This window comes from Alligator mississippiensis, chromosome 9 (assembly GCF_030867095.1).
Source record: "Alligator mississippiensis isolate rAllMis1 chromosome 9, rAllMis1, whole genome shotgun sequence".
In the NCBI taxonomy this organism is placed as follows: Eukaryota; Metazoa; Chordata; order Crocodylia; family Alligatoridae; genus Alligator; species Alligator mississippiensis.
Genome location: NC_081832.1, coordinates 35,045,274 through 35,188,377, shown reverse-complemented (window position 1 = coordinate 35,188,377; position 143,104 = coordinate 35,045,274). Strand labels below are relative to the sequence as shown.

The 143,104-nt window shown below is 48.7% G+C and overlaps 2 protein-coding genes across 18 annotated transcripts; one reads left to right on the top strand and one right to left on the bottom strand.

Moving 5' to 3' along the window:
- The first annotated feature begins 26,799 nt into the window (after window positions 1–26,799).
- Window positions 26,800–62,763, top strand: PCDH12 (protocadherin 12). 7 transcript variants are annotated; one of them, XM_014608891.3, is made up of 4 exons: window positions 26,800–30,403; window positions 31,227–31,321; window positions 40,372–40,523; window positions 61,184–62,763. In XM_014608891.3, the coding sequence occupies exons 1-4, from the start codon at window positions 27,572–27,574 to the stop codon at window positions 61,546–61,548; spliced, it is 3,444 nt and encodes a 1,147-aa protein (XP_014464377.2). In that variant the 5' UTR covers window positions 26,800–27,571; the 3' UTR covers window positions 61,549–62,763. The 7 variants fall into 7 exon arrangements, with proteins under 7 accessions (XP_014464377.2, XP_014464378.2, XP_019356224.2 ...); XM_014608892.3 differs by having other exon boundaries at window positions 40,372–40,432; window positions 61,184–61,253; XM_019500679.2 differs by lacking the exon at window positions 61,184–62,763 and adding an exon at window positions 47,177–47,457.
- On the bottom strand, window positions 46,144–117,579 carry DELE1 (DAP3 binding cell death enhancer 1). 11 transcript variants are annotated; one of them, XM_059733274.1, is made up of 12 exons: window positions 117,478–117,578; window positions 113,420–113,546; window positions 112,254–112,377; window positions 111,422–111,557; window positions 110,813–110,956; window positions 106,785–106,840; window positions 94,246–94,339; window positions 93,007–93,149; window positions 88,125–88,283; window positions 85,344–85,461; window positions 82,777–82,869; window positions 46,441–46,529 (listed from the first exon to the last, which is right to left on the bottom strand). In XM_059733274.1, the coding sequence occupies exons 1-12, from the start codon at window positions 117,548–117,550 to the stop codon at window positions 46,504–46,506; spliced, it is 1,293 nt and encodes a 430-aa protein (XP_059589257.1). In that variant the 5' UTR covers window positions 117,551–117,578; the 3' UTR covers window positions 46,441–46,503. The 11 variants fall into 11 exon arrangements, with proteins under 11 accessions (XP_059589259.1, XP_019356229.1, XP_059589257.1 ...); XM_059733273.1 differs by lacking the exon at window positions 46,441–46,529 and adding an exon at window positions 61,789–61,876 and having other exon boundaries at window positions 117,478–117,579; XM_019500681.1 differs by lacking the exons at window positions 46,441–46,529; window positions 85,344–85,461 and adding exons at window positions 79,285–80,761; window positions 81,053–81,209 and having other exon boundaries at window positions 117,478–117,565.
- Between the last annotated feature and the right edge of the window lie 25,525 nt (window positions 117,580–143,104).

Below are 143,104 nucleotides of genomic sequence, written 5' to 3'. Positions count from 1 at the left end.
GGGAGCAAGCACACCAGCCAGCACTCACTGGCCCCTGAAGGGGTCAAGGGAGCCTATGGATGATGACAAGTGAAACTCTTCCTGGAGATGTGAGCAGAGGAGTGCCAGGAAGACAGTTCACACTGGTACAGGTTCCCCCTGGTCCAGAGCCTCCTTCCAGCCTCCTTTCTGGTCTCTTTCCAGCTTGGTCAGAGCCAGGAGGTTGGCCAGGAGGTCCTGGAGCTTGGTGGAGCCAAAGATAGGAAGTCCACAACAGGCTAAAACCTGGCACATTGAGGTAGGCATGCACCAGGGTCTTTCTCTGTTGGCAAAAGGGAACAAATGACAAAACCTGCATATTGGAGGTGTCTGTAACACATGCACAAGTTACTGCTCCATGGAGGAGCTGCCAGCTGATGTCCCCAGTGGCAACTGGAGTTTCAGGTAGCAAGGGACATTAAGAGTAATAAGAAGGGCTTCTACAAGTATATTAGTAACAAGAGGAAGGTCAAGGAAAGTGTGGGTACCTTACTGACTGGGGAAGGCAACATAGTAACACATGAGGAGGAAAAAGCTGACATACTCAATTACTCATTGCCTTTTTTACCTCAGACTTCACAGGCAAGATCAGCTCCCAGGCTACTGCACATGGCAGCACAGTTTGGGGAGAAGGTGAGCAGCCCTCAGTGGTGAAAGAACAGGTTAACAACTATTTAGAAAAGCTGGGTGTGTAGAAGTCCAGGGCGTTGAATGAAATGCATCTGAAGGTGTTGAGGGAGTTGGCTGATATGATTGCAGAACCACTGGCCATTAATTTTGAAAACTCATAGTGACTGGGGGAGGTCTTGGATGATTGGAACAGGGCAAATATAGTGCCCATGTTTGAGAAAGGGAAGAAGGAGGATCCAGGGAACTACAGACCAGTCAGCCTCACCTCAGTCTTCAGAAAAGAACAGAGGGAAGAGCACAGAACCCCATCAGCAGGGAAAAGGACAACAATGAAACTGTCCTGGAGTCCCATCCTGCAGTTGCCTGGAAGATGGTCGTCTCTGGCCCCAAAGCACGCAGCACCAGGGTTTCTCCTCCCCTGGAACTGCAAAACAAGTATGCACTTCTCTCAGGGCCAGCAAAGTTGACAGCAGAAGGATCGGCTCTGGAGAAAGGAACAATCCTGGCCAGATCATGAGAGACTACAGGGCTTTGGGGTTGGGCTCAAGGGGTCTGGAGCACAGATAGTTTTCTCTTCAGTCCTCCCAGTTGCCGGTCACAGGTATAGGAGGGATAGATGCATAGAAGTAAACAGAAGACTCCAGTATTAGTACTACTGTGAGGGCTTCGGCTTCTTTGACCATGGTACACACTTCAGGAACTGCAGCCTGTTGGGAAGAGATAGTATCCACTTCATGCCAAAGGGGAAGAAGCTTTTCGCAGCTAGAATGGCAGACCTCCTGGATAGGGCTTTAAACTGACAATCGCTGGGGGACGTTCCATCAACCACTAGTACAAGCCCGAGAAATGGCAACTTTGAAATCAGCACCCCAGGGTACAATAGGAAGCTTTCTCTGACACTGGCTAATGGACAGGTTATTCCACAGCTCACCAGAAAGCCTAGGGCCTCCAACAGCAGGCTTAGTTGCCTGTGCACTAGCACTAGAAGCATGGGAAACAAGCAGGAAGAACTGGCCCTCCTACTAACCAACAAGCAATACGATCTCATAGGGATCACGGAGACCTGGTGGGACTCCACCTATGACTGAACCACAGGCATAGGAGGATACACCCTGTATAGGAGGGATTGTGTTGGGAAGAAGGGCAGAGGAGCTGCTCTCTATGTGAAGGAACATTATACCTCCCTAAAAGCAAAGATTGGAAACACAGAAGGGTGACTTGAGACCCTCTGGGTCAAGATATGGGGAGAGCACAGGGAAGGAGATTTGACCATAAGAGTTTATTACAGACCTCCAAACCAAGAGGAACAGCTCAACCAGGAATTCTCTGGAGAATTGACAGAGGCTGCATGCTCTCAGAGCATGGTTGTCATGGGTGACTTCAACTACCCAGACATCTTGTGGGAGGAGCACTCAGCTAGATTTGATCATTCACAAAGTTTTCTCACTTGCTTTGAGGAGCTCTATCTAACACAAGAAGTCTGTGGGCTGACCAGGGGCAAGGCACTCCTAGACTTGGTTTTTCTTTTGATCCTCAGGTTGCTCACTAGATCATCCCCTTTAGGGGATGATCTAGTGAGCAACCTGAGGATCAAAAGAAAACTAGGCAACAGTGGCCATTAAACAAACATTTTTTCCACCTACCGTAAGTCAGGGAAATCGGCCAGTAGGGTAGAAATCCTTGACTTTAGGAAAGCTGATTTCCACAAACTTAGGAGATTGGTTGCTGAGGCCCTGTGGGACCATGGTCCGATAAGGAAGGGAGTACAAGGTGAGTGGTCATTCCTCAAGGAAGTGATCCTAAAAGCTCAAAGGAAATCCATTACCTTTCAAAAGAAAGGCAGCAAAAGGGCTAGGAGACCCCCTTGGTTCAGCAGGGAAATCATGGACCTCCTGAATTAAAACAAGAAGCCTACAAAGGATGGAGTCAGAAATAACTACCAAAGAGGAGCACTCAGCAACAACCTGCCCCTGTAGGCAGCAGCTCAGGACAGCAAAAGCACAAAGCGAATACCAATTGGCAACCGGGATCAAGGACAAGAAGTCCTTCTTTAGATATGTAGGAAGTCAGAGAACAAATAAGGGAAGCATAGGGCCCCTGATAAATGAAATGGGACGAACACTCAGGACAAAACTGAACTGCTGAATGAATACTTCACATCAGTATTCCACCAGTCCAAGGGTGTTAGCCTGCTTGACAGGATACAAGATGATCATGATGGGGGGGATCCTCTCATGGGGATAGGATCAGATGAACTACACCTGAGAGTGCTAAAAGAACTGGCTGATGTCATCTCATGATCTATGGCAAAATTATTTGAAGACTCATGGCACCTGGGAGAGGTCCCAGAAGATTGGAGGAAGGCCAACATGGTGCCTATCTTTAACAAAGGGAGAAAGGAGGGCCCAGGAAATTACAGGACAGTCAGTTTGACCTCAATCCCTGGTAAAATCCTGGAGAAAATGATCAAAGAATCAGTTAGACAGGCTAGCAGAAGGCAGTATTCTGAAAGATAGCCAACATGGCTTCATTTTGGTCAGGTCATGCCAGACCAACCTCATTTCCTTCTACAATCAGGTAACTCACCACCTGGATAGGGGAAATGAGGTTGATGTCATATACTCAGACTTCACAAAGGCCTTTGACCTGGTCTCCCACGATGCTCTCATGAAAAAATTGGGAAAATGCAGCCTCTTTACAGCCTGGTAGCTAGGTAACTGGCCCTGTGGTAGGACCCAGAGAGTATTGATTGATGGAACTGAGTCATTATTCACTGGGAGGCACTACTTCACAGTCAGGGTGGCTAGGATCTGGAACCAACTTCCAAGGGAAGTGGTGCTTGAAGACCTGGGGGTCTTCAAAAGGAGGTTAGATAACCACCTGGCCAGGGTCATTTGACCCCAGCATTCTTTCCTGCCCATGGCAAGGGGTTGGACTTGATGATGCTCAGGTCCCTTCCAACCCTACCTACTATGAAACTATTATGGTGGAATGCACACCCAACAGCAGGAAGCAGTTACAGAGAAGCTTGAGAGGGAAGTGCTGGAGTTGGAGGGGGGGCCTAGTTACTGACCTGTACTATGTGTCCGTCTGCAAAGAGTATCAGGAGAGGCAGGAAGAGCTCTGGGCTCTGGATGACCACGGCACCCATGGTGCATTTATCTGCTTGCATGTCCAACTCCCTTGGGAGGTAGACTTTGGCTTCTACTTCTATACCCTGAAGAAGAGGAGGGAGAAGTACATCACTCACCTCCTACTCCCTTTGTAGACCCTGGCAAGCTGCGAGAAAGAGCAAGGGCTTTCTACACAGAGCTCTTCTCATCACATGCAACCAACACCAATGCTTGCCAGGTTTTCTGGGAGGAACTGCCACAGGTCACCACGGGTGACCAGGACTGGTTCGAGGGTCATAGAATCATAGAGTCATAGAACATTAGGGTTGGAAGGGACCTCAGCAGGTCACCTAGTCCATTCCCAACTAGATAATTCCAGCCAAGTCTTTGTTGTGCCAGGCTTTAAAAACTGCCAAGTATGGAGATTCCACAACCTATCTAGGTAACCTGTTGGGGAAACCTTGTCCCCGGTTCGTTGGGTGGAGGCTCAGATGAATAGACTAATCAAAGTTAAAAAAAGAACTTGGTTTATTAGAGAATGCATTCCGGACAGACTCATACACAATTGGAGAATTGTGAAGATGTCTGACCCCATACAATAGGTGAGGCGAGTTTATTTAGAAAATATGACATCATAAGCACAGCAACAGCATACACCAATCAGCATTTGCCATGACTTTGATAGTAATGCACATGTTTCTACTTATTTTTAGTATAGCAGTGTTAGTTTAACTGGTTTCTTCTAGCTTGTAACCACAGGGTCACTTCCCGTTCTGGGCTGACTCAGCAAGCCAGTACATGGCTACTTCTACACTAAGTTTCTGCTTTTACTGGACTAGGACAGGATTGTTCCAGTTTGCGCTAGCCTAGCGGTTTTGGGTCATGTCCTTTAACTTCCTCATAGATTAAGCAACGTACGTGATCTGCTCGCTTATACATAATGGCAATTCAACTCCATTTTATTCCCCTTCATTCCCCCCTTTGATCCTTCAAAAGAAGGATCACTCTATTTCTATTTGGCTCTAAACTTAAGGGGTGAGGGATCATGAGGAATCCTTCGCTATGAGTCCTAGGACTCAGGCCGCATACCCAGCAATCTGACTCATTTAGAGCTTTTGATACTTTCTGCAGCAGACTTAAGTAAACATTTGCAGCGCTTAAAGCATTTGAGCTAAACAAGATAGCAGTTATGACAAGTTTTTCAATCATGTTGGCAAGTATTATTTGGCTTGCCTCTGCAGGCAACTCTTCTGGTTTTCGTTGTCTGTTTGTTCACCTTGATGTCAATAGCACTAATCAGTTTAAAAAAACAGAAAGGACAAAATATTTCAACAATGAACACTACCCACACCAGTAGGACAAAACCTACTACCAGCCACATCCAAGAGGGTAACCAAAGTTTTTCCTCATTTTCTGGGCCTAAGTTACCCAGAGGACTGATAACTTCGGCTCTTGGTTTTGGTCAAGGTGGTGATCTTCCAAATGGATGCATTTACTTCTTTCAAGGCCGCAGATAATACCTTGGCTCTTCAACTGGTGGATTCAGCTGAATCAGGGTGTTAGGTTCACCAGCAAGGTCACTATTACTTGCACCTTGATACTTCTCACTTGATTGAGTGAGGTCCTGAGGGTCTTTGTCCTCAGCCTCAGGGAAAGGTTTTAACCTTGGTTGGGATACAGCTGTTGTCTGTTGGAGGTCTTCTTGCTCTGGTGTTACAGTTCTTCTGCAGTGAGATGCATGGATCCAGGCAGGTTTTCCCTCAACCTTTACAGCAGTGTTGGTTGTTAACAAAACTTGACAAGGTCCACTCCACCTGGGCTGCAAGCAGTCTTTCCGTTGGAACTCCTTTACAAGGACCCAGTCCCCAGGGCTTAAGGAGTGGCAAGGAATATCAGTAGGGATTGGTAAAGCAGCACTAACCTGTGAAAATAAAGCTTTGACAGTATTTATGAGCCCTTTACAATAGTTTAGCACATTTTCATGACCTTCAAACAAATCAGTTGTTTTAATTTCTCTAATAGGGCTTAAGCCAATGTTCATAGGCCTTCCAAATAGTATCTCATGTGGGGTGAGCCCATGTTTCCTATTAGGCATGTTTTTAAGGTGCAGAAGCACAATAGGAAAAATATCAGGCCATGGGAGTCCAGTTTGTTTAAAAAGCTTTGATAATTTGGTGTTTATGTTTTGGTTAAGTCGTTCTACCTTTCCTGAACTGGCTGGATGGTACGGTATGTGGAATTTCCAGGTAAATCCTAAGGCTTTACTGAGTGCCTTTTGAATTTGAGAAATAAAATGTGGTCCCTGATCTGAATCTATGGTAAGAGGTACTCCAAAACGTGGAATTAGTTCAGTCATTAACTTTTTTGCAACAGAAATCGCATCTGTTCTTCTGGTAGGGTAGGCTTCTCCCCATCGGCTAAAATGACATATAATGACAAGCACATGTTTAAATCCTTTGTCAGGAGGTAAGTCAATGAAATCCACTTGTAAATTTTGGAATGGACCGTAAAACCATGGCGTAGCACTAGCCTGTACATGAATGGGTTTACTAATTCCATGTTGCAGACATATTGCACACGTCTGAGAGACTTTTTGAGCTTCTGCATGTATAGTGGACGTATACCAATCTCTTAATAGAGTTTCTGCTACCCCCCTTTTGCACGCATGGCTCATCTCATGAGCCGCGCATGCAAGACGAGAAACAAGACCTTTAGGGGCAGCAATACGTCCATCAGGAGAGCGCCATAAGGTATCAGAGTGCAAGATGCAGCCAGCTGCACTCCAGGCACTTTTTTCTGACTCAGAAGCTGCATCTTGTAAGAGAGAAATAGTAGAAGGGGAGAGGTTGAGCAGTGGAAAAAGGGGAACTGAAAGCGGGGAACCATGAATAGCTGCAAGTTGGGCATGCTTATCGGCATAAACATTTCCTAGACTGATTGGGTCAGAGTCACCTGTATGAGCTTTGCAATGCATGACAGAAATTTGCTTAGGTAGGAAAATAGCCTTTAGTAAAGTTTTTACTATAACAGCATGGGAAATAAAGGATCCAGAAGATGTAAGGAACCCACATTGTTTTCAAATTTGTCCAGCAGAATGACAGACTTTAAAGGCATACTGAGAGTCAGTGTAAATATTAATCGACTGATTAGTTGCAAGGATACAGGCACGGGTAAGAGCACGGGTTAGTTCAGCAGGCTGAGCACTACAAATACCAGGGAGACTATGCGCTTCAACAACCTCATGAGGTGTACATACTGCAAATCCAGCACGGAGTTGTCCCATATTATCCCTTTTTACATGCAAAAAAAATGCAATCAGGATTAGACAGGGGTATATCAGACAGATCAGGGTGAGGAGTATGTATTTGATCTACTTGGGTGAGACAGTCATGATCTAGTAAGTGAATATTACTTTCATGTAGTAAAGGTAAAAGAGAAGCAGGATTTAAAACACTGCAGCAGAAAATAGTGACATTGTCAGCAGCTAGAATGATACGCTCATATGAAGACAATCTTTGGGAGGATAAGTGTTGAGTTTTTCCTTGATTCAGTAAGGCAGAGACAGCATGGGGAACAGCAAGGACAAGAGGAGATCCTAAAACCGTGGTTGCAGATTTTTCTAAAAGCACTGCTGCAGCAGCTACAGCACGCAAACAGGGTGGGAATCCTTGGGCAACAGGATCAAGCAAGGAAGAAAAGTAGGCAATTGGTTTAGAAGAGGAACCAAAGGGTTGAGTTAAGACTCCAGTAGCGACACTTTCTTGCTCATGACAATACAGTGTAAATGGCTTGTTATAATCAGGTCGCCCGAGTGCCCGTGCTGATGCAAGTGCGGTTTTTAGATCAATGAAGGCTTGCTCATGGTGCTTCGTCTATGGAAGACAGCTTTCAGGAATGGTCTCTTTAGTAAGTTTATTTAAAGGTTTAGCAAGGAGAGAAAAGTTAGGGATCCATTGTCTACAGTAAGAAGCAGCGCCTAAAAATCCTCTAAGTTGCTTTTTGGTAGTGGGTCTAGGAAGGGAAAGAACAGCAGAAATGCGGTCAGCTGTTAAATGCCTGTGTCCCTTAGAAATTTCATGTCCTAGATATACAACTTTAGGTTTGCAGAACTGCTATTTAGCCTTTGACGCTTTATGACCTTGTTGAGCTAAGCATTTTAGTAAATAAAAAGTATCCGTAATGCATGCATCTTTTGTTTCCGAAGCAATCATAAGGTCATCAACATATTGTATGAGTATTGAATGGCAGGGCAAATTTACAGCATCTAAATCTTTCTTTAGTGGTTGAGAAAATATAGAGGGGCTTTCAGTAAACCCTTGAGGCAATCGTGTCCACGTATATTGCCTTCCCTTATAAGTAAATGCGAAAAGGAATTGAGAATCAGGAAGTATTGGGATAGAAAAGAAAGCTGAACACAAATCAACAACTGAAAAATAAGCAGCAGAATCGGGAATCATACTAAGAATTGTAGAAGTATTAGGGACAACCGGAGGAGAAGGGATTACAAATTGGTTAATTTTGTGCAGGTCTTGTACAAAGCAATAAACAGGTTTTCCATACTCATCCGTTTTCCCTGTTTTTTTTAACAGGTAAGAAAGGAGTGTTGCATGGAGAACGAGTTGGAATTAAAACACCTTGCTGCAATAGAGCATTTATTACTGGGGCTATGCCTTCTTTGGCTTCCCGGGGGAGTAGATTCATAGATTCATAGATGTTAGGGTTGGAAGGGACCTCAATAGATCATCAAGTCCGACCCCCTGCATAAGCAGGAAAGAGTGCTGGGTCTAGATGACCCCAGCTAGATACTCATCTAACCTCCTCTTGAAGACCCCCAGGGTAGGGGAGAGCACCACCTCCCTTGGGAGCCCGTTCCAGACCTTGGCCACTCGAACTGTGAAGAAGTTCTTCCTAATGTCCAATCTAAATCTGCTCTCTGCTAGCTTGTGGCCATTGTTTCTTGTAACCCCCCGGGGCGCCTTGGTGAATAAATACTCACCAATTCCCTTCTGTGCCCCTGTGATGAACTTATAGGCAGCCACAAGGTCATCTCTCAACCTTCTCTTGCGGAGGCTGAAAAGGTCCAGTTTCTCTAGTCTCTCCTCGTAGGGCTTGGTCTGCAGGCCCTTGACCATACGAGTGGCCCTTCTCTGGACCCTCTCCAGGTTATCCGCATCCTTCTTGAAGTGTGGCGCCCAGAATTGTACGCAGTACTCCAACTGCGGTCTGACCAGCGCCCGATAGAGGGGAAATATCACCTCCTTGGACCTATTCGTCATGCATCTGCTGATGCACGATAAAGTGCCATTGGCTTTTCTGATGGCTTCGTCACACTGCCGACTCATGTTCATCTTGGAGTCCACTAGGACTCCAAGATCCCTTTCCACCTCTGTGCCACCCAGCAGGTCATTCCCTAGGTTGTAGGTGTGCTGGACATTTTTCCTCCCTAGGTGCAGCACTTTGCATTTCTCCTTGTTGAACTGCATCCTGTTGTTTTCTGCCCACTTGTGCAACCTATCCAGGTCTGCCTGCAGCTGTTCCCTGCCCTCTGGCGTGTCCACATCTCCCCATAGCTTTGTGTCACCTGCAAACCTGGACAGAGTACATTTCACTCCCTCGTCCAAGTCACTGATGAAGACATTAAAGAGTATCGGTCCAAGGACCGAGCCCTGCGGGACCCCACTGCCCACACCCTTCCAGGTCGAGACCGACCCATCCACCACGACTCTCTGGGTGCGACCCTCTAGCCAATTTGCCACCCACCGGACTGTGTAGTCATCCACGTCACAGCCTCTTAACTTGTTCACCAGTATGGGGTGGGATACTGTATCAAAGGCCTTCCTGAAGTCTAAGTATACAACATCCACCCCTCCTCCTGTGTCCAGGCGTTTAGACATTGGTTTACTACAGGAAAAGGTTTGCGCGTATCATAGGTTAACTTAACCAGCTCAATGTTCAAAAGCTTTCCCATTTTATTGGAATGGGAAGCCCACAAAGACTCCGGAACATCCGAAAGAGATGGAGAATTGGAAGAGTCTCCATCTATTTGGATATTTTTGGGGTCCGTAGAGAACAAGAGCATTAATTTTTGGGTCTGATCAGAGGGTAGATCCAAATAAATACCCTCAGGAGAACAGTAGATTGTGTCACCTAATTTACATAGCAAATCTCTTCCCAACAGATTTACCGCGGCAGTAGGACTTAGTAAAAAGGCATGCTTAGCAGACAAGGGTCCTATTTTTACCACAGCAGGACTGGCATATTTATGCGGGATAACCTGGCCTCCTACTCCGATTGCATTAACTGTTTCAGTAGTGGGTGCAAGCCCTTTGGCTTCTTCGCACCATATAGTAGACATAGAGGCTCCTGTATCTACTAAGAAATCATGAGATTGCTTATTAACTACTATAGGTACGCTGCCGTCTTCAGAGGCTTTATAAGGAGATTCAACGAAGCACAGGTAGAAGATACAGGAACTTTGGAAAATTGTCATTGGGCAGGATCTGAAGGACAAAGGGTTGTTGGGGAATGGGGTTGTTCAGGTTGGTTTGGACAGTTAAATTTCCAATGTCCCTTTTGCTTGCAGTAGTTACAAGTATCGTCTGGTTGAGGTCTGCGTCGAAATTGTTGCTGGAAAGGAGGCGCACCTGGTAGGCAGTTAGTCTACAGGAAGATTTTGAGCAGGAGCTGGTGCTCGGGGATAAAATTTGGTGCGCTGTTGTGGGAACTGACGAGGACCATTACATCATCTCTGCTCTAGGTCTTGAAGTTGCAAAGCTATCAGGATGGTTTTTAGCTCTTTTTTCTTTTCTTTTTCTGTTTGTTGTTGTTCCCATAGATCAACACATGCTTGAACAATCTCAGCAAGTGGTTTACCCTTCCATCCTAAAACTAGCTGTTGTAGCTTTTTTTGTAATGGCTTTTGCAAGTTTTTTACATAAGTGGTAACAATCAATCCGCGCAGGTTATCTGGAGCAGGATCAATGACAGTATGTCTCTGAATTGCTGCAGAGTCTGTTTTGAAAATCAGCAGGGTGTTCTTCTGGTTTTTGTCTACAATTTCTACTTTGGTCCAATCTACATGCGTTTGAGCAACTTTGGCAACAGCATTCAACAAAGTAGTTCTGGCATTTTGCAAATTTAGTAGTCCTTGATTATTTTCGTAATTTTAATCATTTTCTGGCCAAGGGGTACCTCCATGAACATTTCTAGTTTCAGTAATTAAAAGTCGCTTTTGTTTTGGGTTTAATAAGCTGTTTAAGAGCCAATTTACATCAGACACAGTAGGGTTATAAATATTGAAGACTTGTTGCAACTTGTCTCTAAATTCAGTGGGACTTTCTCTTAGCTTTGGAAAGGTATTGCAAAAGGTAGAAATGTCACTGGCAGTCCAAGGGACATGAGCTACAGTCCGTTGCCTGCCGTGCATCTGAGGTGGATATTGTCTTAATGGGCAGAGAACAGCAGATTTGAAATACTGCTGATCACCAAGAGTAGTGGTGATGAGTTCACCACCCTTTGTAGTAAACAGAGTTACTACAATTTGGCCATCCTGACCTCTTTTACATCTTGCACCCCAAATAAATGTTTAATCTCAGGTTTTAATCTTTTCCTAACTTTTCGTAAAGTAGGCAAATCATCTTCTTCATCAGAATCTAGAGTAGTTGAGGATGGTAAATTTTCTGATAGGTTTGTTGTAAGATGATTAACTGCTCCTACTGGTTGGTTTACATTTTGTGCATGGGCGGGAAGAACAGGTGGCTGAGGAGTGGTTCTGGGTACCCAAGAGTCTAATAGATCTTCTGAATCATCTTGAGTGCTGATAGCATTGGGCGCCTGAAGACTTGGGTAAAGTTTTTTATATGCTGGAGGACAATTTGGGTCTGGTGGAGCGCTCAGTTTCTCACTTTTTACAAGAGGCAGAGCCAATTTTGCCTCTTTTAGCGTAGCCAATTGTTTTTTTTTTTAATTTATCATTAGAGTCTCTGAGACTAGCCTCAACTGATTTTTGTTTTCTTCTAGAAGCTTCATTATCCCATAGGTACCAATATTCCATTTGTTTTGGCTTGGGTATTTCTAAGAATCCCCTCAGATAATTTAATCTGTCGGAATCAAAAGTTCCCTCAACTGGGAATTGCAATGCAGGGTTTTCATAGGTATACCCATTCCAAGCTGAGCTAATTTTACCAACTGTTCTAATTTTTTAGGACCTAGTTGAGGACCATAAATCTTACACATCTGTCCTAAAGGAGTTTTCAGATCCAGATAAGAAATTTCTTGCCCCATTCTCAGAACCCAGCAATTCAGTCAGGAGAGATATCAGAGACACAAGAGGAAGGGGAAGACGGGTTCATCAGAGCGATGCCCGGTGCCAGAGACACAAAGGGGATTTACAAACTGGAACACGAGCCCTTGCATTCAAGATTGGTTCACAAGCGGCCAACTTGGGGCAGCTGCCCATGAACCAGACATAAGGGAAAGACACAAGACAATCTCTCAAATATAAATCAGAGTTATCAGGACAGGGACTGTTAGAGGCCAGTAGGCAAAGGGATAGACAGAGAGGAGTCTAGGTGCCCCCAGATGAAATCAGAACAGTCTACCTGTCAGGGTCCCGTATATTCAGCTTCAGAAAATGTATTCTAGTACATTTTTATTAGACAGATAAATCAAGTCTTCAACTTCATAGAAATAACATAGGGAGTGCTTACCGCCAAGAAGACGTTACTTGTCCAGGCTAGGGAGCACTGAGACCCGTTAGGTGAGATTTTAAAATTAGGATCTCTTACCTCTGAGTTTTGGCGCCACGGGTATCAGCTGTGTCCCCAGACTGTTCAAGCCGCCAGCTCGGTGTTCCGCCACATCCCACTTATGACATCAGAAAACTGTTGGGGAAAACTTGTCACCGGTTCGTTGGGCAGAGGCTCAGACGAACAGACTAATGAAAGTTAAAAAAAGAACTTGGTTTATTAGAGAATGCATTCTGGACAGACTCACACACAATTGGAGAATTGTGAAGAGGTCTGACCCCATACAATAGGCGAGGCGAGTTTATTTAGAAAATATGACATCATAAGCACAGCAACAGCATACACCAATCAGCATTTGCCATGACTTTGATAGCAATACGCATGTTTCTACTTATTTTTAGTATAGCATTGTTAGTTTAACTGGTTTCTTCTAGCTTGTAACCACAGGGTCACTTCCCGTTCTGGGCTGACTCAGCAAGCCAGTACGTGGCTACTTCTACACTAAGTTTCTGCTTTTACTGGACTAGGACAGGATTGTTCCAGTTTGTGCTAGCCTAGCAGTTTTGGGTCATATCCTTTAACTTCCTCATAGCTTAAGCAACGTACGTGATTTGCTCGCTTATACATAAGGGCAATTCAACTCCAAACCCATTCCCCTTCAAACCCATTACCGTGCTTCGCCACCTTCCTAATGAGAACATTTTTTCCTAATATCCAACCTAAACTTCCCTTGCTGCAACTTCAGACCATTGCTTCTTGTTTTGTCATCTTTTGTCACTGAGAACAGTCTAGCTCCATCCTCTTTGGAACTACCCTTCAGATAGTTAAAGACTGATATCAAATCCCCCCTCAGTCTTCTCTTCTCCAGACTAGTTCCCTTAGCCTCTCCTCATAATGCCAAATAAATGCCTGGGGCAATGGCTCCATGGAAGAGCCACCAGCTGCGATCCCCAGTGGCTTGCAGGATCAGAGTAGAATACAGACTCATCCACTGGGTACCCTCACCTCCGGTGTCCTGCCACTTGTTGTCTGGGCAGGACACAAGGATGGAATGGTGCATGGTGCAGAGCATGCATGTTTAGAGCTGGTGGTGGTGGGTAGTACGAAAACGTACCAGCTTGGTGTCCTTCAGCCTGCTCAGGTAGTGAGGTGGGGAGCACTGTGGGGCCTGCTGAGCGATATGAGGGGTGGGGAATGCCCCTGTGCAGGACCTGATTGATGTAGGCGAGGGCAGCTGCAGGGGGTGGAGGGGCGTCAGGGCAGCCTTGACCTCCTGGAATAGGCAGCAAGGTGCATGTAACATGGGCAGCTCCATGCGCTGGGCCAGTAAGGCAAACTATGCCTGCTTGACATAGTCCAGGAGGTCCCGGAAACAGGAAATGTGGGCCAGGACCATCCTCTGGTGCACCAGCTGTGGGTTTTTCCACAGGGGCTCAGTAAGGAGGTCAGCGCCCTGGGCAACTGCCCCTGGGGACCTGGAGGTGGAGACCAACCTCCAGGTCCTGAGGAGGTCCTGGTAGAAACCCAGCAGCTCTTCCAGGCGCTGTTTGAGAAGCCCTCACAGGTAGAAGAGTTGCCAGTCATATTGGAACCCTCAGAGGCAGCAGAGGAAGGTGTGTCCCAAGTGGCTCCATGGAGCATGGCTACCAGCAATGTAGAGGAGCCTCTGCAGGGCCTGAAGGTGGCAAGTGTAGACCTGGTGATGGAGGCAGATCAGGCCCTGCCTGCCCTCCCAAAAGGGGAAGCTCAGGACACCTGCAGAGACCCAGTGCTGTCCTGGCCAGAAGAACCCCAGCCCCTGTCTCTGGAGTCTGGCCAGGTCCTCTGGGGCCACAAATAGGGCGTTGAAGCAGTGCCAGAGCATGGACAGGACCAGCCGGTTAATCACCAGCATCCTCCCCTGAAGATAGAGGTACCGCAGTAGGTCTGCCCATGCCTTTAGCCACTCCAACACCCTGATTATAGCGGTTGTCAGTCCTCTGGCAGGAAGGGGTCCCTGGGGGACAGGTGGACCCCCAGGGAGAGCAGCAAGCCTGTGCCCCAGTGGATGCCCTGGAGCATGGGTGGGAGTGAGCCCACCTGACACCTGTCACCCACCGTCAGGCCAGACCTCTTGACCCAGTTGATCTGGGCAGAGGAAGCTGCTGAGTACATGGTCTGGCAGGCCTCCATCTGTGCCTAGTCACCTGGGTCCTGGATGGCGAGGAGCACATCATTGGCATATGCTGGCAGGACCAGTCTCATTGCTGGTTCCTGCAGCACCAGTCCCACCATCCGCTTTCACAGGAGGCAAAGAAAGGACTCAAGAGCCATGGTATAGAGCTGGCCCAACAGCAGACTGCCTTGACGCGCTCCCTGCCTGAACGGGATGGGCTCCATCAGGGTCCAACTGAGCTTGACCATGCACTCGGGGGGGGGGGGGGGGGGGGAGCAGAGCACCTAAGGAAACCACACAAAATGGGGACTGAAGCTGAACTCCTCACTGAGCCCCTGCAGAAAAACCCACAGTTGGTGCACCAGAGGATGGTCCCGGCCCACATTGCCTGTTTCGGAGACCAGAATCAAGGACAAGAAGAAGTCCTTCTTTAGATATGTAGGAAGTCAGAGAACAAATAAGGGAAGCATAGGGCCCCTGATAAATGAAATGGAACGAACACTCAGGACAAAACTGAACTGTTAAGCAGGCATAGTCTGCTGCGCTGGCCCAGAGCATGGAGCTGTCCACGTTACATGTACCTGTCAAATACCTTCTCCTGGTTGAGGGACAGAAGAGCTAATTACAGGCCCTCCCAGTGTGCGAGCTCCAGGAGGTTCTGGACCAGGTATAGGTTATTGACAATGGATCTCCCCAGCACCACGAACAACTTGTCAGGCTGGATCTTGTCTTCCAACATGAACCTCAGGTGCAGTGAGATGGCCTTCACTGTGACCTTGTAGTCCATGCAGAGAAGGGAGATGGGACACCAGTTCCTCAGGTCGCAGGGGTCCCCTTTCTGGGCATCAGGCGGAGGGTGTCTGAAAGCTTACCCAGGGTGAGAGGAGCCTCCTGCCAGTTCTGGTCACCAACACTGACCTGTGGTAGTCTCTCCCACAGGACCCGGCAGGCATTGGCATCAGTTAGACCCAGGAAGAAGAGTTCTCCATAGAATGCTCTTGCCCATTCTTGCATCTCACCTGGATCGATGAGGGGAAGGGCGTCACCCACCAAGAGGCATGCCATGTACTTCTTGGTACCTCTGCCTCTTCTCCAGTGCATATAAGAAGTGGGAGCAGCAGTCCATCTCCAGAAGGAGCTGGACATGCAAGTGAATGAATGCACTCTAGGCATGGCACTCATCCAGAGTGCAAAGGTCCTCCCAACACCCTCCTCAGAGTGATGGGTTGTTTGGGTCAGCAGCTAGGCACCTCTCCAATTCCAGCACCTCCTTCTCTAGCTGTTCCCTGGCCACCTCCCTCTGCTGGGTGTGCCTCCGAGTGTATCTGCAGCAAAAGAGCCAGACATGCAACTTCCCCACATCCCACCATCTCTGAGCCAAGGGAAAGGCTGGTCAAAGCCAAGGGGAAGGCTGTCATCCTAGAGGCTGCTCCGGATGCACCATTCACTCCACCCCTACCCAGGTTCAGGGGCCTCCCAGAGAGAGGGGCTGCCATTCTATACCCCTGCTCCATGAGGCTGAACTTGTCTGGGCACTGCAGGACTGTGCCTGCTGTGAAAAAGATTCCTGGGGAAAGGGAGCTTAATGGTGCTCTATCTATGTCAGTCCCAGGGAAAAAAAAAAGTTGTCATATTGTCATATGTTCTGAACAGTTGTTCAGATGGGCAAATCATTTTTAGGGAAATACTGTGCAGGGGCTATAGAACAGTGATTCTCAACCAGGGTATTGTGGAATCCTGAGGTTCTTTGAGATCCTTTCAAGGGTGATGCAGAGGTGCCACACAGTGTTAGCACTGTTAACTGTGCAAACATGATTCACAAGATAAACCTAATGATTTCAAATAGGAATCCATAGTGTTGAAACCATTCTGATCTTTTGTGGTCTTTCTGTGTTCATTTCAACAGAAGAAATGCTCTATTAGTTTTCTGTAGTTAAGTAAAGAGTGAAAAATAGGAGCTGGCACTTTCCAAGGGGTGCTTTGCATTTATCAAGAGGTACCTTGGGTCTATGGAAAGGTGCATCAAGTCTAAAAACATTGAGAACAATTGGTCTACAGCTTCAGAGAAGCATTTCTCACACAGAGATTTTTTAACTTAAACAGCCAGTCAGAAGATAAGACCAGGCAGATTTGATTTGAGGAATCATGTATTATGTTCAGGGCATACATTTTCCCCACAAAGATTTGCTAATCAGACATACTATTCAGGAGTTATGGCCAGATGACAACTTTTTTTTTTGAGCAATCTTGCATCTTATGCAGGGAATACTGAAAAATATTTCTTTCACAGAGTTACTGATATGAATTATCATTCAGCAGATATGAGCAGATGAATAATATTATTTATTTATTTATTTTTCACATGGGGTACACATTCTAAAGTCCCTGACAACTCTATCTGTCACAGTGAACTACTATTCAGAAGACATGACCAGATAAGTAAACATTTTTTTCCTCAAGGAATCTGGCATTTCAGTCATAGAATACATTCTCCAGCCTCTGGCAAGCATTTCATCACAGATATTAGTTGATCTGAATTACCATTCAGGAGATATTCCCTGATGCAAGAAACTTTTTTTCCTTAAGGAATCTTGCACTTTAGCTGTAGAATGCATTTTCCAGCTCATGACAAACGTCTCTCTCACAAGAGATTTGCCAGTGGGTGCTACCACTCAGGACGTAAGGCCACATGAGGATTTTTTTTTTCCTCAAGCAATCTGCCATTCAGGTGGGGAGTACATTCTCCAGCCCCCTGAAAAACAGTCCCCCCACAAAGAATTGACAGTCTGAACAGTAGTTCAGCCCCTTCAGTAGAGGTATGGCCGTACCCAGGAGATATGGTCAGATGAGTAAAGTTTTTCTCTCAAGGAAGCTGGCAAATATTTCTCCATGGAAGGGGCTCACCTGGACTGTCACTTGTTCTGAGATTAGGCACTATCACAGTAAGGTAACCTGATATAATTTCTCATCTTCTTTGACCACAGCCCTTTCTTCTAGAGAGCCATTTCAGAGTTTTTGGACTCTAGCCTTCCTGCTGTGTGTGTCAGCCTCTGGCTGCTGGGGTTCTAGACTCATCCCCAAGACCTGGGATGATACAAAGGCTCACAGAAAGCTTCTAAACATCTCCCAGTCAGCCCCGACCCCTAGCCCCATGTTCACTTTTTGAAAAGTCTAAAATTCTCTGGAAAAATCCATTCTTTACTGGGGCACCTGAAGTTCCCCTGTGTAACGGCCCATTTCCCTGGGATGCCTTCCTTACTGTGGAATTGGTTTTCTCCCAGGATCATGTTGTGTGCATCTATAAGTTAAAGCATCTGTAATTAACTTAAGTGTGGCTCCTTCCAGGGACAAGTTTCTCAAGATGTGGGCTCTCCCAGGCCACCTGCTGACAGAAGACTAGCGGTGCAGTTTGGAAGACCCACCCATGTAACAGCTGTTTTAATTCAAGTCAATCAAGGCAATCAGTCCCAGGTCAAATGAAAAATCTCTTTATAGCCACAGAGTTGATGATTTAAACTACCATTGAGGAGATAAAGTTTGATAAGTAAACTTTTTCTTTTGAGGAAGCTTGTAATTCAGGCAAAAAATATATTATCCAATCCCTGAAAAACATTTTCCCCACAGAGATTTACTGACCTGAACTAGCTGATTCAGATTTACTGATTCAGGCAGTGGTGGATTAAGAGTTATGGGGGCCCTTGGCAAAGAGAAAATAGGAGGCCCCCCACACCCCATTATAAATATGAATGTATCAAAATTATTAATAAATAGACCCATTAAATGTTTACATGGTACATTAATAAAGCACAGCATGAAATGTTGAAATTAACTACTCAATTTTGCCTCACACAGAACTGAATAAAACAACTGCCTTTGGAAAATGACTCAGATACATGGGATCACCATAAATGTATAATAACACAAAAGGAATGATGCTTTAGTTTAGTGGTCATGTAGACTCTTGTTTGCCTATTTTTTTTAATACATATTTTACACTGTACTTACACGACAGTCAGCTACTACAAGAAAAATACAGGCCATACCGATAGCCTCAAGTATGAGTCTAAGAATACCATTAGTGATTCTTGCAATTAAAATAAAGCACTAGGCCTAAACAATTAAATCTCAATTTTTTTTAAATCATTCCTGAAACATTAAACATGTGCTAAACTTCATATACTGCAAATCTCTCTTTTATATATCCATTACACCCATGTTTTAATGCCATCATCACATAATTATGTAACCAAAATGTGATAAAATACAAACATAAAATCTCATAAGAATGTGTCTTACCTTTTAAATGATCATGAATTGCTTGCAAATCCCCCAGGGAGATGGCCCTGGACTGAGATTCTGGAGACTGTCTCCAGCCTCTCTTGGCCCCATGGCTGAGTGGGCAGCTCTGGTTTGGGCCCCAGAGGAGGTCCCAGGCAGGACCTGCCAGCAGCTTCCTTCACCCTTGAAGCTGCTTTGGCAGCTGTGACCTAGGGGAAGGACTCTCCAGGGAAAGCAGGCCAGGCTGGGAGCAGAGCCACAGAGAGGGTTCAGCTGAGACCTGTGCTGGGTCTGTGGGAGCCCAACCCCAAACAAGCATCCCGGCAGGGATCCAGAAGGAGGGCATTGTTTGGGAAAGTGCTAGTGGGCCAAAGCATGCAGGAGCTTCTAGGCCATGGGGAAGCAGAGACCCTCTGGCAGGACGCATGGAGCAACACAGGGGTTGCCCATCCAGCAGAGGCTGGTCCCAATCCACCATCCCCACCCAGCACTGGGTCCTGGGACAAGCACCTTGCTTGGCAGGTGTAACAATATGTATGGGTCTCAGAGGCAAAATGAGCGGCAGCAGAAAGGAGGAGTCTGAAGAAGGAACAGGACATGAAGGGGAAGAGACAGGAAGAGGAGGAGAGTTAGGGAGTCTAGGGGCAGAACAGCAGGCCCTGTAACAGCTCTGTAAGTAACTGCTATAATAAAGACATTGTTTATATTAAGTAGGGAGCTGCTCCTTGATTACCCACAGAGGGTCACATGAAACACGGTGGCAGCAGAAAGCCTGTGAGGAAGCCTAAGACAAGAGAGAGACCTGAGTCCCAGCAGTGATTCAAACAGATTGCAAGAAGCATGGAGGGACTAAAGCCCTCTGGACAGCTGCATTTCAATACAAAGAGCCTGGCACAGGCATGGAAACAATGGAAGCAAGAATTCAGTCTGTATACAGAGTTAACCATGGCTGATAAAGAAGAGAAAATGAAGGTAATGCTGTTTTATTATCTAGTGGTGGAAAAAGGCTGTGAAGTAAGTGTGACACTGATGGAAAGTAACCCTGACACACTAAAACAGTTAATAGAAGCATTTGATGCATGCTGTGACCCCAGGAAAAATGAGACTGTAGAGAGATATCAGTTTTTCACTCAAAACCAAGAGGAAGAAGAAGGAATAGAGACCTGTATTACAGCACTGAAAACTCTGGCATCCTCATGCAACTTTGGAAACATAAAAGACTCTCTAATCAGGGATAGGATTGTGTGTGGCACATGGGACTCTGCCCTGAGGGAGAGACTGCTAAAAGAGGTAGATCTAACCATGGAAAAGTGTCACCAAATTGCAAGGGCAGCAGAATTGTCTAAACAGAGGATTAAAATGATATCAACAGCCACATGTACAGAGCAGGTTCACAGGCTCAACCTAAAGGACTCTGGAAAGGAGGAACCTGACAGGCCAACTGCAAACACCTACAGTATGATTGAGTGTATATACTGTGGGAAGCTACATGAAAGGCGGAAGGACAAATGCCCAGCCTATGGAAAAGAGTGCAAAAAATACGGAAAAAAGAATCATTTCAGGGGTCTGTGTCGTAGCCACCGAAATAGGAAAAAAACAGTCCATGCAGTGATGAGAGATCAGGAGACTACAGATGAGGAGGAAGCTTTCAGTGTAAATTTGACAGATTCACAGACTCACAGGAAGGGTTTTTGAACCCGAAAGCTTGCTTAATAACTATTCTCCAACCATTTGGGTTGGTCTAATAAAAGATATCAAATTCACCCAAGGAACCTTGTCTGCCAGATTCACAGGATACACACATTACAGAAAAACGTGGGCAACAACTCAGCCATATTTGCAACTATGATGCTAGAGCAAAGACCTATAAGATTCCAGGTGGACTGTGTAGCCACTTGCAATGTCCTTCCTGTGAATCTATTGAGTAGCAGCATCAGAATGGAAAAATGTCACTACGTTCTGTTAAAGTATAACAAAATAACCGTGAGACCACTGTGAAAGTGCCAGCTGACTATAATAAATCCACGCAACAAGAAACAGTACCAACTGAAATTTATAGTGATTGACAGGGCAGGCACCCATCCACTGCTGGACAGCTGGACAGCACAGGCCATGGATTTAATTACAGTGCAACACCACAACATCCTCCAGGTCACAGAAGAGCAAGAATGGTCATTAGGTTCACTACCTAACATTCTGTTAAGATATGGAGACATATTCCAGGGCACTGGACTCTTTAAAGGCAAACTGAAGTTAGAAATAGATCCACAGGTGCAACCAGTACAACTACCAAAACACAGAGTTCTGCTAGCCCTGCTGGAGTCACTGAAGAAAGAACTGACAAACCTGCAGAAAAAAGGCATCATCACACCAGTTGAAAAAAGCACTGACTGGATCAGCAGCCTAGTAGTAGTAAGGATACCATCAGGCAAGCTGAGAATCTGCATTGATCCAAAACCACTTAACAGGGCGCTCAAAAAAAGCCACTACCCACTGCCAGCAATTGAGGCTGTACTACCTGACCTGTCTAGGGCAAAAGTGTGTACAGTTTGTGATGTCAAGAATGGATTTTAGCATGTGGAGCTAGACAAATCTAGCCACCTGACAACCTTTAGTATGCCCTTTGGCAGGTATCGCTGGTTAAGGATGCCCATGGGAATCAGTCCAGCTTTGAAAGTTTTCCAGCAGAAACTGAACCAGGAGCTGGAAGGTATCAAGATTGTGGCTGATGATATTCTTGTCATAGGAGACGGGGATGATAAGGACCATGACACCAAACTGCTATTCGTGACCAGGACGCCAAACTGCAACAACTCCTTAACAGATGCCGGGAGAGGAACATTAAACTGAATGCCAACAAAATACAGCTGAGAAGAACGGAAGTACCCTACATTGGACACCTGCTGACTTCAGAAGGACTACGGCCAGATCCAGAGAAGGTGAGAGCCATTATGGAGATGCCTAGGCCACAAGATGTCAAAGGAGTCCAGCGCCTTATTGGGAGAGTTAATTATCTGTCCAAATTTTGTGCATACCTGTCTAATGCTTGTGAGCCACTCAGGTTGCTAACACACAATGATGCAGCCTGGGAATGAGCACAGACTCAAGAGGAGGCATTCAAAAGAATTAAAAAACTCATCAGTGAGGCCCCCAATACTGAAGTACTATAACACAGCTAAGCAACTAGTACTACAGTGTGATGTGTCAGAAGGAGGCCTGGGAGCCGTACTGATGTAGAAACAGCAGCTTGTAGCTTTTGCTAGTAGAGCAATGACTGAAACCGAAAGGAGATATGCACAGATAGAATAGGAGTTATTAGAGGTATTGTTTGGACTGGAATGGTTCCATCAGTTCACTTTTGGACAGAGAGTAGATGTGCAATCAGATCACAAACCATTAGAGATCATAATGAAAAAGCCCTTGCTGAGTGCTCCTAAGAGACTTCAATGCATGCTGCTGAGACTCCAGGCCTATGATATGAATATAAAATACTACCCAGGGAAGTCCTTGCAAGTGGCAGACACACTAAGTAGAGCATACCTTCCAGAGTGCAGCACAGACGGATCTGTAGAACAGGAGATAGAGTCCATTAATATGGTACAAGACTTGCCCATCTTCAAAAGCAGTCTCAAAGCAATACAACAGAGTATGGAACAGGATGGTGTGCTACAAGCAGTTAAACGAACCATCCTAGAGGGTTGGCCACAGCACAAGGCACAAGTACCACCAGAAGTTGCTGCATACTACCAATGGAGGGATGAACAATGTACACAGGATGGAATTCTGTTCAAGGGAGACAGGGTAGTGATCCCAGCAGCTCTGCAGCGAGACATCATGAACCGACTCCATGCTTCACATATGGGAATAGAGTCGTGCCTGAGGAGAGCATGGGAGTGCATCTACTGGCCAGGCATGAATGCCCACTTGAGAACATACATGGAGCAGTGTGAGGTGTGCAAGGAATACAGTGACAAACAGCAAAAAGAGACATTGAACCCTCATGACATCCCCTCTTGGCCCTGGGAGAAGGTAGGGACTAACTTGTTCAATGTCAATGACAGAAACTATACGGTCACTGTAGACTCCTATTCCAATTTTTGGGAGGTGGATTACCTCGAAGACACTCAGGCAAGAACAGTGATCAGGAAGCTGAAGGCTCATTTTGCGTAGCATGGGATACTTGACACTGTTCTCAGACAATGGCCTACAATACACCTCAAGGGAATTCAAACAGTTCTGCACTAAATGGGAATTCCAGCACAAGACATCATCCCCTGGGTACCCACAAAGCAATGGGAAGGCTGAACCAGCGGTAAAGACAGCTAAGAGACTCTTGGTGAAGGCAAAAAAGACTGCAGGGGATCCCTACCTGGCTCTATTGGACCATCGCAACACACCCTCCCAAGGAATGGACAGTAGTAGCCCAGCCCAAAGTTTAATGGGCTGGAGAATTAAGACATTACTCCCCGTGAGACTGTTTGCTACAACCCCAGCGGGGAAGGGGCAACAGTTCATGGAAGCAGCTAAAAAAGCAACAGTCTCAGCAAGTATCACAGTATAACAAAGAAGCCAGGGACCTGAGACCACTGCGCAGAGGGGAAAAGGTCTGGGTACAACCAGTAAGTCCACATGTGAAAGAATGGCAAAAGGCCACCGTTGAGGGTGCAGTGGGAGATAGATCCTACGAAGTTGTCACAGTGGACAGTGTCTGAGACGTAACCAGAAGCAGCTGCGGAGTGCTGGCAGAGTGGAAATACAAGTGAGCAAAAGATTCCAGGATCAGGACCAAGACAACTTTGACAACTGGTCAGTCATCAGTGAGCCCCAGATAGGGAGAGAAAGATGCCATGGACTCCACAAAGGAAAGAGGTACACAAGCAGAGTCCAGCCTGCAAAACAAAGACATGGACAGAACAGAAGCAGGCGTAGCACCCAGGAAAATCAACCAAACAAGAAGTGGGAGGCTGGTACAATGACCACCATACCTGGATGACTATGAGCCCTAAAGCACACAGCAGACCAGCAGTAAAGGCTCTGTCTCCATGGTGGGCTATGTGCTAGCAACCTCTGGCCCAACCAGGGGAATAAGTTAATCATCTGTTTTGAACTGTTGAAAGGAAAGATGTAACAATATGTATGGATCTCAGAGGCAAAACCAGCAACAGAAGAAAGGAGGAGTCTGGAGGAACAGGACTTGAGGGGGAACAGACAGGAAGAGGAGAGTTTAGGGAGTCTGGGGGCAGAACAGCAGGCCCTGTAACAACTCTGCAAGTAACTGCTATAATAAAGACATTGTTTATATTAAGTAGAGAGCTGCTCCTTGATTACCCACACAAGGTCACATGAAACAGCAGGGGCCCTTGGGCTTGGGCCTATGCATTAATCCACTTCTGATCTTGAGGGATCTGACAGTGCAGGCAGGAAGTATGTTCTCCTTCCTATGACAAATATTTCCCCATTGAAATTTGCTGATCTGAACTACCATTCAGAAGATATAGATAGATAAGTAATTTTTTGTCTCAATAGGATTCAGGCAGTTGAGGGGTAGAAATAGTGTCTAACCTGCTGACAAAATGTTCCAACACAGAGCTTGGCTCATGACAGAGCCCTCAGGAGGTGTGGCCATAGGAGTAATCTTTTTCTTCTGAGAATTCTGGCAGTTGAGTTGAGCAACACATTCTCTAATCCCTGACAAGCCTTGTGTTTCTCCCAGGTGACAATCTGGTAAGATAACTGCAGATTCTTTAAGGGTGAAGTTACATGTTACAGTTTGACCATACTAAGGGCACTTTAAACACAAGTGTCTACATGTTAAAGCTTGTTAACTTATGCTAAGTGTCCTCTGAGCATCTCAAAGTTATGCCAATTCAGGCTAGAGTTAACTATGGACTGTGCTACCTACCTTGTGTTAGGTTAACTTCAGTCTGCACCATAGAGATAAAACAAGCAATTTGCAGTCCTCCAGTAGCCCAGGATGTACCAGCCTTTCCTCCCCAACCCAGAGCACAGACATCCCAGGTGTCCTGGCTCTTAACCACACCCCTGCTTACCAGCCTTCTAGTCAGAGCTGTGCCAGCAAGAAATGGTATTAACCCTTAACATGTGACTGCTCACAGCATGTTCTAACTTGAATGCTGCCTAAGTTCTCACAGATTTAGTATGCTTTAAGTGTAATGTGTAACTTCACTCTAACTTAATTGTGGTTCATTCTAGGGACAAGCCTGTCAGGCAGTGGGCTCTCCCTGGCCATCTACTGGCAGCAGAGCAGCAAAGCAGTTTGGAAGGGCCATCTTCCACACATCATTTACAAATATGGACCAATTTCTACCCCCCCCAGTCTAATTTTATGAAGACCCGTCCTTGTCTTAGTCTTTCAACTAGTTCATAAATGAGGGGGAGGTTCTGGGTGGTGACCTTATTCAAAGCTTGATGATCTACACACAGGTGTAGGGAAACAAGGTGTAGGGAACTGATCTTTTTCACAAAGAGGACAGGGGCCTTGACCAGAGAAGTAGATGGTCAGGTTTTCCTGCAGGGAATCCAGTAAGGTCCACAGCTTCAGCTCTGATATAGTATAGGCAGTCAGTGGGAACCCCCTGCCCTGAGACTATTGTTTTACAGGGCTGTTGAAGAACATGTGGGGCAGCAGGGTGCCTGCATTCTTTTTTTTTGTCAAAGACATCAGTCAGGTCCTGGTGCTTGTCTGGGAGAGTAGTGATGGGCTTGGGGATAGCTGCTTCAGGCCTGGCCATCTGAAGGTTAGTGACTAGGCTGCAGCTACCCTGGAGTCCTTGGAAGTGTAGATTCCCCTGAAAGCAGGCCCTGGTGCCGTCAGAGTGATGGCCTTTGCTGGTGCTAGATACATGGTTTGGCAGTAGAATGGACTGAGCTGAAAAGTACCAGATTCCCAATTGATTTGGGGTTTGTAGAGGATGAGCCAGGTGATCCCTGTAGAGGTATGGGTGGAATGAACTAGACCAAACTGCAACACTTCCTAGTGGCTCTGGAGGGAGAAGTGGCGTTTCCAGGGTGATGAGTCCTGACACGTGTAGTGTCCCATCAATGGACTCTGTCTTCACTGGCTTGGACCTATGTTGTACTGGGATGTGACTAGGGGTCTACCCAACTCACAGAGGTGGTAAGTCAATTTCTGGGGATATTGTGGGGCCAGCCCCCATTTTCCTGGGATGATTGCAATGCCCCCCCATGCCTCTGATTGGCAGAGGGCCCCAGTGGCCCCACTTATTGGTGTTGATTGGCTGTGACGGCTGTCTGTTTTGTGGCCCTGCCCCATCACCACTGATTGGTTGTGAGGACTGTCCATCTTGCAGTCCCATCCCTCACTGCTGATTGGTGGACAGGGGTGGGGCTGCATGACAGGCAGCCCTCTCAGCCAATCAGTGGTGAGGGGCATGGTAGCAGCCATCTTGGGTTCCCCTTGGAGCTGACAGCTCCTTTTCTCCTTTTACCCACTGGCAGGCTGTATGGCCAGGTTGCAGGAACAAGCATTTTATTTCCAGTAAGTTTTTTTATTTTCATGGATTTTTTTGAACATTGACTGCTTTCACGGGCAGTGCTGGATTTTTCAATTTCCACAAAATCCATGAAATCGCGATTTCTGTAGGTCCCTAGATATGACTGGCTCTGGCAAAGTTGTCCAGGTGAGCCAAAAGTAGGGTGACCATCCATCCCATTTTTCTCAGGACAGTCCCAGATTTTAGAGGACAGTCCCAGACTTGGGGCACAGATTAAAATAAGCACCCAGGGTGCAGGGGTTAGTCCAGCAGGAAAGGGAAATGGTGCAGCATGCTGCTTTGCCTTTGCCTTTGCCTCTCCCTGCAGCACACATCTGCTTTGGGAGGGAAGAGGGGAGGGGGCAGGGGGTAGTGTTTTGGATGTCCCGTATTTCCAACCAGGATGGATGGTCACCCTCACCATTTTTTCTTGAAATCTCAGATCCGAGGCTGGGAATGGATCCTACAGCCCCAGTAGAGATTAAGTAGTCTGAATCACTCTTCTGGAGACACGGCTAGATAAGTCTGAAGTATTTCCCCCTGAGATACCTAATCTGAACAACCCTTCTGCAGATATGGCCAGATAAGTAAAATGTTTGATCGTAGTGATTCCTTCTGTTGTTTTTTTTTTTAATTTATGAATTTCCAAACCTTTCCCAGAGATGTGAAGCAGCTACTCTCAAAACAGCCACCTCTCCTGGGAAGGCATTGTACTGGAATTCTCATTCTTCCCTTTTCCTGTAGGTGGGGTTTCCATAGGAAACAGAAGCCATTCTACTTCTCTGCCCTGACAGGCAGCCATCTGTATTCTCAGAGCTAAGCTGCACATGCAAAGATTCCTGTCTCATTGTTCTATACTAAGGGTTTTCAGCCAGGATAGCAGCTGGATCTCTTGCCTGAAGAGAAAAGGACGATTTTTTTCCTCTCAATGTAGCTGGGTTTGCCTGGGATTTTTAATCCTATTCGTGTGCTTATGGGATCTAGAAGTGGGACTACCTTTGACTGAAAATACAAAGGATTTACAAGCTTTTTGGGCTCAAACTGTGTGTACAGAGATTCAAGGATAAAGTCATCTGTCCTGGGACTAACAGCAGCATAGCTGGCTTTCTCAGAAGAATGCTTTTGCTATCGCCCTTTATGCTTCAATTTACAGCATTGTGGTGGCACTTTTTTCTCTCTGTGGGTTGCCAGGCTGTGACCCTATTCAGGGTGAAATATGAAGTGTTAGAAGAAGTGGCAAATGGAACAGTGATAGGAAATTTACTCGAGTGTTTTGGTTTATGGGAGAGAAGTGTGGACACTTTCCAACTGTTTCAGTTCCCTGAGGAATTCCCTTTTCATGTTGGATCTGAAGATGGCTTGCTCAGCACTGCAGGGCGACTGGACAGAGAGCAACTTTGCAGGCACAATGATCCATGCTTGGTCTCTTTTACTGTATTAACTGCTAAACACTTCGCTCTAATTCATGTGGAGGTTCAAGTCTTAGATATCAATGACCATGGGCCCCAATTTCCAAAGGCTGAATTGGAGCTAGAGATGTCAGAAAATGCATCTTTACAAACACGAATACCTTTGGATCAAGCCCAAGACCCAGACACTAGTACCAATGCCCTCTTCTCTTACTCACTGTCTCCCAGTGACCACTTTGCTTTGGATGTCATCTCTGGATCTGATGGAACTAAGCATGCAGAACTTGTTGTTGTTAAAGAAGTGGACAGAGAACTCCGTTCTTGTTTTGATCTTGTACTGACTGCTTCTGATCACGGAGAACCACCAAAATCAGGTACTACCTTAGTTAGGGTCATTGTTCTAGACTCCAATGATAACAGTCCTGCTGTTTTTGCGGAGAGTTCTTTGACAGTTGAAATCGGGGAAGATGCTTTGCCTGGGACTCTTCTTATAACAGTTACAGCCACAGACTCTGATCAGGGTCCTAATGGAGAAATAGAATATTTATTAAGTAAGCATACTACACTGGAAGTATTGCATATGTTCAGCATTGATGCCAGGACAGGCAATATTGTTTTGAGGCATCCATTGGACTTTGAAAAAATTCCTACCTATGAATTGGATGTACAGGCCAGGGATCTAGGAGCCAATCCTACCCCAGCACACTGCAAGATCTTCATCAAGGTCCTTGATGTCAATGACAATGCTCCAGATGTCCACATCACATGGGTTTCCTGGGTGCCAGTGTTATCTGAAGCTCTTCCTAATGACAGCTTTGTTGCTTTGGTGACAACAAGTGATCCTGATTCAGGAAACAATGGACAGGTACACTGCTACCTTAGTCAAGGATATGAGCATTTCAGATTGAAAAGGACTAACAAATATAGTTATATACTGCTGACCAATGCCACCTTGGACAGGGAGAGATGGTCTGAATATAACTTGACTTTACTGATTCAGGACCAGGGGATCCTCCCCTTAGCTGTGGAGAAGTATCTCACTATTTACATCAGTGATATTAATGACAACCCACCCTTATTTGAAAGGCGTACATACAACGTCTCCATTGCTGAGAACAATATGACTCCTTCATTTTTGGTTACTGTCAGGGCCAATGATGCTGACTTAGATTTAAATGGAAAAATAACTTATAGCATCCAGGACTCCCTTGTTTCAGATTTGGTATCTGTTGATTCTAACACCGGTGAGATCTTTGCCCTGAGAGCTTTTGATCATGAGCAAATGACCAGTTTGGAATTCCTTGTGACAGCAGAAGATGGAGGTTATCCCAAACTGGCATCTAATGTCTCTGTCAGGGTTAATTTGCTTGATAAGAATGATAATTCCCCAGTGGTCATACAGCCAGCACTGGTAGAAGGCAGAGCAGAGATCACCATTCTAGTCAATGCAGAAACTGGATGCCTTTGGACATCCTTAGGGACTCACAGCCCCGCAAAGGCATCAGTAACCAGCATGATACTGAAACCCAATTCAAGTACTCACTTGCTTTTCACCATAGTTGCCAGTGATGCTGACTCCGGCCTGAACGGTGACCTCCATTATAACATTTTGAGTGGCAATGATGATGGTCTGTTTGTCCTTGATCCACTGTCAGGGCAGGTATTTATCAACAGCAGCAACATCAGCAGCCTCATTGGAAATGAATTAGAGCTAAGAATTTTAGTGAATGATCAAGGGAATTTACCACTGCAGGTAGAAGCTCTTGTGCTGTTAATTTTCAAAAATCACTCAGCCCAGGGGTCTTGGAGGCTGAGTCCATCCATGGTTATTGCTATCTGCCTCATTGTTTTGCTAGTCATTTTTTTTATTATTTTGGCCTTAATTGTGTCTTTACGTAAAAGAGAGAAGAAAGAGAAAATGGCTTACAACTGCAGGGAAGCAGAACAAGCCCACAGAGAGCAGCAGCTCAAGAAGCCCCACAGACAGATTCAGAAGACAGACATATATTTAATTCCTGTGCTCAGAAATAGGCAAGATGTGCATTGTGAGGCTGAGCAACCTTGCTCCTGTAAAGAGGCTTTGGTGAAGGAAACTGCATGGAATGATTCACAGCAGACTCCATTTCACTTAACCCCAACACTTTACAGAACCCTTAGAAGCCAAGGGAACCAGAAAGATTCAGCTGAACAGAAAGATGCCTTCAATTTCCCTGCAACACAGCGCAGGCCCCTCTACTCTCATAAACTGAGACATTCATCAGAAAAGAACTCAAGCTTTCAAATTTCAGAACCCTATACCAAGAGCCTAGTGAAGCCACTACCAAGGTCTATGGGAAATCAGAACTCTGACTTTTTGATGCCGACTAATCCTCCTTTGGACATGACTCTGAGAAAGCAAAAATTTTCTGAGCCAGATGCAGGGCTTTCAGAGGCTCAACCCCATCAGCACCTCCTAAGGAGCCTGGTCCGGCTGTCTCTGGTAGCATTTTCAGAGCAGAACTCCACAGGAGAATTTGTTCTGGATTCACCTCCTGTTCAGGTAGGAACTGCCTCATTTATATTTGTTATATATGAAGGGCCAAATCCTCTCTCACATAGCACTTGTGAAATTTGTGAGGACAGTGAAGGCTTACTGAAAATGGAGTGTAACCTGTTCTAGTTGTGCAAATGTTCCCATTTTCCATGCTAGAACCCAGAGGCATAGAAGCACAGCTCCATGCTCAGGGCAGTTGTTTGGTGCTTGAGGCAGGACTGGCTCCTGCCATATTAATTGCAGAAGTGCAATCAGCCACTGCTATGGCAATGCCTGCTTTTGCACCCCACCACAAAGAAAGTGACTGGGGCTACTATCCTGGTTGTCTCCCCTCAGTTATGCTACTGTTGTATTGGGGCCAGCCTTTTCTCATCTTAAACAAATTGTCTCAGTGTCCTGCAGCTCACTTCCAAATCTGCCAGCAATCTGGGGCTCAGTGGCAGATAGCTAGTGGGCCACTGAAATCCCTCTTCCTTACAGGAGCACATTCTGGAAACTTCTGTGGGGTCAGGCTTCAGAGCTGGGTGGAAAGGAGTGGCTGTCAGAGAGGGAGAAAGACTGCTGTTGAGTTTGTTTTTTCTGAGCGTAGGAGAAGAGCAAAGTCTGGGCTATGAGGGGAAAGAAGGGGAAATGCAGGGAAGCTTGAGGACTCAATCCAGACGGGATGCTCACTGTCTCTCTCCCTCTGCACAACTCCAAGTGGGCCTGCCAAACAATTTGCAAGAGACGGAAATGCTATAAAATGCCAGACAGTATGGCAGGGACATCCTGTTTGGAAACATCTTGACTGGTGACTGCATGAAGTCAACAGGCTTTTCCTGTCTTACAGCAAATCTCTCAGCTGCTGTCACTGTTGCACCAGGGCCAGTTTCAGCCTAAACCAAGTCACAGGGGAAATAAATATACGTCCAAGAATGACAGCAGGTAAGACTCATTCACAGACCATTTTAGCTCTGCCTGTCTCTTTCCCAGGCCTGCCAGGAGGAGTAAGGACTTAGCCCCAAGACCTCCCAAATGAGAAGCCACATTTATGACAAAGGTCTCAAGGGATGCACTGCCCTTGACAATAGAACTGGCGCACTTCCTCATTCTCTAAAATTGTTCCTATGTATGGAAAAGTCAGGTCAGTGCTCCTCCTCTTGGTGGAATGTGGTGGAGCAGGACAGATATGGAGGAGAAAACAAGGGGAGGAAGGTGGTGTTACAGGAGAGGGATTTTAGGGGAAGCAAAGGATGGAAGAGAAATGGGAAGAGCAGACCCTGCCATTCTTGCTTGTAGCTGTTCCCCAAAGCCTGCAGCAGCATCTGCACTCAGAACAAGGAGAGTGGGTTCAAAAGAGGAATGAGAAAAGGGAGCATAGCAAGAGGCTGTAGGGTGAGAAAGCAGGAGGAGATGGGTAGGGAAGGCACTTTGGGCATGTCTGTATAGCACAAGATTGTGGTATGCAAAGATATGCATGTTTTAGCTCCAGAACTGGCAGCAATACATTTGTATTTGCACAGTGCTCTGCCTATACTAATTAGGCCTACCGAGGCACTCTGGTTCCAAAGCTTGTGTTCAGACCTATTTCGGTTATAGCTGCATGGTGCTACCATATTGAGCATGCTGCTCTTATGTCCCTGTCAAGACCTTGGTTTCACTAGTGCACTTTTGCCTCCTTTGGCTCCCTTCCTATACCTGGCTTATGCTTCACTTGTTCCCAGTTGCAGTGTTGACTTGCATTTTTCCACCTAATCAATTTCCTTCCCTTCAAGGCAAGGTACAACTCTTCCCTGTCTCCTCCATGCCTCATTCTTTTCCTGTGCTCTATAACAGGGAGCCAGAGCTTCCCAAAACTTTAAGGAAGAAGCAGCCACTGGGAAGTCCTCAGGTGAGGAGAGACCGCATGTTATGGACTGGCTGCAGGGGAATAGGCAGCTAGGGACTCATAGGCTATGAGTGCCTATCACAGGACTAGTGACCCAGCAATAGGACAGTAAGGCAGAGCCCTGCTTGGGCAGCAAGAGTGGTGTTAAGGTATCCAGAGTAGCACTTGTAAGCTGCCCTGGAAACTAGCCATCAAGCCCTAATTGGAAGCCCCTGGGTGGGGTGGCTGGGGAGTTACTTGACCGGAAGGGGCAGGGCTTAGGAGGCATACATGCTTTGGGCTAGGGAAAGTTGTTTGATCCTGCAGGCAGCAGAGAAGAGTTCTGCAGCAAGATGGCTACAGGGGAGTGACTGACTGATATCTCAGCTGTCCTGAGAACTGCAAGTAAGGAGCTGATAGCTTGCAGGGAGGCATGAGCCAGTATGAGGAGAGCTTGTTATACAGCCAGTGGGTTTAGAGTTTAAGGGTGCAGACAGAAATAGAGCTCCCTGTTGTAAGTGAGAACACTTTGCAGGAAGCACTCTGAGTTACAATGATCCCCTGGATCAAACAGAAGTTCACTGTTGGTTCTAGGGGGGAGGGAAATCTAGCTGCTGGTTGCTTCGTCCCTACAAGGCTGCAAAGTTTTCAGAACTGGGGGGAGGGAACAGAGGGACCTCATTCTTGTGGGTTCTCACTTCCACCTTGAGGGTGGGGTGGGTGAATTGGAGCCTCCCCCACCTTGTGGGTGGGGGCTCCAGTACACTTGCCCCACCCTCCAGTAGGGTCTGTACCCTGTCCCCCCCAGACCTTACTCCCTCTGCTCCCTTTTTTCCCCCCCTCCCATTCTGAAACTGCTGGAGGCTGGGCAGAACAGGCAGAAGTTACAGAAGATACTTTGTTTTGAAATGTCTTCATCTGATCAAGTGAAAAATCTGACCCCCTCATACAATTTTTCACCTGATCAGCCATTTTTGAAGCTGCCTGTGGCTGTGCACTTGTTTGATCATGGCTATAAACTGTTTTCTGTGGCCAGATTGAGCAAAAATTGTCACTTCTGCCTGTGCCCTTAATTACAGCCAGTATGCTTGTATTTTAGTTTAAGCTTTACCAAAAGACCAGATGTGGCTATTGGGGAAGTTCTGGAAGCCACAGAGGGTGCCAGAGGGCATGTGAGGGCTTGTGCCTGCGAGGGGCAGGGGCGTAACCCAAGGGGTGCCCAAGGGGCACATGGATGTTTTGAGCCCTGCCAGGAGCTGGCTCAAGATGCTGACAGGCAGAAACCAGAAAGGGTAAAGGCCTGAGCCTGGACAGGTAAGACAGGCAGCCTGAAGCCAGGCATGCCAAGGGCCAGAGGCAGCCTGACACTGGCTTGAGGGCAGAGTGCCCCACATAAGTGACCACTAACATCAGCTAGGCATGGGCTTGGCTGTAGGGGCAGAAGGAACCATAAATAAGGCAGGCATGGGCAAAATGCGGCCTGCAGGCCAGATGCAGCCTGCCAGGACATTCTATCCAGCCTGTGGGGCCCCTAAAAAACAAAACAAAAAATGTAGAAAACGAATATTTATCTGCTCTAGGCTGTCTGTTATGTGGCCCTTGATGGCTTGCCAAAACAAAGTAAGTGGCCCTCTGCCCAAAATAACTGCCCACCCTGTCTTAAGGCAACAGGTGCCCTGGGGCATGGATGGGCCAGGTAGGTGTACTTAGCGTTTGAGGGACAGAATTGGGGACCAGTAGGGTCTGAGAAGGACCTGCTGGTTGCAAAATGGACAAGAGCTTGCTCTGGAATCCAAGGACAACTTCCCTTTTCATAATCAATTAATTAGATCAAAGCATGGCAGGAAGGCAAAGAGGAAGGGTACCCAGGGAGTCAAAGTGGGGCAGGAGTCGCATGGCCATCAGGGGGCATCAGGGCCTCCTCTGGGGATCGATCTTGTTGCAGCTCCCAGTGAATCTCACCTTCTTCTTCTGTGCTGTGCATAACTCCTAGGACCCACCCCAATCTTAATGTCTCTCCTTTCAGCTTCCACGTCTCCCATAAAGTCTGTAATTAACTGGCATCTCTCTGTTGAGCTAAGAATTTTGTTCATTAGGAAGTAATAAGGTATTAGAACACAGATGAGAAATCCTACTGATTAATAAAACAGTGCTTCACCGTTTCAGGTAGACGAAGACTAGGGTGTTCAGAACTGTCTAGATCAGGCTTGTCCAACGTACGGCCCGCAGGCTGCCATGTGGCCCGCCAAGGCATTTTCTGAGGCTCGCGGTGCTGTGATGGGAAACGAAAGTAAACACTGTTTACTTTCGTTCCCACCCCTTGTCCTTCCCCCAGCCCCTCAACAGCTTCCTAATGGCATGTGGGAAGAGGAGTAGCCATGTGCCGGAGCAGCAGGGGCTCAGCTGCACTTTCCCCCTACCTGCGCCTGTCAGTCCTGAGCGGCACACGGCTCCGCTGCTGCCTCTGCTGGCTGGTGCCAACCTGGGCGGGTCTGTCCCATGCGGAGCAGCATGCAGCTGAAGTCGGATTCCCACATGATGCTGGGGATGGGAGGAGGCTTGCCAGGTCGGCACCAGCCAGCAGAAGCAGCGACAGAGCCACGTGCTGCTCGGGATGGGACAAGCCCAGCCAGAGTGGCAGAGGCTCAGCTGCATTTTCCCCCTGCCTGCACCACTGAGCCTCTGCTGCTCCGACTGGGCTCATCCCGTCCCGAGCGGCACATGGCTCCGCTGCCGCTTCTGCTGGCCGGTCCAGAACCGGCCAACCTCCTCCCGTCCCCAGCAGCACATGGGAAGCCGACTTCAGCTGCGTGCCTCTTTTCCTGGCCGGTGCTGACCCGGCTCGGTCGGTCCCATCTGGAGAAGCATGCAGCTGAAGCCAGCTTCTCACAAGCTGTTGAGGACACGAGGAGCCTGGCCAGGTCTGCACCGGCCAGCAGAAGCGGCGGCGGAGCAGTGTGTTGCTCAGGATGGCAGGAGCCCGGCTGGAGCGGCAGGGGCTCAGCTGCATTTTCCCCTGCCTGCACCGGTCAGTCCAGAGTGGCACGTGGCTTTGCCTCTGCTTCTGCTGGCTGGTGCCGACCTGGCTGGCCTCCCATCCCCAGCAGCACGTGGGAAGCTGGCATGGGGGGGCCTCGGCAGGCAGGGTCCTGGCGTGATCTCTGTGGGGCAAGGCGGCGGGAGCCGGTGTTTGGCTTACCCCATGCTCCGGGCTTGCAGCGCTGAGGCCGCTGGAGCTACGTGTGTGGGCAGCTGGGCACCATGGTGAGCGGGGCCGTGTGGGCGGGTGAGTGGGTGAGGGGCTACGATGCAGCGGCCACCTCACTCCAGCCCCCCTCAGGCAGTGCAGGCTCATGGGGCTGCGCTGCTCGGGGGATGGAGATGTGGAGCTATTTATTTCCTCCCTTCAGTCTCTGGGGCAGTAGCTGGATGGATGCAGAATGGGTCCCTCCTGCCCCTGCCCACCAGCAGCTACCATGAACCTTGCAGTAACAGGCAGGTGCAGTAGGGCTACACAGGCAGGGTCTCTCTGGCCCAGGACAGAGGGTGTTTGAGTATGGCTTGCCGGCCTACTGGATGATTAAAAAGGTCATGATCCAGTCCCACATTCAAAAAGGTTGGATACCCCTGGTTTAGATGTATGCTCAGAGTGTACTGTGACCTGTTGACAAAATGCTGTATATACAGGAAAAGCCCTGTTATATGGCATGAGTGGGGAAAGGGGGGTGCCGGTTATGTAAAAGTTCCAGTTACCTGAGGGCTTTTCAGACAGGGTGGAGGGGTGGCAGTGGCTGCATGCGGAGCAGCAGCAGTGCAGGGTGGTGGGTGGCAGCGGCAGCTGCTGAGTGCAAGCTCTCCCCTGCCCCGGCCAGTTGGCCGGAAATTCTGGGTAATAAAGTATTCCAGTTAGTAAAATGTCAGATAACAGGGCTTTTACTGTATTTGAATCTGCTTATGCTGTCAGGAAATGGGACGGGAAGAGGTTGTATTAGTGGAGGTAATCAAGAACAAAGAGGCACCACTATCCCCATTGCACCATTGTGCACTGTGAAGACAAACCCAGGGAGAGACCCCCCCCCCCCCCCCACCCGATGCTTCTCTGTGAATTTTTAGGGTTTTTTTATATTTGACTATAAAGTACTTGGGGGTAGGATCAGAACTTTCCATAAATATTGCTGTGCTCCCAGCTTACTCTTTGCACATATTTAATAATAATAATAATACTTTGGGAGTGGCTGGACAACTGAGCAGTGAAACTGTGAGCAGGGTGGCTGTTCACACTTGTTTGCTTGATGCCCACCCATCATATATATGGGTTGCTGCTATTTTGCCCTCCCGAGGCACAGAAGACTTAGGGTCATTCTTCCCCCTCATTGTTCCTCACCTGAAAAGTCAGAAGAAGTGATCCAGACTGGAGTCATAAGCCAGGGGGTCAGAAGACAGAAACAGGGGTTCCACCAGACAACTTAATCAATCTGTCCTGTTGAGCACCTGTATATATGCAGTAGATGTGTTCTTGCAGATAGCTCAGGCCAGTTGGAATTAGCTAGGCAGCAGGCAGCCAGGCCCTCTGGTGATTAGGACCAGCTGGGGGTTACTTAGCCCACATACTGCTCTGATTCCTGAGTGTCAGAAGAGGTGACATCCTTCAGACATAACGGACTGAGTTTTCCAATGATAGTCTCATTTGGGCTTGCAGTGCCACCGTACATAGACAGTATTTGAATATATCAGTAGAAAACGAACTCTGCATATCACGGCCCTACAAGAACTGTTCAGGGGGAGGTTCTCTTTCTGTGTTTGGCTGAAATACATGAGGGAGAAAATGTGTGGGAAGTAGAGAAGTATGTATGAAGCAACAGAAACAGCAACACTGGAAGCAAAATAAGCACAGCTTGGTAGTACTGCAGCTCAATTTCTACTATCCCCGGCATTTAAGCCATTCAAGCTACTGTGCACTTAAGTGCTATTATAATTGCCTTTTCTCTCTTTCTCCCATCCCCCTCAAATTGACTTTCACTTATAACCAACTAGTTAATTTATATTGTGATATAATTATGTAAATTGGCTGCATATCCACTGAACATGCTCAGTAGAGCTGTACTGCATCTCTGGAGGCACATAGTTGCCCTACAAGCCCTGGAACTATTCTCTTTAGAACTTTAACCATCTACACCCTGAAGTCATGTTCACAGCATGACTAAAAAGACCTTATCACTGACTTGGTTATGGCTTCTGAACCTGATTGCACCAAGATCCCATAAAAGGAGCCAAATGGGAGCCAGCTTGCTAGCTAGCCTTGAGAGAGGTGAGTAAGGGGTACCCAGGGACACTAGTCAGAATTAGGTTTATGGCATGCAAATTGGCTGTAGGAACTGGGGTAAGGGACAAATTAAACAGTAGAGGGGGATCTAGGAGGAAGCAGGACTTAGTTAAGAACATAACTAATAGGGTGCATCTAGGCAGACTAGATGGGGAGGCTGGTAGAGAGCTTCAGGGTGGCTGTGGATGGACAGATAGGCTACATAGTAGAGTGGGAATCTAGGCTGGGGGGAGGCTGCAGAGTGGTGTACCCCATGAATGTCAGTCTGGTGGCCATTAGGTGGCACTGTGGTGCATTTGGAAGCTCCAGCATCTAGCTTCAATGGAAGGGAGCCCTAAGGCTCAGCAATCTGGGCTGGCCAGCCTTCCACAGAAGTTGCTGGGTGGTGCCAGGCACATTCTTGGAACATGATGCAGACCCATAATCTGCACTCAGCACTATTGCCTCATTATTGGCACACTCCATTATCTCTGCAGCCTACTGAGAGGTAATTTGGAAACCACCCACAACACACATTTCACCCTGTCTATGGCCAGTAAGGTCAGCATGGCTTTAGCCATGCTGGTTTTAGTCTCCTTTTAGTGGGTGGTTCTCCAGACCATGGACCATGACTTAATTCCCAGACATCCTTATCCCTTGCACCCTAGATTTCATTTTCTTTCCAGCTGATTCTGCCACCACCTTCTGTATCGTGGGAATTACATTGGATCACCAAAGTCCTGCAAGTCCTGGGTGCTGTGGACAAGACCCATGTCAGCATCTGTAGGATCTCACAGGATCCCTATGTGTTTATCAACAGGGAGCCTGGCAGCAGCAAGGCAGCTGCTTGCAATCCCCATCAGGCAGTGTTGCCTGATTGGGGAACAGGGCCTTCCTGGTATGTTCAGGGACCCAGCCCTTAAAAGCAGGACAACAGTCTGTTGCCAGGTGTTGGAGGGTCAACACTGGCTGAACTGCTGTTCAGCACCATCTGGAAGTCTAGATGGAGACTATGGGGATGGAAGGAGGTTCCCTGTCCTGGGTATGACAGAAAGCTGCACCCTGCTGGGGAAGGGGGGCCTAGTGGAGCTACAAGAGTTGTTATGGCATTCCTTGTCTTTTTGGAGCTGGCCTGCCCTCATTCTTCACTACCTCACAGGTACTGGGAAGACTGCAGGTAGGGTTCCTTTAAAGTCTGGAGCAGACTGTGGGGCTGCCCATTCAGTCAGGGCTTAACTTGGATGTCTGTTCATCCATGAAGATGGATAACTGCTTGAACCCAGGCACAGCTGCAGGTTTAACAGAACTTAGGTGCATCTTTCTGCTGAACAATTTCCTTTGTGTAAGCTGGTGATCTGGGTGTTGGCTACCTGTGCTGTACAGGGTTGGGGAAATAAAAAGGTTTTAGTGACATGTCTTGGGCAGGGTGTGCCCCTCCCCATCTTCCTCTGCCCTGCTGTGTCCCTCTAAATTGGAGTGTGACTCTTCCACCCTCTTGAACCCAGGTGTGGACTGGCCAGGCTGTGAAGGTAAGTTCCTGCTTGCAGCTAACACTTGAGAGCATGGCAGCCACTTCAGCGCTGCCTGCGCTGTTTTCCCTGAGCAAATCTTCTGTTGGAGTCATCATGGCAGGAACCTCTGGGAGTGTGCAACTCTTAGCCTTGTGTTGCCCTCTGAGTTGTGGGCTCCAGGACAGCAGGGGAGTATAAGGTTGCAGGAAGATGTGTATTGCACTGAGAGTGGTTTTCCCCCTCTCTTCCTGGCATGTTAAGTGGAAGGAATCTGTGTCTTAGGGCAGATAGCAGATGACAGCTAAGACTCATCACTAGGATTTCTTTAGCAGGATGAAGGGCAGCAGCAGGTCTTTCAGGACCTGGTTGAGACCTAAAAGAAGAAAAAATGTTCCTTTGCCCTTCTGATAAGAGAGATTCCCTTTTCACTCCCTGACGAGGCAAGCCTCTTGAACTGTTCTAGGGCACAGATCCAGATAGCCATGAAGAAGAGGTTTCTTGGTCTTAACTGGCCTGTGGAGAAGCAAGGTGGGGGAGCAGGGTGGAGGAAGGCTGTAGTGGCTTGTACAGGGTGCCCTCCATGGATACCTTCTATCAGCAGCATCCCCATTCTGCATTGGCTGCTGTTGACCATGTAGGTCAGCTGGCATCCTAGGTGTGTAGTTCAACTTGCCATCCAAGCAGATTTGTGACAGTGTGGCTTCTGCCCTTTGTTGGGGTCTGGGGGATCTGTCTGCTTTTTCAATGGCCTGGTTAGAATACCAGGGTTCCTCTGTAGGGAACAGGGAGGTGCTAGGGTGTCCTTGTGAGGTATGCCATATGTAGATGCTGGTGTTCTTGTGCAACTCCCAGCCATGGCTCCTAGCTTGCTGAAGAAGCTGCCTGTGAGTGAGCCCTTTGTTCCAAGAGTGCAGTACTGCACAGGGGTGTCCTAAAAGCAGTTACTTGTCAGGATGCTCCTTTCTGTAACTGTGCTGTGTGCTGACAAGACAAGCAGATGGAAGATGACTGTGCGGCACTGTTCAGAGAGTACCCTGTCCTCCCATTACCTCTATGCTCTCTATAGCAATCTAAGCATCTTATAATGCCCTATGGTAGGGAAGTAGAATCATTCGTATTCTTTGGTCGTCTATCCAAGACTTGCATGAAATGTATACTTCTGTGTCCCCCCAAGATGATAGATTTCTCCCCTGGCTTTCTCTAGGACCATTTTGCTGGGAAATGTCTAACCATGAAGAAATGAAGTGGGGAGGAAATGGAAAGGTGCCCATGGCTCAGGGTAACATCAGTGTTCTGGCCTTTGATCTCCTTTCAGGAATGCAGGGCTGGATGCTGATTGCCTGAGTATAAAGGACAGTGGCCGTGGAAAAAATGAGGTAGAGTATCAGGATTCAGAGAATGGATTTGATCTCTCCATGAAGCAGCTGATGGCAGAAGAACTTGAGAGCCTGCTAGAGCCCCATGCAGGTGAGGCCACCGTGCTTTGCCTGACACTCCTGACAGTCCATGGAATGGTTACTTCACACTAGTGAGGAGATGTCTGAAGTAGGGGTGCTGATTGTTTCAGACTGCAATTTGATTGGCTGGTTGGGATTTTTGGAGGATGATTTCCTTAGTGCACCTGTAAGCCTCCTGTGCTTCCATAGGGGTGAGAAAAATGGTCACACACACACACACACACACACACACACACACACACACACACACACACACACACACACACACACACACACACAGGTGGGACTATGCTGGTTGCTGCATGGGGTCTGGAAGGATTTTTTTTCCTCTCCTGTTGCTAGAGGAATTGGGGTGTCATTTTCCCCCCCCTGAAATATCAGCTGTTGGCTGCAGCCAAGGCTGGGAACTTTTTACTGGGACGTGCCAATGCTGGGACTAAAAATACCCTGTGGATTCTAGTTGAACGATCTTGCTTCCCTCACTCAGGGTCAGACCCATTGACATATTTGGGATCAGGACAGAATTTTACCCTACTGTCAGATTTGCATGGGACTATTGGGGTCTTTGCCTTCCTCTGTAGTGGGGAGCATGGCCCTTTTTCTCTGGACCTTTCAAGTATATTTTAACATCTATTTCTTTCCCTTGCAGCAGCAGGACACTGATAGGGCCCTTGTCAGTCTGGTTTACCTGTGGCAGGTTACAGTGTTCTTGGTGTTTTGGGACAGTGCATTTGATAGCTGTGTAACAGGATTGTTTGTGCAGCTTTTAAGAACAGGTTAGCGCACTGGTGCTCAGCCTTTTGGCTTTTTGGGCCATGTGAGTGGGGTAGGGCTGGTCTACAGGGCAAATTGAGTCCCATGCTCCACAACCAGGGTCTGGGGCCTGGCACCACCCCCTCCCACCCTGGAATGATCCCAGGACCTGGTGCCTACCTTTCCCACCAGGATTGGGTCCTGAGGGGGCCTGATTCTACACCCCCTCCCAACCCCCCACACAGACTGGGTACTGGGGCCTGGCACTGCCCCTTCCCAGGTCCCTGCATGCTGGGACAGGACCCTACAGCCTGGCACCATTCCTTGGAATGGTTCTGGGGGCCCAGTGCTATCACTTCCCAATAGGATTGGTTCCCAGTGGCCCAGAACTGCTCCCTCCTATTGGGAGTGCATCCCAGGGACCTGGCTCTACCTCCTCCTGATTGCCTAGCTAGGATTGGGCCCTGGGTTCTGGCACTGCCCCCTGAGTGCTGGGATTGGACCCTAGTGCCTGATGCTGCCCCCACCTGGCCCTGAACTCTGGGATTGTGTGATGGATCCAATGCACAGGCCCTGGGGCTCCCCATGGGTCTGGAAACTTGGCAGTGGGGGAGTGGTGCCACTGCTTTCCTGCTGCCAAATGTCCAGGCCCATGGGCTGCAAGACATGGCACTGTGGGCTGGGGGGCTGCACACCCCTGGGTTGAAAAGCACTTGTACAGGATATTTTTGGATAGAGATGATCTTGCCTTGAACAGGACATTAGACTGCCTCTGGAGGTCTCTTTCAGCCCTACTTTTCTATGATTTCTGTAGTGTTTATGATTTAAAGACAACTGGTAGGAAACAGTAAGAGAGAGAGAGACTGTGATAAAGACGACTAGGGTCTCTTAATCTAGCATGTATATTCACACTGAGTCACCCTTCCAGCCTCTGTTTGGGCCTTCCAGTTAACGGTAAAACATTCTGCTTCAAAAGCTAAATGTAGAAATTGCTCCTCATCCAGGCCAGAGTTTTCTGTTGGCCACCATTCCAGTAAAGCTGTGTACCCTGTGGGTCAGCATTGGGAAGAAAGGGTATGAAGAAATACCAATTGCACTTAGGCCAATAGCCTTTTGAGGCAGATGGGTTTCCCACCACACCAAGGATAACACTTAGTAAAACAAAAAGAGAGAGGTGAGCTAAGAAACAGGTTCTGTCCACTTGCCCTCGTGTTCTCACTACAGAGAACATGATGTTCTCAATGTGTGACTGCTTTGGGTAGTCACACATTAGTAGCATTTTGCCCCATTGTCAGGACCAGCGCTTAGATAGTTGGGTAGAATGGATACCACAAGATCAAAGGTGGGAACAAAGCCAGGGACTGAGATTCAGAAACTGTGATCAAGATCGTTCCAGAAACAAGTAGTTAGGGAGTGCAAGATACTGGGAACAGTTGGGCAGGAATGGAGCCTGAGCTTGGACAAGAGCAGAGAATAATAAAGTACGATCTGGAAATCGGAACCAGGGACGTGTCAGATGAAAAATATTAGGGATGAAGAATGTAATGCAATTGCTTGGTTTTCTCCTTAACTCTGGAGCCCCAGCTAGTTAAGCAAGCCAGCCAAACAGGTTGCCTGCCAGCCCCAGTTGAGGCTGATTAAGTCATTAGGGTGCCTAAAAGGACTGTGTGACGCTTTGGGTGGTGATTTGATTTGTAGGAGATTCAGCCTGATTCAGTGGCCGAATCTCTGAATCTGAATCGAATCAGGACCAATTTAAAGGTCTGAATTGATTCTGAAGCTTTGGAGAGCTTGGATTTGGACAGTCCCTGGTGTCTGCAGTAGGGAGCTGCAGCCACTCTGAACAGGTAAGTACTAGGGGCAGGGGAGGGGGTTGGGGACTATGGGGGGGGGACCCCTGCCAGCCCCCCCCCCCCCGCCTGCCCCAGCTCCCAGTACTTTAAAGAAAAGCCCTGGTGCTCACCGGGTGCTGGGCGGGGGGTGATCCCCACTGCCCTGTGCTGCATGTGGGGGTCTGCACGAGCCCCTTGTTCCACCCCTCTTTCCCCCCCCCCCCCCCCCCCCCCCGGCTGCCTCACCTGCTGGGGCTCTGGCCCTTTAAGAAAAAAAAATGGAGAAAAGGTGTGGCTCTGGGGACTTGTGGAGAGCCCCTACATGGTGGCGGGGCAGCGGGGATCACCCCTGCCGGCAGTAGCGGTGAATCCCGTGTTTTCTTCAGGTTTTATTTTATTTTTTTTCCTTAAAAGGCCAGAGCTGGCCCATGGGGGGGGCTGGGGGAGCAGGGGTTGGGGGCTCATGCCGAGCCCCCCCAGCACTGCATGGGGCAGTGGGGGTCAGTGGGGATCGCCCCCTGCCTGGTAACACCTGCTGAGCTGGGGCTTTTTTTCCCTCCAAGTGCCGGGAGCTGGGGCTGGGAGAGGGACAGAGGATGGGCCAGGCCTGGCCTGGCCTGGCTGATTTGGAGATTCGGCTGCTGCCAAATCTTGGAATCAGATTTGGCCAAATCAAATCAGGACAGTGATTCGAATCTCCGAATCGAATCGCTGTTTCCCCGAATCGGCCGAATCTGAAGCGAATACTAGTTGCTTTGCACAGGCCTAGTGACTAATACTTGCTGACTGGTCTCCACATCAGCTGGGGAGACTTGATGCCTACACCTGTCTGTGATCCTGGAATACAATATTTGCATGGGAATGCCCTGAACTGTGCATCCTCATCTGGTTCTCATGCTGAGCATCTGAATATCCCTTTGCTCCTTGCCTACTCTTGGAGTTCTTGTCCCTGTTGTCTATAAACATCTTCAAGGCATGGTCCCAAACCAGCATCACTTGCATTCAACCAAGCAGTGTATGAATATCATACTGTGGCAGGTCACTTAGCATGCCTGTCAGCTGGGAAGGGCCAATTAAAGTTACCTGGCCAGAATAAAGCTGGGCTTGAATCATATAAACCCAGGGTGTAGGCTGGTCAGGCAGCTTAGCCTTGAGAGCCATGGAGAGTGGAGTTACTCGGCAGCAGGGCTCCTGGTTAACATCAGAGCTGGGGTTAAGCAACACTGGTGGTTTGTGGAAGGGACTAAGGGGAGGTAATGAGGTTCCAGCTGGCTCAGAAGGGAGAGAGGGGGTCAAGATCCCAGAAATTTATGGCCCAGGAGGGGGTGAGTGTCAGCAAGGCCAGGAAGCCCAGAGGTCTGTAGACCAGGAGGGGCAAGTACCAACAGGGCCAAGGAGCCCAAACATCTCACTGGCCTAGGAACAGGATCAGGGCCCAGAGATGGACCAAAGGCTGAGGAGGGCCATAGCCAGAGACTGGCAAGACCAGGGGAGCTCAGGAGTCTCAACTGGCTTAGGAGGGCCAGGGTTCAGAGAGAGGGGCCAAAGAGTGGGGGTCACAGCTGGAGACCAAGGGGTCCAAGGAGTCTGTAGCTTGAGAGGGGTGAGAACTGGGCCTGGAAGCTCATAGCCTGGGGGGGCAAGGGGAGTCCCGTGTTGGCCGGAATGAGCAACATCTGCAAGGCAAGGGCATGGTGTAAGGCAGGGGTGGGCAAAATACAGCCCATGGGCCAGATCCGGCCTGCCAGGCCATTCTATGTGGTCCATGGGGCCCCTAAAAATTTAGAAAATTAATATTAATCTGCTCCTGGCTACCTGTCAAAGAGGATAGGAGCCAGGGGCAGTAGGACTGAGGGGAAGCTGGCAGCAGGGCCCAGCAGCCAGGCCTGCCTGGACTTTCCCCATCTTTCCCCTCACTGGAAGACTCTGCCTAGCAGAGGTTTCTGACCTGGGGTCTTCGGGCTGTTCCCACCTCCCTCTGCTAAAGAAGGAAACTCGGATAAGAACGCAAGGGGGGTGGGGAGAGAGGCAGGGGGAGGACGATGAGAAATCTCCCCAATCCTCAGGGCTGGTCTGACTCCTGCTGAGTCCTGCAGTCATGGCCATGCAGCTAGGAGCCATGTGGTGGTGGAGTGGCAGGCAGTGAACAGAAAAGCAGGGAAATGGCAGTTACAAGCTGGGGGGGAGTGACAGTGAGTGGGCTCATGGGAGCATGGGGCCTGTGCCAGCGTCCCAGGGCCAACACTGGCAAGGCCCAGAGTGGGGTGGCAGGAGCACAGCTGGTGCTGGACCCTGTCCAGCTGGTGCAGGACACTGGCACGGGCCCCGTGCTCCTGCCCAGCTGTTGCTGCACTGCCACATGCCAGCTCACTGCCACTTCCCCCCTGCCTGTAGCTGCCATTTCCCTGCTTTCCTGCCCACTGTGATACTCCAGCACCACATGGCTCCCGGCTGCATTGCTGGACTGTGGGAGCATGGGGCCCGGAGCGGAGGGTGAGGGAGCTGCAGGGAGGAAGGGACAAAGTGTGTATGTTCATAAGGTGAGTCCCATGCACACACCCCTTGCTGAAAGGAGTATTTCTGGAGGCAAGGGGAGGGACTTCTGGTGGTAAATGTCATGGTTTAGGGGGCAGGATTTCTGATCATAAGATGATGACGGGGGTGGGGCACCTGTCAGGGGCTGGGGCTACCCATGCAGCCTTTGACAGCTTGCCAAAACTTGGTAAGTGGCCCTCCACCCAAAATAATTGCCCGCCCCTGCTGTAAGGGGTAGTCGGAACCAAATCATTAGCCCTTTAGGCAATGAGCATGGGAAAAATAAGGAAGAAGGAAGTTATAAAAAAAAAAAATTAGCAGAATTAAATGTTACCTGTCCTAGTCACTTCCCTAACAACATGCAAGACTATAAAGTCAGCTGCCCCCACATGAGTTATACTTCTAATTTAGGGACTTCCTAATAGCACAGCTGTAGTACAGCAGTCTTGATATCTACGCTTGGAGGTTTGCCTCAGGACATCCCTGGGAAAAGGAGGAGGGCAAGGCATGTGCATTCCAGGATTTTTTTTTATTCAACATAAGGCACTGAGATGACTGTATTACACATCATGGGCTGGACAAGCTGCTAGGAAGATCTAGGAGGAAGTGTGACTTAAAGAAACCTTTTAGTTACTATTTCATTTTTATCCCAAACGGAGGCAAATAGGGTAGTAGTGAATTATGTATAAATGTTTCTCTGGTAGTTTATTTTATCTGTTCATGATATCTCCTTTCCACAGTGGTGGGAGGTACTACATAAACCCCTTCGTTTTTCAAAGAGGCATCTAATTCAATGAAATACAAGTTGAATGAGCTCTCAGAACACCAAGCTGGATCAGAGGACACCTGTCTTTGCTGTAGGAGTGTCTTTCAGGACTGGTACTGAAAAATATCACCTGGAAAGGAGAAAAATGACCTAAGCAACAAGTTTTCTACAGATGCAAGGGACAGGCAGAACTCTGAGAAGCACTAAGTGTAGATCCAGAAAAAGGCTTAATGGTACATATACACATGCATCAAGGCTGCTGTGACATACTTTAACTACAGCGTGTTGGAGCAAATTCAATTAACTGAGTCTGCTAGAGCATGGTAATTACTGTGCTCCAGCAGACTCCAGTGTTGTGTGTATCAGTGTCCCTGTGCTGAAAAATGGCAGCAGGGGCACTTAACTAAAGCTCATTGAATGAGCTTTAGTTGAAAGCACCCCCACTGCCACTTTTCAGCATGGGGATGCTGATACACGTGATGCTCCAGGCATTTTAATTAGAGAGGCTCTCAAAGCTGTTCCAGTTAAAACACTCCCCCATCTCCCAGAGCACTAAGTGTCCAACTGTCACTTTTATGTCACTCTAGCTCTGCAGAGCCTCTGCTTACCTGGTGCTTTCCCTTTAAAATCAATTGGCACCTCAATTTGTGCCAGTAAATTTACCAAACTGCCTGAATGTCTGCTTTTGGGCCAGTGCTGAGTATCTGGGAGTTTGGCAAATGCCTGAATCCTGCCAGGATCTGCTCTTCAGCCATTACTTGCTTGTCTTGATTTTAGGGGGGCTCTTACTATTGGCCTGCTTAGAGCACATCCACTGAATCTGACCTTCCACAGTATTCAGTCAGAGGAGGAAGCAGTGCTGCCACTTAGCCTTAATTCCAGGACATTGGGGAAAAAGAGGATCACCAAGGAGATGGAAGACTTCTCTACCTGAGGAAATTTAGAACCCACATATCTCAGATGACTGCCTGACCCACCAGGATTTGGGGTTTATTCATCTTGCCTCTTCAAACTGTTTAACTTTGCTTTGAAAAATTAAATTATGTGTGTGAGAGAGAGACAGAGAGAGAATATGAGCACTTCTTTTGCTTAGTTGTTAAGGTGCTAACTTGGAAATGAAAGTGTCCGAGTTGCAGGTTTTGCTGTAATGAATGCTTTTTATAAAACATGCTTGGCTATACAAGGCAGTTTCTGCTAGAAGCTTATGGATCATTATCAATTTTCCCCTTTAAATAATAGAAAATTAGGGTGGGAAGGGACCTTAGTAGGTCATCTAGTCTAATGTTTCCCAACCAGTTTGCCGTGGCACAAAAGTGTGCCATCAGAAATGAACAGGTGTGCCACAGAATGAGGTATGGGGAGGAGGAATGCCTTAACAGGTGTGATGCAGAAAATATGTATTAATGTAAGTTTGGCTTGGGCTGGGAAAGGTTTAGAAACACTGATCTAGTCTAACCCCTTGCTCAAAGTAGGACCATCTCCAACTATATCATTCCAGCCAAAGCTTTGTCTACCTGGGTCCTAAAAACCTCTAAGAATGGAGATTCCACAACCCCTCTGGGTAGCCTGTTCCAGTACTTTACTACCCTCATCATGAGAGAGTTTTTTTCCTAATATCTAATCTAAACTTCCCAAGTAATGTCTGTCATGTCTCAGAGAAAAGGCAGCAAAAAGGCACAGAAGCCCCCTTGGCTCTGCAGGGAACTAGTGGACCTCCTGTGTCTAAAAAGAAAGGCCTATAGAGGATGGAAGGCTGGATCCATCCCAAAAGAGGAGTACTGTGCACTGGTCTGGACCTGTAAGGAGCGAACCAGGAAAGCCAAGGCTTTGACTGAACTCCACCTGGCTAAAGCTATCAAGGACAACAAAAAGTCCTTTTTTAGATATGTCGGGAGACAGAGGAAAAGCAAGGGTAACATTGGACCCCTGCTAAACCATATGATTCAACTGACAACCGACACCTAGGAAAAAGCCAAGCTGCTCAATGGGTATTTTGCATTGGTTTTTCACCAGCCCCAAGGGACGGCCCTGCTCACTACAGTATGGGACGGCCATGGAAAGGGAGAACTATTGCCCTTCATTAATGTTGACCATGTGAGGGAACACCTGGAGAGGCTGGACACATTCAAGTCAGCTGGCCCAGACAGCTTACATCCCAAGGGACTTAAGGAGCTGGCAAGCATTGTAGCTCTTGCACTGGCACGGATCTTCGAGAACTTGTGGTGCTCAGGCGAAGTGCCTGAAGCCTGGAAGACAGCTAGTGTGGTGCCTATCTTCAGGAAAGGGAGGACAGGTGATCTGGGGAACTACAGGCCCATCAGCCTGACGTCCATCCCTGGGAAGATCTTGGAGAAAATCATCAGAGACCATTCTTGACACAGTGGCTTAAGGTAACTTCTTGAGGGATAGCCAGCACGAGTTTGTTCCGGGTAGTTCTTGCCTGATCAATCTCATCTCTTTCTATGACCAGGTGACATATCACCTGGATAAGGGAGAAGAGATTGATGTCATATATCTCGACTTTAAAAAAGCTTTCGATCTGGTATCCCATGATCGCCTTATAGAAAAACTGGCCAACTGCAGCCTCAGCTACATCACAGTCGCTGACTGAGGAATTGGCTTCAAGGTTGGACCCAGAGAGTGGTAGTTGATAGAAGTCAATCATTGTGGTGTGCTGTGACCAGTGGCTTCCCCCAAGGCTCCGTCCTTAGGCCTATCCTTTTCAACATCTTAATTAATGATGAGGACATTGGTGTCAGCAGTGGACTGGCCAAGTTCGCTGATGACACCAAACTTTGGGGTAAAGTGTCCACACCTGCGTTCAGGATGGTGATGCAGGCTGACTTCGACAGGCTCGGAATATGGGCGAATGAAAACCTGATGGCCTTCAACTCCGAAAAATGCAAGGTACTCCACCATGGGAAGAAAAACCAGCCGCATACTTATACGCTTGGCAGTGCTACACTAGCTAGCACCACAGCCAAAAGGGACTTGGGGGTCATGATTGACTACAAGATGAATATGAACCACCAATGCGATGTTGCAGCCAGCAAAGTGAGCAAAACTGGCTTGCATCCGTAGATACTTCTCTAGCAAATCCCAGGATGTCATCCTCCCGTTGTACTCGGCCTTGGTGAGGCCGCATCTGGAGTACTGTATCCAGTTCTGGGCTCCACAATTTAAAAAGGATGTGGAGAAGCTTGAGAGAGTCCAGAGGAGAGCCATGCACATGATCAGAGGGCAGGAAAAAAGGCCTTATGATGAGAGGCTGAGAGCTATGGGACTCTTCAGCTTGGAAGAGCGCAGGCTCAGGGGGGACCTGGTGGCTGCCTATAAGTATATAAGGGGTGTACATCAGGATCTGGGGGAACGCCTGTTCACCAGAGGACCCCATGGGATGACAAGGTCAAATGGTCACAAACTTCTCGAAGACTGTTTCAGGCTGGACATAAGGAAGAACTTCTTTACAGTCTGAGCCCCCAAGACCTGGAACAGACTGCCATCAGAGGTGGTGCAAGCACCTACTCTGGATTCCTTTAAGAGTCAATTGGACATTTATCTTGCTGGGATCCTGTGATCCCAACTGACTTCCTGCCCCTGGGGCAGGGAGTTGGACTCGATCTTCCGAGGTCCCTTTCCAGCTCTAATGTCTATGAAATCTATGCTGCAACTTGAAACCATTACTCCTTTTTCTGTCATCTGTCACCACTGGGAACAGTCCAGCTCCATCCTCTTCATAACCAATCTTCAGTAGCCCTTCTGGCTGGGTTTCCACCCCCCCTCCCCCCCTTTCTCCAGACTAAATAAGCTTAGTTTCCTCAGCCTCTCTTCATAAATCATGTGCCCAGCCCCCTAACCATTTTCTTTGACCTTCGTTGGACTCTCCAATTTGTCCACATACTTTTTCTAGTAGGGGGCTGTAGGTTGTTCTGGGGCATGCCTGCAACTTTTGCAAGTGCTTAGATGCATGGCTGGCTGGACACATCTGCTCCCAGCCACTTAGTCAAGCTGCCCAGGGTCCCACTTTGGGTTCATGGTACTGGAGCCAAATCTGCTCCTGTAGCTAATGGCAAGGCTGCCAATTCCTCATGCATCCAGTCCTCAGACGCTCTTAACTCACTCAACAAAAATCCTCAGCTGATGCCAGAAGCCCTGCCTGGGCTGCTACTAAGGCTTGTTCATGAACTCCTGCTTGCACTAAACACCTATGACTTAGTGGGGCTAACAGAAACCTGGTGGGATTCATCCCATGACTGGGCGGTACATATTGAGGGCTATAGATTGTACAGAAAGGACAGGTCGGGGAAGAAAGGGGGGGGGGGGTTGCACTTTATGTCAGTGAGCAATGTACATCAACCCTCATCAAGACAGAATCCAAGGTTGAGGAAGTAGAAGGATTGTGGGTTAGGCTACATGGGGGGCAAGGAGAAAGGGATTTGGTGGTAGGGGTCTGCTACAGACCCCCACACCAAGGGGAAGAAATAGATGCGGGGCTCCTGAGGCAACTCTCGGAGACCATAAAAGCTAAAGAGGCGGTAGTCATGGGGGACCTAAACTACCCGGACATCTGCTGGGAGACGCAGACAGCAAAGTCCCACCGCTCACGCAGGTTTCTAACCTGTGTACAGGACCTCCACCTGACACAGGAGGTACATGGTCCCAATAGGGGTAATGCCATACTGGATCTGGTATTGGCAACAGGGGATGACATGATAGGGGAACTCCAGATCGGTAGCCATTTGGGAGACAGTGATCACCTAATAATAGAATTCAACATAAGACGTCAAGTGGGTAAGGTAACTAGTAGGGTGAAAGTGCTAGACTTTAGGAAAGCTGATCTCAGTGAACTCAGGCGATTAGTCAAGGACGCACTGCAGAGTAGGAGTTTTGAAGGGATGGGAGCCCAAGAAGGGTGGCTGTGCCTTAAGGAAACGATCCTTCGGGCACAAAGCAAGATGATCCCCAAGCGAGGCAAAAGAGGGAAAGGGGCCAGGAGGCTTCCATGGCTGACCAGAGAAATCCAGGGCAGCCTAAGGGCCAAAAGGGGAGCACATAAAAAGTGGAAACAAGGTGAGATCACTAAAGATGAATATACCTCCTCTGCTCGTGCTTGTAGGGAGGCAGTTAGACGGGTCAAAGCTACCATGGAGCTGAGGATGGCAACCCAAGTAAAAGACAACAAGAAATTGTTTTTTAGATATATTGGGAGTAAAAGAAAGGCCCAGGGAGGAATAGGACCGGACCCCTGCTAAATGGGCAGAAACAATTGGTGACAGACAGGGGGGACAAGGCTGAACTCCTCAACGAGTTCTTTGCCTCAGTGTTCCTAAGTGAGGGACACAACAAGTCTCTCACTGGGGTTGTAGAGAGGCAGCAGCAAGGTGCCAGACTTCCATACGTAGATCCTGAGGTGGTGCAGAGTCACTTGGAAGAACTGGATGCCTTTAAGTCGGCAGGCCCGGATGAGCTCCATCTGAGGGTGCTGAAAGCACTGGCCGACATCATTGCAGAGCCACTGGCAGGAATATTCGAACACTCTTGGCACACGGGCCAAGTCCTGGAGGACTGGAAAAGGGCTAATGTGGTCCTCATTTTCAAAAAGGGGAGGAAGGAGGACCCGGGCAACTATAGGCCAGTCAGCCTCACCTCCATCCTTGGTAAAGTCTTTGAAAAAATTATCAAGGTTCACATTTGTGAGAGCCCAGCAGGGCAAATTATGCTGAGGGGAAACCAGCATGGGTTTGTGGCGGGCAGATCATGCCTGACCAATCTAGTCTCTTTCTATGACCAGGTTACGAAATGCCTGGACACAGGAGGAGGGGTGGATGTCGTATACTTAGACTTCAGGAAGGCCTTCGATACAGTATCCCACCCCATACTGGTGAACAAGTTAAGAGGCTGTGATGTGGATGACTACACAGTCTGGTGGGTGGCGAATTGGCTGGAGGGCCGCACCCAGAGAGTCGTGGTGGATGGGTCGGTCTCAACCTGGAAGGGTGTGGGCAGTGGGGTCCCGCAGGGCTCGGTCCTTGGACCGATACTCTTTAATGTCCTCATCAGTGACTTGGATGAGGGAGTGAAATGTACTCTGTCCAAGTTTGCAGATGACACAAAGCTATGGGGAGAAGTGGACACGCTGGAGGGCAGGGAACAGCTGCAGGCAGACCTGGATAGGTTGGACAAGTGGGCAGAAAACAACAGGATGCAGTTCAACAAGGAGAAATGCAAAGTGCTGCACCTAGGGAGGAAAAATGTCCAGCACACCTACAGCCTAGGGAATGACCTGCTGGGTGGCACAGAGGTGGAAAGGGATCTTGGAGTCCTAGTGGACTCCAAGATGAACATGAGTCGGCAGTGTGACGAAGCCATCAGAAAAGCCAATGGCACTTTATCGTGCATCAGCAGATGCATGACGAATAGGTCCAAGGAGGTGATACTTCCCCTCTATTGGGCGCTGGTCAGACCGCAGTTGGAGTACTGCGTGCAATTCTGGGCGCCACACTCCAAGAAGGATGCGGATAACCTGGAGAGGGTCCAGAGAAGGGCAGCTCGTATGGTCAAGGGCCTGCAGACCAAGCCCTACGAGGAGAGACTAGAGAAACTGGACCTTTTCAGCCTCCGCAAGAGAAGGTTGAGAGGCGACCTTGTGGCTGCCTTTAAGTTCATCACGGGGGCACAGAAGGGAATTGGTGAGTATTTATTCACAAAGGCGCCCCCGGGGGTTACAAGAAACAATGGCCACAAGCTAGCAGAGAGCAGATTTAGATTGGACATTAGGAAGAACTTCTTCACAGTTCGAGTGGCCAAGGTCTGGAACGGGCTCCCAAGGGAGGTGGTGCTCTCCCCTACCCTGGGGGTCTTCAAGAGGAGGTTAGATGAGTATCTAGCTGGGGTCATCTAGACCCAGCACTCTTTCCTGCTTATGCAGGGGGTCGGACTTGATGATCTATTGAGGTCCCTTCCGACCCTAACATCTATGAATCTATGAGGAAATGTAACTAGAAAGAGGACTTTTCTGTTAGTGGCTCAGTCTCTGTGAGGCAGTAGCTCCTCTGGCTCCCCACTCCTTCAGACGTTTTTCCAGGGTCCCCTCACGACTCATCCTCTCACACCTCTTCCTTCCCTGCTGCTCCTGTTCCCTTTCCTTCCTCTTTATTTCCCCCTACCCCCACCCTTGTGTCTCTGGTCACCTGAATCTCTAGGCCAGCTGACTCCAGTGTCTATTGTAATTGCCTGCACTGGAGCTGGAACCTGGTTGGCCATGCTAGTTCTGTAAGTTTTGGGGAAGCTGATTCAGTTAGGGAAAGTCATGGGAGGCTGGGGACATTGGAAGTTGTCATTGCACCCTGGCCCTTCTTCTAGTAGCAGGAGTGGGGACCTATTACAGGGGCCCAAAACTGGATACAATACTCAAGATGTGGCCTCAGTGCCAAGTAGGGGAATAACCACTCCCCTAGATCTGTTGGCAACACTCCTACTAATGCAGTCTAGTATGCCATTAGCTTTCTTTGCAACAAGGGCACACTGTTGGCTCATATTTAGCATATTGTCCACTTCAGCCCCCAGGTCCTTTTCTGTAGAGAAGTTGCTTAGCCAGATGGTTCTCAGCCTATACCACTGCATGCGATTGTTCCATCCTAAGTACTGGACTTTGCATTTGTTCATATTGAACTTCATGAGATTTCTTTTAGTCCAGTCTTCCAGTTTGTCTAGCACCCTGAATCTAACTGGTCCCTAACCTGTTCTTTTGCCACTGACAGCTGCTCACCACCTCCCCAAATGGTGCTGCCAGGTGCAGTAGTCTGGGAGCTGACCTTGTCTGTGCAGACTAAAGTTAAAAAGGTATTGAGTTCTTCAGCCTTTTCCATATCTTCATTCACTAGGTTGCCTCCCCCATTCAGTAAGGGACCCACACTTTCCCTGATCTTCCTCTTCATGCTGACATACTTGTAGAAACCCTTGTTACCCTTCATATCCCTTGCTAGCTCCAACTCCAAATAGGCTTTGGGCTTCCTGATCTCATCCCTGCATGCCTGAGCAATGCTCTTATATTTCTTCCTATTCATTTATCCAAGTTTAAATTGATTGCATTCCTTCAGTTTCTTAGGGTCAAGTAGATTTTCCAAAACTTTTATCATTCTTATTGCTCTTATCATAGAAGTAGGGTTGGAAGGGACCTTGTAGATGTTCAAGTCTGACCCCCTGCCTGGGCAGGAGGAAAACTGGGCTCAAATGACCCCAGCCAGGTAGGCATCAAGCCTCTTCTTAAAGACTGCCAGGGTAGGAGCCAGCACCACTTCCCTTGGAAGTTGGTTCCAGATCCTAGCCGCCCTAACTGTGAAGTAGTTCTTACGGATGTCTAATCTAAACCTACTCTCCAACAACTTGTGGCCGTTATTCCTTGTTATCCTGGGGGGCACTAGGGGAAACAAGGTCTCTCCCAAACCCTTCTGGTCCCCGCTAGTGAGTTTATAGACGGTCACCAAGTCCCCCCTCAGCCTTCTCTTGTTCTTGTAAAGGCTGAACAGGTTCAGGTCCCGTAGCCTGTCATTGTAGGGTCTGCCCTGCTTTCCCCAGATCATGCAGGTGGCCCTCCTCTGGACCCTCTCAATGTTGTCCACATCCCTCTCGAAGTGGGGTGCCCAGAACTGGACACAATACTCCAGCTGTGGCCTGACCAGTGTTGCGTAGAGGGGGTGGATCACCTCTCAAGAAGGGAGTTATATAAACTTTTCTTGAATCACACCTAATGTATATTTAAATTAACCTTTCTTGTAGATAGTGTCTCAGGAGGGAAGCTTTGTGTAACCCAGACTGTGCTTAGCCTTTTTTGTGATTGTTTTAGTTTGTGTGAAGGAACACATCTGGTTGGTTGCTGATGCCTAACTTGGGGAGTAGGTCCCAAATATAACCCCAGAAGAAGCTGTGCTGGCAAAAGCCTGTCATCCAAGCCTGGTTCTGTAGATCAGCAGTGTTGCAGAGCAATTTCATTATCTCCTACCCTTCATATTCTTTTTGCTGCCCTATCGCTCTGAAGGCAAGGGAGGTTGCTGCCAGGTATTATCTGTCTGTCTTTGTTGCTCACCAGATCATAGACTTCTGACTCCAGCAATAATGCTGTCTTTTTTTCTGCAGTTACACAATCACTTGTTGCCCTATTTTGTAGCATGAGAAATAGACTTGCAACAGCACTTAAGAATTTCTTCTGAACCAGAGAGGAGATGTAGTGCTGTTAGGATTGACTGGGTTGCTGTGCTGGTGTTTCCTGGTACCCCTCCACTGGATGTTCTCTGATACATTTTTAATTGCTGTTTGGGGCTATTCCAGAGGTCCACGGATTGTGTGCTGAGTGGCTGTTGGTTTCATAGTAGGAATATGTGCTAGTTGCCTTTGGGTACTATACTACTAAGCCATTGTTATCTTTCATGGGTGGATCCAAAATTTTGTAAGGAGGGTGCAGTAGCAGGGAACCCCTACCCCTGCTACTGAGAAAAGAGGGCAGTGTACTCGGGCAGGGGGAAGGCAGGTTGCCTCAGCTTGCCCCAGCCTGGGGGGAGAGGGGGGGGAGACGGCACAGGACCTGCTGCCACTTGCCCAGCCTCCCCCTCTGTCCAATATGATTGCAGAGCTGCTGGCCATTTTCTGTGAAAACTCCCTCCCCCCCACAACAGACTTACCAGCTGGAGGCAGCTATGTCCATCATGGTGAGGACTGCTGCCTGTTTACCCTATGGCCGAATCTCTGAGTCTTTTCTGAATCTATTCAGAGGCTTCCGATTTCAATTCAGAGCTTTTAATTGGTCTTTGGATTCAGAGATTCAGTTGCTGAATCAGGTCAGATCTCCTCCAAATCGAATTAGCTACCGAAGCTTCGCACACCCTTCAAGGACAAGTGTAGTGCAGCCACTCGGGGGAGCCTAGTGGCTATCCCTGGAGGTGCACATGCTGTTACAGGGTGTAGGATCAGCAACCCGTACTGCAGGTGTGACTGCATCTCCTGCTTCTAGCTTACTCCACTCATCAGCATAAGCAGATGTCACCAGGGGAGTAGCAGTTGGGGGCTTTTTTATTTATTTATTTATTTATTTTTAAGCCCCTAAATCAGTTAAGAATCACACCCTCCCTGTTCTCAGCACCCTCTTCCTTTCTTCTCCATGCTCAGCAAGACCTCCCATTCTCCTGCTTGCTTTCCTGCTGCAGCTGCTATTTGTGGCTGACCTTCCTTCACAGAGGGTAGAAATAGATATTGCCAAATGAAATGGATCAGTTGTAACACATCCTGGCACAACTGATTTGTTCCATTGGGCAAAATGTATGTTGTCCTAGCTATTGATGCTGCAGGACAACACATGAAGTGTTTGCTTGGAGCTTGAGGGGCCCAGCCCTGCATGCTGTAGGAATTCCTGTGAAGGATCAGGCCCCTCAAACCCTGGGAGTACCTGCCTAGCTTTTCCTGCTTACAGAGACGCCTCTGGGACACATGTCTGTAAGCAGGTAAAGTCAGGGTTCCCCATTTACAGCAACATGCCCCCAATCCTTCAGGGAATTCCCAAGGTATGTAGCACTGGGCCTCCCAAGCCCCTGGAGCATAAAGCAAATAGACAAGCTGCAAAAATTAAAAAATTTGGTGTGGCCACAGCTTTGGGGCATTTGTGGTGTAACAAGGGGCCTGGATATCTGTTTGCTCTGCCTTTGTGCTGCTGTCACTTGTAGGTGTTGTAAGGTTTCAGCCTCTTCTTAGTAGGTGCCTTGCTCCCAAGTGACGTCAGCATGAGGCTTTGGCTCAGGTGCCACCTAGATGGTACAAATGCTGCTCCTACTCACCTGCCATGTCTTTGATGTTCCTTGTTGGGGAGGCAATTCCCTTTAGGGTGGCTCCCAGTAGCAAAGAGGTCTCGATCCTGGTCTTTTCTTCATGGGGCTCCAAACCTTCTCTTTACCCCACTCCACAGCCTGGACAAATGCTGCATCTGGCAGGTCTTCCCCTGGATGATCTCTCCTTTCATCCAGGTCTCCCGCCTTGCAGTGGGTCGGGCTTTCTTGGCCAACACAATCTCCCCACCGCCAGTTCCTTGGCTTCAGGCTGCTTGGGCTCATAAACTTGCCCTGTCTCAGGACTAACTAGGACTTCAAAAATGAACCAACAGAAAACATCCGGCCTTTGCTGACAAGCCCCTGGGATCCTGTCTCCCAGTGTCCTCTTGGTCACTCAAATGAAGAAAGAAAAAAGGGGGGGGAGGTCACCCCATTACCCACCCCGATCAGTCTCCCCAGCACAACCGCTTCTTGGTCCCAGCTGACCTGGGGTTACTCCCTGGCTGTTCCTGAGCTGGTGGGGCATGCAGTTCCCTCACTGGGCTGCTCCTTCCCTGCTGGGCTGCTTGCACAGGCTAGCATCTCCCTGCCGCTACCTCCCACCACCATACCTGTTGCAGTGCTGCTCCCAAACGTCCCCTGGCTTTTCAGGCTTGGGCTTCCTCTCTGCCCCACCAGAGCCTTCCCGTCGCCTCTCTGTTCTCCTCCTCTCTCCTCCAGCTGGGCAATCCTCCTCTCTTCTGCTGGCATCTCTGTGTTGGTGTCCCACTCCTCTCTCGCTGGCCTCACAGCTGTTCTCCCAGCTGCCTTTTGAGCCTCCCGTGTTTCTCTGAGGCTTTGCCCCCGTCCCACGCAGATCTGCAGCCTCAGGCAGCTCCAGAATTGTGGAGCCTACATCTGCTGTTCTCCCCAGCTGCTGCTTGACCCCATCTCTGTGGTGAGTATCGGGGTGCCTGGAGCAGGGGTCTGGGACATCCTAGAGGGGCTTTTATTGCCCCTCTCACAGCTGCCATAAAAAGTGTTATGGTGGCACAAAGGTGACAAAAGGTGATGTCTGTCTCCACCCATAAGCTGTGTCCAAATGAGCACAGACGTGCGGCATGTGGTGCCACAGACCTGTCTGTAGTGCCACACACTGCACATACAGGCATTCCCCATGTTGCTACCTTGCAGCATGATGGGGGGAAGGAGGGGTTGACTCCAGGAGATCCTGGGATAAAAAAAAACCCACACCAAAAAAAAAAGTAGAGTGGCACACATTGTGGCAGTGTGTGCTGCCCAAAACCAGAGCCTGGCCAGCTGGAGCTCTGCTCCAGCTGCCAGTCAGGCTTCCTGCCATGGCTGCAGCCCTGGGAGGCCCCCAGGACCCCAGGTAACACTGCTGGGGCCAGCACATTTGCTGGTCTTAACCTCCCCTACCCTACCTGGGGTAACCAGCCACATGCCAGAATGTGCATAGCACAGGCATTCCCTGGGGACACATAGCAGTGGCACAAGGTGTGCTGCTGCTACTTGTCCCCAGGGAAACAAATGCTCATGCTTGTCTGGACGCATCCATAGTGACTCAGCTCACATCAAAGTATTTGTGCGTTTCAGGGTAGTTCCTACTCAAACAGTACGGTGGGTACAGCCAACTAGATAACTGAAAACAATAGTTTGGCAGGAACCCAAACCATCAGGAAGGGGCAGTATGGGGTGAAGGCTGGAGGGGATAGAAATTTTGCACACTCAGATGTTGCACCCTCCCATGTGCACACACACAAAGGAGAGGGCTCGTTTCCTGTGTGGGTGGGGAGGGAAAGGAGTGTCATTTGTGTTCAAGCAAAGTAAAAGCTAGATCAGGCTTGCCTGTGGTACTCTAGCATATTACTTACAGTGAAGAAAACTAATGTGCTAAGATCCTCACAGCAAGCTGCTGTGCAGGCGTTGAATCCACAGTCTAAACTCTGTGAGCGCTAGACTGATCCCTTAACCGTTGCTGAAAGGCAGACAGAACCATCTTTCCCACAAATGAAAGAACATTGGTCAGAGTTAATGGCAAAATTAAACATTTGAGAACAGAGAAATATTGTTACTGCAGCCAGTTCCCTTACACTGATCTTCCTGGTGTAAAGCAGAAGTAATCCCACCAGTAGATTCAAGAATGAGGGAAGAGGGATGCACTCCGATATTTGTGCTGTGCATGCACAGTGAGCTTCAAGTTCACTGCCTGGTCAGTGTGGGCTCCTGCCAGTGCTCAATATGCTCAGTGGGCTCTGAGCTTACTAGCTGACTGGGATGGGGTTATTTCACAGCTCAAGAGCTCAGGGGATGAATGTTGCTGCTGTTCAGCCTTCCCCTTTCCACTGAATTCAGCAGTAGGGGAAATGAGGGGATGAGTGTTGGTGGAAGTCCTCAGCACCTGGGCTCTGGATGTGCTTAAAACGGGGGCTCTGGATAGACCCTGCACTGAAAGCTCACATGAGACCCAGCCAAATGTGGGGGTACATCTGCTCTGCCATTTTCCCTCTGGATCTGCACCTGAACCCTACTGGCAAGTCAGGAATGACACTGGAGTAAGTCCAGGGTAAATGAGGGGAAGATCAGGCCAAAATGTATTCAAATCATTCCAGCACTGCTTTGGTATGGAAATAGCCACCACCTGCCTTGTTTGGAGGTTGGAATATCAAACATGTGCCCCAAAAGATGGAAAAGGATTCTTTATTATCTAAGTTCAGAGAATATCTTCCCAGGAATACCATATGCTAAACTGAGTGTGCTGAGATGGACAGGATGGGGGATATGACAGAGAGAAAATTCTGGTACTTCTTAACTTTCAAGTGCTTGATTATTTTTTTTGCAACCCTAATCTGATTATTACAAAGCTTTCATAATTAATTTTCAATAATTTATTGCAAGAAATGGAAACACCCTCCCCCCAATCTTCAGCTGGTTTTGAACCCGCAATGCACTACACCACAGAACCCACCATTGCCACTTTAACTTTTAGGAAAGGGCTGAATACTTAGCTAGCAGCAGGAAATGGACCAGCCCCTAACCTAGGCAATACAAAACAACATGAACTGTGGAAGAATATAGGTAAGTCCATATAGAGTTGGCTGTTTTGTTTTTTTTTTCCTGACAGCATAGAAAAGACTTGGAGCCAACATTTTCCATGAAAAGATCTTCCAGAGGTGGCTCATAACACAGGCTGCAAGCGCTTGCAAAATTCTTGGTTACACAAATTCTTGTTACTTTTGTACTGTTCAATGTTTTCTTAATGCTACTGGAGCCAAATCTGAATGTGCCAAATCTCAGCTTTTTATATAACATTTTTCTAGCTCTTGTGGTTGCACAGTAAAACTTTGAAACACGATGTACACATGTTATTTATCTTGTTGGCTTTTGTTTGGGAATTTATTTTCGTAGGAGCTCCTCAGCCAGTCCTCTTGAGCAAATTTCAGTCTTTTAAATGGACAAAATCTCTCTTTGCCCTGTCCTAGATATTAGGAGGGGAGCCCCTGTTATTCTTGCCCAGCACAGCAGCCTAGTCCCTCTTCGCAGCATTCTAATTCCCTTCACAGCTTGCTCCCTTCTCCTTTTGCTTACTCCTCTGACAGCTTTTAAAGCTCCCAGTGGGACACACTCTGCTTACTCAAATGTCCCACAGCTGGGCTTTCTTAACAAGACTGACTGTTCCTTTAAGGAGGAACAGACTGCCCTGTTACATGTAGCCTCTACAAATCCAAATGATCAAGCAAAAGGACCCAACATTTATTTTAAAACTTGTTTTTTAAATCCCTTTCCTGAGTTTTGTGCAACTGGAATTGGCTGTACTGCTGATAGTCTTGCTCTCCTTCCCACCCCTGCTCACAGCTTGACCTGCTGTCTTCAAGTTGGTGTAGGACACTTTTCTCAGACTCTTTTTCTTCCTCCAAAGAGTGCTCCGATTCAGTAGTTACTTTTGTTTCTTGTGTTTTGCTTTCTCTAGGGATGACCCTTAAAAGGCTGACAGCAGTAGATCCAGAGTGGATGGCTCGGCTCTCTCTGCCACTTGCTAATAGCTACAAGGACAATGTTTTCTCCCCTGATTCTCTGCACTCGTCTCGGAACCAGGAATTCATAGTACAGGACAAACCAAGAACCTTCAAGACATTTGGCAAAGCTATTGGATATGACTCGAATGCACCTGGGACAAGACTGACCAGCACCTTTCTTTCAGAAATGAGTACACTTTTTGAAATGATCTTGGCTCAGAAAGTCCATGTCCATGCTGAATCAAACTCTGAGCTTCTGCAGCAATTGAATGCATGTGGCAAGCCCTTGGGACTGAGTGGTGATACTCCTGCTCTGTAGACAAATTGGGAAGACAGGCCATAAGGACATATGAACAAAACTGTAGCTTTTCACACATGGAAATAGCCACTGGGGTGTATGTGTATGTTCAACTAGTTTCATAATGTGAAATGCAGCTAAATAGAGAATTCCCCCTTCCCCAGTCCTATTTCCTTTCATGTTCCTTCTGGCCCAGTCCCATCTCTTCCAAGGTCATTCCCATCTCCTGGTCCTTCTGTCCTCCATCTCCATCTTTTGTGCATCTGCCTTGAACTTGTATTTTAAGTTTCTCACTTTAGAAGGAAGTTTACCATCCCATAAACTGCCCCAGGTGGCCCTGAGCCTTCACCTGTAGGAACAGGAAGACATGCAATGAGCAGAGTTATGCCATTTGTTATTGGAGCCACATGGGCACCTGATAAAGTGGTAGCCTGAGAAAGGGAGGCCAGCAAGCCCTATTCTCTTAGACCAGGTGGTTTAAGAGAGAATTTTTTGTAGTGACAATGAAGTGTGTGTGTGTGTGTGTGTGTGTGTGTGTACGCGTGCGCATGCGTACACATTGCTTAAGCGCCTGGTAGATATTATATTTACAGTGTGATCATGTTAATCTTGCCATAAAAGGCAACTTGCCACACATGCAACCAATGACCTCATAAAATTAATAACCAGCCACAAAGATATTGCACATATAACTTAGAACATGTTTGTGTCTGGTTCGTATGGTGCCTGAAATTGAATGTGTGGTGTGCTGATTGCTGCAATTGGAACTAGGGCAGTGCGGGGTCTTGCACTGGACTAACACTACCCAAGGGGCATGCAAGGGCTAGGCAAGGAGAGCTGTTTGGCTCCTCACATCTGGCATGTGCAGATATGCATACCTAGCCCCATGCAGGGTTGCATCATGCACAGCTTTTGACTAGCTGGTGCAGGTGGAGTGTTCCACCTGCATTGGCAAGTTGAAAAGGTTCAACTGGGATCTGATCTCTGATGCCCAAAATTATGTGGCCAGTCATGCACATACAGAATGGTAGGATGCAGAATTGTTGGAATCCAGGATCAGATCCCATCACACCACTAAATTCATGTCAGCTAGGAGTCTTACAGACCCAAATACAATATCTGTATGCTCATTGGCAGGACTTCTATATGTAGTACGATGCTTATTCATCACATTGCTGCAAAACCAGGTTCCAGTCTCTCAGCTTTTATTTAAAATTAAATGCTATTTCTAGTTCTTACTGTTGTGGAGAAAAAACCCCATGAAAATATTTGATTCCATGACATATGCTTGGAATCTGAAGAAATCCTGAAACTCTGATTCTGAGAGGAGAGACCAGTCCTTTGTTCCACAGCTGTAGAATTTTGCATTTTACCAAGCATCACAGAATCATAGAGAAGTAGGGTGGCAAGGGACCTCCAGAAGTCATCTAGTCCAACTCCCTGGCAGTAGTAGGACCATCCCCATCCAAGTCATCCTACACAGATCCATTGTCTAACCTCCTAGCAACATTACACAGTCAACCCAGACACAATACAAGACCTAACACCCTATTGTGCTAAGCAGGTGAACAACATCCTGCTGCTACAAAGGTAGTTAAAATATGCTCAAGAGATCCCAGGAAGAGGGTGTGACAGGGTGCTTAGGGCACTGGTCACTTAAGAGAGTCTGCTTGGGAAGCAGCTTGTGGGGGAGCCAGGGGGGTGCGGGGAGGAGGGGGACAGGAAGGTGCTGATTAGAGAATCACCTGCCCAGATGGGGTTTTGGCTTGAGCCATATTGTGCGGGCCGGGAGCAGTCCGAGGCCCTTTTTTCGCGCAGCGGGCTGTGGCCAGCAGCCTGGACACGCCGGGCTGGGGAAGGTAGGCGGCACGCTAGAATTAGGCACGGACGCTTAATGGTTGTTTAAGATTGTTTACTTACACCGTAGATGTAAGTGGTGCAGGCTGGAAAGCTTCCAGGAATATTTCGCTTAAATCCTAGTTTAAGGACTCGGACAGAGCTCTGGATTCACTCACAATTCTCTCACACGAAGTTTGCTAGGCTCCGTGGAACTTTGCGCGCAGGGAAGGGTACGTCGAGGGATCGTTCGGCGACGGGGAGAGGCAAGAGGCTGATCAGACCCCTGTTGCCTTCTTGATATTCACACTGGGTCCAATAGGCTCCACAGCACTTGGAGATCTTCACGAGACGTGAAGTCTCCTCCTCCTGATGTTCGTGGAGTCCTCCAACTTGGGCGGAACCCACTCAAGCCTCTTATATGGCTAGCAAGCCAATCGCTAGCCGCCACGTAGGAATAATTTAGAACTGACCAATAGTGGGGCACGAATCTAAATACAAATGGTGGGAACTCCTTGCAACGTGCATTTCTGAGCTGCAACGAAGAAATGCACCCTGCAAAGAAAGCTACAAACGGCGGGAAAATAATTTAGCAGTGCCAAAGCGCACACAAACAAAAAAATCACACCCTTGGGTTGTGACACATATAAGTCCAGGGCCTGAACTGGTCAGGCAGTCTAGCCCTGAGAGCTGCAGAGGAAAGAGCTCTTGGTAATGGGGCTGCATCCAGGCTCCTAAGAACATTGCAAGATGGAGTAAGCAGCTCTGCAGGCCTGGGAACAAGGGAATGCCACCCTAGGTAAAAAGGACCCTTGGTATGCAGGCAGGTTGCCATTATCTAGGTTAGGGCCCAGAGGGTTTAGCGGTGCCTGCTAGAGGGCTTACTACTGAGTTTACTGTTTTTACTGGTGGTTTGTGGAAGGGATTTGAGAGGGGTGGCTTGGATGTCCCATTAATGCCCAAGGGGCACATGATCACCTGGAGTTCTACTGGAGACAGACTTAAGGCACAGTTAGAGCCTGGGGCTGAGGGGTGGGGCAGAGGCTAGGGCTGGAGGCTTGGGGCCTGGGGGTGGGACAGAGGCCAGGGCGGGGGAGGGCCCAGGGCCCAGGAGAGCAGTGAACCCAAAGAGGGGCAGAGCCTGGGGACCTGGGAAGGCAGCAAGACCTGGCCTGAAGACCTGGAGCCTGGGAGGGCAGCAAGTCCGAAGTGTGGGAACAGGGACAGGTGAGCCCATAGCCTGGTAAGGCAGACCTTGGAAAGGATAGGCCCAGGGACAGGGCCCAGTACCCAGAGGAGGGCAGAAATAGGGCCAGGGGCCCAAAGCCTGAGAGGGGCTAACCCAGAACCCAAAGGGGCAGGACTAAGGCTGGAGCCCAGAAGCTAAGTCTGGTACCATGGTCCTGAGCTAAAAGGCCCAGCAGGAGAAAAGGGGCAGAGGCCAATAAGGCCAAGACCCGTACAAGGGAGAGTGATGATAGAGTGACATCTATGAGGCATGAACACGGTGTAAGGGGAGTTTGGAGCCACGTAATCAGCCCTTAAGGACACAGATGCCCGGGAGTCACAGAAGGACTGAGAGAGCCCACTCAGCTCAGGGTTCAAACTGGAGACAAGAGGGTATGGGAGGGACCTGTTCATGGCTGGAAGTGACAAGGTCCACTCTTAAGATCTGTAAGCAGCCTCCCTTCCCAAATTTTAATAAGAATGAGGTATGGTGGGCAAGGAAGCTCTTAGAGAATGAGCCAGACAGGAGCCATATGGCCACCAGGGGGCATCATGGAGGCCCAGTCCTGTTACAGTGGGCCACCTCCAACCCCTGGTACTTTAGAAGAAGGCAAAAACCCCACAGGTAAAATTGCTTTCTGACCCAAAATATACCAGTCATTCTGACCCAAAGTGGAGGGGGCAAGAGCCTCTAGCCAGGAATCTGTGGTTTAAGTACTAGCAGGAGCACTGACACACCTCAGTCAAAGGCACAGCCATGGCTGCAGCCAACACTTAATGCTTCTGAAGCAAATGTAGCAGTAGGAGGGGAAAAAATTGCTTCCCAGCCCCTTGTGGCAACCAGCAAAGCCCAGAAGCATAGGAAATTTGCATAGTAGAACACAGATATAACCCTAGATCATCCCTGACCGACCGCTTCTTGAACAGCTTGTCCAATGACTTCCCTTTTTTTTGTGCAACTATATAGAACTCCACCTCCAACACTTTGCCAAGTGGCCCTTGTGGTTCACTTGGCAGCTCAAAGCACACTAAAAATACCCACTACACAGTTCACTGTGCAGCCACGCACCTGTACAACTATTCTTGAACAACTCCAATGACAGAAATCCCACAACTTCCCTAGAGAGCAGTGGTGATGCGTAGGGGATGCATGGGGGTGCACATGCACTGCCTGAGAGCACTGGTGCACCCCCTCACAGCAGCATTTCCCACTTAGGCGGGGGGCAGGCGGGAGCAGAGTGGGGGCACCAGGAGAAGTGCTGCTGGCCCTTCTGTGCACACTGCTGGCACTTCCAGGCAGTGTTCCCTCTTAAAGCCAGCTTAGAGGGAACACTGCTTCTGGGTTGGTGTGCATGACCCCTCCCTGCCAGTTGGAGGGGCCATGGAGGGCCCCCCCCACTGTCACTGACTGAATGCTGGGTAGGGTGGGGGGCACCAGTTGCTCATGCTAGACAGTCTATTCCAGGGGCATGAACGGAGGCTGGGGGGGCACAGCGACTGCCCACAGGCAGCAGTGGCGGGGGTGTGGTGGCAAGCAGGGAGCTCCTGCAGGCAGCCATGGTGGTGTCGGCAGTGGGGGCGGGCTGAGCAGGGAGCTCCTGCAGGCAGCCGCAGCCATGTTGGAGGGGGAGGGTGGCAAGTGCCAACCAGCAGTTGGCAACTACCTGCAGATGCTGTTGGCAGTGGCCAGTGGTGATGAGGCACTGCCTGCAGACGCCAGTGGCATGGGAGGGGGTGGTAAGTGGTAACCTCCCGCAGGTGCTGCCGGCAGCGCTTTTCACGCGTGCACCCCCTACGTGTCACCAGTGTCCAGTGGTGGGCAAAATATGGCTCATGGGCTGGATCTGGCCTGCCAACTGACTGGATCCAGCCCATGGCTTCCCCTGCAGCGCTCTGCATCACAACCTGCTCCTGGCAGGGCAGCCTGTGCCACACTCTAGCCTGTTCCCACCAGCTGGGCCCTGACTAGCATGCACAGCTTCTGACAGGGCTGTTCCCAGTAGTGCTCTGCTCTCCTCACCTCCATCAGGAGCTGTCCTGCTGGAGCTTCCCCCCAGCCTGCTTGCCTAGGCAGCTGTGTGCTGCTCAGCTTTCCTTGCCTCCAGCGGTGGCTGCTCCTTCCACTGCTGCACCACACTGGGAACAGCTCCACTGGAAGCTGTTTGCTCTGGCTAGGGTCCAGGCCGGCAGGGCTGTTTTACTCTCCTCAATCTGAGTCGGGCGGGGGGCGTTCAGCTGTGTGGCTCCAGGTCCTGGCTGCCTTCCACCTGCTCTGCCTGCCCACAGGAGGCTGCTTATTGCACTGGGTGGGCAGAGCGAGTGGAAGGCAGCTGGGAGCTGGAGCCTGAGCCCCATGCACTGGGGCAGGAGCCACCCAGCTGAAGTTTCTCCCCCTGCCCACCCAGAGTGGTGCAGCAGGGGCCAGAGCTGCTGCTGGAGGTGAGTGGAGCAGAATGTTTCTGTGGGCCTGGGCCACAGCCAGCACATGCAGCTTCTGGTGGTGCTGTTCCCAGTATGGCTGCAGCCAGCTGGGTGCTGCTCTGTTCCCCTCATCTGCAGCAGTGACTCCTCCCGCTCCTGCCCCTGCTACATCGCTTCAGGTGGGCGGGGAGGAGCTTTACCTGGGTGGTTCCTGCTGGAGATGAAGGGAGCAGAGCAGCAGCTGCACTGGGAACAGCCCCGCCAGAAGCTGGCCAGGGCCAGGGCTGAGGCCAGGGCAGCAGGCACAGGTAGGAGCACAGTAGAGGCTACTCCAGTACATACATACAGTACATTCATGGTGGAGCTTGGCTTCATGCAGAGCACTGCAGGGGCAATGTGGACTGCACCGCCCAGGTATGTTCTGCTGCATGCATGCCCCCTCTCCCCCTTCCCCTCCTCCTCCCTTCCCTCACCCCTACCTGGCTCCCTGGACCTATAGCATCCGGACAGCCCCTCTCCCCTGCCCAATGACACAACACCTCCATATACTGCTTCTACCCTCTCCACAGGGAAGGGCACGCAGGGAGTGGATTAACCTCGCCCACCCATTTCACTCCCAAATGCTGCTTCCCACTCACCCAAAGCCCCACAGGGAGTTTTGGAAAGTTGCCAGGGTGGGGTGGGGAGGGGAAAGGGATGCTGACTTAGCCCGTGACACCATTTAACTTCATTCTGTTAGCTGTAGCCCAACTTGCCAAGTTGTGGAATTGTCCTTCTGAATTGGGCTTCCATTTTCCAATGTATTCACAATCCATATGTTTTCTGTCATCTGTAAGTTTTCTCAAGAACCTCTGAATTTCAGCCAGTGCCAAAGCACCGAAGTTTGGTGCCTGGGACAAAGACTGCAGCTGCAGCCCATCCTTGCCTCATGCACAGATCTGGGGGGCACCCCCCCCCCATGCTTTCCAGGAGTGTATGCAGCGGTGGGGGCTGCCATTCCCCTGTCCCCCTGTACCCCAAATGAGCTGCTCACAGATCTGTCTTGCACCCCAACCCAGTTTGGCAGTGTCTGTTGGCACCCCCTTTGCTTCAAAGCCCAGAGCAGTTGCCCCGCTCACCCCCACTTTGCCATAGTACTAATTCCAGCATTCATAGATTCATAGATGCTAGGGTCGGAAGGGACCTTGTAACAGGTCACCCACCCCAGCACCGTCTTCCTGGTAATCCGCGCCTTACGTGGGGTGCTCTTGGAGCTTTCTTTGGGGTTCTTATGCCCTGCCATATACTCTCCTGCCACGTCTTGATGGAAATTATGATGATTCTCTTGCAAGCGGGAGACTGCCTATTGTATTAGGTATGTTGGGGCCTTTCACCTACACAGGCCTGACCCGTTTTTCTCTAGCTAGGCCTCCCCATCTAAATCCACTAAACAGGGCTTGACTCTGAGGCTCTAGCCTTTTCCGGTGTCTTGTGGCTCATGGCCCTCTTTTCTGCTCCAATCTGGATGAGCTCCTAGAGGCCTGAGTGCCGGCCCCACAGCTGGGGGTTGCAAGTTCAAAACCAGGGGACAACCCTGAACTTGCACCCTCTCAGTCCAAAAAAATACCAGAATAAAGTTGCACCAGGTGCACAGGTGCACCAGACCTCCCTGGTCTTTTTAAGATCGTGCCTTCAGGCGCCAGAGTCTGTACCTCCAAAACCTGTGCCCTCGCTGGCACCGGGGTCTGTGTCCCCCAAAAGCCACACCCTCACTGGCGCCAGGGTCCGTGCCCCCCAAAAGCCACACCCTCACTGTCCCTTTGGGGACTCCATAGTGGGTCCCCAAAAATGAGGGCTCCTCCTTCCCCTGATAGCTTCACCCAAACCACCGGTTTTATTCATTAATCAAAAAGAAAAAAAAATAAACAGTCCCATCCATGGGTAATAACTGCCACCATCTAATGTGATAAGGAAAAGCAGCATGTCCTCTTACATTCACAGAGTCCATGCTTTGGCTCCCCACCATCAGCTCATGTCCTTGCTGTGATGTGGTTGCCATCTCTCAAAGGCTTCCATGACTCCCATCTTCCCGCCTTTGGACCACTCCTCCATGTAACTCTCTGAAGCACTCCTTCCCCTTTGGCAGCTCCCCCCAGCTGTCATTCTGCCCAGGGTTTTTATAGTCCTGCCCCTCCCTTCCGGTCAGCTGACTAGCTGGCCAGGCTCAGCATTTAACCCCTTCTTTTCCAGCACTCTGTGCCCAGAAAGTTCTGGCCTTAAAGGGGCGGACGTGCCTTCTGGTAACAGGGCTAGGGTCACCTGTTACAGACCTCAACAGATCATTGAGTCTGACCCCTTGCCTGGGCAGGAAAGAGTGCTAGGGTCAGATGACCCCAGCCAGATGCTGGGTCAAATAATTATTAAATACATTGAGGAGCCCTAGGCCCAGACCAGATACTATGGGACTCCTCTCAACATCTCCTGTCATTATGACATAGATCCATTGATAATTACCCTTTAGTTTTTGGCTATTGAGCCAGTTGTCTATCCACTCCACAGTAGTTTTGCCTAGCCCACAGTTCTCATATTTGATCATGAGACAGTCATTTGGGACCTTGTGAAAAACCTTGCTGAAGTCCAGATACACTATATTTCAGCATTCTCCTCATCCACCCAAGTAGTAATTTTGTCAAAGAAGGAGATCAAGCTGGCTTGACATGATTTGTTCTTAGCAAATCCATGCTAGCTACTTGTGATCAGCCTTTTGTCCTCCAGATGCTTGCAAAAGGCCTTCCTTAGAATATGTTCCAATAACTTCCCAAGTATGAGGTGAAGTTAATTGGTTTGTAGTTCTTGGCTCCTCCTTTTTGCCTTTTTTTTAAAGCAGGGAACTACCTGACCCCTTTTCAGTCAAGAATCATAGGAAATTAGGGTTGGAAGGGACCTCAGCAAGCCATCTAGTCCAGGGGTGGGTAAAATATGGCCTGTGGGCCAGATTTGGCCCGTGAATTCTATCCGGCCCACGGGGCCCCTAAAAAATTTAGAAAATTAATATTCAGCTGCCCTTGGTTCCTGTCAAAAATGACAGGAACCAAGGGCAGTAGGATCCAGGGGAAGCCTGGCGGATTCCCACAACAGCAGGGCCCCCATAGCCTGGGACCATGTGGTTGCCCCGTGCTGAAACCTCAGGTAAGGGGGAAGAGCAGGGGAGGACTTGGGCAGGGAAGGGGCCCGGATAAAAGCTGAGCATGGGCAGGGGGAAAGCAGCCCCTTGCCCACCCCACGGCCAGTGCCCTGCACTGCAGCCACTTGCAGCCCATATGGGGCTTTCTGGAGCAGGCACAGGCAGCCCCAGGTGAGCTGCGAGTGGCTGTGGCACAGAATTCCGGCCATGGGGCTGGTGAGGGGCCGTTTTCCCCCCACCTGCGGTCAGCACCAGCTTCTTCCCTGCTGGCGAGCAGGGGTTTGGTGCTGTGCGCTGCCCCCTGCCTGTACCGTGGGGCTGGGGGGCACTGCGAGTGAGCAGGTGCAGGAGCCAGTGGGAGCATGGTGCCTGCACCGGTGCCCCAGGGCCAGTGCCAATAGGGCCCAGAGCAGGGTGGTAGGAACACAGGGTCCCAGCTGGCAGGGGTTCTATGGAGCTGGGCCAGCTCCCCCTTCTCCCTGCTGGTGCAGCCCAGCCTGGCTCCATGGACCCCTGTCAGTCTGTGCCCCGCTTTGGGCCCCACTGGTGCTGGCCCTGGGACATTGGTCCCAAGACACTGGGACATTGGTCCCAAGATGGTGACCAGGGGGCGGGGCTCCTGTCAAGGGGTAGGGCTACCCATGTGACCCTTGAGAGCCTGCCAAAACTGGGTAGGCGGCCCTCTGTCTGAAATAATTGCCCGCCTCTGACCTAGTCCAACCCCCTGCTCAAAGCAGAACCATCCCCAACTATATTATCTCAGCCAATGCTTTGTCTAGCTGGATCTTAAAAACCTCCAAGGACAGAGATTTCACAAACTCTCAGGGTAACCTATTCCATTGCTTTACTACCCTCCTTATGAGAGAGTTTTTCCTAATATCTAACCTAAACTTCCCTTGCTGCAACTTGAGACTATTGCTCCTTGTTCTGTCATCTGCCACCACTGAGAACTGTCTATCTCCATCCTCTTTGGAACCACTCTTCAAGTAGTTGAAGACTTCTATTAAATCTCTTTAGGTGAGGCTAGCAGATGGATGCCTCCATTCCCTTCAGAAAGGAACCTCCAAACACACTTCTTTTTGGCGGCAGTGGTTTCAATCCTTCCAACCTTGGGGGATGCCTGGGCTGTCAGGCATCTCCACCAACAGAACATGCTCCTCCTCTGTTCTCCAGGCAAACTCATGCAGATGGAGATTTTTGCTTTCTGTCAGAGGTCACAAATTTCCATCTTCCTTGGACTCCATGCCCTCTTCCTTCTCTAGCAGTGCCTTTGGCAGTCCTTCCTCCATAGTCCTTATGGCAGAGGATGATTTGGAGCCTTGCCACTTCCTCCTGTTGTTCTCTTGACTACTCCCTGAGAGGCACCACCAGGAGGTATAGAGCTCACTTTGTAGGCACGCCACCAGCTGGTTATCATTGGAAGGAGCCTGCAAGCCATAGTCTGCACTTCACCAAACTAGAAACTGGGCAGAAGCCATGACTGACCAGTACTGTCTGGACGGGACAAGCAGAGGCAAGCAGAGAAAAGAGCTGTCAGTGGCAGTGGCTCTGGCATTGCAACATCCTCCAGCCATTTCCCTGGGTCTCTTAATCCTCTTTCCCTTCCTGCCCCTTTTCCAAGCAGATCTTCCTTAGCAAACATGCCTGTAAACTGGCCTGTTCACTGCTCCTTGGTCCCCAAAGGTTCTCTTTTCCCCGCTTCCCCTCACCAAGCTTACAGTGAAGGAAGGTGAGAGAGAGTTTCCAGGCAAATTACCTAGTAGACCTCCCCTCACCCAGGACTCTAGTTAAGCAAGGGGCTTAAGTATTAGTCTAACTCCTGAGTTTTAGCTACTTACACTAAGTATATGTAGGTTAGTTACTCAATTAAAAGACAAGGCTTACCTTAAGGAAGGGGTGGGCAAAATAAAGCTCATGGGCTGGATCTGGCCCACTGAGGGATTTTGTCTGGCCCTCTTAGCCAGTTACCATGGAGACCCCTGGATCGTGGGGCAGTGACCATATGGGGCCAGGACAGAGCCCCAGGTCTGTGGGCAGGGATGCAGACCAGTGGATCATGGCTCTGCCCTGGGTTCCAGCCCTACTGCCCCATAACCCCACCTTGTGATCTTGGCCTCATCTGCCTGTCCTACTTCAAAACACCAATCCCCACTCACCCGGGACCCCATCCCACATAGGGAGTTTTGGTGAGCTGTTGTGCAGGGGTGGGGGAGGATGCTGAGACAGCCCACAACAGCTCAGCAACACTTCCTGCATGCAGGCAGCAGATCACATTTCTGCCCCGGCTCTCATCTGTGCTGTCACTGCCACAAGATCCAAGCCTCTGAACAGCTCCCCGCCCAGCTGTGTGTCCTGCCAGTGCTGCTGGAGCTGGTGTCCATGGAAAGCCTGGCCCTGCATTATCATGGCCCTGCTGTTGCAGGAGCGTCCATGGAAACCAGCTGCAGCGAAGCGGTCAGGGACTACTGGGAAATTAAGTCCGCTGCTGGCCCAGTCCAGCTTGCTGGTCAAATTTTGCCTGCCCCTGGTTTAGCTCCATCTTTTTTGGAACCACCCACCAGGAAGTTGAAGGCTGCAAGGCTGCTGTTAAATTCCCTCAGTCTTCTCTTCTGCAGATTAAATAAGCCCAGTTCCCTAAACCTCTCCTCAGAAGTCTTATGCACCAGCCCCCTAACCAACAACTTGTGGCTGCTATTCCTTGTTATTCCGGGGGGGCGCTAGGGGAAACAAGGTCTCCCCTAAACCCTTCTGGTCTGCCCTAGTGAGTTTATAGATGGTCACCAGGTCCCCCCTCAGCCTTCTCTTATGAAGGCTGAACAGGTTCAGGTCCCGTAGCCTCTCATTGTAGGGTCTGCCCTGCTGTCCCCGGATCATGCGGGTGGCCCTCCTCTGGACCCTCTCAATGTTGTCCACATCCCTCTTGAAGTGGGGTCCCTGAGATTGATTACTATTGTTTGAACCCAGTGATACAGCCAGTTTTCTATCCACCTTAGAGCCCATTCATTCAACCCATACTTCCTTAGCTTGCTTTGGAGAATGTTGTGGGAGACCATATCAAAAGCTTTGCTATATCACATCTGGTGCTCTCCTTGTATCCACAGAGGTAGTCATCTGACCATAGAAGGCAATTGGGTTGGTCAGGCATGACTTGCCCTTGGTGAATCCATGCTGACTGTTCTTAATCACCTTTTTCTCCTCCAGGTGCTCAGAAATAGATTCCTTGAAGACCTGCTCCATGATTTTTCCAGAGACTGAGGTGAGGCTGACCAGTGTGTAGTTCCCTGGATCCTCATTTTCCCTTTCTTAAAGATGGGCCCTATATTTGCCCTTTTCCAATCATCCAAGACCTCTCCCAATTGCCACAAGTTTTCAAAGATAATGGCTGGCGACTCTGCAGTCACATTAGCCAACCCCCCAGCACACTTGCATGCGTGTCTGGTCCTATGGTCCTATACATGCCCAGCTTTTCTAAATAGTCCCTAACCTGTTCTTTCACCACTGTTGGCTGTTCACCTTCTCCCCGAACTATGTTGCCAGGTGCAGTAGTCTAGGAGCTGACCTTGCCTGTGAAGACTGAGGTGGAAAAGACATTGAGTAGTTCAGCCTTTTCTGCATCATCTGTCACTAGGTTGCCTTGCCCATTTAGTAAGGGACCCACACTTTCCCTCTTTCTCTTGAATTCATTCAGACCCATAAATAGCTCTTTGAGTCTCTCTGTTATCTCATGTATCAGCTTGTTTCCATCCTTACCCAACTAATCTTTATTAGGTGTCTGGTTGCAGCTTAATTTTTTTGTGAAGACAGGCAATGTAGCTGTTGCTAAGAGTTACCCCTGGCTATTTAATAGTGGACCCACAGCTTCCTTAGCCTTTCTTTTTGGCTAACATAGAACCTCTTCTTGTTGTCTTTAACTTCCCTCACCAGGTGCAGCTCATTCTTCATCTTTGATTTGCCCTGGCAGGCTCTTGCTATTTCCTGGTATGCTTCCTTTCCAAGAAGCCCCAGCATTCAGTATTTCCATCCCAGTGGCTACCCAAAACTGCAGCAGGCATCATGGTTTCTGTAACCCTGCCAGGATGGGGTCTGCCTACAGCTGCTGCTTGCTCTCCGGCTTCCTCAGCAGGGAAGTGATTGGATTCCAAAGCAAGCTTCTTACATGAGAATGAGGCAGCAGACAGTTGGGATCCCGTGGGGATAACAAAGGTGTGGGAAATGCAGGTGTTAAGAAGCCCAGCCCGGAGATTAGCCCAGCTGGAATATGAGAGAGCAGCCTGGAGAGCACAATAGTTCAGAGAGCAGCTCAAGTTTCACCCTGTGACTATTTCAGTTCAGTGTAGGACACGTGGAAGGAGGGTTGGCAGAGAGAATTGTGAGGGAAAAGTATGTACCTAGGAAGAATTATACTGTTTTGGGGCAAGAGAAATTGGTATGCAGGATGGTGAGCCCTCCTGCATACCAAGAAGGAGGAAGGGGTAGCCCTCATTTTGTTTGTGGATGGGAGAGGGAGAGAAGAGAGAGAGAAGTGCAGGTGTGATTGTGGGGGTGGGGGTTGCGGAAAGTAAACTGTCAGAATACGTGGCAGGTTGATCAGGGGAGGGTGGAGGAATCTGGGCTTTATGCTTTTTCATGGCAATCCTTAGTGGTGTGGGTGAGCCCAGGGGAAGGGCAAATTTCAGTGGTATGTGCATGTATATAGCAAGGGGGAGCAGGAAGAAGGCATGTGTACGTGAGCAAGTGGCACTGAAGTTGTGTGACTGAATACATTAGGGGTATGATTTTGACCTTTATTAGAACATGCAAACACACATGTATAAAGGGATTCTGTCACTTGTCTCATCCCAAAGGAAGTAAATTGCTAGCATGAGGACTGAATGACGTGCTCAAAAGAGGTTTTAATTATTACTAGAATATAAGAGTTGGATCTGAGCACTGTGGGAGTGGGGGCTGTATACAAACTACCTGTATGGGCTGTTCCTAAATGCCAGACAGGACTCTCCACTTGGCACTGAAGTCATAGGGAGGCCCTCACTCTCCCACCCTGATCCCACATGCCCCTGTATCTGCTCATTCAGATACAGTGAGCATTTGGTTCAGTGGGATATCAGTTTCCTTCACTGGACAATTTCAAGAGGATGGATAGACCTTTATTAGGACCATTATATCCTATATCTGTGCAGAGGATTGAACTAGTTGACCTTTGAAATCCCTCCCAATATCACAGTTGTATGATTCTAAAAATTGTCTGGGCAACCCTTCAACCACATGCCATTAGGATATTCAGCATCATGTGTGTGATAAGCAGGGATCTGGGTTTTCTGTTTCCTGCCAAAACTGTGGATTTTCTCCTTTAGAGGAAAAGAACCCAGATTTTTCCCCTTTGAAGTGGGAAGCTGTGGGTTTCCCCTTGCAGGCTGGTGAAGTTCCAACGTGCAACGTGCTGCTTTGGGGCTGGGGGGAGCAGGGGGAGAGCAATGGGAGGCAGGGCCAGGGAGGTAAAGGGAAAAAAAATCTGGGGCTGCAGGGCAGGGGGTGTCATGTGTATATGCACACGCACATGTAAGTGGCCAGAATATAGCCAGAGAGGGCAGCTGCGTGCAGGTATATCTTTTGGGGAGGAAGGAAAGAGTTGGAGTGCCATGGCTTGGGAATCATTCCTGCACCATTGGGGCTAGAGGCCAAGCTCTGGTGAGCCTGAACCAGTCCTGCACCATCAGGGCCCCCCTTAATGGCATAGGGGCAGTCTGGGCAAGCCAGAGCTTGGTGCATGGCCCTGATGGTGCAGGGCCAGTCTGGGTCATCAGGGGCCAAGCTCTGGTGAGTCCAGACCACCCTTGCACCATCAGGGTAGGGGCCAAGCTCCAGAAAGCACTCCCCCGGCTCCATGTCCCCCCACCCCCTGCCCCATATACCCACCTGTAGATCATGGACCAGGACAGGGGGGGGTGCAGGTCACACTGGCAGGGCTGCGGGGAGCAGGTCCTGCCATCCTCTGGCCCCAGTGGGAGGATTAATGCAGTTTTAATGAAGGCTGAACCAGTCACCTCAATCTGACTGGTGGGTTATCTGGCAACTCCCATTTAACCAATAACCCCGCTCTAACCAGTGGCACAAGTCTAACTGGTGACCCCAGTGATTTTTTTGCAGCTTGGTTCCCATCATAGTTCAGGACAGGGCAAATGATCTTTCAGTTCCAGTCAAAACACTAGTTCAAACCAGATTTTAGGTTCTGGTTCAATTCTAGTTCAACTCTCATTTAGAGCAGGGGGAAGTGGAACAAACATCCAGAGAAGCTGTGAACTCTTCAGCACTGGAGGTATTCATGAAGAGGTTGGTCAGGGATGTGCCTATGTTCTGGCTGAGGCTCAGCCCTGGAGGGGGCCTGGCTACAGGGTCTTTCCCCTCCAGCTCAGGGTCAGACTTACGTTGCATTGGGGTCAGGAATTAATTTTCCCCTGGTCAGATTGATACAGATACAGACTGGGGGGTGGGGGATTGCCTTCTTCTGTAGTGGGGAATGGCCTCTGCCTGAGATCTTGCAGCAGCTGGTGAGGGGCCAAACCCTGAATGTAATGTCAGCTGGTACCTGGCAGTCCTGTATTGCTCCCAAGCCCCCGCCTCCATGTTCCAAGACTCTGGTAAGGCTTGCCGCAATTTTCTGTAGTGTGGACAAGGGCTGCAGGTCAAGAGTAAGGGACACTGGCAGGACTGGTGGGGGCTGTAGTTCAGGAGTGAGGGGCACCAACATATCAGGACTGCTCAGTGGGGGGAGGGGGGCAGCTGGACCCATGTCCTGGTGAGCAAAGGGGGCAGGGGGAGCTCTGATTTTCCATGATAAAAAAACTCAGATCAAATGCCAAAATTTCACTTTAATCATGAAAAAACATGGATTTGGGGGTTTTCAATCAGAGAATTTTGGATTTTTAATAGAGAAAACTGGGAACCCTGGTGATCAGCCATCAAAACCAACAGAGAATTTGGGGGGTAAAACAGCAGCATGAAACAGAATGGCTAGTTTTCTAAATAAAAAAGTAACTCCGTGAAAGGAGGGGGCCCTGACCACCACTGTCTACAAAATACTCAACAATAAGCTCTGCACTTATACGGAAGGCTAAAGAGAATTTCAAACACAGCAAGCCTCTATTGCACTACAGTTACAGCTGAGCAGCACTTTGTTTAAATATACTGCCAGCTCTGCTTCAGTAGCTTTGTTACAAATACTGCAGTGGCTCCTCCGTAACTACTGGAATCACAAACAAGATGTGCAGATAGTATTGTAATATATGCAGTGTGTAATGTAATGCATTGTGTGCACTGAAAATGTGATATGAGTGTGTGACAGACAGGGAGCAACCTTGTGGAATCCTGCTGACTGACCATGGACTACAAATCCCAGAGGCACCTGGAAGCAGGAAGAGGCAGTGATGAGAAACCCTGAAGAACCCTGCTGCTAGACTGAAGACCTTGGGAGCAGGAGGAAGAGGAGGCCATCTCTGAGCCCTGGCTGGCTACATGCCAGGGAGCTATGGTGCCAGCTGTGAGATAGACTGAAGGAGACGGAATCTTCTGCACAGCATAGATGAGCCACAGACTGACTACACACAATCCCTAACCTATAGAGCTACACAGAGCAACTCTGCACTAAAGGCTGGATCTTGGGGACACTTCTGGAGGTGGGTAGGGGACCGTATGTGTTGAATGCATGTACCCCAGCGGTACTGACCACTACCTGTTTACTAGTCCTCTAAGTGTATGTTGTTATACTCTGGATGCCTATCTACTTGTATTTGTCCCTCCCTGTTGGCCTGTGACCCTAACCCCTAGGACACTCAATACAAAGTACAGGCAGTCCTTGACTTAAGACGTTTCAAATTACAATGGACAGCACTTACAACGTTTAGAAATTGACACTGTTTTGACTTTGACGTCAGTTTTGACTTTACAATGCTTGATCTGACTTGTTTGCTGGTGTCGTGTCACGTTCACTGCATTGCCCATCTCCCTGGACATCTGTCCAAACTTCTTTGCATACTTTAAGAAAGCAGACAAGACTCCCGAGAAGACTCCAGCCAAGAGCCCTTCAAAAAGTCCAGCAAAGTCACCTTAAACAAGTCCTTCCAAATCAGTATGATCGCAATTTACAATATAAATCCATTAATGTAGCTATATTACTCATCTATAATTGATTGAGTACAAAATTCTGGGTTATTTTTGGTGAAAATAGGGTATCAGGCCTTGGTTCAGGAACCAATCCCCCATGTACAACGTTGTTCCTATGGGAAAATTGGTTCTGAGTTATGACGTTTCAACTTAAGACATAGTTTTCAGGAACCAATTGTGTCATAAGTCTGAGGACTGCCTGTAAATTCCTCATTGGCTGTAGTGATTGTGCCTGACACTGCAGGGGTTTATTACACTATGTCTGTCTGGTTTGGGGAGGTCTAGATTTGCATTTCTAGTTCTCCTTTAACAAATCCAGTCTACAGCCACCCTGTTTAACAAATGCTCACACCTACTGCCCTACCTTGCCTGCATGCTCAGTAGTGTTACATTGTTTTAATTTGGTGCACACTGGAAAAGATGGATCTGGAGTAGCAGGGGAGAGGCCTTACCATTTAAAGAAGTGAAAACACTTACACTACCAGTATATTTTTGTGGAATGAGATTGATCCTACATCTCCATCTCTTTTAAAAATTCCCTCTCCAGGACCACAGGATTCATCCACAAAGGTGGTGTATGTGTGTATATATATTTGTTCATCTGCAACTTTCCAAAACACTAATTCTTCTACAGCTGTACTCTCCAAAATGCATTAGGAACTGGCACGAGGACCTTAGTAATAAATGCAGTTATATGACTGGTTTCCTATGCCACATACACTATCACCCTGCTCTTATCAGCGTCTTGTTCATGTCCGGAAACAAAACTGGTTCCTTCAGAATCAAGTGAGAGTGGGCCAAAATCTGGCACAAATGCAGAACTGATTTTGTATATCAAAATCAAGGATGAAATAAAACTGACTTAAGAGGGGCAATGTTGTAGGGTTTGCCCTTCAACTCAGACTGGACATCCCTAAAAAAAGTGGAAGACAAGCAGACAGTAACCACACAGATTCCTCATCAAGCACTATTTTAATGTATTTGTCATTAGGCATATTTTCACATGACAGGAAATCAACAAGGGGATGAATTCCATTCCCTTGGCTTAAAGTCTTCAAGCTTCAAACTGTTCTTCCCCAGTCAACAAAGGAAGCTGGTGGATGCAGGTGACCCTGGTTGATCAGTGATGATGCTCTAGGGCAGGAATAGCCCTAGGTTATCATCAGTGGAAGAAGTCCACTGGAAGAAGTTCTCTGTTGGTTGCAAACTGCCTGACACAGGAAGAGCAATTTGACTGAGCAGGCTTAGAATGGGTGGGGGAAGGTATGAGATTTGGGATCAAGGAGAGAATTTGCAACCGTCTTTAGAGTCTTGGCTGTGCCACACATTTGCTGAATGGAGGCCAGTAAGGCTGAGACCAAGTACAGGACAAGGGTAGTGCTCCTGTCTTTGAGAGGCCTGGTTTATATTATATACAGGATTTCAGTGGTTTGACTCCAGGGAGGGATTTGATGCTAGTTTAGTTAACTCAAGACAATTTGTGTATGGATAGTTTTAAAGCAGTTTAAACTTCATTTGTTTCTGTTCAACTTGTGTAAGAAAATGAACAGGCATAGGCTAAACCCATAGGAATCAACTTTGACCTGATTAGTGCATCCTGGGGTCTGTATCCTGTTTTTAAACTGATTTAGTTTAAAACTGCTGCTGTAATTTGTGTTTTAAAGGATAGGCCAAAGGGTGCTGGTGAAAGAACACTTCTAGGAGCTGTGCCATAGCATCAGAACTTTCAAGAGAACAGAGGACTGGGGCAGACCAGATAGCTGAGTGCCAGCTTCAGCATGGATTGGGGTGGGGTATAATAAAGCTAGGTCACAGGTGGACAAGAGCAGTTGGTCAGGTTTGGGGCTTGGATGGATAACAGCAAAGAACACGTTTCTGGGAGTAGACAGGGAAGCATGAAGCCAATAAGGGAGTGTAGAGCACACAAAGAAACTCCATTTTAGAAGCAGCTATATTTATAGATCATTTCTATTCCAATAGAGAATTTTTTTCCTAACTGCTCTCCCTCTCTACACAATGTCTCCACCTCTTTCCATTTCTATCATTATACTTGCTCTGCACTGCCCTGCTCCTCTGTACTTCTGCCAGAGCTGAGGCACTGCAGAAGGGCAATGTTATTCTCTTTATACACCTTACATAAAGGAGGGGATTTTTTCCTGACAATCTCCCGAGATTAGAGCCAAGAGTGTTTCTCAAGGTGACAGGAATCTAGTGTATTCATCTTGTGTTCCGGAGCAGGCCTTCATCTCAGGTTTCTTATGGTGGCTGCACCACAACTGCCTGTGCTCCAGGAGTGGGACAGAGTTAGACCAGGACGATCTGCTTGAGAGGCTTGAGGCTTTGGGGCAGTTTGCTCATGGACCAAAAGGCTGGGGCTGGAGGAGACTGTTCTTATCCTTGGATAAGGTGCTAGGCAGTTGGTTCCAGAGGCTGCATGGACGATACACACAAGATGTTAGGAAAACCTCAAGCTTCACAGGAGTGCTCCCCCTATTCAAATGTTCCAGGAACTGACAAATGAGCACTGAGTACACAGAGATTGAGGGGAGAGAAACCCTTCCCCTGTAATAATACCTGCAGCAATGGATGCTCTTCTTTCCAAAGCGCAGGGTCTCACCACTCATGGCAACCTGACCCAGAGTGCTGGCAGTGGGAACTCTCCCACTCCTCCCCATGCACCTCTACACGTCCCTTCTCTGAGGCATCCCAGGCTTATGGTACCTGCATACTGTTGCTCTAGGGCTTGCACTCTCCCCCAAGCAAGCCTGTTTCCTGCAGCAGCTGATTGCTGGTAATTATTCACTGCTTCTGCCAAGTTCTTTTGGACTCCAAGGCCCTCTTCATAGCAAACACCAACATGGTACCTGCTTTGGGAATCCTAAATGTAATAGACACATAGTAGTCAGCCCAGCAAGGACAGAGTATAAGAATACATGTATAGGAAAAGGCAGCCTTTGTAACAGTGTAGAGCCCAAACCTTGAAGCTCTGCTAGACTTACAGATGTTCTACTGTCCAACCTGGTCTGCCTAGACTAGTCCCCCATCAATAAGTTACATTTCTAAGCATCTCCTGAGAAATATCTTCACTGTAGACCATCTCCCTTTCCTTCCTCATCTTCCCCCCCCCCCCCGGACTTGTAGGATTTCTGGGACTCCAACATAGATACAAACCAAACTCCTGGCCTGGCAATCAAATAGCATAATGAAATGCTTAAGAACTAAGAAAGCGCTAAAAAACAAAGGTCAGAGCTAAGGAAACATGTGTGGTCCCAACTATAACTCATGGTGAACCAACCAAAGTGTGCTCCTCTCATAGAACAGAATCATGGAAGTCCTGGAAAGCTGCAGTGAATACCTACTGGGAGGTTGCTCTTCCTCATCAGCAAAAAGCTCTCTTTTGGCCAACCATACATCACCGTTTTCTAAAAGTCTGTCACACAAGTTCCTACTCCAAACTAAATAAATGGTCCATAGGGAACGAGCAATCCAAATTTCTCAGACAGTGACCACTGAAAGTTAACTGGAAAGATATAGGCTTCACTACAAGTGTCTCATTAAAATGCAGGTATCTAAATATGGAATGGCTTTATATGCAGCATTAGACATCTCATGGGGGAAAAAGGGGGCCTAGAGATGGGTTAAAAAAAACAAAACAAAACGAAAAGCAGGAGCATAGCCCTGAAAAGGCCTCTCTAGAAAAGGGAGGCTGAATAAGACTCTGGGGAGAGGTTCAAGGGCTAATGTGGCACACATACAAAAGAATTAATGGATTGGGGAAAGGTCACTTGTGCACTCTGATTTACAAAGACTGACAGGCATTGGACTATAGAGGTCCCCTCCAGCCCTACTTCTCTATGATTCTATCATTAAACCTGATATATTGAATATTTTAGAAAAGTAATTAGCCTATGGAATTCTTTATCAATATCTAAAAAGGGCTTAGTGTGTGTCTGTCCGTAATGCTTTTGGCCAACTGCGCATGCACCGCCAAGAGGGTGGGTAGCGATTGGCTGCACAGGCCAAAGTTTGCACCACTGCTGAGGAAGTTTGTGGCGGTGGCGAACATGCCCCGGCCACCTGAGCTGCAGAGCTTCCCCCGTCTGAGGGCAAAGCAGGGTGGGGAATCTTGGTGCAGGTGCACCCCTGCTGTCCCCCAGAACAGCCAGCAAGGAGGGGGAGGCAGTGGGCAGGGAAGAGAGGCAGGCGGTTGTGGAGTGGATGGGGTGAATTTAGAAATTCATCCTGTGTTTCTGAAGTTTTTCAGTGCCCCTCCTTTCCTTCATGCCACTGCAGCTCACCTTCCTATTTGGAGAGAATCTCATTTTCCTGACAGTCTACAGTCCTGGTTCCTGACCAATGAGCCCTGCTGCAGAGATGAATGAATGATGGAGAATACAAGACCACAGCAGGTATAACATCGTGTTCATGGGAAAAGAAGCACATACCCCATTCTTGGCTGCCAGCCACAGATACTTCAGAGCCTTCTGCTTTGCAGGAAACATCCCCTTCATGTAGAGTACCCCAAGGTAGGCCTGTGCCTGCAGCAAGCCACACACACAAATCACTCAGGATAGTTGGCTCGCAATTTTTCATAAGCATTACAATCAGGATGCTTAGTACTTGGCTCCCTGTCAGAGAATCAAGCCATGATGTCCTGTGGACTTTACAACAACACTGAGGAAGGAAACATCCTCCTTTCTGTACAGCTTCCTGGGAAGGGAATACATTATTCCTAAGGAATGAGGGATTGTCCTCTATCTTGGCAAAGAAGAGTAAGCCTTGAATATATGTAAAGAAAATGTCTTTGGGAAAACATGATTTGAGCTTAACCATTGTACTTGAGCAATAAAATCATTGTAAAAACCAAGGTTACTTTCCCATACTGGTACACAGTCTTTGGTACAGTGCAAAAAATGTACTAGGCCTGTTGCCAAAAGCCTTAGTTGACAGGAACCTACCAGAGTAGCTGTACTGCCATGACTACTACTTAGGCAGAGAGCTCTCCTTGTTGCACCAACACCCCACATTCTCAGAAATATTGTCCCTAGGGACTAGGCACGTGCATGATAAATAACCTGGCAACCAAGTCCCTAGCTAGATCACTTATATCTCGAGCCCCAAATGCCTCTTACTTTCTGCCACTGAATGCCCATCTTGGAATAGCTACAGACTAGCAGGGGAAAAGATGGAGGAGCACAGATCCACAAGTAATCCTGATGGACAAGTTATCAGATTAAGTGATGGTTCATTCTTCAAACATGGTCTGCAGTGATCTGCACTCTAGCTTACAGCAGGACTGCAGAGATGCAAGGATAAAGATTTTCAATTGCAGATTGATTTTCCCAAACCAAAGGTCTGATGTAAAGACTGAGACCCGTGGCAGACATTACACTTAAAACATGATTAAGTAGATAATCACATCTTTAGTAACCAGGTGCAACAGAGCAGGACCAAGGGGTCCAGACAGACGAAGCCAAAGTAGGCTCACTGCTGTGAGCTGGATGGAGAGTGCCAGGTGTGGCCATGATGCCTCTGGAGTCCCCTCTGGCCAAAGAGAGATAGCCCTGTCTAGCCTATCTCCCCTAGACTTTTCTGCCACGCCTGGATGCTATTATCTTTCTTTCTTTCTTTTTTTTTTTTAAACCAAGGCTGCCCCAGGGATTCCCAAGCCTGGTCTCACACTTCTGAGCTTAGATGTTTCCACTCTTGGCCTTAAAGGCTAATTATGTGGTTCCAACCACCCCTTACACCACGCTCATGCCATAAAGATATCACTGTGTAATTGCTCCCTTGTCAAGAGCCTCAGCCTCTGCCCCTTTTCTTTTGCTGGGCCCTCTAGCTCCAGTCTACTGTGCTAGACTGAGCTTCTGGGTTCCAGCCCCCATCTCTCTCTTATTTGGATCCTGGGCCCGCTGGACCTGGTGTCAGTTCTTCTTGGACACTCCTGGCCCTGGCCCTACCCTAGATGTTTGTCTGGGTCCTTCCACCCTGCTTTGGGTGCTCTCCACCCAGCTCAGGGTGCTGAGTCTACTTTAGCTCTGTCTGTCTAGGCCCCTGGTTCTGTCTCTGCCCTGTTCTGGGCACTCTCCACCCAGCTCACAGCACTAAGGCTACTTCAGTTTGGTCTGTCTGCACTCCTTGGTCCTGCTTGGTTACTGCCTGAACTAGCCTACCCTCTCCCTTCGGGCTGCCACCTATTTTGGGGCCAAAACTCACTCCATGTCCTGGCCCCCTAGCTTCTGGTGGGCTCAGGACACCCACATGCACTGTAGCACTATTGGGACCTCCACCAGTCCCAAAATACCAGATGAAACTCTAACAGAAAAATAAGCACACTGGCTATAACAAACTAAATCTGTGCACAGTCCAAACATCAACAGTACCTTACTGTCAGAGCAGCCATACCTCCCCTTGCCTTGGCTTATACCTCCCTGACAGAAACAGCCTACTTACATCCTTAGGGAATTCCAGGAGGCAGCAGAGCCTCTTTCTGTAGTCTGTGGCCAGAAGTTGGCCACTCTGCAGCTTGCTAGGGCCAGTCTTCTTGATTTACATTTTAGGCTTATAAACTTCTTAAGTTTATAAGCCCCTTCCAGCCAGGTGGCACTCCAGCTGAGCAGGGGTTTCTTGTTAGGGCCTGAAGGCTGGTTGCCATGGCAGCTTATGACTGCTGCTCTAGCAGTCTCCCAGCTAGGCTTTGTCCTAGGGGCTTATTACCTTAGCTGTCAATTCCCTTGCAGCTCACTCCTCCCCAGGCAGAGCTCTCTTAACTGGCTGGAGATGCACTCCCCTTCCCTCTAATGGGCAGCTATCTGCTTAGGCAGCAGTGTTTCTTTGCTCCCTTCTTCTTGTGGCTAGCCCCTGTTCAGCTCCCTGGGATTTATCTGTTGCTATTTCTCTCATTAAAGTAACAGAAGCCCAAGGCTCCTTCTTACATCCAGCCACACAATTCATGCAATTAATAGCATGATAAAACAGGGAATAAGCCACAAAGTTAATACACAAAACTTACCATCTCGCCTTAAACTGACGGTGTGGTCAGGGCTAACTAGCAGATTAATGCTTCCAGCTTTGTGAGTGCACCAGAGTCCAGTTGTCAGCACAGATTGCTGGAACTCCAAAAAAGAGTCCTGGAATATCTCGGAGAAGGACAGTAGGCATCTGATGTGGCATGTGCTCTCAAACCCTATTAATACTGGGATCCCAGCCACTTCCTAATAAGAATGCATACAGTATAACTTCCTCGTAATATCTGGGGTGGAAACTGACTGGTCCTTATTACTATCCCCTTTTGCTAGTGTAATGAATATATGGAACCCTTCATCCTCTTCAAAAAGTATCTGAGTGTCTAAACCTCCCAATGCTACAGCCAAAAACTAAAATAGGAAGGTTCAAGAATCAATTAGTAAAACTGACAGCTCCCTTGGACAGAAAATTTGAAGAGCAATTCTTGAGCATGAATATATACACAAAGTCAGCTTTCCAAAATGTTACTACTTTAGGCAGCAGGAGGTGCAAGGGTCCATTTTAGTGGATGGAAGGCTGAAGTCGCAGCCAAGTGCATTCTCATTTCATGGAGTAAAAAGTGAGACTGCCTCAGACAAAGTGGGTAGTCCCAAATGATGGGAAGAGAGAATTTAACAGAAAATCCTTTGCACCTTATATAGAGCAGGGATGTTGGTGGGAGGGGCTTCTGCTGAACTTTCTTGACCTTTGCAGGGCAAGCATGGCTAGTAGATTATGCAGTATCAAAAACAGTATCTGGCCTGTAGCATTTGGCCCTACTCTTGAGACAGGAGACCCAATAGTAAGACTTAAAGAATCCAGAGACAGGTGCAGCAGGTGGGAGAAGTCCAAGCTGGTGCAGAGAACAGAGTGATCATGTGTGATCTTTCTCATACATGTGTCATGTGTGATCTTTCTCAGCATCATGAAATATGAAGGCTCAGAAACTACCTGTGAAAAAGGACATCTAACAACAGTCCAAGAGGAATGGATCTCTTAAGCCACATCTATCCAGTAAATTCTCCATACCTGGCAGCAAACAATCCACATTGTTCTGTGTGCACTGCTTTCCAAATTGGAAGCAATGTAAATAAAGTGCTTAAGGTTAGCATATTACCAGTTCTGAGTCACTATGTCTATTAGCTGGGCCTATGCCAACCAACTTTCCTGTATTTCTGCGGAGAAATGGCAGCATTGCTTTTGGTTTAGGAGCTAGGCAGTATGGGGCAGCCTAGTGAACTTTAGGGCCCTGCTGCCAGGCACAGTAATTTTACTATGTGTAGACACAGCTGTAAATCAGCTGGTGCTGTTCTTGTCCCAAGCACATTGTGTATTATGACCAGGGACCTAGGTTTTCTGTTTTTGATGGAAAAGCATGAATTTTCCCCTTTAAAGGAGAAAAATGCAAATTTCCAGCCAGCAATGAGCTGCTTGGGGCTGGAGAGAATGGGAGGGTGATTGGAGGCATACACATAAGGGTGGCAATACAGCCAGGCAGGGTGGTGGGAGCAGCCCTGGCAGCTGGATACTATACAGGGAAATCTATGGGATGGGAGGGCTGGAGGGCCTTGGCTTGGGGACCGTCTGGGAACACCCACTGGTGACATGGGGGACTATGGGGGGGATATGCCTCCCCAGACTTCTGCAGTGACCATGGAGTGCTGGGCATGGGGCTGCAGCCTGGCCAGACCGGCACGTGGCAGGAGCCATCTCTGTGGCCCAGCAGACTGGACACAGTATGGGAGGGTAGAGAACTGTGGAGAGACCAAGTGCTGTTGCCAGGAGCCCTGTGTCAGCCAAGCCGCCATGGTGACATGTCCCCTGCCTGCCCAGCAGTGTGTGTGTGAGGGGGGTGGCAGTGGCAGCACAAAGTTGTGCCCTCCACTGTTGCACTGAGCAGGGGTTACCTCACCTTGGCAGCCACGGCAAAACGGCTGGTGTTGGGATCCTGGAGGCAGCGCCAGCAGGGGTGGTCTCCCTGCCCCGCTTTGCTCTCAAAGTGGAGCTCTGGGTAGTGACACACTGAGCAGTGTTTGATTCCCTACTGAGAGCTGGGAGCGTGATGCCATGATAAGCCAACTCCAAAATGTGGTGTCTGATTCCTAAATTCATGGGAGCTGACATCTATTAATGAGGTATGTCTTTTGCCTTCTGAGGATGTGCAGCTTACTTTGATACAAATCTCTGTATGGGTCTCTAACTGGATGAACCATGCCCCTGGTTACTGAAAATGGATGTTTCCCAAGTGGCAGATTCTTCTGGGCATGGGATATACAAGGCTGGTGGTGTCAGACTCAGAAGAGCAGGACAAAGTTCTCAACACCAATTCCTAAAATTTGGCAGAGGAAAAGTCCTCTCTTCCATTTTTTATGAAGTAAGGATCCAAAACCTGGGGCAAAGATGGCGACTGCATACCTCCCTCATACAAAAAACACAGAGCGATTAGTAGGATGGGAACTAGTGGTTTGGGCACACTATAGTTAAAACTCTCATAAGGAAGTGGAGAAAGGTTAGCACAATCCTTAACAAAGAAACCCAACAAACAAGCAAATAGCTCAACACTTAAAGCTAAGGACAAACTTCCATGAAGAACGATGGACATTGCTGTAGCTCTCCATCTCCAGCATGAAATTGCAAGTAGGTACATGCCACATATTTGGGGAGGGGTGGTCCAAAAGGTAATGCATTCTAGGATGATCTGTGTTCCACTGTTTCCAGGGACAGGAGAAAGGGGAGGAACTCTACTGGTATGGCACTATTCAATATCCTCTGTATTACAGACACTTACCTCCATTAGCCCTGCTGCTGCTGCCTGCTCCAGAAGAGTCCTTGCTTTTTGCAGGTCTGCTTTTTCTGCTTTGGACCCATAATGTAAGAGGCACCTGGCATAGCGGTATTGGGCTTTGAGGTGCCCACTCCTGGCTGCATGACGGTAATAGAGAGCTGCCTGAAAGCAGAGAAACATCCTTATGACACCTAGGTGGTATGTGCACCAGACTGCAATATCCTAAGGATGTTAATGGGGAAGTTGCAGGGGTCCATTCTGACATAGGTGCCACTGTAGCCTTCTGCAGTTAAATTTTCTTGCCTGCTCCCATCTGTAGCAGACTGTTAGAGCCAAAGGCTACAGCCCAGCTGCAGGCAGTAACGCTAGGTACAGACTGCTCAGGACCAGGCCAGCAGAGGGAGATAATTAGTGGCTACAGGAAGTTAAAAGGCTCCTAGGAAGGGGAAGCCAGGGGAGTCAGACAGATAGGAAAATGAGAGAATATTGCCTGGCTAGACCAGGAACTCCTAGGGTCTGAGGAGAGATTTAAGGGCTATGAGACTGGGAGCAGCACCACCATGGCAGAGAGTTGAGCCACAGCCAGCCTAAGAGGAAAGACTGCAGTAAGTAGTATGTAAATAGCTTAAATACCAGCTTGATGTTACGTAAATAACATAGAAATAGATTCTTGCCTATTGCTTTTAATTTTATGTATTTTCTTGAGTTTCGCATTGCCTTAAGAAACTCCATTTTGTATTGCTCTGTAGCTTGATGTAAGTGCTTGGCCTTTTTACTCTTGTATGCTGTATGGGTAAGAATGTATTTGTGGAAAAGGAAAACGGCTGGTGACTGTCTGAAGAATGTAGACAGATAAAAGGCCGAACAAGAAAAATCTGCCCTGGAACAGTGAGAACAACAGCTTCAAGAAAGAACAGTGATAACCCGGCAAAAGCCCAAAGGACTGGGTGACTTGACAAAGCTATAAAAGATGGGGTGAAACATCAATTTTAGGTCTTGTTCTGCATGTCAGATGAACCAATGCTCCAGAATGACACGATGGACAGTCAGGAGCCCAGCTCCCGCTTGTGGCCAGCCAAGTTGATCACTAAGTTGATCTGAGCACTGATAAGACTGGTAACATATACCAGTGCAGAACAGAAATTGGGGTATGAATATGGTGGGTGTGTGTTTTAGTAAGTGCTTAATCAATAAATGCAGCATCTTGGCTTATCCTCCCTCATAGTTTTGAGCATTTGGCAATTTGTGTAACATGAGGAAGGAGCAGTAATTAGCCCCTGAGAAGATGTCTCCAGCTTAAGAGGATTCACACCTGTGAATTAACCTTCTATGGACTGTGTTTATGTTAGTGTTTGAGGACTGACTCCTACAGGAGGATACCAGTAGGACAAGTGTTCCCTGGGAATAAAGGACTATATAGTGTTAAAAGACTTTGAGCTAAGCAATAACTCTGAACCCACTACACCACCATAAACTCGCTTATTCTCCCACGTAGCAGAAACCTCTACCTGACTTGTGCAGCCCTATCACAGTTGCCCACTGGAGCCCTCAGGCAAATTGTAACATACCATTCACACACAAATACTAAAGTGGCTTTTGAGGTATGATCACCAGGGATCCTAGTTTTCCCTGACTTAAAAAAAAAAAATCCCAAATTCTCTAATACCACCCCCCCCTTGCAAATCTATGATTTAAAGGGGTGCCCTTTGCTCCCCCAGCCCTGCTGGGGGGGGGGGGGAGGGGAGCAGCTGCTAGAGTTATGGGGCCAGGGATCTGGGTCTGCAGCCCAGGCTCCACTGTTGCAGCAGCGGCTTCTGCTCCTGCCCCCCTTCCCTGATGCTGCCTGTAGGGGGCAAGGGGACCCACGCCCCCCAGATCTGTGCATGGGGCAGGAGCAGCTGTGTGCTCAGTCTCCTGCCATGCTCCCTTACCCCAGGGCCTCTGCAGCCCAGCATCCATGAGCTGGTGCTGCAGGTCACAGCACAGCTGTGCACAGGAATCTGCTTGTTGCTGCAAGTTCTGTGCTGCCCTGATAATGCATCCCCTACATGACCAGGGGCTAAGGCACAGGGGTGTGCACGGGAGATGCATCTCTAGGGCAGTGCAAAGCTCACAGTAGCAAGCAGCTCTTCTGTGAGGCCACACTGTGCCTTGCAGTGCTGGGCTATACCTGCTGGGCTGTAGGGGGTCTCAGGGGAGGGCAGGAGCCTGAGCCTGTGCCTGATCCAAGCACAGATTTGGGGGAAATATGCCCCCTCTCCTCCCATGGGAGTGCATGCAACGGTGGGGAACTGGTCCCCACTCCCTGCTGGGGCCCTGCAGCCACGCATTGTGGCTCTGGGCCCTAAGCCCCATCTATCACCTGGCTAGGCAGCAGCCCCAGCCCTGCCCAACTCCCTCCCTATGGGGGCCTCAATCCCACCCCCAACTTACCTGCAGGAGCTGCTTTCCAGGCTGCCTGGTAGGCATCCCCTGCCTGACTGCCCTCCTCCTGCTCTCCCCAGCCCCTTACAGGCTGCAACTCTGCCAGCCTGGGAGGACTCATTGCAAAACTGCAAAATCCACGGGTTTCTCTGCTAAAATGAGATATTTACATTTTACTTGGGTAAGGTGGGGAGGGAGGTAAAAAACCTGTTTTTCTTCTGTGGGAAATGGAAAACCCTGATCCCAGGAGAGAACTGTTCTGGGTGGTCTCCCTGTGAACAGGTGCTACCTCTAAGAAAAGCTAAATCCACATGTGCACACAATATATGACTGATACCTCACCCCAGCCCTCATAATGCCACCCTATTACATCCTCATAGCAACCTGAGAAATGGTTGATACAAAAGAGCAATATTAGGGAAGCAGCTTATGTTTTTAAGCTTTTTCAAAGTGCTTTTGCAGCTTGGGAATCTGAAGGTGGGATAGCATCAGAAGCAGGGAAGGCAGAGTAGGACACGATCCTTTTGGTGCCGGTACTTATACTGTCCGAAGGCCACATTCCCTGCACTTGGAACCATGCTAAACCTCTTGAAGGCAAGAGTGTAACATCACAGGGTATGGACACATACATTTAGAGCCATTTCAAAAAGGGAGGGGAGACTCTTGCTCAGAACCATGCAGCAGCTGTTGTGGGAGAAGCTTGTTAGGTGTATGACCTGTTCAATCAGTAGAGAATAGTTGAATGCTGGCAGTGTAACTGCCATCTTTAGAGTTCAGAGTTACCTCTGGAGGTGAGAGGTGCGGTTTCTTCTATATGTTGAAATTCTTGGCTCAGGCTAGCTGTAGACTGAGATGGGCACTGTCACAGCTACTGACACTTGAGCTGTGATTTCAGGCTTATCTCTATAGTCATTAGGGCTAGAAGTCTTTTTTTTTTCATGACTGGAAGGTGGAAGGAGAGGAGCATTGCTGTGCAACAAAATAAGGATCTTTGGTCACAAGCCCATGTGTTGCCTAGAGCCCTAATCTGTTTCTTTTTACAACTACTTGGGATTGAGGCACTTGAGGGACATGATAGCAGCCCTTCAAATACTTGAAGCCCAAATACTTGAAGGGCTGCCATAAAGAAGAAGAAGCACCTTTCCTCTCCTGCTGCAGAAAGTAGGATGCTGAGCAATGGCTTGAAGTTGCAGCAACATAAATTCGGATTGGATCTCCAGAAAACTTCTTCACTGTTAGAATAGGGAGGCAGTGGAATAGACTGCTTAGGGAAGTTGTGAACTCTTCAACAATGGAGGTGTTCAAGAAGAGATTGGATAGCCACTGGTTAGGGAGGATCTAGGTGTAACTATGCTTATGTTCTACTATGGCAGTGTTCTACCAGGTGCCTGCTACTTGGAGAGCAGCGATAAGAACCCAGCAGGTTGTCGGGACAACTGGTTAATGAGGGAAGTGGCTGCACCTGTACCTAGTCAGCTGACTGGAAGGGGCAGGGCCTGGCTAAGGCCAGGAGGGCAGTTGTCTGCCAGCAGCAAAAGGGGAAGGAGCTCTCCCAGAGTAAGCGGGGGGGAGAGGCCTGGCTACAGGTACAGCCCTGAGACTGGTAAAGGATGGAGCACCCCTGGGGTAGCTGGAATAATGATATTTTAGCCAGGTGGCTTGAATTTGTTAGAGCCCATGGGCTTGTGTTTTGTTTGCTGTTTAAAACCAGTGGCTTGGGTAAGGCTATTAGGGGATGGAGGAGGCCTCATACGGGACCCATGATAGTGTGAGGACCCTGGCGCCAGAGAGGGTGCAGTAATTGGGGTGCACTGACCCAATGCCAGAGAAGGCACAGTGTTTGTGGTGCACCAGCCTGAGCGCCGGTGGGGGCGCAGAGCGAGACAGGGCTGCAGAGAGCCGAGGGAGGACAAGAGGGCCAAATTGTAACGGCCCAGACCAAATGACATCAGTTCCATCTGTGAGGCTTGGTGTGGTAAAGGGGTGGTCAGAGCCTCTCATAGCCCATAAGGCTGGGGTGCCCTGAAATACCCATTATAGAATGGGGCCCACAAGGGATTCAGGAGCCCTGGGGCCAGTGTACAGCAAGAAACCGTGTCTAAGATGACAGAAAGGCAGCCTCCCTATCATACACTTTCCATCAAAGACGTGGCAGGCAAGAATTGAGGGTGCCCTTTAGGCCAGCTTAGCATGGTAAAGGGGCCTTAGGGGAGATCACAGCGACCCTAAGGACACCACACTGTTACAACACTACTTTGACATGACCTGAACAGAACAGCAAAACTGTCCAGCCAGGAACATGTGAGTTCTTGTTACCAAGTTCTGATTTTCCCGCTGGTACATTAAGGTTAACCAGTGCATGTGAAGATGCAAGTAGACACAGTAGCTATATTTCTGTAGTAAACAACATCAGAGCATGGCCTCTTGCAGGCCAGTCCCAGCCCAGCATGCAGTGAGTTACCTTTCCCAGGGCAGTCTTTGTGCCTCTGCCATGCTCGTAACACAGACCTACGTTGAACTGGGCTTTGTTGTAGCCCTGATCCGCTGCTAACTTGAAGCAGATATAGGCTGCTCTGTAGTGTCCAGCCTTTATGCTTCTGATCCCTGGTAAGAAAACAATGCACATTCAGCAAAAAAAGCAAAGAAAATGTACAGAGCGTTACTTTTGTTTCACAGCAGCTGTTTGTCAGCCTCTGCTCAACTCTTCTCCACCAAGCTCACTGACCTCCATCCTACAGCAGCTTGGTCTACTTTGCCACACCAGTGCTCTGAACACTCTAACATTTCTTTTTTCCAGAGCTCAGTGCCAGTGGGTGTGTCTACATATGCTATTAATGCTATAAAGGCTTATTGTGCAATAAATACTGCACAGTAAGCCTTCCCTGGGACCATGTCTACACATGCTTATTGTTGGTAGCTAATCTGCTCTCAATGGGAGCAGCCTGGTAGAAGGTAAATACAGGTGGTAAATTATTGCACAGACCAATTTACTGCACAGTAAGCAGTGCACACATGTAGATGTTGACACTTTACTGTGCAGTAGATTAATCTACTGCACAGTAAATCATCTTGTGTAAACAGACCCAGAAAGAATTACCCCCCAAAAAGGGTATGTCTGGTGGTTGAGAATGTCATAGACCCCCATCCTTCTCTCATTTAACTTTCAAGAGTGCAGGGGAGGAGTTTCTTTCAGTTAATGTCCAGCTCAGCCCCTGACATTCCCTGGTCCTGCAGCTACCAACCAGCTGATTTTTCCTGAGCTACTGCCACAACCTTAACTTCTCCTTAGTGGTGCAAATCTTAATTTCTCTATCAACTGGTCCCAAAGTTTAACATGTTGGATGACAGCAGGGGCGGTACAAAGGTGGGATGGGTCTTTTCAGAGGAAACAAAATGGAGATGGCCATTGTTGGTACCAAAGGATGCTAAAGAGCAAGGCTTGCTACAAGGATGCCTAAATAGAAATATGATATTAGAAAAATCAGATTATAGGAACCCTATGGCAGTAGATCTTTTAAGATGCTTGACATTTGCTCTTGTACAAGGATTCCAGTTCTCTGGAGTTTACATCTTCTGTCTTTACAAAAGTCTTGCAAGACGTCTGAAGCTTTCCAAAAAAGGAAGAAAGCTGGACAGTTAACTTTTACCAGGAAAAGAGAAATCTGCTGTGTAAGAACATAATGGATGCAATCTACATTACCTAGGATATTGAGTGCAGTAGAAGTGTTGGCCTGGAAAACTTGCTGCAACTGGGAAACAGCTTCTTTCAGGCACTCTTGCTGTGCTGTCTTAACCTACAGAATGAGGAAAGAGGGGCACCAAAAGGCAGTTTAATTTAACTCATACCAGCAATAATCCCCTGTACCATAAAATTAGGTGCTTTCAGGGCAACACAAGATCCTCCTATGCACAGGCTCACCCTGGCCAGGGGGTGGGGTGCAGGAGAGTATGGTGGTGGGAGGATCTGTGAGCATGTATTGTGTGTGGGGGGGGGGGTGGGAGTGTATGGTGGAGGGTGTGTATGGGTATGATACAGTGCAGGGGGCCATGTGTGTATGGCGGGGTGTGTTGAGTAAGTGTAAGGATGAGGTGCGAGGATGTGTAGATGTGGTGGGGAAGAGTGGGGGGATGTTTAGGAGGGCATGGGTGTGTGTGGTGGGGGGGGTGTGGGCATGGGTGTGTGTGGTGGGGGATGCATGTGTGTAGAGGGGTGGGGGGGGCATAGGACAGTGGTTCCAAACTCTGGTAGACTGAGTACCACCAATTTAAAATGATACAGCCTTAAGTACCACTAGCATTTTTTTTTCATACACATAGGTAAATAGGCTTTGTATTAAAACAGAATCAAAACATCTAGTAATCATAAAATATTATTTTGTCAGTTACAGTAGCCAATTAAAACAATTGTAAATTGGAAAATAATCAGTGTAAACCAGGGGTAGGCAACATTTTTGGCTGGAGTACCAAAAAACTCGCAATGTGTACCCAGTAAGGTGCCAGAATATGGGCACTCCAGAAAAACAAAACTGGGATGGAGGGTCGGTGTATTTGGCGTAATAGTCGACTAGAATCAAATAAAACTGTCCCCATAGGTCAAAAATGTCTGCTGCCAGTTCTAGCCAAGGGCTCTGATTACTGGGCTGGAGCTGTTGACAAGGTGCACAATTTGCAATCCATTACTCGAGGTGGGCATTCATTTTAGGCCAATACATGATTTGTCAAGCTTGATGGGGCATGTGAAGCAATGTCAATACGTTGGCTCTCATACCACTTGGAATGATTATTTTTGGCCCAATCGTAAGCAAATCATTCTGAATCTGGATTTGGTCTCTGAGAGGCCAGTAGGGATTCAAATTTGACTTGCTTTTGCCTGCTTGGCCATCCATTAAGATGCCGCGCTCTAAGGGCTTGTAAGGCCTTGTCAGACTTTGTGTGCTCCTGTAACTGCTGGAGTAAATGGCCAATGAGTGGCTCCATTTCTGTCAGACCGTGAATCGTCTTCTCTGAGTGGAAAAGATCGGGTTCACGAGGAGGAATAAGCGTTGTGGCTGTAGAAAGTGTGTCAGCCACTAACATGTCTTTGCCTTTAGTATAATGAATCTGGATGTCATTTTTGGAGCTGCAACAGCATCCTCCATAGCCGTGCTGGAGCCTTTCCTATGGGCTCTGCAAAAATTGCTTCCAGGGGTTTGTGGTCTGACTGGACCCATACCTGGGTGCCATATACATATGGGTGGTAATTGTCTTCACCATGACAGAAGTTCTCTTTCAATCTGTGCATAATTTCTCTCTGTTTGTGTTAGAGCCCTCAAAGCATATGCAACTGGTTGATTCTGCTGAAACAGACATGCTCCTAAGCTGTTTTTGGAGACATCTGCTTGGATTTCTAGCCGCTCTGCTGGGTTGAAGTACCTGAGCACAGGTGACATTGTGATGGTTTGATTGAGCTTATCCAGGGCTGCCTGGTGCTCAGGTTCCCATTGCCAGATAAAATCATTCCTGAGAAGTGCTCTCAGCAGGGCTGTCAGGCTTGACTTGTATGGAATGTATTGCGTCAAGTACTGAAGGATTCCAAAGAGTCTCTGAAAGCCTTTTTTGTCTGTTCTGTTGATGGCTTCCACTTTGTCATCATCTGGTTTGACACAATCTTGTGAGAAGATATGGCCCATATCAACACTGTCTACTAAAAACTGTATTTTGTCCTTATTAAACTTTACTCCTTTCAGATGTGCTCTCTCCAGGACTTGTTTCAGGATAGTGTCCTGCTCCTCTTTGGTAGTTGCTGCTATGTGCATGTCGTCTGTGATTATGTGGATTCCTGGAATGTCACCAAAGCTCTCATAATTCTTCTGTTGGAATACTTTGCTAGCTGACTTAACACTAAAAGAAAGGCAACTGAAGTGGTGCCACCCCCATGGGGTGTTTTAAAGATGCACAACTCTGTTGATAACTTGTCCAATTTGACTTGCCAGTAGCCATCCTTTTCATCAAGAATGGTGAACAGCTTCTTACCTGACAAGCTCTTCTGCACATCTTCTACAGTGGGAATCCAAAAGTGCTGCCTCAGCACTGCCTTGTTGAGGTCTTGTGGGTCTAAACAAAGTCATAGCGAACAGTCCTTCTGTGTGATCACAAGGGTATTGAGCCAGGGCGTGGGTTTAGTCACCTTTGTAATAACTCCCACAGCTTCTCTTCCAGCTTTTTGAGGGTAGGCTTCAACTTGCCTAGGGTTGCATAGGGAATTTTTCTACACCCATGTACAACTGGTGGTACCGTTGGGTCGACATAGATGTGATGGGTACCAGGAAATTAGCCCAAACCTTCAAAAACATCCGGGTATCATTTGAGAAGGTCTGCCTTGGTTGCAGGTGCTGTCGGAGCCGTTCCATGGAGTCATCTGATAAAGTCTATGGTGGTGCAGGCCACCCTACCAAGTATTGGTGGGTCACTATTGTCTATTACATAAAAGGTTAAATCGGATTCATTAGCACCAGATTTACATGAGACTGACCTTGGTTCCTTATTCCCGGTTCCCTAATCCCCGTTCCCTTTTCAAAGCTAATCTAGACCCAATAAAAACTTGTTATTAATGAATTACACATCCCAAAGAGAGAATTTCATTAGCTATGCATATGTACTAATTAATATGAAAAATAATATCTCTCATCAAGTACAGAGCCCTAAACAATGGGATTATGGGGCAACATACTTCTTGGGCCACCCCAAATTTCATGGTGATGCCACTGGGGGGCTGTCCCAAAGAACCATGAACACAATCCTGCCTGGCCCAAAGCACGGTTTGGCCATGCCAGGCTGCCAACTAACAGCCCCGTGCCCACTATACTAAGTATAATGGCTTGAATAAGGAACGCTGGGATTATGGCTAGAAATTCTGCTTGGGCTACACATCAGAATACCTCTGCGCAACTGGGGGACTGTCCTGGAAATCTGTGACCAGAGACTTGCCCAGCCCAAGGTGCAGTTTGGCTATGCCAGGCTGCCAACAGACAGTACCCCAGCCACTGTGCTAAGTATATGGTCTTGAATTAGGAATTGGTTGGTGGGCTGGGATTAGAGATGGAAATGCTTCTTGGGCCACCCCATGCCATGACTCTGCGGCACTGGGCCACTCTCCTGGACACCTCTAACCAGAATCTTGCCTGGTCGAAAGCAGAGATTGGTGGTGCCAGGCTGCCAATTGACAGCCCTCCATTCCCACTGTATGAAATACATTGGCTTGAATAAGGAATTGGCTTTTGGGCTGGGATTATATTTAGAAATCCTTTTTGGGTTACTCCTTGGTTTACCTCTGTGCTACTGGGGAACTCTCCTGGACATTTTTGACCAGAGACTTGCCCAGCCCAAAACCTGGTTTGGCCATGCCCTGCTGCTATCTGATGGCCCCCCAGCCACTATTCTAAGTATAATGGCTTGACTAAGGAACTGTTTTTTGGGCTGGGATTAGACATGGAAGTCCTTGTTGGGCCGTCCTACTCTATGACTCTGTGGCACTGGGCAATTCTCCTGGGCATCCCCGACCAGAGTACTGTCTGGCCTGAAGTGGTGGGAGGGAGGAGGGGAGTGTGGTTGGACCTGAAGCGGTTTTGGGGGGGGTGGCTTGGGTTCAGATCTGAAGCAGCGGGACAGAGATGCAGGGAGAGCGGGATGGGAAAAGGGGGGGCATGGGGCCAGTCACAGTCAGAGGCAAACCAACCTGGTGTGCTCCCTCCTAGTCATGTCACTTGGGAAGGGAATCTCACCCAAAGCTGCCATCCAGGGACTCTACCACTGGCGGTCCAAAATAAATTCCTTATTTGAGCCAGTATATTTAGTGCAGTGGGCATGGCATGAAGAAACCGCACTCTGGGGTGTGGGGAGAAGGGCGCAGGTACTGGCCCCATGCCCCCCCTCCCCCCACCCCGCTCTACTCGCACCTCCATCCCTCCCAGCCCAAAAAACCGTTCCTTATTCGATCCATTATATTTAGAACAGTGGCTGGGGGGCTATCAGATAGCAGCTGGGCACCGCCAAACCGTGTTTTGGGCTGGGCAAGTCACTGGCCAAAGATGTCCACGAGAGTCCTCTGGGGACACAGGTATGCCATGGGGCGGCCCAAAAAGGATTTCTAAGTATAATCCCAGCCCAAAAACCAATTCCTTATTTAAGCCAATGCATTTCATACAGTGGGAATGGGGGGCTGTCAGTTGGCAACCTGGCACTGCCAAGCTGCACTTTGGGCCAGGCAAGATTCTGGTTAGAGGTGTCCAGGAGAGTGGCCCGGTGCTGCAGAGTCATGGCATGGGGTGGCCCAAGAAGCATTTCCATCTCTAATCCCAGCCCACGTATCGATTCCTAATTCAAGACCCTATGCTTAGAACAGTGGCTGGGGTGCTGTCTGTAGGCAGGTGGGCACAGCCAAACCGTGCTTTGGGGTGGCCAAGTTTCTAGTCAGAAATGTCCAGCAATGTCCCCTGGTGGCACAAAGATTTGTTCTGGGGTTGCCCAAGAAGGATTTCTGGGTATAATCCCAGTCCGCAATCCAGTTCCTTATTCGGTTCCATATACTTAGCACAGTGTCAGGGGGGGCGGTGTCAGTTGGCACCCTGTCATGGTCAAATGGTGTTTTGGGGTGGGCAGGTTTCTGTTCAGAGATGTCCGTGAGAGTCCCTCAGTGTCACAGAGGTGCAGTCTGGGGTGGCCCAAGAAGACTGCTGGGTATAATCCTAGCCCATAATCCAGTTCCTTATTCAGTTCCATAGATTTAGCACAGTGGCTGTGGTGCTGTCTGTTGGCACCCTGGCACGGCCAAACCGTGCTTTGGGCCGGGCAAGTCTCTAGTCACAGATGTCCAGGACAGTTCCCCGGTTGCGCAGATGTATTCTGATGTGTAGCCCAAGCAGAATTTCTAGCCAGAATCCCAGCCCGAAAGCCAGTTCCTTATTCAAGGCATTATACATTATACTAAGTATAGTGGGCATGGGAGCTGTTAGTTGGCAGCTTGGCACGGCCAAACCATGCTTGCTTTGGGCTGGGTGGGTCATGGTTCTTTGGGACAGTCACCCAGTGGCATCGCCACAATTTGGGGTGGCCCAAGAAGTATTTGCCCCACAATCCCATCCTAATCTGACCTTTGTTTAGGGCTCTGTACTTGACGTGGGATATTATTTTACATGTTAATTAGTACATATGCATAGCTAATGAAATTCTGTCTCTTTGGAATGTGTAATTCACTAATAATAAGTTTTTATTGGGTCTAGATTTTTTTTGAAAAAGGAACTGGGAATAAGGGACCGGGAATAAGGAACCAACTTCAGCCTAGTCAGATTTGCAGCGTGCAATGATTGCACCTTGTGGTTTGATGCATGTACCACCAAATGCAACCCATGTAACATGAACTGGAGTCTTCCATACTTTTCCTTGCAAAGCCTTTGCTACATCTGCTGGGACAGTGTTTGCTTCTGTTCCAGTATCTAACTTAAAAGCAACTAGCAAGCCAGCAATCATGACTGTGCTATACTAGGCCTTCTGGTTATCAAAGGTCTGTGAGTACTGCTTTGCAGACATTGCACCCATATATAGGGTACTGACTCCTTCTACAGACTTTGGAGCTGTAGTGAGCATGTTTGTTCTTACCCTGAAATAGAATAGTTTTCTGATAGCATACTGTTAGGTTAACAATAATTTGGATTATTAAGAAGTATTAGCTTTGCAGCTGAATACAAGGCATGACCTGTGGCCTACCAATGCCGCTGACCACAAGGCAGAATGATAGCTAAGCTTTTGCTTGTGTCAAGTAATCATTTTAACTGTGTTAAGCATTTTCTGAGTAAAATGCAGCAAGTGGATCTGTGTCTGTGTGCTGGAAAATCAGCTACAGCAAGAAGCAAGATAAGACAAAGAAGCCATTGTTCTAAGTACAGTGATTGTGTCCTTAAGAAGTATCTACTACTGTGCAAGGTTTTGTTAACATATCATAATGTTACTGTTACTTAACTTTTAGCTTTTAAAAAGTGCTAGTTCAGCTTAATAGAAATATGCTGTTACAAAGATTTGTAAAGCACCGCTCAAGTATTGCTTTTGTTAACCCTGTAGTCTTGCCTAATTGTAAAAAGTATAAAAGAATGCCCCACCCTTTAGGGGAGGCCATTTTGCCTCTTTGCTGGCTTATGGTCATTTGCTCGAGCAAATAAACTGCAGTAAAAGCCTTTACTCGTGTTACCTGATTCCTATGCAGCTAGACAACGAACTCCAGGGAGTTTTCTCCCACGCCACTAGGGTGAGGGAGGGATTTTCCAGAAGCCTATCTTTTGAGTTTGCAGTCAGTTATGCTAAAGACAATTTTGTCCCTCAACATAACATCCTCAGCAAGTACAAATTCACAATGCTGTGCTCTGCTTCTGAGCTCTGTAACAAAATCATCTATGGCTGCAGCCTCATTGTATCCAAGTTGCCAGAACTGATACCGTTTAAAGACAGTTTTTTTGGTTTTTTTTCTGGGCTTGTAGTAGTTCTTGAATGCTGTAAGCACCTCCTAAGGGTTTTGTTGTTAGGGTCTGCAAACACCCCTTTCATGTTGCTGTAAATTTCTAGGGCTTTATCCCCAATGCAGTTAACTATGACTACAATTTTATAATCCTCTGCCTCTTCCTCAGCCTTTGTGACTGCAAGGTATAATCAAAGTTTCTGTCCCATCTCTTCCAATTCTCCCCAAGATTTCCAGTAAAGGATAATGCTGATGGAGGTTTGAAATGCTCCATTTTTTTTTTTCTCTTTTGAATGAAAACTGTAACCCCCTTAATCAGGCTGCTGGTGACTCCACTGACGGATGGGTCACTTCTGACACCCATATAATGTTTACTTTGTGCCACTGGGTTCCAGGGGTGGGGCACTCACTCAGACTCCCATGCCTTTGGGGTTCTATCCTTGAGTCACTATTCAGCAGAGATTGGTGGGGTGGTAAACAGCTTTATCTTTATTAGGAACAGGATTCAGCAACAGGGAGAACTACAACTATGCTTCACCACAAACCACACCCACGGGACATCAGGGGGAGAGACTGGGTCATCCCACTGCTCACCCCTTAAAGGTATATTCCATAAACCATAGGTGTCTTGCTCCCACCCTTATGGGTGGAAGGGCTGGGTGGGGTGCAATTTGTTGGTGGGCTCCATAGGCTGGATGAAAGTACCTGGTGGGCTGTCCTATTCTGCCTGCCCCTTACTTAGGTGGAGCTTTCACAAAGCTAGGTGGGGAAAAATTCAGAACCGATACAAATTCTGTTGCTGAATCACTGCTGAACACATGGAACACTGTGTTGCAGAGCACTGAGGTGCCCTGCTCCTAAGGAGGAGAAACTGCTAGGGAAGGGACCCTAGCAGTGAGGGAATAAGGAGCCCAGCTGGTGGTTGCCAGGGCAACTGGAGTCAGCAAACAACCCACACCTGCCAGCAGTCAGCTGGCTGTAAGGGGCAGGGCCAGGCTCTTATAAAGCCCAGGAGATGAGACCAAGCAAGTTCCCTGCCAGCAGCCAGAGAGGCAGGACCTCCTAGGCCAGGATGCGAGAAGAAGCCTGACCACAGGTACAGCTTAAGCTGAGTAAAGGATGGCAGCTCTAAGATGTCTGAGCAACATGGTTTTAGCCAGGCGGCTTTAAGTTATGTTACAGCCTAGGGGCTTGTGTTTTGCTTTGTTGTTGTTTCACCGGTGGTTTGGGTGAGGCTATTAGGGGTTGGAGGAGGCCTCATAGGGCACCCACAGCAGCGTGGGGACCCCAGCGCCAGTGAGGGCGCGGCGTACGGGGTGTATAGACCCCAGCCCCAGAGAGGGGGCACTACTGAGAAGCCCCAGTGCGGGTGTGGTGAGCCCCAGAGAGGGGGCACTATTGAGAAGCCCCAGTGCGGGCGTGGCGAGCCCCTGAGGAAGGGCGTAGCACGGTGGTGAGCCCCGGAGAAGAGGGGTAGCAGTGTGGTGGCCCCGAGAGATGGGGGGCTTTACCGAGGAGGCCCCAGAGAAGGGGGCAGCACTTAAGAAGGCCTGAGGAGAAGGCAGCAGTACTGAGGAGCCCCAGAGAAGGGGGCAGTATTATCAGAAGGGGCAGCATTGTGGAGAAGGCCCTGGAGAGAAAGGCGGCGTTACTGCAAAGGCCCCAGAGAGAAGGCGGCACTGCAGAGGATCCCTGAGAGAGGGCAGCGCTACGGAGAGGCCCCAGAGAGGGCGAGTGTATATTGACAGACCAACGTCTATTCCAGCTGCAAGGCTTGGGGTGTGGTATAAGGGGTGGTTGGAGCCACGCATAGCCCCTAAGGCTAGGGTGCCCCAAAGCACCCATTTGCAGGACAAGACTCACAAGGGGCCCGGAGGTCCACGGGGACAGAAGTCGCAATGAACCGTGTCCAAGACGACGTAAAGCAGCCTCCCAAACTTAGCTAAACAGCAAAGACGTGGCAGGCAAGAATCAGAGGGTGCTCTTGGGCTGACTTGGCATGGAGGAAAGGGGCCTTAAGGAGATCACGGCCCTCCTGTAGGACCCTGCCGTGACAAGCTGTGAATGCTTTTACACTGCATTTTGTGACATCCTTCTTAGATGTGCCAAGAATAGTATCCCCAGAGGGTATAGGAAAAATGATATCCCTGGCTGGGATGATAAATGCCAACAGTTTACTAATAAAGTTTCATTTCAGCTGAGCCAGAACAAGCCAACAATGATACAACAGAGCTCATCAGCTGTTTAGATACAGTAATAAAAGCTTGATGAGAAGAAACACTGGAGTCTGCGTAACTTTTCACACTCCAGCTAGAAAGCTTGGCAGAAAATAAACCAGTTTACAGGAAAGAAACAAAAGGTAACAAAAGGGGCAACATTGGACCCCTGCTGAACCAGATGGGGCAACTGACAACTGATGCCCAGGAAAAAGCGAACCTATTAAATGGGTACTTTGCGTCGGTCTTTCATCAGTCCCATGGGATGCCCATGCCCGCTACGGCATGAGGGTGATCCCCTGCCCTCCATTCCTGACTTCGTGAAGGAACATCTTGAGAAGCTGGATACCTTCAAGTCAGCCGGCCCTGACAATCTTCACCCCAGGGTACTCAAGGAGCTGGTGAGCATCATAGCCCAGCCTCTAGCGTGGATCTTTGAAAACTCTTGGCGCTCTGGTGTAGTGCCCGAAGACTGGAAGAAGGCCAATGTGGTGCCTATCTTCAAAAAGGGAGGAAAGTGGATCCGGCTAACTATAGGCCCATTAGCCTGACTTCTATCCCAGGGAAGATCTTAGAAACGTTTATTAAAGAGACCATCCTTAATGGACTGGCCGATGCCAACATCTTAAGGGATAGCCAGCACGGGTTTGTCGCGGGTAGGTCTTGCTTGACCAATCTCATTTCCTTCTACGACCAGGTGACCTATCACCTGGACCAGGGAGAAGAGATTGATGTCATATATCTTGACTTCAAAAAAGCCTTTGATCTGGTATCCCATGATCACCTCTTGGAGAAACTGGCCAATTGTTGCCTTGGGTCCTCCATGATCCACTGGCTGGAAAATTGGCTCCGTGTTTGGACCCAGAGGGTAGTAATTGATGGAAGTCACTCATCATGGTGTCCTGTGACCAGTGGGGTCCCCCAAGGCTCTGACCTTGGACCCATACTGTTGAACATCTTCATTAATGATGTGGACACTGGAATCGGAAGCAGACTGGCCAAGTTTGCTGATGACACCAAACTTTGGGGCAAAGCATCCACACCAGAAGACAGGCAGGTGATCCAGGCTGACCTGGACAGGCTCAGCAAGTGGGCAGACGAGAATCTGATGGTGTTCAACGCCGATAAATGCAAGGTTCTCCACCTTGGGAAGAAAAACCCGCAAAATCCTTATAGGCTCGGCAGTGCTACGCTAGCTAGCACTATGGAAGAAAGAGACTTGGGGGTCATCATTGACCACAAGATGAACGTGAGCCTGCAATGCGATGCTGCGGCTAGTAAAGTGACCAAAACGCTGGCTTGCATCCATAGATGCTTCTCAAGCAAATCCCGGGACGTCATTCTTCCCTTGTACTCGGCCTTGGTGAGGCCGCAGCTGGAGTACTGTGTCCAGTTTTGGGCTCCACAATTCAAAAAGGATGTGGGGAAGCTTGGGAGAGTCCAGAGAAGAGCCATGCGCATGATCAGAGGTCAGGGAAGCAGACCCTATGATGACAGGCTGAGAGCCCTGGGGCTCTTTAGCCTGGAAAAGCGCAGGCTCAGGGGTGATCTGATGGCCACCTATAAGTTTATCAGGGGTGACCACCAGTATCTGGGGGAACGTTTGTTCACCAGAGCGCCCCTAGGGATGACGACTAGGTCGAACAGTCGTAAACTACTACAAGATCATTTCAGGCTGGACATAAGGAAGAATTTCTTTACTGTCCGAGCCCCCAAGGTCTGGAACAGCCTGCCACCGGAGGTGGTTCAAGTGCCTACATTGAACACCTTCAAGAGCAAACTGGATGCTTATCTTGCTGGGATCCTATGACCCCAGCTGACTTCCTGCCCTTTGGGCAGGGGGCTGGACTCGATGATCTTCTGAGGTCCCTTCCAGCCCTAATGTCTATGAAATCTATGTAAACAAATACAAACCTGGTGCCATAGCAGTTCAACTTGTGTGTAATGGCCTCTACATCAAACTTGATAAGGAATTCACTTGGCAGATAAAGTTGTTAAACAGCTCTGAAAGACTTGGGTCCCAATGCTCACCTTTCTGGAAAATTCAGTACTGAAGAAATGAAGGCAGCCCTTTAAGCTTTTAAAGACCAACAAATCATCAGGATGCTGATGACCAGGCGCTCAAGGTCTTATTGACCTTGGCCAGTCTACCTGTCCCTGACTTTCTGTCCCTCATGCTTCTAACATATGACTGTTGCAACACTTAATGCGTCACCATCATCAGCAAGTTACTTAAACTATACTTTTCAAAGGCCATCGCGAATTCAGATTCTCATATTCTGGATGCCCAGCATGAGACTTGGGTGTTGACCCAGAAACTTGAGAGTTTAATACACAAAAGGTTGAGTATTCACAGTTGCAACTGAAGGTAGCAGATGTGCTCAGAATGTATTGCATGCCATAACGCCAAGTACAGGTTTCCCTTGCTCTATGTGGATTTTGTATGTGTGAATTCGTTCTTATGCAGTGAGCCTTTTTATACCAAAAAATCATTATCTGTGAGGTAAATTCACTCTTATGCAGTCAGTGTGGTGGAAGCCTACAGTCAGCTGCTTTGTGCAGTGCATTGTGGGAGTGACGTGCACCAAGATATAGCTTCCTGTGTGGATCTGTGCTCCTCACCCATTTGTGACACCATTTCTGTAGTTGCCATTACCATTATGATAGTGCCCTTTCTTGTGTATACTGTCTGCTGTTGGTGAATACCAAAATTGTCTTGTAACAGTAGTAGAAATGGGTTTGGAGGTCAGTACAGTCCAGGTCTTGGCATGCATCCCTATTTGTTGCTTCTTAAAATGGGTTCCCTTTATGCAAATTTGAGTTATGCACTGTTTTCCAGGAATGCATGGACAGTATAAAGCAAGGAAAACCCGTATTCTGAAAACACAGGTGCTGGCTAAGTTACATTTTTACCTTAATCTCTATTGTCAGACAATAAAAACAATATATTATAAACAGACACGGGATGGAGGGAAGGTAAGAACATACCAGCAGTGACCAACAAGATGAAACAAATAGGATGTTAACACCCTTATTTTTTGGAGTGGATAATAAATGGAAAGAGAAGTAAAGAGCAGGGGGAGGGGACTAAGCAGAGGAGAAAAGGGATCTTCATGAAATCAAAGCATATTTTTGAGAGCAGGGCTGCAGATGTTCAGAACAGCATAAGCAAGATCCAGTCAGAATTGCAGAAAGTTCTCCGCATGGCCAAAAGTCTGCTGCTGCCAGTTGGGGTCTCTGGCTGGCCCTTCTTTGCAGTTTTCTCCAAAGCCACCATGTAGCATGTGTATTAACTCCTGGGAGAAGGGTGGAGAATGTTACTGCAGAGATCCTGCAGCCTGTCTTTAAGTAAAGGGGCACAAGTACCATACCCGTGACTCTCCTGTTCTCTGGCTAAGGGGGGGAAGGGCATGCTTCCCTAAAGACACAGCCATATTGCTAATACTGTACTAGGTGCTTTGCAATTACTTACGGTGCTTTTCAACCATACTCTTTCTAAAGCCAAAGAGCTGCAAAAGAGTAGATGAAAGATTAATATACCTGTTTGCTGGAGTGGGCTGGCCTGAAGCTGGAACAATCTGGGAATGAGAGGTCCCCTGTAAAGACAGATTAGAGTTTGTAATGGGCCTGACAGACCAGCAATGCTGCTTTTCCATATTACCTTGCTCTTCCCTCCCATTCGCTCTAGCCTTGTCTCACTATTCTACAACCCCTTCTCTAGAGATGAACACACAAGTTTTATTATAAAACGAGTTGCTAGAGTGATCTGTTATAGAATTTTAAGGTCAGAAGGTACATGAGATCATCTAGTTTGACCTTCTGTATATCACAGACCATTAAATATCAACCTGTGACCTCTGCACTGATTCAGTTACTTGTTTGTCTAAAGGCCATCTTCCAGGAAGATATGTAATCTTGATTTAGAAGATATAGAGAAATGAGAAGTCTACCAAAACCTGCCATTTCCCTGGGTAGTTTGTTCCAATGGTTACTCATCTACTTTGTCAAAAATGTGTGCCCCATCTCCAATTTTAATATGCCTGGCTTCAACTTCCAGTCCTTGGTTTTTGTGACATCTTTCTGTTTGGATTTAGAGCAGCGGTTCCCCATCTGGTACTTATACCACCAATGGTACCCAAACAACTCGTCAGTGGTACACATTAACAGATTTATTATCACTAATGTACTTTATATGACAAATTTGCTAGTGGTACTTAAGGCTGTATCATTTTAAATTGGTGGTGCACAATCTATCAGAGTTTAGGAACTGCTGGATTACAGTACTTCTGTACATGGCTTTGTCTCCCTTTTTAAAAGAACCAAAACGCTGATCAAATCCCCTTTATCATTTTTTGAGATGCTAAGGAGGCTAAGAGCCTTACATTTCTCACTAAGGAATTTTCTGCAGCTCTCAAAATTTGGAGGCTTTTTTTTTTTTTTTTTTTACACTACCCCCAATTTTTCTACATTGGTATCCACTTTCTAAAGACAGAATTATACACAGTGGGTATGTCTACACATGCTATTAGCACGCAGCAATAAAAACTGGCGCATACTGCACTGGAGTTCATTGCTCCTGGGTGCTGCATTTACAGGCTGAGCTGGGTCAGAGCAGCCCCAGCTGACGGGGGGGCCTGGGGGAGTCGGTCTTCCAGTCTGGGGCTGCTCTGACCTGGCTCAACGTGCTGCGGAGGGGCTGGCTAGGGCACAAGAGTGCTCCAGTACAGGGCTAGCTGGCAGACAGCACTGAAGCACCCTCATGCTCCAGCCAGCCACGTTGACATCTACAAGTGGTGCAGCAAAGTAAAAAAACAACAAACAAACAAACAAAACCTCCACAGGAGGATTTACAAGTACTATCCTGATGCAGAGATAATTAGTTTTCTATGGCCTAACAGAGTTGCACGTATAGACACAAGATGTTTACTGCAGAACTAATTGGTCTACTCTGCAGCAAATATCTAGTGTAGGTATGCCCTGTGTTTTCATATTAGTCCTCCAGTGCTGCATAGAGAGGTAAAATCACCTCCCTACCCCTAACTGCTACTATCTCATTTTATACATCCAAGGCTTAGCTCTTTTGCCACATCATGACTATCTGCTATTCTACTATGCCTCTAGGGCAATTGCTCTCAATCTCTTCAGACTCGAGGGTCCCCTCAGAAAATGCTAGCTTTTAGTTCTCTCTCTCTCTCTCGTCAAAAAAAAAAAAAAAAAAGGAACAATTCTTCTGGTACAAAGAACCCAGAAAGAGCACAAAAGATTAGAATGTTTTTAACATTAAGGATTCCTGTTTGAAATCTGTGGGTTTACCTTATAAGTTTATACACGCCACAGCTAATATTCTGTGGCACCCCACAGTACCCTTGAAAGGATTTCAAGGCATTCAATGGCAAACTGGTTAACGATCACTGTCCTAAGGTATGGACAGATGTACATGAAGTACTTTAAATGCAACATTTATTAGAAGGGCTTCTAATTTGGAACACACTAGTACTCTACAAATGTACTGGCCTCTTCCAGCTGAAGCACCTCAAGATGTACCAGGTCCAAAGCTACTGTGCTGATTCATAACTAGGGAGCAGGTGATCAGTTATCCCAAGATTTGTTCCACAATTCCCCAGAGGCTTCAGAGGATGGCTGAATGGATGTGCCAGATCCCCGGGGTGTCAGATCCTACAGTACTTTCTGCAACTGCAGGGAGGTCAGTTTAGGGTGAGTTGCATTCCTAGTGGGAGCAGACAATAGATGTCTGCCTCCCCAGCCTCCAGTTTCTCACAGAACAGCACAATGATGTACTGGCTCTTCTCTCCAGTTCATGTGCATATCTGGCATAGTTTTCACCCTTTTTTTTTTGAGCATGTTTGCCTCTCCAATCCATACCAAACTGGCCCTGTTGCTCCAGTGGCAAGCTACTAACATAAATTACATGTTTGAGAGAGGGCAATGGAAGGGCAGCAAAGCACTAATTTCCTCTTTTTGGGTCCTCCCATCTCCATCCAAGTTCTTACTGATTTAAAAAAAAAAAAAAAAAAAAAGTCTAGGATTTGGGATTTTGCTCTGCTCGGCATCAAAGTTTTTTCCCCAGCACTGGGCTGTAGCAGGGTGGGGGAGATGCCTGCTCCTCACAGTGGGGGAAGGGAGCGAGGGAGTTGTGTGACCAAGCTGTGCCAGTGCCTGTGCTCACAGGGGCAGGGTAGCCAGGAGACCCTTGCAGGGCTGGGGGGAGCAAGGGGCTGTGGGTCAGGAGTGAGGGGTACCAACAGGGCTGAGGGACTCTGCATGGGGAGCGCAGGGAACAATCAGTGCCAGGGGGCTGTGGGCTGGGAGTGAGAGGTATCCACAGGGATTTGGGGGAGGGAAGGGTACTAGCATGGTCTGGGGAGCAGGGGACTGGGTCAGGAATGAGGGGCAGCAGCAGGGCTGGGGGGATTGTGGCTTGGGAGTGAGGGGCAGGGCACAGGCATATCACTGCCCTCTCCCACCCAATCACATTACCCTCACCCCCTCCCTGACAGGTGTTCTCTTTTTTCGAAATGGGAAATATATTAACCCTAAGCAACTCCCCATCCTGCTCTGGCAGGAGACAAGTGCTACCTGAAGCACTTCAGAATTGTTCATCTTTTGTCCAGTGTCACTTATGATATGATCTGAACTGATTTATAGCAATATAGTACTATGCACAGTGTGTCCACTTACTTTTTAGAGCTTTAAAGCACATGAAATTCTATAAATGTTGCATATGAAATAAATCTCAAGCGTCTGGACAGGGTCATAGTGTTCCAGAATTGTACAATTTTTCTATTCAGTAGGAATAGTCTGCATTTGGCTATCCTAAAAATCATTTTATTTAGATGAGGGCCAGCTTAACAAATTATTGTGATCATTGGATGTTACAGCCTTGCCTTCATCCTTATTTGACACAACACATTTTTGTAGCATCCAAATCATTTATATAGGTGCACCAATAGTGATTTTTCTTTGGGGGGTGGGGGGGCCTCCATCCCCCAATAAACCTAGTTTAAAGCCTTCCTCACTAGGTTAGCAAGCCTGTCTGCAAAGATGCTCTTCCCTCTTTGTCAGATTCCCGTATCTTCCTAGCAATCCTTCTTGGAATGACATCCCATGATGGAAAAAGCCAAGTTGGGTATATGTATCCCAGTTTAGGGGTTCTGAACAGTTCAAATGCTACTTTAACTGGTATAAGAGGCTCCTTGTCTTAGTGAGAGACTAAAGCAGCATAAACTGATTATTATGACAGGTTTTTTAGACCCCAAATGATACACTTGGCTTTTTCTTGTATTTTTCTAATTGCCAACACTCTTGCTGCAATAAAGAAACCTTAACTGGACATTGCTTCCTAATCTATAAGGCCATACTGGTGCTAACCAGCCAACATGCCTGCTGTCAGGCTTAATTCCTGCACCAAAGAGATGCCCCCCTCAGGGCTCCTTCTGCATCCTTAGGAAACACCCAACCCCTTGAGGCTTCTGTTCTGTTCCCACAGAAAATACTTTAAACACAGAAGGCATTTCTGACTTTCTGTCCTGCAGTGTGCTGGCTCATACCCATTTCTGAGCAGCAACAATCCACTTCTTGCCCCAAAGGGATGCCAGGTGATGGACTCTCTGGTGCTATGTCTGGTATCATTGCCAGCAGGAAGCATGGCCCCTTCTGGCCACTGGGACAGTTAGCTGGAGCTGCAGCCAGCACTGAAATTAGCAGTATAAAAGTTAGTCCCTGTAAGCCATACATGATGGTATCTGCAGAACAAAGCCTGGAATTTCCCCCTCTCATCTGTGAGCATCTCAGCCCTCTCCCTGCTGACCCACATCTGAGAACCTGCTCAGGTTTTTCCCATTTCTATATGTGGGGTGGAGGGCAGAGAGAGAAGGGCACAAAACAAGAAAACCAGCCATGGGATGCTGGGCCAGTTGATGCAGAAACTAGGGCAAAATAACACATTGTGCAGAAAGGTGACTCCCCTCAGTCCAGAGTACTTCACAGCCAGTTAGTCATAAATTTCAGCGTGACAAATGCCTTCTACACAAGAGACATGGGCAGCACTACTGCCCAGATGCAGAGATGAGAGCTGAGCCCCTTTATTGCAGTCCCTATCTAAGAAACTATACCTGGGCCCCATCCCCACCCCCACGCCACCATTAGGCACAACTGACCTGAGTGCTGATGGCATAGCAATGAAGAGTAAAAACTATCCAGCCAGGGTGGTTTGTTTTCTCTCCCTACCACTGGCACAGAACTCAGCCATGGGATCTGCCATGTCAACTGCAAAGCAAATATAGCCAGTGTACCCTGGTGGAAGGAAGAAATAAGTCAAGAACAATGGAAAACCTCTTCCCTTGCAGGCTACAGGACCCCACCTTCCACATGGACCCCTGTCTCAGCTATGTCATGCCCTTCTTTCTCTAGAACAGGGCTGTCCACCTTCCAAGTAGCTGGGGGCTGCACACTATGCAGGCCCCCAGGCTGCTGCTACACCTTGTGGGCACCTTTTCCTACCACTGCAGTGCACACTCCCAGACTCACTATTTGCTTCCTGAGCTGCACTGCACTGTCCTGCCCCATAAGGCAGATGCAGAAAACAGCAGCTGAAGGAGAGAATTGCAGCTGGAGTGATAGGGGGAGCTCTGGCAGAGCAGGAGCCCCAGGGCGACAATTTAATCTCTCATGGCTGGCACATGGCCCACAGGACACCAACTGGACAACCCTGCTATAGAGTATTTCAGACACAGCTTGCCAGTCACAGACTCTAGCTCCTGCATCCTCCCCACTCTCCCACAGGGCATCTTGGCCAGTTCTCCCTTCTATCCCAGCTCCCTGCTCATGCCTATTCTATTCCAGCTGCAGCCCTCCAGCCATAGCTTCCCTGTTCATACTCCTGAAGAATGTTGTTGCTGTCGCTTTCCACCTTCTAACAAAAAGTATCCTCCCTGACTCCAGCAGCAGCTCTCTCTACTTTGCTACCATCAAGAAAAGACTTTTCCTCACCCAAGTTAAGGAATGAAGAATGGTGTAGTGAGGGAGCAAGCTAGAAAGTAGATGTTTTCCACGCTTTTGTTTCCAGCCATCTTGGTGCTGTCTGTTGTGCCAGTCAGGTGACTGAAAATAATGGCTGAAAAAGAAACAACACCAGGAACCCATATTTCATACGTATCTGGACAAGAATAAGCTGTCTTGATAACAGGACTCAACTTGTACTATGGTTAAGGTTAGCTGAAGCTTTCTTTTGTTAGGTATACTTCTCAACATACACACGGAAAAAGTTCAATTAGCCTGAAAAATTACTCTGCCAGATAAGCGGTGGGAAGACAAAGGTCTTTTGGTGTGAGAATTCAAGAAATACAAGTTTTCAACACAACTGCTTTTAAAATATTCAGAATACAATTCTCTTGAAAGGTCAGAGGGCCACAAAGGTTTATATATTAACAACATATCCGGTATACAAAGTCTGGAATTTGTGATAATGGGTTCCTAAGATCCTGATCTTCATAAATGGGCATACAATTAAGCATGTGATGAGCTAGCACTGTGGCAGGACAGCAGATGACAATTACATTCTCTTGGAAGCATGGAGCTCTCAGGCAGCTGCAGGGACAGGGGCAGAGCTAGCAGAAACAGGGTTTCAAGACTATCTCCCCACCCTGCCTCTATATAAGCGTTGCAAACATAGGGAGAACCAAGCTTGTGCTGATAAAACCTGACGTTGTCTCTGGGCTCAGAACAAAACCTGCTCATCACTCTGGTGTTCTGTCTCACAGGACAGATCAGAAGATCCAGAACTAGTATCTCAGGAAGCTTGTAGCTACAGGGCCACAGTAGCATACCCAGGGTGCTGAGCCCAGCTGGTCATGTTTTCTCCTAGTATCCTATACTGGCTAAGGCATGAGGATGATATGCTTATGTCAAACTCAAAAGAGCAAACCTTTTCTGAGAACTCTGAGGCTCCCCTGTTGAGCTCTTGCCTTGGCTACAGGTTAAGAAGTTCAGGCAACATTAATTCCAAAAGCCTACAGGTGGAAAAGCTATCAAAGACTACAACAACATCCCATCTGTTGGTTCACTGGTGCTCCCTTCTGCTCTCAGCCTAGGTACTATGCTGTATGAACTGCTCATGCTAACCCTTTGTCTACCACATAAAAAGACTCCACCTTCACCTCTGTTCAGACAGACAGCATCCAGTGCAGTGCATTGAGGTGTTGCTCTGGAACTTCTCACTGCTTGTGATGGGTGGGATCCCATGGAGAGGACTAGAAACATTCAGCACCTGAAGACGATGAAAGGCTGTAAAGGATAAGAGGGAGAAGGGATCAATATGTTGATAATTCTAAGGAAGAGATGCAGACACACTGGCACACAGCTTGAGTGCAGAGGGGCCACCCCCGTAAAGTAGGTTGTGCTTAGGGTCTGGCTACACCATGGTGTCTGTGCTACCATCTCTCACAGGGCTTCACTCTTTTCCATACGCTGAAAACAACCCTGTTTTCTACTCTCTTTAGGAGGAACAGAGTACTTAGCAAGAAGACAATTATTTAGCAAAAATGGGGCACCTAAAAGACAGAGATTAAGAGTCGGCACAGGGGTTGCAAGACTTGCCCTTTTGCAGTGACTTAGTGGGCATCCATGCTTGTAATGAGTTGCTTACCACTGTATGGACAGTTTTGCTGAGTCGGGCCGATTACTATACAGATCCATTAGCATACTATCCTAAAAGACAATAAACCTATCTGAGCTTTTGCCATGGAACACGAATCCAAGTAATTCTTTTTGTGTCGTAACTGAGGTCTAGGTGGTTGGTTGCAGGCAACTGCCTCCGAGAGCACACAGACCCAAACAGCCTGAACACCAAGAGCAACAGCAGGCAGGAGGCTGGTCTGGAACCCTCCTAACCTCCCAAGTGCCTCAGAATGACATATGCAACTAGAAATCACACCATTTTGAAAAGCATGCAACTCTCCCACATACTTTCCATCCTTATTTGGAAATTTAACCAAATAGACTGAGGTACGAAATTAAAGGAGTGGAGTTAAAGTATTTATTTTACAGGAAAAAAACAGGAGCATTGCAACATCAAGACATGATAATATCACGTTAACAAATGTTCTTGCTATATCTTCCACATATCAGTCAAGATGACACGGGGTTGCAGAGACAGCAATTATGGGGGGAGGAAGGAATCACTGAAGGTTTCTTGGATCAAAATCCCCACAGAACTCGCAAAAGATACTGGGAACCTATATAACCTATATTGTTCCATCATAACTTATATTGTTCCAACCAAACCTGCCACTGGCTCTGTGCTCATCACTTCTATTACATGTTCACTGATCTAGCCCTATTTATTATGCAAGGAAAACTGGAAGCCTAGGCCCACAGTTTAAGCTTCCTTGTTTTTAGAGTGGTCGTTACATGCTTAAGTGATACCAGGGGACAACAAATGTGAAAACAGGGACAGAAGTGTGGGTTAAAGGTTAATAATGACTGCTCCAAGGGGGAACACCAAACAGTGAGGGGGAACACCAGTCAGTGCTCACTGCTCCTCGAATGAGTCCAAGAATCCAGTGGACGCTTCCCAGTGAAATTCTGCCTGGAGATGAGTGCAGATGAGGGACAGGAAGACAGCTGCCTGGGTTCCTTACTGGCCAGAGCCTCCTTCCTGGTCTGATGGATAGCTAGTTTAGCTAGAGCTAGGATGAGGATGACAGGAGGCCTATTTGTCGCACTTGGAAAGTGTGAGCCTAGGCCCACCATGAACAACTATAAGCCTCCTTGAAAGAGGGAGGCCACTGAGAATACAACTGATTGCTTAGGACAAATAAAGAGTTACAAGTTCAGAACAAGGGATCTGGAAGGGAACACCAAGCAGAGAACACCAGCCAGTGCCCACTGCCCCCTCAATGATTCGAGGGAGCATGTAGATGCCAACTAGTGACACTCTGCTCAGAGATGTGAGTGGAGGAGAGAGAGGAAGACAGCCCCACACTCACCCAAGGTCCTCCCCCTATGCCCTAGCCAGAGCTTTCTTCCTGGTCAGGTAGACTGCTAGCTTGGCTAGGGCCAAGAGGAGGTTGACCAGGAGGTCCTGGGCCTTGGCAAGCCACAGATGGGGAGTGCATAAAATAAAAGGTGTGAGGAGAAGTGCAGTCAGAACCTCAGGAGGATGTTCCTGAGGAGGCAGTAAAGGGGCTGCAGTCTGGCTCACTCAAGGTAGGCATGTGCCAGGGTGTCCCGCTGTTGGCAGAAGAGGCTGATCAAGGAAGTACTGTTACTGACTGGCAGAGGGAAGGATAAGGCATGATCTCCAAGAAGGCCTGTTGACAATGATCCCAAGTGGCTGTGGCTGTACATGCGTGGCAAGGATCAAGTTAATTCTGCATTTCTCAATTGCCAGCTTTTGGGCTTGGAAATTAAACTATAGTTTTGGAAGTTCATGACTAGGCCAAGTACCAAAAAAAGCCTATTGCCAAGTTAACAATGCTGTTTGCATAAAGACTGTGTTACCTACTTTTAGAGGTACACCGATACATCGCTCTGATATTGGCTTGGCACTGATATAAAGAAAATTGTCTATCGGAAATCGGCCTGATGTGGCCAATAATTTGTCTGATAAATACTTGCGTGTGCGCACAGCATGTAGGCAGTGAGGAGCACAGCCAGCAGCATGGATTGCTGCCTGCAGCTGGCAAGTCAGGTGTGGTAGAAGGGGCATGGGGGTGGCAGATTAAGGCCCACCACAGTGAGGGAGGGTATGGGCAGTGGGGGGCTCCCACTGCAGTGTGCAGCTCGTTCGGTGCTTGCCTGGTGGCTCCCACTGCTCGCCTGGGAGTGGGGCATGTGTCCCTGGATCTGTGCGGGACGGGGCAGGCTAGGGCTGTGTCAGGCTATTCCTGGTCCCAGCCCGCCCCACCCCCCACAGATCCAGGGGCACGGGCACGTCTCCCCATGACCTCCCAGATGAGCAGTGGCAGGAGCTGCCCCCACTTCCACAGACAAGCCGCAGCTCCGTCCCACGCCTGCCCCGGCCCTGGCCCCTCAATGCTGCCCACCCTGTGCCACACAGATCTGGCCTCCCCAACCCCCATATGAGCTGCTTGTGGCTCTGTCCCGTGCCTCTCCCCAGCCCAGCTAGGCAGCGCCTGCCCCAGCCCCAGGCCCTCCCTCACTGCAGGGGCCTTGATCTGCTTCCCCCACACCCTTTCCACCACACCAGACCTGCAAACTAGATGTAGCTCTTCAAGCTGAAGAACTGCGTATTGGAAATCAGATCATATTGGCCGATATGCCTCTTTTAAAAACTGGCTACTGGTATCAGCCCCCCAAAATCTCTATCATTGCACCCTACCTATTTCTTATTTATTGCTTTTCATCAGTAGATTTAAAGTGCTTTAAAAGAGACAGGAGACAAGGCACAGCAAGGTGAAACATCTGACTCTTGTTCACTGGGATGGGAGTAGATCTTAGATCTTCTGTGTTCCAGGCACTGACAATGGGGCACAGGATAAACGAATATACATTATACCTAGAGTTTACAGTTGAATGTGGATTTGGGACTGGTAGAGTTCCACATCACACAGATTTCACGCGAGAACAGAAAGACAGACAGCGGTTAACCTCTGGCTACATCTGTTGTCCTTGCACCTCAGATGAAACCATGACCTTCACCTTTGGTGAGTTACTGGGGAGGGGGGTGGGGGAAGAGTCTCCACTGGCTGCCCCACCCTTGCAAGCAGCTCCCGGCCCTGCTTACAGACAGCAGGGAAGGAGCTCGACTACCTGCACCTGACAGCCCCCACCACAAGGGTGGCCTTCCCAGTTGCGGCTCAGTCCTAGGGCAGGAGGAGGCAGATGGGTGCCTGATGTTAGTTACGGCTCCAGATTCTGCACCGCAGCGTCGTAAACCTCCTTGAAATCGCACCACCCGGTCTGGCTCTCGCAACTACCTTCAGCTGGGGACAGCGAAGCAAGGCGCAGTGTATGTACCACAGGCTCCGGACTCCTGTTGTGCCCTGGCAGAGCCCCTAGGCGCCCGGGCCGAGCAGCAACTGAATACCGCGCCCCGGAGCAAGGCGATTCGGTGCCGCGCACCCGCTTAGCTCTCGCCCCCAGCCCCGCTCCTTTTCCTCCTGACCTCGGCTCAGCAATCCCGGAAATCGCCACATCCTCCCAGCACGCGGTATAAGGGAGAACAATGAGGCTAGAGCAGCTACAGCGATACCATAGAGTGGAAACGTGTCGGATAGATGGACCACGTAGTAACCAAAGAGACGAATGGAGGGCAGAAGGAACATAGACCATAGAGAGGAATTGTGAAGGGCTAATATAGCATCCAAAACCATGAAGTGGATATACACCAGAGAGGAAACAGGAAGCGAAGAAAGACAGTGCCAACCAAGACCACAGAGTGGAAAATGCGGGCTAGATAGGTCACGCAAGAACCATAGAATAGTGGACGGTGGGGGAAGAGTGGCGCGGGAGGGAGTTAAAGGAGTGCAACCCGATTGCGTGGGCTATACATAATAGCGAGGAAGGACGTGTAGGATTTACCAGCCCTATAAGCCATAAAGAAAGCTACGTAGGCTAGAAAGACCATGTACAATAGGAAATTTGGGGCGGCCGCACGCTGCGTGGATGGCGCCTAGGCAGCTAGAGAGCCCTTGCGTGGACTGCGGTGAGCTAGACTTGTCACATGAGGCAGCCGAGCAATCCCCAACCTCGCAGCGGCGGCAGCAGCAGGTATCCCAGGGTCATTAAATCATCCTGGCGTCTGGGTACAACTTCTTTTTTGTACCGCAGGATGAGGCTGAAGTTGGTTCCTTATTCTCAGTTCCTTATTCCCGGTTCCTGGTTCCTTTTTCAAAGGTAATATAGATCAATAAAAACCTGTTATTAATGAATTATGCATCCTAAAGAGACAGAATTTCATTAGCTATGCATATGTACTAATTAATATGTAAAATAATATCCCACATCAAGTACAGAGCCCTAAATGAAGGTCAGATTAGGATGGGATTATGGAGCAAAATACTTCTTGGGCCACCCCATACTTTTTGGTGATGCCACTGGGTGACTGTTCCAAAGAACCCCGAGAACAGTCCTGCCTGGCCCAAATCATGGTTTGGCTGTGCCAGGCTGCCAACTAACAGCCCCCATAACCACTATATTAAGTATAATGGCTTCAATAAAGAACTGGCTTTCGGGATGGGAGCATGGCTAGAAATTCTGCTTGGACCACCCATCAGAACATCTCTGTGCCACCGAGGGACTCTCCTGGACATCTCTGACCAGAGACCTGCCCGGCCCAAAATGCGGTTTAGCCGCACTGGGTTGCCAACTGATACCACTCCCCAGCTGCTGCGCTAAATACATGGAACCTAAATACATAAGGAACTAGATTTGGGATTGGGACCCTTGTTGGGCCACCCCAGACCATGTCTCTGTGCCACTGGGGGATGCTTCTGGACATCTCTGACCACAGATTTGCCCAGCCCAAGACGTGGTATGGCCATGCCAGGCTGCCAACACACAGCACCCAAGCCACTGTGCTAAGTATATGGAACCAAATAAGGAACTGGATTATAGGCTGGGATTATACCCAGAAATCCTTGGGCCACCCTGGAACATGTCTCTGTGGCACCGGGGGACACTCCTGGACATCTCCGATTAGACACTTGCCTGGCTCAAAACTCGGTTTAGCTGTGCCAGGGTGCTAACTAACAGCACTCCAGCCATTGTGCTAAGTATATGGAACTGAATAAGGAACTGAATTTTGGACTGGGATTATACCCCGAAATCCTTCTTGGGCCACCCCAGACCACACCTCTGTGGCACCGGGGGGACTCTCCTGGACATCTCTGACCAAAGACTTGCCCACTGAAAAAACACGATTTAGCCGCACCAGGTTGTCAACTGCCACCCCCCCCCCCCCCCAAGCAGTGTTAGGGTAACAATATGGATTTTGGATGTTGGAGTAACGATAAAAGAACACTGCTGTAAAAGCAGCCTCTGCAAGGTGCAAGGAGGAAAACTTTTGAATAAGTGCCAACCTGGTTATAAACCAAGCAAAACCAGCCACAAGTGTATTAGCTGAAAATGAACTAACCAAAAGGGGTGAGCCCCTCTCTTTTTGTTCTTGCATTTTATAGGATGAAATCATCACTGAAGAAGTTTGCAAAGTACAAGAAGAAATCAAGTGTTATGTGTAAAATTTTGTTTTATTAAGTCTATAAAATGCTATAAGTAATTGTAATATCAACTATGCTGAACTATGAAATGTAAAGCAAAACTTCTTGATAAGCTATGAAATACCTGAAGAGTAGCTACAAAATGTTACATCAAGCAGAGCATCACCTCCATGACCTTGCAGAGTTCAGCCATGCCAAACATCAAGAAGGCTACTAAATTGTTTGTTTTATTGTCATCCTTTGTTTCCTTCTTTTCCCCTTGTATTTGTTTTGTGTTAAAATTAATGTCTTTTAGTTTGTATAGTAGAAATTGTAATGTAATGTAGTTTAATTAATTCCCAAAATTTATGTAAAAAGTTAAGAACACAAAATAAAATGATAAAATCCTAAGAAAAATCAGGGCCTTCTTATGCAAACAGCATACCTAGTCTCCATGACAAGTTAAAAAAAAGTCTTGACACTTATCCAGACTTTTATAAAATGGAAAGGCACTAATAGTGCTAAAATAGCACCAGCATCCAGTTAACGTTCACCTGTATATTCATGCCAGTAAAAAAGGAAATATCCCTATGGTACCATCATCCCAGTTCCTGGCTCAGTCCCAGGCTGGAAAGCAAGTAGCCTAAGCACTCTGTCACCCATTGCCAATGATGGGCAAAAAGGTCAGTCCTCTGTCCAAGTGACACAAAAGCACCATCCACTTTGCCAGGCCCAAGGGGTGTATTGTTCGGGGAGAATGATGACCCCTGGAGAATTGTCTGAGTTTCTCTTTTGCTGCCTATACTAATTCTGTGAGGGAGTATTAGGGTAACGATATGGATTTTTTATGTTGGGGTAATGATATGGAATCAGGGTGCTGAGTGCAGCTGAATGAATGCTTTTTCCTGTGTTTCAGGAAAAAGCTGCTGGTCACAAGACTAGCTGATATATTAAAAGCAGCTAACTTTGCAAATGCTTAAGCAAGCAGTTTCCTAACAAAAGGAGTGTGTAAAATGTGTGATTTGCTATGTAACAACAAGATGCAGCGCACCAGTTATCATCAGGAGATAAAACAGAAGCCAAACCTCAGAGATGGTGCTGAAATCAGCAAAGAACAAGAAAGAACCAGCAAGTGGTCGAGAGTACCCAAGTTCATGGTCTTATGCATGTGTTCTTAGCAGAGAGGCACGTAAATGAAGGAAATGCATAGGCAATTCCATGCTAACGAAGCAAACAGTAAACAGAGGCCGAGGTTGAGATGGGAGGTGAAATGGGTGGAACAGAAGGCAGGACAAAGGAGGAGTGAAAATTGTCACAACCCAGTGATTTTGGTGCCTCGGCACGGTGGAATTTTCCCGCCACATGAGAGCCTCTTGCAAAGTAAAGGTTTTCTGTTGCAGCAGAAAACCCCCGGTGCAAGAGAGTTCCCGCCATTCGAATGCAAATTTGTGTCCCGCTATTGGCCAGCTCTAAATTATTCCTACGTGGCGGCTAGTAATTGACTTGCTAGCAGTTTAAAAATTCGCGCGACTTCCGCCCAAGCCGGAGAACTTTGAGCACGCTGCAGAGTGCTTCTAAAAAGAGATCTGACTTGTGGCTGAGCTGATCGATAGACTGATCACCTATCGATTCTTCTCCCCGTTACCGAGCGCAATCCCAGACATACCCTATTCCCGCCGGCTTGATTTGTAGACGGATGAGCTAGCCTGAGCCTTATTAGGTGGAACAACTGATATAGTTGTTCAGACGACCGGACCATCTTCGTCGCAATCACCAGCGATGTAAGTAAAGTTTTACAACCTTAAAGCTTTCTCGGCCTCTCTATTCACCAGCCCGCCCAATGAATGAGCAATTATTAGATCACCTCGAGTCGGCTCTGGCCGTCCGAGACATGGCGACGAGGGTGGGATCTAAGGGCACGGTGATAGAGAAGAACCTAATCGGGTGCTGCCCCTGGCGCACCGGGACCCGCCACGTAGAGAATGCCAACGATCTATGGGCTCATATCGCTTACCACCAGGCGGTAGAAGGGGATGAAAGAAATATTGATGGTTACTTCTCCGTAAAGAGAGAAGAAGCCGTAGTGAAAGAATGAAGAACTAAGCTATCCCTTGGGGAGTTCGGATGTATAATGGGGAGGGACCGGGTCTATTATCGACCCCCGGAGGAAACCTCAACCATATCCTTAGCCGGGATGAAAGCACGGAAGGCAGAGAAGCTGACCCCCGCTCAAGAGTTCGCTCAATGCATTCAGTACTTAAGGGAAGGAGGGGAACCCACCTCCACGGACTGGTTCAACTGTCTGGATTTGGTGCCTGAGTCACGGGGCCATGAGCTCCTCGTTCAGCTCCGGGAGGATCTGGAAACTAAGGGCCGTCATGTGCCGAGATGGGGTCTAACTAAATGGAAGAAGGGAAAAATGATGAATGTGCTGTTCCGTACAGTAGCGGGTCTACTAAGGGAATACACAAATTTAGAGGCACAGATGCATACGGCGGGTAAGGAGTCGCTGGAGCAGACAGCAAAAGGCTCCGGAGCGGCGCTTATCAATAGCGCCGGCCACATGATGCCGCTGGCAGAAAATGGCGCTGAAAGAAGCGCGAGCCATCCGGGGAACCCGGAAAGGAGGGGCAGAGTCTCAGAAGACCTGGCGGGGATCCGCCTAGCGACTCCGCCCCCTGAGGTGACGTCGTTCCCAACGGCCCCACCTCCTTGCCACGGAGAGGGGGCAATGGGAGGAGGGATGTACCCAACGCTCCCAGATGAAGAATTTAACTCTTCCTCTACCGCAGCTCACCCGATAGCTGTGATGAAGCATATTGCAGATGGAGATGGTGCTACCCGTACCACTGTTATCTCACGCACACGCACCCGACCAGAAATTCAAGAACTTTGCAAGGAATCTAAAATAAAACCAGAAGAAACTTTGGCCATGTGGTTAGGACGATTAATAGTGGAATTTGGATCTGACACCTTAGACAAAGAAGAAGCGAGTGCCTTGACCCGACAAGGGGCATGGAGCAGAGGGCATGCTACCGACTTGAATGTGGTCGCAGATAGTGCCCACTGGCCCATCCCGCTCCCGGCGCTCGTAGTGGGACAGGTAACCCACAAATTTCACACCTGGCACAAAGGTCGTCCACAGAAGGCTACTGCAGAGCAACTCCTCCTGGCTATAGTTGGGGTGTCATCTCTCTCATGGAGCCCAAGAACAAATCCAATGGGACTAACAGCCGTGCAACGTAAGGAGAGATGGGCTCATCGCCACCTATCGGACCCCAGGGCAATTCCAACGCCCCTGGAAGCTATAGATGCCTGTGTGGAAGTATACGGAGGAACAAATGCCATCACACTCCGACTCTTTTTGAACCCAATGGCAGGTCAACTGGTGGGAAATCTCTTAGGCCATCTCCCACGTCTACAAGCACTTATGAAGCAAGGTGAAGAAGCTCCTGATAATATAAGGGACCGACCTTCAGCATACCCAGCCGAAACACTGAGACCCAGATGCCAAGAGTTTAACCCCCAGCAAGAGCCATGGTGGTCACCTCCAAGAACCCCGAAGGAAAGAACTACAAAGGAAAGGAACATGTTTGGTTTTCTTCTCTCCCGCTCCGGACTTACAAAGACAGTTACGAATTTGGGAGAAAGAGGCCAGTCTTGTCTGGCCGAAGCATTAGGATTCAGATTCGAGGACCCATCAAAAAATGAGTAATGGCCGTTGGCTCCGCCAGCGGACTTCTCCAGTTCAAACCTGATCCTACTGATTCTCGACCATACGCTGAACTCACTGTTTACAACCCTACTGATCCGGATGACCAACAACAAGCATTCTTCCTTCTCGATACTGGAGCTCAAACCAATATGATTACCTCAATGATACTTCATCAAAAGAGCACCAAAATGATCAAGGTACAAGGACTTAACGCTATTGCCGTCACAACGAAGGTCAAATTTTGGGTCCAAGGCCACTGATACCCCCTAGAGGCTGTTCTAGGGGGCATCAACATTTTAGGGATCCCGGGGATAAGGGCACTTGACCTTAAAGAACAAGTGCTATAGGCATTACCCATTATTATCCCAGAACAGGATTGGCATCGACCAATGCTTCATAACACCTCCACCTGGCGATATCGACCGATTCCAACTAAGGGTCCTCTAAAACAGTCCCTTACTGACCTCCTGCGGCAACTCGAGCGATGAGGCTGTATTAAGACCGTGACAGCCAGCACCTACCTATCGTCAGGATGGGGGGTAGCAAAACCGGGAAAACCTAATGAAGCCCAGTTGGTTGTAGACTATAGAGAAGTCAACAAAAGGTGTCGGGTACTTCAACAACCTAATCCTTCTACTCTGCCACAATGTATGTTTGAGATGGCACAATTTCAACAAAATAAGTGGGTCGGAGTCACATTGGATCTAAAGAATATGTTCTTTTCCATCCCGATAAATGACCCGGAAGGAATACTAAATATGTGTATTGATGGCATCATGTACAGGTGGACAGTCTGTCCACAAGGATATCGCAACGCTCCATCACTAGCCACTGGTGCCATGAATAACACCCTAAAGAATTTTCAAGCTTCATACTCTCTTCCCCTAGAGACTAAAAATTTGGAGTTACGTCGATGATATCACCATCATGGGTCACGATTGACTATACTAGTAACTACGGAACTATCAACTAGTCGCTCACCTTCAGAGTGCGGGATGGATGATCAACGAGGAAAAGTCGTGTTTACATCCTGTAAATGACATTACTTTCCTTGGTACTCGATACATCGGTTCCGTCCGCCACGGAATTTCACATGAGGGTCCTAACATCGATCCATTGAAAACATTCTTCCCTACTACTAAGAGGCACTTTCAACAGCTTTTGGGTCATTTGAATTGGTATCGGCATTATATTGGACCTAGTGATTTGGCACTCCTCACCAAATTGCAGCGACAGTTCCGTAATAAATCCCGAAAGTCCACGCGTTGGACAAAAGGAGATCAGCGGAACCTGCTTTGCCTGCTAGCCACGGTTAAAGATACACAACTCCATGCCATTGATCTGGGTGAGTCACTAACCGTAACCCTTGGGTTCACCACCAACCACGTGTGGGCTGTCGCACATAACCCTCACGATGAGCTAGTATATACAGTCCATAAAACGCTTCAAGCGGCACAACATCGATATGGAGCTATAGGAAAAATCCTCCTAGCTGAACAACTGGTGGAACCTTTAGCAAGGGGGCATGGGATGTTACGCGCTCCCGGTGCCACATTGTTACCCTTGCTGGATGCGGAAAGAGTTGACCCACATTTTCAGGGGGAGTCTAAGACCTGGAATATGCTAGTGCTTACCCACCATTACAACTGGCATTGTTGGAGGTTGGAAGACACGGTACCTGATCCAAACCCAGAAAATGAGGAGAAGGTCCCTACATTGTATGGAACTTTTGCCCCGGCGTGGATGGCCTCAGATGGAACCTCCCGACATGGCGGAGGCTATGGGTATTATTGCAAAGCTTGTAACGATAGGGAAATATTTCAAGCCGACCCAGATGATAATTTGGCCCAAAAATGTGAATTATTAGGATTCCTCAAGGTACTAGAACATTGTTTGACACATCATAACGATACACTCCCAGTTCCAATTATCGCAATTGATTCACAATACATTTATAAAATTATTACGGGTACAGTTTTTCCCTCCGAAAATTTGAATGATTGGCAAAATATCTGGGAAACGTTAACTAAATTTGTGCGCCTTCCGTTGATTAGGCACACTAAGTCCCATCGTCCGGATACTGATCCAGTGCATGAGGTAATTGCTAAGATCATAGAAGATCCACTCTGGACCGACATAGTCTTGCCTGTCACATCTACCTCTGGTCCTGAAGTAAATCCATTCCTCGCGTGGCTTCACGAAAATTGGGGTCACCCGGGACCACGAGCTTGCCATCAGCGTTGATGCCGAACCCTTACGGAGCCGGCTTCATACGGAGCTTGGCGTGATTGGGAAAAGGTAGCTCAGGCCTGTGAGATATGTGCTAAAGAAAAGTGCCATAGAACTAAGCACCAACTCGGAGCTTTCAATTCTTCACAGTTTCAGGCAGGAAAAGTTTGGCAGGTAGATTTGCTAGGACCCCTCCCAGGGTCTAAGCCGCCAAATAAAGGATTAGTTGTTGTTGATTTGGGAACAAGACAGTTACAGGTTATCCCCCTACGGAAAAGCAATGCCACTGCTGTCATTTCTGGTTTGACTGCTGTATTTGCTACCTGGCAACCCCCTCATGCGATTCAGTCTGATGGGGGACCCCCGTTTAACTCAAACGCTCTGGACAAATTTGCTCGTCTTCATAATGTAGTCTGGCATCTTCATTTGCCGTACCACCCACTGTCCAACAGTGTTGTGGAAAGACACATAGGCCTGTACAAAGAACAACTTCGCCTCAGGGGAGGAGGGACGTTTAAAAACTGGACTAAATGTAATCATGATGTCCTTATTTCACTAAACACTGCTAAACCATTATGGGACGAAGCTAACGTCCAGAAACCTCCACCTTGGGAACCCAAGTTCCAACCAGATGAGTTAGTGTGGATCTCAATACCGCACCCGCATCAATCTCATCCACAAGTTCATAAAGGAACAGTTCAACAATCGGGACAATATCCTAATACTTATTCTGTCCAATTAGAAGAGAAGCCCGATCGTCCTTCTATTATCGTTCATCACAACTGGATGACACGCCGTTCCAACGTTCCCCCAGTATCCTTACAGTAAATCCAATTATGAGTCTTTTGTCTTGTGTTGTTGTTTTCTTTCTTCACAGGACTAACCCCAGAAAAGTAGTAATCCACAACCGCCCGATTGTGAGATTCATCGAGCACCAGATTGCAGTTCGTTTGAATCAATAGAGTGATGGTTGTGAAGGAGACGCTGAGATGGCAAACGTCTATCCACTCAGGACTTGCTATAACACTATTTTCTCATTTTATTAAGCATTTTATTGACATTGTCTGTTAATAGGAGAGGACAGACTGACTACCAGATGAAGGAAGTCCCAAGCAGATGTTCTCCAATCAGACCATGATCAACAGTTGTTGTATGTTCAAAGTTATTGTATTTTGTAACTTGTTAAAAAGACCGGTCTATCAAGTTGTTTATTTATATATATATATTTGGTTGTTAAAGCTTTGCCAGGTCAGTGAGTCCCGAAACAAAAATGCCATATGATGTGCTCGTGTGTCTAAAATTCCAGTTGTGCCATCGGCAAGGGGGCATGTCACAACCCAGTGATTTTGGTGCCTCGGCACGGTGGAATTTTCCCGCCACATGAGAGCCTCTTGCAAAGTAAAGGTTTTCTGTTGCAGCAGAAAACCCCCGGTGCAAGAGAGTTCCCGCCATTCGAATGCAAATTTGTGTCCCGCTATTGGCCAGCTCTAAATTATTCCTACATGGCGGCTAGTAATTGGCTTGCTAGCCATTTAAAAATTCGCGCGACTTCCACCCAACCCGGAGAACTTTGAGCACGCTGCAGAGTGCTTCTAAAAGAGATCCGACTTGCAGCTGAGCTGATCGATAGACTGATCACCTATCGATTCTTCTCCACATCACCGAGCGCAATCCCAGACGTACCCTATTCCCGCCAGCTTGATTTGTAGATGGATGAACTAGCCTGAGCCTTATTAGGTGGAACAACTGATATAGTTGTTCAGACGACTGGACCGTCTTCGTCGCAATCACCAGCGACGTAAGTAAAGTTTTACAACCTTAAAGCTTTCTCGGCCTCTCTATTCACCAGCCCGCCCGACGAACGAGCAATTATTAGATCACCTCGAGTCGGCTCTGGCCGTCCGAGACAAAAATGTTGATGAGTATAAACCAAAGTGTATAAAATGTAGGATGAATCTATTGTTCAGGGCAGGACCCCATCTCTTATGGTGCGAGGCTCTTGTCCGAAGCGGTCTCCATTCTGAATAAAGCTGTTGCGAGCAATGTGTGCTGGCATTTGCTCCCTGCTGTGCTCTGGCTAATGAGTAACAGGATCCATGGGTAATTGGATTGTTGTCTCCCTAGTCATTGGGCACCGCATTGAGTTGGGGGTCTAACACCAAATATCTGGACCAGAATAAGGAACTAGGTTTTAGGCTGGGATTATACCCAGAAATCCTTCTTGGGCCACCCGAGACCACATCTCTGTGGCACTGGGGGACACTCCTGGACATCTCTGACCAGAGACTTGCCCAGCCCAAAGCACGGTTTGGCCATGCTAGGCTGCCAACAGACAACACCGCAGCCACTGTGCTAAGTATATGGACCTGAATAAGGAACTGGAATTGGATGATAGCTAGAAATTCTTCTTGGGCCATCCCAGAACATGATTCTGTAGTCCTGGGGGACTGTCAAGGACATCTCTGACCAGGGACTTGCCTGGACTAAAGCACGGTTTGGCCGTGCCAGGCTGACAACATCAAGCACCCCAGCCTCTGTGCTAAGTACATGGAACTAAATAAGGAACTGGGTATTGGGCTGGGATTATACCCAACAATCCTTTTTGGGCCATCCTAGACCATGTCTCTGTACCACCAGGGGACACTTCTGGATGTCTCTGAATACAGACTTGCCCGGCCCAAAACGCGGTTTAGCCTCACCAGGCTACCAACTGACACCATCCCCCAGACACTTGTGCTATCTGGACCTTAATAAGGAACTAGTTTTTTGGCTGGGATTATGGCTAAAAAATTTGCTTGGACCACCCATCAGAATACCTCTGCATGACTGGGGGACTCTATTGGACACATCTGACCAGAGATTTGCCCGGCCCAAAGCACAGTATGGCCGTACCAGGCTGCCAACTGACAGCACCCCAGCCACTGTGTTAAATACATGAACCCGAAGAAGGAACTGGATTTTGGTCTGGGATGATAGCTAGAAATCCTTCTTGGGCCACCCCACGACATGCCTCTGTGGCCTTGTGGGAATGTCCTGGATATCTCTGACCAAAGACTAGCCTGACCCAAAGCACGGTTTGGCTGTGCCAGCCTGCCAACTGACAGCACCCTCCCAGACACTGTGCTAAGTATATGGACTTGAATGAGGAACTGGATTTTGGGCTCAGATTATACCCAGAAATCCTTCTTGGGCCACCCAATCCTGTGCCTTTGTGGCACTGGGGGACTCTCCTGGACATCTCTGATCACAGACTTGTGTGGCCCAAAGTGTGGTTTGGCTGTGCCTGCCTGCCTACCAAAAGCAGCCCAGCACAATGCAAAGTATCTGGATCCAAGTAAGAAACTGGAATTTGGAATGGGATTATCCCTAGAAATTGTTCTTGGGCCACCCCATACCAGGTCTCTGTGCCACTGGGGGATGCTACAGGACATCTCCGAGGAATGACTTGCCCGGCCTAAAGCATGGTTTGGGCATGCCAGGCTGCCAACTGACAGCCCTCCAGCCACGGTGCAAAGTATATGCATCTGAATAAGGAACTGGATTTGGGCTGGGATTATACCCAGAAATCCTTGTTAGGCCACCCCAGACCACATCTCTGTGGCACCAGGGGACTCTCCTGGACATCTCTGAACAGAGACTTGCCCAGTATAAAGTGCAGTTTGGCCGTACGAGGCTGCCAAATGACATCACCCTCCCAGACACTGTGCTAAATATATGGTCTTGAATTAGGAACTGGTTGGTGGGCTGGGAATAGAGATAGTAATGCTTCTTGGGACACCCTATGCCATGACTCTGTGGCACCAGGCCACTCTCCTGGACACCTCTAACCAGAATCTTGCCTGGCCCAAGGCTGTACCAGGCTGCCAACTGACAGCCCCCCCATTTTCACTGTACGAAATGCATTGGTTTGAGTAAGGAATTGGCTTTTGTGCTGAGATTATAGTTACAAATCCTTTTTGGGCCACTCCTTGATTTACCTCTGTGCTACCGGGAACTCTCCTGGACATCTTTGACAAGAGACTTTCCTGGCCTAAAAGGCGGTTTGGCTGTGCCAGGGTGCTAACTGACAGCACCCCAGTCACTGTGCTAGATATATGGACCCACACACAGACCAGGCTTTTGGGCTAGGATTACAGCTAGAAATCCTTCTTGGACCACCCCATGGCATACCTTTGTGCCCCTGGAGGACTCTCATGGACATCTTTGACCAGAGATTTGCCTGGCCTAAAACACAGTTTGGCCGTGCCAGGCTGCTATCTGACAGCCCCCCAGTCACTGTTCTAAATATAATGGCTTGAATAAGTAAATGTTTTTTGAGCTAGGATTAGAGACGGCAGTCCTTGTTGGGGCACCCCACTCTATGACTCTGTGGCACTGGGCGATTCTCCCAGGCATCCCTGCAGGTATTGTCCTGTCCAAAGCACGGTTTGGCTCCGCCATGCTGGCAACTCAGAGCATGCTCCGCACCCCCCAGCAACTGTACTAAGGACAATGGCTTGAATAGGGAACTCTTTGGGCTGGGATTAGAAATGGAAATCCTTATAGGCCACCCCACACTATGATTCTGTGGCACCGGTGGATTCCCCTGCACCAGAGTCTTGCCTGGCTCAGAGCACGGTTTCTTCATGCCATACTGCTAACTGCAGCCCCCGTATCCATTAACATAATAAAAGGCTTAGTTTGGCTGTCTGTGTGTCTGTCTGAATGTCTGCCTGTAATGCTTCCAGCCAGCTGCGCATGCACCCCTGAGAGGGTGGGCAGCAATTGGCTGGACGGCACATGCTGCACAAGCCCAAGTTTGCACCACTGCTGGGGAATTTTGGCAGTGGGGAACGTGCCCCAGCCATCTGAGCAGCCAGGCTGTCCCCAGTCTTCCTGCCTGAGGGCCAATGGGGTATCATGGTGGCCGCCGATCCTGGATGCCCTCCAAACAACTGGCAGGGACAGGGAGATGGGGGGCAGGGAGGCAGGCAGATGTGGGCCAGGCAGACTTGAAGTGGCTGTATGGGGAAGGAGGGGAGTGGGGTCAGACCTGAAGCTGCAGGGAGGAAGTAGAAGTGGGACCGGACTGAAGTGGTGGGAGTGAGGAGGGGAGTGGGGTCAGACCCGAAGTGGTCAGGGGGGTGGGGGTGGCTTGGGGTCAGACCAGAAGCAGCGAGAGGGAAGTGCAGGTAGAGCGGGGTGGGGGGGAAGGTGGGGTGCGGAGCCAGTCGCAGGGCTCCATACCCGGACCCTCCCTAACACCCCCATCATTCTTGATGGGCAGTTTGCTAGTACTAAGTATATTGGCTTGAATAAGGAACTGGGGTTTGGCGTGAGATTATCATTGCAAATCCTTTTCGGGCTACCCCACACAATGCCTCTGTGGCACTGGGAGACCCTCCTGGACACCTCTGACCAGATTCTTGCCTGAGCCAGAGTGTGGTTTCTTCATGCCATGCCCACTGCACTAAGTATTACTGGCTCAACTAAGGAATTGCTTTTGGACAACAAGTGGTAGAGTCCCTGGATGGCAGCCATGGGCAAGACTCCCTTCCTAAGTGACTTGGCTAGGAAGGAGCTCCACAGGTTGGTTTGCCTGTGCCTACGAGCTACAGTTAAAGGTTAATAGTTAAGGTTTTGCTTAAAGATGTTGCTTATTTGAGCCATTATACTTAGTGTGGTGGGCGTGCGGGGCTGCAGTTAGCAGCATGGCATGAAGAAATCATGCTCTGGGCTGTGCAAGACTCTGGTCAGGGATGTGCAGGGGAGTCCACCGGTGCCACAGAGTCATAGTGTGGGGTGGCCTAGAAGGATTTCCATTTCTAATCCAAGCCCAAGAAGAGTCCCCTATTCAAGCCATTGTCCTTAGTACAGTTCCTGGGGGTGGGGGAGGGGGTGTATGCTCTGAGTAGCCACCGTGGCAGTGCCAAACTGCGCTTTGGGCTGGACAATACTTTGGTTGGAGATGCCTAGGAGAATCACCCAGTGCCACAGAGTCAGAGTGGGAGGGCCCAACAAGGACTTCCATCTCTAATCCCAGCCCAAAAATCAGTTCCTTAGTCAAGCCACTATATTTAGAACAGTGGCTGGGGGGCTGCTCAATAGCAGCCGGGCATGGCCAAACCGTGTTTTAGGCCAGGCAAGTCTCTGGTCAGAGATGTCCATGAGAGTCCTCTGGGGGCACAGAGGTATGTCATGGAGTGGCCCAAAAAGGATTTCTAAGTATAATCCCAGCCCAAAAGCCAATTCCTTATTCAAGCCAATGTATTTCATACAGTGGGAATAGGGGACTGTCAGTTGGCAGCCTAGTACTGCCAAGCTGTGCCTTAACCACTCGGCCTAGCACCCAGCCTCCAGCCTGGCAGCACACACCTGGCCTTAATTTATTTAAGGGCTTAGGCCCCATCCCTGGACTCCAAGCAATTCTGCCCCCTCACTGGGGCTATTCCTATCTCAGGGGCTACTTGGGTCTTTCACCCTATGGGGCTCAGGTGCCATTGCTAGGTGTGCCTAGTATATGGAACCGAAATAAGGAACTGTATAATGGGCTGGGATTATACCCAGAAATTCTTCTTGGGCCACCCCAGAACACATCTCTGTGGCATGGGGGGACACTCCTGGACATCTCTGACTAGAGACTTGCCTGCCCAAAGCGTGGTTTGGCTGCCAACTGATACCACCCTTGCCACTGTGCTAAGTATCTGGACCCGAATAAGGAACTGGAGTTCGGGATGGGATTATACTCAGAAATCCTTTTTAGGCTATGCCAGAACACATCTCTGTGCCACCAGGGAACTGTCCTGGATATCTCTGACCAAAGACTAGCCTGACCCAAAGCACGGTTTGGCTGTGCCAGCCTGCCAACTGACAGCACCCTCCCAGACACTGTGCTAAATATACGGATTTGAATGAGAAACTGGAATTTGGGCTGGGATTATACCTAGAAATCCTTCTTGGAGGCCCCCCCCAAATGCCATGTCTCTGTGACACCAGGAGACTCTTCTGGACACCTCTGAACACAGACTTTCCCAGCCCAAAGTGTGGCCCAGGCTACCAAATGACAGCGCCCCAGCCATTGTGCTAAGTATATGGTCTTGAATTAGGAACTGGTTGGTGGGCTGGGATTTGAGATGAAAATGCTTCTTGGGCCACCCCATGGCATGACTCTGTGGAACCAGGCTACTCTCCTGAACACCTCTAACCAAAATCTTGCCTGGTCCAAAGTACAGCTTGGCAGGACTAGGCTAGGGGGATTTCTCACTGGGCATGCCTGGCTCTATACCATCAGGGTCTTTCGGGGAAGGCTTGGGTGCCTCTCTCTGGTGTTGTCTGGCCCCATGCTAGTCCCTACTTCAGGGTAACCCACCAAGATGTAGGGCTGAGGTTTTAAGGTGCCCCTCCTCACCTTTCACCAGGGAGGTAACTGATTTGGCATTTCTAGGAAACTCCCACACCACAGGGAGTCCCACCAGGCCACCCTTCCCTGGCAGGACGCAGTTTCTAGTCATACCCAGGACCAAGGAATCTCCTGCCATCCCCATAGCTCCTGTCCTTACCTCCAAGATGTTTCATGAGCAGCAGCTCAGATGAGTGTTATTGCTTCTATAGCTGCAGGCAACAAACAGCTGCTCCATCTCTGAGGGCCTGGGTTAAAATGGAGGCTGCTCCACCTCCTCCTCCAATTCCAGGGCCCTCCTGGGGTCATATGCTAGCCTCATCAAGGCTAGCACACATCTGCTGGCTGCCCTGCTGCTGGGTTCCAAACCTTAAAGTGGCAGGCACCGAAGGTGTGTTTGCTGGTGGTACTATCAGTATAATGCTACAAAGGACAACTGTTCCCCTGCACTGCTGCTTGGGGACCCTGTGAACCATTATAGAAAAAGATAGGCAAAGTCCTACAATAGATACTCAGATAGTAGGAATAAGCATTTCAGTTTCTGGCTGAGCAGCTGCTAGATGATTGTGGAGTGTGTTTTTGGGCAGATCAATTTATAGTGCAGGACCCTAAGGGTGCACCTAGATGCTAATGAACAATACCTCCCCTAGATGATTATTTTGGTTTGTGTCATGCATAGCATCTTCATAGACATTAGGGCTGGAAGGGACCTCGGAAGATCATCGAGTCCAGCCCCCTGCCCAAAGGGCAGGAAGTCAGCTGGGATCATAGGATCCCAGCAAGATAAGCATCCAGTTTCATCTTGAAGGTGTTCAATCGAGGCGCTTGAACGACCTCCGGTGGCAGGCTGTTCCAGACCTTGGGGGCTCGGACAGTAAAGAAATTCTTATGTCCAGCCTGAAACGATCTTGTAGTAGTTTGTGACCATTCGACCTCGTCATCCCTTGGGGTGCTCTGGTGAACAAACGTTCCCCCAGATACTGGTGGTCACCCCTGATAAACTTATAGGTGGCCATCAGATCACCCCTGAGCCTGCGCTTTTCCAGGCTAAAGAGCCCCAGGGCTCTCAGCCTGTCATCGTAGGGTCTGCTTCCCTGACCTCTGATCATGCGCGTGGCTCTTCTCTGGACTCTCTCAAGCTTCTCCACATCCTTTTTGAATAGTGGAGCCCAAAACTGGACGCAGTACTCCAGCTGTGGCCTCACTAACGCCGAGTACAGGGGGAGAATGACGTCCCGGGATTTGCTTGAGAAGCATCTATGGATGCAAGCCAGCGTATTGGTCGCTTTACTAGCCGCAGCATCGCATTGCAGGCTCATGTTCATCTTGTGGTCAATGATGACCCCCAAGTCTCTTTCTTCCATAGTGCTAGCTAACATAGCACTGCCGAGCCTATAAGGATGTTGCAGGTTTTTTTTCCCCCAAGGTGGAGAACCTTGCATTTATTGGCGTTGAACAGCATCAGATTCTCGTCCGCCCACTTGCTGAGCCTGTCCAGGTCAGCCTGGATCATCCGCCTGTCTTCTGATGTGGATGCTTTTCCCCAAAGTTTGGTGTCATCTGCGAACTTGGCCAGTCCGCTTCTGACTCCAGTGTCCGCATCATTAATGAAGATGTTGAACAGTATGCGTCTGAGGACAGAGCCCTGGGGGACCCCACTGGTCACAGGACACCACGATGAGTGACTTCCATCAATTACTACCCTCTGGGTCCGACCCCGGAGCCAATTTTCCAGCCAGTGGATCGTGGAGGACCCAAGGCGACAATTGGCCAGTTTCTCCAAGAGACGATCATGGGACACCAGATCGAAGGCTTTTTTGAAGTCAAGATATATGACATCAATCTCATCTCCCTTGTCCAGGTGATAGGTCACCTGGTCATAGAAGGAAATGAGATTGGTCAAGCAAGACCTACCTGCAACAAACCCGTGCTGGCTATCCCTTAAGATGTTGGCGTCGGCCAGTCCATTAAGGATGGCCTCTTTAATAAACTTTTCTAAGATCTTCCCTGGGATAGAAGTCAGGCTGATGGGCCTATAGTTAGCCGGATCCACTTTCCTCCCTTTCTTGAAGATAGGCACCACGTTGGCCTTCTTCCAGTCTTCGGGCACTACACCAGAGCGCCAAGAGTTTTCAAAGATCCGCGCTAGAGGCTGGGCTATGATGCTCGCCAGCTCCTTGAGTACCCTGGGGTGAAGATTGTCAGGGCCGGCTGACTTGAAGGTATCCAGCTTCTCAAGATGTTCTTTCACAAAGTCAGCATTAATGGAGGGCAGGGGATCACCCTCACCCGGACTTCCCGGCCTTGTAGCAGGCACAGGCGTCCCATGGGGCTGATGAAAGACCGACGCAAAGTACCTATTTAATAGGTTGGCTTTTTCCTGGGCGTCAGTTGTCAGTTGCCCCATCTGGTTCAGCAGGGGTCCAACGTTGCCCCTGCTTTTCCTCCGGCTCCCCACGTATCTGAAAAAGGACTTTTTATTGTCCTTGATGCTCAAAGCTAGTTGGAGTTCAGTTGCAGCCTTGGCTTTCCTGGTCAGCTCCCTACAGGACCGGACCAGTGCAGAATAATCCTCCTTGGAGGTGACTCCCATCCTCCATCCTTTGTAGGCCTTTCTTTTTAGCCTCAGGTGGTCTGCTAGGTCCCTGGAGAGCCAGGGGGGCTGCTGTGCCCTCTTGCTGCCTTTCCTCCAAGATGGAATAGACTTAGTTTGTGCATTGAGGATCGCTCCCTTGAGGAGCAACCACTCTTCTTGAACTCCCCTCTCCCTGTGGTCACAGTCCCTTAGGGCCTCACTGACAAGCCTCCTGAGCTTGTCAAAGTCAGCTTTCCTGAAGTCAAGGACTTGCGTGTTGCTGACTGACTTGCCAGCTTTTCGGCGGATGGTGAAGGTGATCAGCTCGTGGTCGGTGTCACCCAGCTTCCCATCGATCACTAGGTTGCCGACTAGGTCATCCCCAGTAGCCAGCACCAGGTCGAGCAGCGCTTTGCCTCTCGTTGGCCCATAGACTTCTTGAGTCAGGTAGAGGTCATCCACGCATGAGAGGAAGCTCTGCGACCGCTCAGATTTTGCTGAGCGATCCTCCCACGAGATGTCCGGGTAATTGAAGTCACCCATGACAACCATGGTCCTGGAGCAAGCTGCCTCAGCCAGTTCCTGGGCAAACTCCTGGTCTAGCTCAGAACTTTGGGTGGGAGGTCTGTCATAGACTCCCACCATTGTGTCCCCTGTGCCGTGTTCCCCACGGATTTTAACCCAGAGGGTCTCCAGCCGTCCACCCTGGTCGCCAATATCGGCTTGCAGGGACGCATAGCTTTCCTTAACATAGAGAGCTACACCCCCGCCCCTTTTCTCTACACGATCCCTCCTGTACAGGGTATAGCCATCTATCCCCGTGGTCCAGTCATGGGTGAAGTCCCACCAGGTCTCCGTGATCCCTATGACATCGTAATTGTTTGCACTGAGCAGGAGAATGAGTTCCTCCTGCTTATTCCCCAGGCTCCTGGCATTAGTGTAGAGGCAGGCAAGTGCCCCCTGGGGGGCTCCTTCCTTGCCCACAGATTTTACCAGGGCTGGGGCTGGGGTGGGCTCCCTTGAGTGCCGTGATCCGCTGGCTTTGCAAGGATTGTTCAGCGGGCCAGCAGTGGCGGTAGTCCCCCCGTCCCCCAGCGGGCTTAGTTTAAAGCCCGGTGGAGCAGGTCAGCCAGTCTGGTTGAGAGATCCTCCTGTTAATACAGTCAAAATAAAACACTCGTGTTTTATTTTGGCTCTCGGCTGCGGGGGCTGCCTGTCCCTTTTTCAGGCTCTGGGGCCTGGGAGCATGGCGACCTCCCCTTGCGGGGTCTGCTCCCTTTTGGGGTCTCTGGCGCGCCAGCTGGAGGAGCTCCAGGCCACAGTCCAGAGACTGCGTGCCATCAGGGACTGCGAGCAGGAGATAGACTCCTACTGCCAGGCCCTTCTCCCCCGGGAGGCAGAGGGTAGATCACAGTCTCCCTCCATGCCAAAGGAGGACTCTGGGACCTCCTGCTGTGTCCAGCCAGGGGCATGGATCAAGGTGGTCAAGGGCCCTAAGGCCCGCCGCACCAAGGCCTCTCCCCCACCAGAACTGAGCAACAGTTACGCACCTCTTGCTGCCCCAGCAGAGCCTGCTGAGTTGCTGGCTCCCACAGGCAACATGGGCCTAACTGCAGCTCCCTCCCCTGCTCTCCCCAAGACAAAACGTAAGGTGTTTGTTGTGGGAGACTCCCTCCTGAGGGGGATGGAGGGGCCAATTTGCCACCCCGACCCCTTAGCCCGGCAAGTCTGCTGCTTCCCAGGGGCCCGCATCCGGGACATTGCAGAGAGGATCCCCAAGCTCCTCAAACCCACAGACCACTATCCCATGCTCCTTATTCATGTGGGCACCAATGACATGGCTCGGAGCACTCCCAGCCAGATCATGAGGCGCTACAGGGATTTGGGAGCAGGGCTTAAGGGTCTGGGGGCACAGGTGGTGTTCTTGTTGATCCTCCCAGTCTCAGGCTATGGGCTGAGAAGGGACAGGAGGATCAGTCTGGTTGAGAAGAGCCTCCTCCCTAGGGGAGAGAGGTGGAGACCATCTCTTCCCAGCAGCTCGCTGCCTGTCTCGCCAAAGAGCAGGCTGTGGTCATGAAAGCCAAAGCCTTCCTGACGACACCAGCGCTGCAGTCTTTGGTTGACCACATAGATCCTCAGCGCTGTAACATTTTTGCATGCAGGTGAACACCATGGGAAAGGAACAAAAGTAGCTCTTTAGAGAAGGCTAGGCAAGGGTGGTTTAGATTATAAACAACTGCTTCAGGGCAAGAAACAATAGGGGTGTCAGGTAAGGTGAGCTGGGTTCAGTCCTGCCAGCCAGTGTTTGTAGCAGAGGGAAGGGACAAGCAGCATTGTCTGAGAAGGAGGTAGACTTGGCTATGTAAAAAGATTAAAGGATCTGGGATAATTTTAAGGTAGAGATAGGAGGATAGAAAAGGGCGGGGGGGGGGGTTCCACCTCTTCAGTTTGAGTGCAAACAGACATTTGGGGAGGTTAGGTGGAAATTAGATCAAATTAAAAATGGCCACCCAATCTACTGTAAATTGGGAAGGGGAAGGTTAGCAGTGGAGGGCTTGGGGGGGCAGGGGTAAGCAGTAGGCCTGTGCAAAGCTGCTAATTTAATAGATTTCATAGACATTAGGGCTGGGAGGGACCTCGGAAGATCATCGAGTCCAGCCCCCTGCCCCAGGGGCAGGAAGTCAGCTGGGGTCACAGGATCCCAGTAAGATAAACTTCTTCTCTTAAAGAAATCCAGAGTAGGTGCTTGCACCACCTATGGTGGCAGTCTGTTCCAGGCCTTGGGGGCTTGGACTGTAAGGAAGAACTTCTTTATGTCCAGCCTGAAACAGTCTTGGAGAAGTTTGTGACCGTTTGACCTTGTCATCCCATGGCGCTCTCTGGTGAACAGGCGTTCCCCCAGATCTTGATGCATGCCCCTTATATACTTGTAGGCAGCCACCAGGTCCCCCTTGAGCCTGCTATTTTCCAGGCTGAAGAGTCCCATAGCTCTCAGCCTCTCATCATAAGGCCTGTTATCCTGCCCTCTGATCATGTGTGTGGCTCTCCTCTGGACTCTCTCAAGCTTCTCCACATCCTTTTTAAATTGTGGAGTCCAGAATTGGATACAATACTCTAGCTGTGGCCTCACCAAGGCCGAGTACAGCGGGAGGATGACATCCTGGGATTTGCTAGAGAAGTATCTATGGATGCAAGCCAGAGTTCTTCTTGCTTTGCCGGCTGCAACATCACGCTGGTGGCTCATATTCATCTTGTGGTCAATCATGACCCCCAAGTCCCTTTCGGCCGTGGTGCTAGCAAGCATAGCACTGCCGAGCCTATAAGCATGCTGTCTGTTTTTCTTCCCAAGGTGGAGTACCTTGCATTTTTCAGAGCTGAAGGCCATCAGGCTTTCACCTGCCCAGTTTCTGAGCCTGTCAAGGTCAGACTGCATCACCATCCTGTTGTTAGGTGTGGATGCTTTACCCCAAAGTTTGGTGTCATCAGCAAACTTGGCCACTCCACTTCTGATGCCAATGTCCACATCATTAATGAGGATGCTGAAAAGGAGAGGCCCAAGAATGGAGACCCTGCTGGTCATGGCACACCACAATGATTAATTTCGGTCAACTACCACTCTCTGGGTCTGACCTCGAAACCAATTTCCCAACCAGCAAACTGTGATGTAGCCGAGGCTGCAATTGGCCAGTTTTTCTATAAGATGATCATGGGATACCAGATTGAAAGCTTTTTTAAAGTTGAGATATGACCTCAATCTCTTTTCCCTTGTCCAGGTGATATGTCACCTGGTCATAGAAACAGATGGGATTGATCAGGCAAGACCTACTCGCAACAAACCCGTGCTGGCTATCCCTCAAGAAGTTACCTTCAGCCAGTTTGTCAAGAATGGTCTCTGATGATTTTCTCCAAGATCTTCCCAGGGATGGAGGTCAGGCCAATGGGCCTGTAGTTCCCCGGATCTCCTTTCCTCCCTTTCTTGAAGATAGGCACCACATTGGCCTTCTTCCAGTCTTTGGGCACTTTGCCTGAACACCATGATTTCTCAAAGATCTGTGCCGGTGGCTGAGCTATGATGCTTGCCAGCTCCTTAATTCCCCTGGGGTGTAAGCTGTCTGGGCCAACTGACTTGAAGGTGTCCAGTCTCTCAAGGTGTTCCCTCACATGGTCAACACTGATGAATGGTAACAGTTCTCCCTTGCCCTGGCCATCCCATACCGTATTGAGCAGGGCTGTCCCTTGGGGCTGGTGAGAAACCAATGCAAAATATCCATTGAGCAGGTTGGCTTTTTCTTGGGCGTCAGTTGTCAGTTGACCCATATGGTTTAGCAGGGGTCCAATGTTACCCTTGCTTTTCCTCCAGCTCCCCACATTTCCAAAAAAGGACTTTTTATTGTCCTTGATATATGTAGCCAGTTGGAGTTCAGTCGCAGCCTTAGCTTTCCTGGTTCACTCCCTACAGGACCAGACCAGCACAGAGTAGTCCTTCTTTGGGGTGGATCCAGCCTTCCAACCTTTATAGGCATTTCTTTTTAGTCGTAGGAGGTCCACTAGTTTCCTGCAGAGCCAAGGGGGCTTCTGTGCCTTTTTGCTGTTTTTTCTCCGAGACAGGATAGAAATTGCTTGTGCTTTCAGGATCGCTCCCTTGAGGAGCAACCACTCTTCCCGAACTCCCCTCCTTTGGGTCATGGTCCCTTAGGGCCATGCCAACAAGCCTCCTAAGCTTGTCAAAGTCAGCTTTCCTGAAGTCGAGGACTTCAGCTTTGCTGACTGACTTGCCTGCTTTACAGAGGATGTTGAAGGTGATCAGCTCATGGTCACTGTCTCCCACCTTCCCTTCAATCATTAAGTCGCTGATTAAGTCATCCCCCATTGCCACTACCAGGTTGAGCAGTGCTTTGCCTCTCGTTGGTCCATAGACTTCTTGAGTCAGATAGAGCTCATCCATGCACATGAGGAAGCTTTGTGACCATTCAGATTTGGTCAAGCGCTCTTCCCATGAGATGAGGGTAGTTGGATCTCCCATGACAACCATGCAGTGGGAGCATTCAGCCTCAGCTAGTTCCCTGGTGAATTCCTGGTCAAGTTCTTGATCCTGGCAAGGAGGTCTGTGGTAGACCCCTACCATTGTGTCCCCTGTGCCTTGTTCACTACGGATTTTGACCCAGAGTCTCCAATCATCCCCCCTGGGTGCCAGTGTCAGCTTGCAGGGACATGTAGCTTTTCTTGACATAGAGAGTTACCCCCCTGCCCCTTTTGTCCACATGATCTCTCCTGTACAATGTATAGCCCTCTATACCTGTGGCCCAGTCATAGGTGGAGTTCCACTAGGTCTCTGTTATCTCTATGAGATCATAATTCTTTTGGTTTAGCAGGAGAACCAGTTCCTCCTGTTTGTTCCCCAGGCTCCTGGCATTGGTGAACAGGCACGTAAGTGTTCCACTGGGGACCTTTGCCTTTCCTACAGATGGCTCTGGGGCTGGGGTAGGGGTGGGTTCCCTTGAGAGCCTTAGCCTGCTGGATTTATAAAAACTGCCCAGTGGGCTTGCAGTGGCACTACTCCCCCCATCCCCTAGCAGGCTCAGTTTAAGGCCCGGTCGAGCAGGTCAGCTAGTTCAGCTGAGAAGAGCCTCCTCCCCAGTGGAAGAAGGTGGAGGCCATCTCTTCCCAGCAGCCCACTGCCTCCCTCACCAAAAATCAGGCTGTGATCATGGAAGCCGAAGCCTTCACAATGACACCAGCACTGCAATCTCTGGTTGACTACCTCAGCCTGTCTCTCCCTCCTCAATCCATGACCCACAACCAGAAGGAGCAAGTAAAAGACCACCTGTGCTCCCAACTCTCTAAGCCCCTCTCTCAGAGGCCTGTAGTCTCTCATGACATGGTTGGGATTGCTCCGAGCTGGATATATTTGCTTTGGATTTGGCCAATTCGGGGGACAGCAATTCAATTCGGTGATTTGAATCACTGTCCTGATTTGATTCAGCCAAATCTTATTCCAAGACTGTTGGGTCATCCAGCCCAATGCATCTGCCAATGTTTCACCCAGGGTCACCTGGACCAACTTGCCTGCCAGTGGATTACTTGGGTCCCCATGAAAGATTCACCTGCTGGCTGGTCACCCAAACTAATTCACTCACTGGAAGGTCCTCTAGGGGTCCCTGGATGACTGGCCCAATAGCGGGTAATCCCAGACACCCAGACTGACTTGCTCATCTGTGTGTCACCCCTGCAACCCAGGCTGACTTGCTCAGCTATAAGTCACTCTGGTCAATTGGGTCACCAGGGCAGAATTCCTGTCTGACAGGTCACTCACCACTGGCAGGTCACCCATACCAAATGGCCCATTGGAAGATCACCTGACCCAACTCACCCACCAACCAAGTTGGGTCACTCAGACTAATTCACCTTCCAGACATCACCCAGGTCACATAGGACAGTTCATGCACCCACAGGTCACATGAGCCACCTGGGCTGACTCACCCATTGGACAAGTTACCCAGATTAACCCTGCTGAATCTCCCATCAGCAGGTCACTTGGGCTGATGTGCACTCTGGCAGGTCACCCAAGTCACCAGGGCTGGCTCACCCATCAGCGGGTCAGCCAGGTTACCTGGGCCAACTCACCTGCCAGCAGGTCACCGGGTTCACTTGGGCTGGTGTGCCTGTCTGCATTTCACTCAGGCTGACTTGTTTTCCCATGGGTGACCCTCATCCCACAGGTTGACTTGTCAACTGTTGCATCTTCCAGGTGACCCACCCTGATATGTGCACCTGCAGGTCACCAAAGAAGATTTACCTGCTGGCAGGTGAACCATGGCCAACTCCCTGCCAGCATGTTATCTAGATCACCACAGAAAAGTCACCCGCTGGAGTCACCCAGGCCTACACACCTGCCTGTGGGTCCCTTATTGTGAAACTCAAGCTGAGCTGGGCCCTCACAAAAGTTAAAATGCAAAATATTGATGAAAATTGCATAGTGTAAAAGGATGCAAGTTTGGTGCTGGACCTTCTGAAAAGAAATAATGAGGCATCACTTCCAACTTATCTTACTACATTTATGATTTCATAGATTTCATAGATTTCATAGACATTAGGGCTGGAAGGGACCTCGGAAGATCATCGAGTCCAGCCCCCCGCCCAAAGGGCAGGACGTCAGCTGGGGTCATAGGATCCCAGCAAGATAAGCATCCAGTTTCATCTTGAAGGTGTTCAATGAAGGCGCTTGAACAACCTCCGGTGGCAGGCTGTTCCAGACCTTGGGGGCTCGGACAGTAAAGAAATTCTTCCTTATGTCCAGCCTGAAATGATCTTGTAGCAGTTTGTGACCATTCGTCCTCGTCATCCCTTGGGGCGCTCTGGTGAACAAACGTTCCCCTAGATACTGGTGGTCACCCCTGATAAACTTGTAGGTGGCCATCAGATCACCCCTGAGCCTGCGCTTTTCCAGGCTAAAGAGCCCCAGGGCTCTCAGCCTGTCATCGTAGGGTCTGCTTCCCTGACCTCTGATCATGCGCGTGGCTCTTCTCTGGACTCTCTCAAGCTTCTCCACATCCTTTTTGAATTGATGACTTTAAGCAGACTCCTATTTGTCTGGTATGTAATTCTGTTAAATGTTTATCCCTGATTAATTAGTATAGTAAATATTTCTTTGCAATTAACTCATGTTTATGTGCAGAAGGGACATTCTCTGTATGGGCTTTGATAGGTGTCTCCTCCGGATTTACTCTTGTTTTGCCTCAGTGGTTCCCTGGATCTGCCAAGGAAACTCAACATTTTTTTGTTTTT

Bases quoted from the DNA above. Each gene is read 5' to 3' on its own strand.
- PCDH12 (XM_014608891.3), top strand. From the start codon at position 27,572: ATGCTTTTGCTATCGCCCTTTATGCTTCAATTTACAGCATTGTGGTGG. The intron at 30,404-31,226 runs GTAGGAACTGCC...CCTGTCTTACAG, and splicing joins TGGATTCACCTCCTGTTCAG to CAAATCTCTCAGCTGCTGTC. The intron at 40,524-61,183 runs GTGAGGCCACCG...TGCTTTCTCTAG, and splicing joins CCTGCTAGAGCCCCATGCAG to GGATGACCCTTAAAAGGCTG.
- DELE1 (XM_019500681.1), bottom strand. From the start codon at position 117,550: ATGTTCCTTCTGCCCTCCATTCGTCTCTTTGGTTACTACGTGGTCCAT. The intron at 112,378-113,419 runs GTGAAGGTGGAG...TTTCTTTTTCAG, and splicing joins TGCTGTCTGTCTGAACAGAG to CCATTATTTTCAGTCACCTG. The intron at 111,558-112,253 runs GTGAGGAAAAGT...TCCTTCCACCAG, and splicing joins TTCTTCATTCCTTAACTTGG to GGTACACTGGCTATATTTGC.